The 144,179-nt window shown below is 38.2% G+C and overlaps 4 protein-coding genes across 6 annotated transcripts; 1 reads left to right on the top strand and 3 right to left on the bottom strand.

Moving 5' to 3' along the window:
• Positions 1–12,669: 12,669 nt before the first annotated feature.
• LOC127811586 (apoptosis inhibitor 5-like protein API5) lies at positions 12,670–62,443 on the top strand. Of its 2 annotated transcripts, none has more exons than XM_052351577.1 (16): positions 12,670–13,010; positions 13,131–13,295; positions 13,498–13,597; positions 13,691–13,756; positions 27,507–27,604; positions 27,684–27,758; positions 27,875–28,024; positions 47,024–47,089; positions 47,188–47,253; positions 58,988–59,098; positions 59,501–59,587; positions 59,671–59,777; positions 61,446–61,560; positions 61,685–61,750; positions 61,831–61,934; positions 62,032–62,443. In XM_052351577.1, the coding sequence occupies exons 1-16, from the start codon at positions 12,921–12,923 to the stop codon at positions 62,216–62,218; spliced, it is 1,653 nt and encodes a 550-aa protein (XP_052207537.1). In that variant the 5' UTR covers positions 12,670–12,920; the 3' UTR covers positions 62,219–62,443. The 2 variants fall into 2 exon arrangements, with proteins under 2 accessions (XP_052207537.1, XP_052207536.1); XM_052351576.1 differs by having other exon boundaries at positions 12,671–13,010; positions 62,029–62,443.
• Positions 62,444–62,926: 483 nt separating this feature from the next.
• LOC127811587 (signaling peptide TAXIMIN 2-like) lies at positions 62,927–63,724 on the bottom strand. The gene is made up of 2 exons (XM_052351579.1): positions 63,536–63,724; positions 62,927–63,250 (listed from the first exon to the last, which is right to left on the bottom strand). Exons 1-2 carry the CDS (start codon positions 63,631–63,633, stop codon positions 63,127–63,129), a joined length of 222 nt encoding a protein of 73 aa, XP_052207539.1. The 5' UTR covers positions 63,634–63,724; the 3' UTR covers positions 62,927–63,126.
• Positions 63,725–66,197: 2,473 nt separating this feature from the next.
• On the bottom strand, positions 66,198–68,973 carry LOC127810826 (D-amino-acid transaminase, chloroplastic-like). 2 transcript variants are annotated; one of them, XM_052350388.1, is made up of 5 exons: positions 68,604–68,973; positions 68,445–68,500; positions 67,949–68,121; positions 66,745–67,418; positions 66,198–66,450 (listed from the first exon to the last, which is right to left on the bottom strand). In XM_052350388.1, the coding sequence occupies exons 1-5, from the start codon at positions 68,638–68,640 to the stop codon at positions 66,356–66,358; spliced, it is 1,035 nt and encodes a 344-aa protein (XP_052206348.1). In that variant the 5' UTR covers positions 68,641–68,973; the 3' UTR covers positions 66,198–66,355. The 2 variants fall into 2 exon arrangements, with proteins under 2 accessions (XP_052206348.1, XP_052206349.1); XM_052350389.1 differs by lacking the exons at positions 68,445–68,500; positions 68,604–68,973 and having other exon boundaries at positions 67,927–68,091.
• A 2,171-nt stretch (positions 68,974–71,144) lies between these two features.
• LOC127811917 (probable aminotransferase TAT2) lies at positions 71,145–90,685 on the bottom strand. The gene is made up of 7 exons (XM_052352118.1): positions 90,260–90,685; positions 88,368–88,707; positions 87,995–88,213; positions 87,500–87,559; positions 73,650–73,805; positions 73,426–73,519; positions 71,145–71,515 (listed from the first exon to the last, which is right to left on the bottom strand). The coding sequence occupies exons 1-7, from the start codon at positions 90,529–90,531 to the stop codon at positions 71,388–71,390; spliced, it is 1,269 nt and encodes a 422-aa protein (XP_052208078.1). The 5' UTR covers positions 90,532–90,685; the 3' UTR covers positions 71,145–71,387.
• Positions 90,686–144,179: the final 53,494 nt, after the last annotated feature.

Here is a 144,179-nt window from a genome sequence, read left to right on the forward strand (position 1 = left end):
GGACGGAACTGTTCCGTCGCTAAAATAAATTTAAATTTCAAATTAAAAATATAAATTAATATAAAAATCTCTCAATGATAAAATAAAAAATTTAAAAATTAAATTATAAATTTTAGTGCTATAACACAAATAATTTTTAATAACAAAAATTTAACTAAATTTAAAATTTTTCAATGACAGAACAGTTTCACCACTAAAATAGAAGAATATTTGAATTAAAATTAAAATCTTTTAGTGGTGGAATAAAATTAAATTTATTTCAAACTACGATGGACATGAGTTCAATAGTGGAGTAGGAATTGCCCATTAGAGGGTACATATTTTTAATTGTAATATTATACTCAAAATTATATATTTAATTAGCTAACTAAATTTTTTATTATGCTATACTCCAATAAATTATATAATTGAGATAAATAATTTTTGAAAATATTTTTAAATTTTTAGTGAAAAATATAAAAGCAAGGCTGCTAAGTCTTTTTTACTACTATATTCTATCTATATTGTTTTACTCATTTAAATAATAATATAAAATTTTATTCTTTAATCAATGAAAGGATTTTGGAGTTTATCTCAAAAAGCACTTTTAAAGAGATAATTGTTCATTTTATTTTTCTCTTGAGATATGATTGTCCGAGAATATAACTTATTAAAAATCATTTTTAGCTTAAAAAATATATATAATTTAAAACTATAAATTAATTAGTAAATTAATTTATATAATTATTATTATTTATAACATAAAAGCGGCTATCATTTAAAAAATAAAATATTAATCTTTACCTCCCATTTCATAATTAAGAATAAACTTGCATACTATTGAAAAATATTTTAATTAAAAAATAATTTTATTCCTTCTTCACACTACAAGAAAAATACTTTTTAGCAACGAAATATAATAATTTGTAAAACTTCCATTTGAATTAGCAACGAAATAAAATTAATAAATGTTAAAATTAAAATTAATAACCGTTTGAATTAGCGACAGAATATTCTGTCTGCATTGGAATACAAGACAAACAAAGAACCTCACATTCAAATATAAGGTGAAAATCAAAATATATATATATATATATTTGGATATAAGATAAATATAAGTAAAACATATCCGAATATAAGACACAAAGAAGAAAATATATCTGGATATAAGACACAAACATATATTTGCATATCTGGATATCATGGAAGGTACTCGATCATTATTTATTTGTACAAAATTATTAGTACAAATAAAATTAGAGTTAGTTACAAAATTTGTTAGATTTTGAAGATATTTTCTATCAAATATTTAGAATTATTTACTTACAAAATTATTTCTCTAACATATAAATCATAGATCATTTTTTTCGCTAGTTTAATATTAAATTGAAGTTTAAAAATATTATTTATATTTTTTTTTGTTTATTTAGTATAGATATATAATTTATATTATATTTTTTATTTATTATTTTTTTTGTTTAATATATTATTAATATATGAATTAATTCTTCTATTTGAATAAAATTTCAATTCCAACGACAGTTTTATTAGATATCTTATAAATAGAATCCCTCTTTTTTCAATCTAGTTCTTCCACCATCATGAAGCAAGCATGTTATATTTTTTAGTTATTGGGAGAACTCAAGTACTCTATTTTGGATTTAGGAAATAACTTTCAGAGATTTTTTTTCTTTTTGGTATGGGAAGACCTAAAAGAGTCTTTCAATGTATCATTGATCTAAAATATTGATTGCTTATTGAACCCTGTGAATTGCGTGAAAGTAGAATACTCTAAATTTGGGATTATTTAGAATATATTTTTATTATTTATATATATTATTTTATATTTATTATTGAGTATAAAATATATTTTTCTCTATATATATTATTTATATTTTATGATTTTTTTTAAAAAATATTTGAAATTTATTTTTAAAATTTTTTGAAAATTTTTTAAACCCCTTCCCATTTAGCAATGGGAAGATGCCCGTCGCTAAACCCCCATCTCATGCACGCACGGTTTCCCCCCTTGAATTTCCTCCCCTCCCCCCTCTTCACTCTTTGTCTCCTCTCTCATCCCTCTTTCCTCACCCCCTCTGCACTACCCCCTCTTCACTTTTAATGTTTTTTTTTTTTTTTTATCGTAAAGTCTTCATTTAGAACATACAAGCATCACCAAAATTTATAAGGTCTTTTCTTTTTTTTTTTCTTTTTGCATTATATTTTTAGTATTTTGTTATTTTAACTTTTAAATACATTTTTGAATAATTTTTAGATGAAAAATATACATGTTATTCATATTTATTGCATATATATTATTATTTATTTTACATTTATACAGTTGCATATTATGTATATATATTATTGTGTATAGTGTATATATTATTGATGATTTAAATAAGATAAAAAAATTAGAAATAAAAATTATTATGTCAATTTTTTTCAATGAAATATTAATTATACATAAAAAAATAAAATGAATATACAATTTATTTGTAAAAATTGTTTTTAAGTAGTTATTTATTAAATATATTATAATAATTTTAAATAAAAATAAAAATATTTGTATTTTAATTAGTTCTCATTTGTATTTTAAAATAAAAAGTACAAATATAATGTTATAAATATTGCTATCGAGTTAGTTATTTAGTAAATATAATTTTAAAATTAGAAATATAAATATAATGTTATAAATATTGTTGGTGAGTTAGTTATTTTAATTAATTAATTAAAATAAATTAGCAATTATCATAAATTTATTTATATATATTTATATTAAATAAATATAAAAGTTTACTTTCAAATTTTAATTTATATATTTTATTATTATTATTTTATTTACGTATAATTTTCTTCTTTTTTTTTTAATCTGTGACGGGTATAACTTCGTCGCTGATTTAGCAATGGAGCTTATACCCATTGCTGATTCAACGATAAGTATAACCCCTATCGCTGATCCATCACTAAATTTCAGTGACGCCCTTTTTAGTGATGGATAGGTGCCCATCACTAAATTCATCACTAAATGGATTTTGATGTTTTAAGTAGGAAATTTTTCGTCGCTAAAACGTTGATTTTTGTAGTGAGAGGCAATATGCCTTCATAGTTTCCCTTACTGCCTCCTTGATCTCTTGTTGTTTAGATGCCACCAACTTCTCATTCTCAATCCGTATATGGGAAAATGATTGAAGTGCCTCAATTACTCGATCCTCAGCATCTGCTAACACCCTCTTCAACTCCAACACTTCCCCTTAGGAAGCCATCACGGCAAAATAAGTCTCTTGTTGAATTTTCTTTTGGTCCTCCAACTCGTCCTTCCAACTCTAGACATTGAACCGAGAGCTTTCACAGTTGGATTTGGCTCTTTGAAGCTCTGCCTGGAAGTGTTTGACTTACTGTTGGAGATCAGACTTGTCCAACTCTAGATGATGGATGTTCTGTTAAGGACTTGCTTTGCCTCATTCCAACAATAAGATCTTTATCTCTACTCATAAAGCTTGGCTTTTAGGCAAGCTAGATGCATTTTGTTCATTGCATTAGTCATCACTACACCTTGAGTTCCCTACATACGGAAAGGAAAAAGAAAAGTAAGCATGTTGCATCCTTAAAGTAGAGGAGAAATGGCAGGGGCAAGAACTTATTATTGCAAATGGTGTTCGAATTCATCCATGTCGTGGGGGGAGTTCCTGATGTACCTGCTGTTATCAGCTAGAAGGGTTGTGGAATAGATAAGTTGAGCGACAATTCCAGGCATCTCCACCGAATTTGTGTCCAATACCCCTGGCTACACTTGGAAGTTCTCCCAGCAAGCCTAGGCTCCAACTTCTAATTGGATCCCGCCTCTGCAAGGAGAGCCTAGAACAAGCAAAATAAGAGTTAAATCTTAGGTAGCTAGCCTCTTCTCGGTATGAAGAACTCGATGATCAATTCACTGAGGATTGACGACAGCCTATCGGAAGCCCCATCGTCCCCTTCCTTGGATGGCATCAATAGCAGCCTGATCTAAGCGGGAGGTAACCTCAGCCTTTGGTCCTCCTGGGATGGGCAAGGCCACCCTGCAATCAACAACCCCATCTCAATTGGGTCCTACATATCTTCATGGTGAGCCGCCACCCCAGTGCTGTCCCCACTCAAGGCAATTGACATTTCCAAATCAGTTGGTTGTTAATGGGCCAGCTGCGCAGCATATTGGGGGCTCTCAACTGGATTAGGAAAAATCAAGTTTGTGACTGGTTCGAAGGTTGTTAGTTCTCTCTCCGCTTGTTGACAAGTCATTTTTAGCAACGGAGATCTCCTGAGGTCTTTCTAATGTGTTCAGAGAGGATCAGAACCTCAGGAGGTGGAAAAGGAACCTCTAGACGAGTAACTAGAAGTGGCTGAATGTTGGCATGAGACTAGCTACCCAACTCCCGTTGTTGGGAAAACCTAATCATCCTCCTCATGCCTGCAACAGAAAAGTGTAACACTTGGTTAGAACACCAAAAAACCAAAAGGTATAAGAGAGATGATGGGATTCTGAACAAAAATAAAAGTGAAGAGAAAAATAGAGTGCAGTTAGGAGGATTCACAGCCCTGGGAGGAGATGGCTCCTATTGAGGAGGGACCTCTTATTTGACCGGATCCCTGGTCACCGTGCAAGCCTGAGGCTGCAAAGGTAGGGCACTTAGCCTCCTGCATCGCAATGACTCATCCTATGTGGGGAACTAGTCGACCCTAGTCACTTTGTCTACAATGAGAAGTTCTTAAAGTTTGATGAGACCCTCGTGAATAAGTAGGCTCCGACTATCCTTAAATTTCTCCCAAAGCTGATGAACAGATTTACTCAAAGAATGATGAGCCACTCTAGCAAGATTTGTATGCTAGTCACAAGGGGCGTACAATACCCTTTTATGAGACTTTACAATGAACCATCAGGAATCAAAATGGTCAACCTTCGGAGGAGAACTGTGGAAAAGACAATCCTCCCACCTAGTCCTATGAAGAGTGTACATGTGGTATTGCTTATTGACTAGGCAAAGATGGAAGAAGCAAAATAAGAACTCGACAGAATGGACTAGTTTATTTTTCAAACATAACACAAAAAAATCGATTAGTTGAGCCCACTCGTTATTGTGGAGTTGAGTAGGAGCTAAGTCGCTATAGCGAAAAAACTCGAGACTGAAGTCGTGAAGAGGGAGATGGAAGCCTAAATAGAAACTAGCCTTGTGAACGGCCATCTAATCATCCCCAGTAAAGGCCGCACAATTCTAATCTGCCTCGGGAAGTCAGGCGTTGTCGACATCCAGATTTGGTCGACCGTGATTTGTTTTGCCCGTTCTAAGAAATGAATGTGAAAAAAGGGAAAGAGAAGACACACCAGGGAGATTTGAATGGTTTAGTCAAGGCTCCGATAGCCGGCACCTGCAAGCATTCTGACGCCTAAGTCAGTAAGGGAGTACACTGTGTATTAGCAAGTCAAAGAGTGAGAGCGTACCTTAGCTCTGAGGAGAGCCAGCTAAAATATAGGAGGATGACATGTCCTCTCCACTTGTCGTGTGTGTTTTGCAGGTGATGAGACTGTATACTGACTCTAGTGAGGTTTCCCAGGTGGCAGCATGGCGTTGATTGGTCCCTCATTAATGTGGATGTGATCTAAGACGAGCGCACGAATACTCAATAGAGGCAGCAATAATATTGATGCAGGATGGTATGGGGCCAAGATAAAACCGTCATGGGCCAAGAGATGGGCTGAGAGAGAGGCCAGATTAGGGCCTAGACGGCCCAGCTAGAATGATGCCTAGCCCATCATTATTCTGTGGTCTCCTCGCTCATGCGAGCTGATTAGTCGGTCTGGGAGCTGATAGCGTCGCTGGGAGCTTGAACTGAATGATCATGTTGTCTGCGAACTGAGAATGTCGTTGAGAGCTCATTTAAAGCCTGCTTGGTCTCGCGATCTGAGCTCGAAGTTAGGCGACATACGACTTGGAGCTAACGACCTCGACCATGGGCCTGTTGGGCTTCAGGCAATTGGGCCGGCTTATAGGGTCAAGCCCAGCCTGCTTTATGCGAGGAGAAAATACATATAACATTAGCCCCCCCAGATCTTAGTGCTGTCCAGGGACAGAGAGATGATGCATGTTGGTTGAAGCGAGCTATGTGATCTCTCGATCTGCCTGACTTCTACCCAATAGCTATAGATCATGCCATCTTGTGCTGCACGTCCAACAGATTATGGACTATAACTTTGTGGCGAGCGAGAGCATACCATGATGAAATAACATATGGGTCATATTGAAGACCTTGCCAAGATATATGTCCAAATAGATCGCATCGCGAACTCAGCTAACATACCATGGCTTCATAGAAAACTTGTCAGAGTTGTATTCTGTTGAAATTAATCTGCATTACCAAGCTATATATCCAGGCAGATCGTGTTGTGATCTCAGCTAACATACCATGGTTTTCAACTGTAACGGCAAGATAATAATAGTTGATTTATGTGATAATAACCAGATCTATCTGAGTCTTGGTCAATACGTCATAAAGAGATAATATCTGGATCATATCAAAAAACCCGCCAAGATATATGTCCAGGTAGATCGCGGTGCGGTCCCAACTAACATATCATGGCTCTGTTGAGAGTTTAATCTGCATCGCCAAGCTATATGTCCAGGTAGATCGTGTTGCAATCTCAGCTAACATACCATGGCTTTTTGCAAATTTAACGAGTTGAGAGGGAACATCCAGGTAGGTCGCAGACCATGACATAAGTCAAGATGAAAGGACCCCAGCTAGTGAACCCTTAGTTCGGAATAATTAATGGAAGTGGTTTCCCAGTAGGTACCAAACCATGACGTTAAGTCAAGATGAATGGTCCTCAACTTGCAAACCACGACCTGGGGGAGGACCAAGATGAATGCTCAGATAAGTCGCAAATCATAGAACGGAGGCTAAGATGAATGGGCCACAGCTCACAAATCATGGTGTTTCTACCCCCATTTTTAAGAGCATTCAATCGAATATTTAACAATCATAAAGTGCAATAAAATTGTTGAATGATCATTCACAAATTCCAATCAGAATTGCGAGAATTAATTATAACAAGAAGTTGGAACATAAGTAAGAATCAGTTACGCTCATCGAGACTAAGGACAGAGGTGTTCCGCATTCCAAGCACGTGAGAGAATAGTCTCATCCATATTTGAGAAACGATACGCTCCGTTTCCCAGGCTTTCTTTGATAATATGGGGGCCTTCGCAGTTCTGGCCTAGTGTCCGGTTGCTAGCCTTTTGAGCTCTATGAAGAACAAGGCGTAACCTGGTATCACCGACGTTATAGCACCGAACTCGAATCTTCATGTTGTAATTTTTGTAGCCCGCTGTTAATGGTAGCCATCCTCATGCAATCGTAGGTGCTCAATCCTGCTCGAGAGCTCAACGAGGCTCTAGTTGAGCCGGTTGCTGAGGCTTCTAGTATTCTAGTGGCACCACATAATCATGCAAGTGGCCTCTTCTGATCAAGTCCTCGATTGCGTCCTTCAACGCTCGACACTCGGAGGTGTTGTGACCCACTCCGTCGTGGTAAGCACAAGACTTGTCCTTATTTCTAAATCTGTTGAAAGTCCTTATGGGATTAGGCCTCCCAAAATTCTCCTCGCCCTTCTTAGTAGCGAAGATCCTATCCTGAGTGTTGGAAAAGATACTGTAGTTGTCATAGCGACCTTAGTGTGCAGGTCGTTCGTAACCTAGCTCGTTCCTTAAGTTCTTAGCGACCTGATCATCATCGCCATTGCCACTCTTCTTATTGTGGCTGGTGCTTCCAATCTCATTCTTTTAGGTCATCTAGCTTCCTGAAGCAAAATGTCTTCTCCCATCTGACTTCTTTCGTAGCTCGTTCATAGAACTCACCCAGGTCCCTTACGGGGGATTTGTAGATGCTCTCATAGAGCTTCCCATCCTTCTAGAGCCCCACAGATATCGCGGTCAAAGTACTTTCATCCGATGGCTTATCAACAGTATTGACTTCATGCCTGAACCTCTCAATGTAATCCTTCAGGGATTCATTGGGCTGCTGGAACACGGTAACGAGGTGACAGGTCGAGGCGAGCTGCCTCCTAAGCGACCTGTATTGACCTATAAACTTTCTTTAACACTCATCCTAGCTACAGATGCTGCAAGGACGGAGACTCCTTAGCTAGGTCCGAGGTATATCTCCCAAGGTCGTGGGGAAGACACGGCATTTCACCAGTGAACTTGAAGTCTAGAGGTCCATCAGGACGTTGAAAGCATCTAAATGGTCATATGAGTCTCCATCTCTGTTGTATTGAGAGATATTAGGGGTCTTAAATCTGTGAGGGAGAGGCTCTAATTCGATTTCCCTGGAGAATGGGGTCATCTCTTCGTGACCTTCCCTCCGATCACGAATCCCGTATCTTGCCTCCAGCTGTTGGACCTTCTGCAGTAGTCCTTCCATGGTGGGGTCCTGATCCATAGATTACCCAGTACGAGATCGCTTCTCCCATCCACTGGTTTGCTCTGGCGAATAGCGATCTCGCGGCATATGCCGCCTCCTATTCTCGAGGTCTCGCGAGTTATGGTATGTGGCACGGCCTAGGCTAACCCTGACCGAGCTTTCCCCACAAGGTGAATTCCCACGTTGCTGAGGTGGCGTGGCCTCTGCCTGCATTTGGGCTACGCGAACTTGTGGTTAGGCTAACATCCTAACTGTATCGGCGAGCTGCATTACTATACCTTCTAACACTTCTTGACGCTCCTGCCAAGCCTGTATCGCCTTCGTTCTAGGGGTAGGGGCCGCAGATTGGTAGGGAACCGACGCGGGGATGGCAAAGGTGGCTCCAAAATGTGGGGGTACAGAAGTAGTTGCAGTGGCTGCGACTGGGCCCTCGACTGGTGGAACTTCCGGCAGTTGATTAACATGGTTTCCTGGCTGATTGGTCACCACTTTAGATCTTCTAGTGTTTCTTCCTCTCAGTATCGCTATCGATTAGAACAGGCCCTCCTTCTAGCGCCAAAATGTCAACGTCCAGATTTGGTCAACCGTGATTCGTTTTGCCCGTTTTGAGAAATGAATGCGAAAAAAGGGAAAGAGAAGACGCACCAGGGAGATTTGAATGGTTCGGTCAGCGCTCCGGCAGCCAACACCTGCAAGCACTCTAATATCCAAGTCAATAAGGGAGCACGCTGTGTATTAGCAAGTCAGAGAGTGAGAGCGTACCTTGTCTCTAAAGAGAGCCAGCTAAAATATAGGAGAAGGACATGTCCTCTCCACCTGTCCTGTGTCTTTTACAGGTGATGAGACTGTATACCGACGTCGGTGAGGTTTCCCAGGTGGCAGCATGGCGTTGATTGGTCCCTCACGAATACCCAATAGAGTCTGCAATAATATTGATGCAGGATGGTATGGGGCCAGGATAGGACCATCATGGGCCAAGAGATGGGCTGAGAGAGAGTCCAGATTGGGGCTTAGACGGCCCAGCTAGAATGATGCCTAGCCCATCATTATTCTGCGGTCTCCTTGCTCATGCGAGCTAATTAGTCAGTTTGCGAGCTGATAGCATCACTGGGAGCTCGAACTGAATGATCTCGCTGTCAGCGAACTGAAAGTGTCGTTGAGAGCTCATTTAAAGCCTGCTTGGTCCGGCGATTTGAGCTCGAAGTTAGGTAATGTGCGACCTGGAGCTGACAACCTCGACCATGGGCCTGTTGGGCTTCAGGCAATTGGGCCGGCTTATAGGGTCGAGTCTAGCCCGCTTCATCCGAGCAGAAAATACATATAACAGGCGTGATAACAACAAGGGATATGATACGGTCACCCTCCGTTAAGCGAGAACGTTTTCCCTCTATATACTCATGGATAACCCCATCATGGTCAGGGACACTGATATAGACTTTGCTACTTACCATGGGCTACGGGAGGAAGAGAGTAAAGAACAAGTTGAAAATAGGGCAAAAGGGTTCTTTCAATACGGATAACATTTTTTCGAGAACGAAGGGTCATTCGGGAAGAAAATCCTTTCAGGAAACAAAGGTTCTCTCAGGAAAAGAAGATTTTTTTTGGAGTTAAGGTTCTTTTGGGAAGAAAAATTCTTTCGAGGACTTATGTTCTTTTGGGATGAGTATTATTTCCAGGAACAAGGAGTATTATTTTTGGAAATGAAAGTTATTTCAGGAAAGAAAAGTTGTTCTGAGGGATCGAATTCTTTTGGGAATGAATAATGTTTTGGGATGAATTTCTTTCGGGAATACTTTTCTTTCGAAATAAACTTGTGAGATTCTTTCGGGAATACCCAAACAATGCGGAAGGAAAACCTTTTTGGAGGATCATATATCCGAATTATAGAGTTTCTCTCGGAACACCTCTAAGAGACAACTTGATTGAAATTACAAGAAGTTTTTCGGGAAAAACAACCTTTAGTTTTCTTTCGAGAATCGAGAGAATGAGAAGATATGAAGGTTCTTTCGGGAGTAGCAAAAATAGTCAACAAGAAAAAAAATATGCGGTAAAGGAGGTATTTATAGAGGTCCCTAAAGGAGATGAAACGGCTCCATTGAGGAATAGTCTTTCCAAAAAGAGTCGAAATTCTTTCGGGAAAATCCCTTTCGAGGAGAAAGACTAAAAAGCCAAATAAAGTCTTCACTTTAACCCAAGGGTAAAAGCAAAGACTAGGGGAGGCAATTGTTGTACCTCTCCAAAAGGATTGAGAAGGAATCTTTCGAGTGAGACCCGAAATAATCCTTTCGGGAAAGCCTAAGAGAAGCCTCTAGTTAAACACCTGAGAGGTTCTTTTGGGTGCACCTGAAAGAAAGTATGTGAAGAAGTAGGGGGAAGTTGTCCCTGAGAGACCATCTCGGAAGCACAAAAGGACCTGCCTGACATATCCTTTTAGGTCTCTCCCAAAATGTACTTCGGCGAATATACGATCAATGCCACGTGTCCCCCTCGAGATTCGCGCCCTATAAAAGCCAAGCTACAGGACAACAAAAAAGACATTTTGCAACCATTGGGTAAAAGCCACCTTGACTCTTCTTTTTTCTTTCAAGACATTTACTGTTTTCTTTTAGAATTAACCTCATTCCTTTCCGACACTAACTTAGGCATCGAAGAGTCTTCATGGGTGAACACTCCCCGCGAGCTTTCTAACTCATTTTCCCTTGCAGTTGTTCACGGAAGGATCATTCTCTCCCCGAGAGAATCAAAGCCTATGTTGAGGTGTAGTTCTTGCACATAACAGTTCTTTTGGGGGTATTATTCTTTCGGGACCTCAGTTCTCTCAAGCACAGTTCTTTCAGAACCTCAATTTTTCAGGGTAAAACTCTTTTAGGGCAGCAGCTTCTTTTGAGATGCAACTTTTTTCGAGACCTGTTCTTATGGGAGAATCTTTCATGAAAAGGAAGCTTTCGGAGACTATTTCCCTCACCTGATCTACCGTGTGTTAGAATCTCATACGGTAGTCTACCCCGCTGAGTAAAATTCTAATTGTTGTATTTTTGGTAACAACAAAGCTCCTTATTATATCACTTGAAAAAACCCACAATTTTTGTCCTGCAATATTAAATATTTCACCAAATGCTACAAACAAATTAAACAAATTATCTTTTTGAAACTTACACACTCTACCTCAAAGGACAACAAAAAAACCTTCTTCCTAGGTTCTTTCGAGTATATGAAGTTTGACAATGACATATTAAATGGTGCACAATGCATACAACCCTATCGCTGCTAAAAATCACATAAGATGTGCTAGATTGCTCATTTGATGCCATCGACCCAAACCCTTCACAACAATTTAACTCTTATGAAATTGATGACATACCGAGAACAAACTAATCCATTCTTGAATATACTGAGAACGATCTAACTCTTATATGTATTCTAACTAATCAAATATATCAAAAACAAACATATATTCATAATAATACATTCTCAAGAATCAAAAAAATTTACCTTGAAATTGATGTGCTGCACCTATGTGGACCATGATGGGGTTGTCTTCGACTCATTTGATTCTTCAACTCCTTCCTTCTCCAATTCCTCTTCATCTTCCAAAGTTAGGAATGTCTCATCTCGAAGCTCTGCAAATGGCGACCTCAAAACCTTAATGGCATTGTCTCATTCGATCTTTTCCTCAACATCGTCCTTTTCGTCCCCTTCGTCTTTGTAGTTCGATTTGTTTCTCCTTCGCGTCGTGTCTTCCTCCTTTGCTTCGCATCTTTCTCCTTTACTTTCTGTCTTTCCCCTTCATGTTGCCTCTTCCTCTGTTTTAATTAGGGCTTTTATTCAATGGCTTCAATTAAGGATCCAATTCCTAATTGAACCCTACCAATTTTAACCCCAATTATTATTATTTTTTTCTTGTATTATGTTTTTTTTATTTTTTTCATATTTGTCAACGTGAATCTCACTCAATATTTTAAAATACTAGGTGATGTGCCACGTCAGTTGACGCACATGTTTCTTGAATCGAATTTAAGTTATGGATAAAATTATAATCAATTGATTAAATTAAAATATAATTATTAAAATTAAAATTTTTAGATTAGATAGTGAAAACGTGATAAGGTGTGACTTTTTGTTTCTATTAGCCTTATATATTTTATTTATTTAATAAAAAAAGTTTTAGAGTTTGGGTCCAACCACAACCAGTAACAGTGACCCTTTGCCCCTTTCTAATATGCCCGGTTCGACTCCGCAAGCAAACATTCGTACTTGCAGCAATTGAAAAATAGAGCATTGAATCTACTGGGGACTGGAAAGGTTTTGGAAGCTTCTGCGGCTTGGCTTCATTTCCTTCAGTTTACCACCTTCCTCGCCACTATTGGCTTCGCCAAACCCTATCTCTGCAAAAACCTCTCCTCTGTTCACGTCTACACATACGCATATACATACATATATAAAGTGAAGGAGATTGTATAAGCAAGCAAAGGCGCGCGTTATTCAATTCAATGGCAGAAGCTCCTTATGACTCTTCGGCGGAAGTCGACAAGCTTTACGACCTCGGCGAACGGCTTGCCGAGGCCAAAGACAAGTCCCAAGTTAGCCCCCTCCCTCCTGCCTTCTTCGTTGTTTCTGATTTGTTCTTCTGGATTTCAATATGCTTTCAGTTACGGAGTTTGTTTTCTGTTTTGTTTCTCTTCAATTTCCTATTCGTTCAGCATGCTGGTGATTATCTCAACATTATCAAAGCGGCCAAAGAAGGCAGTGTTAAGGTCAAACAACTGGCTGCCCAGCTTATTCCCAAGTTTTTCAAGTACTTCCCTTCGTTTTCGCAGCAAGCCCTCGATCGGCTTATAGACTTCTGCGAGGATGATGTGCTTGGGGTTAGTATCAGAGCGTCCTGTTTACAATACGTTCGTCTTTGCACTACGAACGTAGATTTTATGTTCAATTTTTCTAGCTCTTCTTAAGTTGCGCTGATTTATTTAATAGACGATGAGATCATTGTGCCTAGCAGTTGGCAAATAAATTAAAATGCCTTAGTAATTTCATTCTTTTTAATGTTTTGTCCTTTTGACGCCGAAGGTCCGGGTACAAGCAATTCGTGGACTTCCTCTTCTTTGCAAGGAAAACCCAGAAAATCTATCTAAAATTGTTGATGTTCTGGCGCAGCTCCTCCTGGCCGGTAATAATCTTATAATCGTCAATGTTCATATTGTGCCGGTGAAACTGATTTACTTTCTTGCTGTCGTAAGCTAAATGCCTTTGATGATTCTAGGAGAAAATGTGGAGCGCGATGCCGTTCATAAAGCCCTGATGTCTTTGTTGCAACAGGATATAAAGAGTGAGTTCCTTGTGCTGTGTTGACTAGTTACTTGAAATGAGGTGTAATTAGTTATTAAACATTCTGATCTGATTTGTCTCCAATTGTCATAATCAGACAAAATTCTATCGGATATCTATCTGATAAAGCTAATTCTTTTTGCTACTTTTTGTTCAATTCATACATTTACCAGTTCATATATTCAGTAGAGTAAATTTAAGATTTAGGGTTTAAGGTTTAGGGAAGTTTTAAATAACCGATCCTACACGGTTAGATTAAGCCTTGTGATTTTTGTTGTTTTATTTTTAATAGAGTAAATTTGGCTACTTGGGCAACAATACCAGCGTTGTTGCATGATAAATATGATGTTAAAGAAAAGATCAATTAAAGCATGAAGTTAGATTCATATTATGGTTGCACCCACCTTTTGAACAAATAATTTTGGAAGAAATCACTTGATTTCTTACCTCCAACAATCAGCTATACAATACATATATACAAGAGATCTTTCTATCTTAGGTTATACAAGAATAGAAAATTATCAAATAAAAGAATAGGAAACTACCAAGTACAAGAATAGGAAACTTAGGCTTTAGGAGACTACCAAAAAACTAAAATAGAAAGTTGACCTAAGATAATTCCTTTGATTTCCTTTAATATGGGGATTTAATCTTTTCAATCATTCCCACTAAATCAGGGATTGATTTTCGGATTTCAACAACAGCTTACAAATGCTGGTGAACAGATTTCAATCATTCCCGACTGGCTTACAAATGCTTTAGAACCTTGTTTCAATAGTGCCTTAGTCTGAACAATAGCTTCTTGTGTCTTAGTTGGGATGTAGGATAGGCTAATAGCTCCATTCTCAATCTTTGTTTTGATGAAGTTTTGGTCAATTCTCACATGTTTCATTTTGTCATGCTGGATTGGATTATGAACTTAGTGATAGTTGATTTGCTATCACTATACAACTTCATAGGTCTGTTCATGTAACTTTCAAATCTTGTAACAATCTTCCTAGCCATATCAACTCACAAATCTGTACTTGGCCTCAGCACTACTCCTTGTCACAATTGTTTTTTTTTTACTTCGCCAAGTGACCAAGTTACCCCATAGTTTAGTGTAGTGGTCAATTGTGGACTTGCTATCCTCAATTGAACATGCCCAATTTGCATCTGCAAAACATTCAACTCCCCTATGATCATTCTTTTGAAACAAAAGCCTTTTTCTAGGGGCCCTTTTAGGTATCGAAGAATCTGGTTTACTGCCTCTAGGTGTCTTTGTGTAGCTAAGTGCTTAAATTGACTCACAGCACTTACACTATAGGCAATATCAGGTCTGATAAGGGAAATGTATATCAACTTTCCTACTATGCGTAGATACCTTTCCTTATCAACAGTAGAGTCATTTTCTTTGACTTTTTGCTTCCAATTTTGTTCTAATGGAGTACTTGCAAGTCTACAACCAAGTTTTCTAGTTTCATTCAAGAGATCAAGTGTGTATATCAACTTTACTCCTTGTTATCTCCATGCCAAGGAAGTATTTTAGTGTACTAAGATCTTTGACCTTAAATTCAGCTTGCAACTTGGCTTTAAGTCCCTTTATCTCTTTAGTGTCATCACTTGTTATCACCATATCATCCGCATACACTATCAAAATTGATCTTTTTCCATTTTCAGCTTGTTTAATAAAGAGATTGTGGCCAACTTGTCCTTGCTGATATCCAAATTGAGTTATAGCAACACTAACCCTTGTGAACCATGCCCTGGGTGATTGCTTGAGACTATAGAGAGACTTCTTTAATTTATAGACTATACTTGAGGGTTTAGTGGATTCAAAACTAGGTGGAAACCTCATATAAACTTTCTCTTCCAGCTTCCCATTCAAAAAATTATTCTTCACGTCCATTTGGTGAAGTTTACAATCTAAGTTGCAGTAAGAGACAAAAGAACCCTTGTTGAATTTAACTTCGCTACAGGAGCAAAAATTTCTTCATGGTCAATGCTATAAGTTTGTGTGAATCTTTGAGCAACTAACCTTCCTTTATATCTCTCAATTTTTCCATTCGGGCCATATTTGACTGTGAATATCCATTTACATCCGATGGTCTCTTTCCTTCAGGTAACTCCACAAGATCCCAAGTCTTGTTATCAATCAATGCATTCATTTCCTCCAAAATAGCCTTTTTCCATTTATGGTCATGAAGGGCACTTTGAATGTCTTTAGGGATTTCCACATTGTCAATCATAGTGGTAAAGTCCTTGTACTTAGGAGACAACTTAGAATAGGTCAGATAGCTGGAGATATAATGCTTGGTACACAACCTTACCCCTTTTCTTATAGCAATTGGAACATCAAGGCCATCAACTATGGTAGGCTCTTCCAAACCAGGACTTGGTTCCAGGTTAGATGAATGGCTGTGTGGAGGAGCTTTTGGCCTTCTTGAGTAAACCTTAATCGGTTGTGGTTCAGCAATAGGTTCTCCCCCTTGACTCATTTCTTGTACAGGTTCAAGTTGGTCTAATGAAGGATGTGAGGATAGTTCAAGTGAGGGAACATTGGATGGATAAATCAGAAGGGAAATAGATGGGTCCCAATGATTATCTTCATGAGAGGTATCCCCCTAAAGAGAAGCACTAGGATAGTAAGGCTGATGTTCAAAGAAACATACATCACAAGAGACATAAAATTGGTGAGTGGAAGCAGAGTAGCATTTGTAACCTTTTTGAGTGCGAGAGTACCCAACAAAAATACATTTGAGTACCTTAGGATCAAGTTTTCCGCGGTGAGGGTGCTGACTATGAACAAAGGCAGTAAACAACTCAATGGGGTTTGATAGTTAAGCGGTTTGGAATGCAACCTATTTATGAGATAGGCGGCTGTTAGAATAAGGTCACCCCATAAAGTATTTGGAACATGGTTAGCAAACATTACGGATTGGACCCAGTGTTCTAAAACGCGTTAGGCGCTAGTCAGGCACCAGACTGGGGCCTAGCACCTAGGACGCTTAGGCGGACTGTTGTTTTTTTAATTTTTGATGTAATTTCATGTTATTTTTAGATAAATCAAAGTTAAAGACAAATGAAACTTATATATATATTATATATATATAAACAGATAAGATAGACTGGTTGGCAGAGAAATATATATATACATATATATAAACAATAAACAATATATATATATATAAACGGTGCCAATGCGTTGTTTTGTGTTTTGGCCGCCTAGACATCGCTTGGGCCGCCTAGACCTGATTAATCGGGCCCAACGCCTAGGATGCCGATTTGCATGTATTCGGGGTGGCAAGGCCACCTAACGCCTAGGCGGCCGCCTAGGTTGCATTTTAGAACACTGATCGGGCCATCACAAGAAGATGTCCATTTTTCCTTTTTGTTATCCCATTTTGTTGGGGAGTAGATGGACATGAACTTTGGTGTAAGATACCTGATCAATAAGGTATTGGTTTAGTTCTTGTGCAAAGAATTCTCCACCATTATTAGTTTGAAAGACAGGAACAAAAGATTGAAATAGATTGGCAACAAGTTTATGAAATTGTTTAAATATGGAACAAGTCTCAAATTTGTCCTTCATGAGGTAAACCCAACAAACACGGGTGTAGTAATCAATAAACGTGATAAACCATCGAGTACCGATTAAAGTTGAGACACGAGTTGGTTTCCAAATGTTACTGTGAATAATATGAAATGGCTTTGAGGATTTGTAGGGATGCATAGGATGATAAGAGCGTGGATGTTTAGCATAAACACAATGTTTACATTGAAAGGCAGATCTAGGGGCGCAGGATTCTAGCAATTGGAATGGAGTGCTCACTATTTCTCCTAATTATGTTTGTTAAGATAGGATCTTTAAATTGTATATCTTTAGAATATATACATTCCTTTCTCTATAGTATGATACAAGTATATAATCCTTGTATATCTCATTAACATGAAAATATGTATTCACATTCTTTTATTTTACATGGTATTAGAACCAAAACCCTAATAAAAAACCCTGACCCTAGCATCTTAAACGGCCACCCTCTGGTCACCGCTGCCAGTAGCTGTCACCGTCTTTGTCACTACCACTCTGTCACTACTAGAAAATTTTGATAGTAGGGGATTGAGTAAAGTTTAAAAAGAAAAATTAAGTTTTTGGAAAATTAATTGGTTTTCAAGCCTAGTAAGTTGACAATGAAAAGTATCTACTTTGTGAAGCATTTAGTTTAAAGATGAATGGAAGTATTTGCATATGCTGTTTATATACTTAGAAAAACTCTTGTCACATGTAAGTTTTATGGAGGGTTTTACAAAAGGTGGTGAGTTTAATTGCTTATACATTGGTTATTACATATACGGGTCACAAAGCAGAAACATGTGTTAGGACTTGGGAATGATATAGTAAGGCTTTTTTCAATTACAATTGGATGATTTATGCTTTCTAATTAGCATTTTGTTTGTAGGCTTCAATCCATGATGTGCTACATATCATCATCATCTGTTAGTTATATTTATTTCAACAATTTTTTAGCATTTGTTGCTTGCTCTTGTAGTCATAGTATGGACATTACTCATACTACATACAATCTGTGCTTGATGTAGGAGATCTGTTATTTTGTTGTACTCTGTGACTCAATAGTTGGGCTGCCTCGTCCCAGCCCAAGTGTAGTATGCCAGTGCTGTTAGTTACCATACAATTTTCATCATGTACTAAATATTTTCTTCCATGGTGTGGTCACCTCTCATCTTGTACCCCTTATAGACATCAATCTTGTTGTATATCCTCAAGCAGATGTCACTTACCATGAACAACCATCATGTAAGCTCATGTCTCCCTGTACTTCACACCTCAATCACAAAAATGTTCTAAGCCAAAATAAGAGTAATGCTAATCCGTCAATAAGAAATTTTATTTTTAACATTTTTATGATAATCACTAAGTACAATTCTAAACTTTGTTTCCTTAATCCAAGTCATCATACACTCCTAGTCTTCTCAGCAGTGCAAATTTCAGAGTGCATTGAAAACATGGTGTTAATCTTAGCCGATTTCAGGGTGTCTTTCTCCCACTCCCCTTTGACCATAGGCTTGCTAGTTATCAGGCAAGGTGTTATAAATCCTTCAATACTTTGCTCGTTAGTCCATATCTCTCTTGTAATTTCTTCTCTTTTCCATTATCCCTTTTATGTGCATTATGTGCTTTGCCATGGTTTGGTCATTCCTTATTTTATGCTTCTTCCATTCCTTCATCCTCGATTCTTTGTGATGGTGGTCTGTGATTTCTTCTTCTCAACCATAGCATACAAGCTGTCCTGGGTAATCTTATCTTCTTCTGGGACCTCATGTATATCTAGTGGACTTGGAGGGACTAAGTTTTGCTTATCTATGTTCATTTCTAGGTTCTATCCCATAACCCATTGCTTTGATCTCAATACTTGTCAAACCCTTCTCTCATGGGCAGTATGACTAACTGTGAACCTCAAGTTAAAACTTAGGAACACAAAACCTAAAATTTGATCATCATCATAATAATTGAAAAACCAATAATGACTTATGATGCCGTAACATCCAAGGTACAAAATCCTCAAATTTACAAGTCAAATGAAAAAAGAAGAAGAAAGAAGTAAGATAACCCCTAATATGTCCACTGACAATCCCCCTTGATTTGAGTTGAACTCTAATTATCTTGAGGTCCACCTGAAATGGCTATGTGGAATGGTAAACTCACAGCTTAGTTGAAATTATTCTGCATGTATAAGTAAATGCCCAATATAATGCATTTTCATATGTATCATCTTAAAAAATTTTCAATACATCAATATGAATCAATAATGAGCCCATCTAACATGATGTAGCAATAATGGTGTGGCATACAATCATTTTAGTGTATCCATAAATAATCTAAGGAATTACAATAATCAATAATCCATGATCAATAATAAAATCACCTCAATGAGCATTTTATATGGATCCTAGATCTGCACAGTACAAGGGGCATCGAGATCATGCTTGAGTGATTCCACAGTATCTGGTGGAGGTCCACACTTGGCCTTTTCCCCTATGGTTGAGAAACTAGAATCTCTTTTGTGCTATGTTAGTGGTAGATTTTAGTTGCCAAAGTCATCCTAACTTCACTATTCGTGGACGAATCTCTCTTGTGGACTTTATCACAATGGTCCCATCATATCAGATCCACATAACTAAATAGTAAAAATGTTTTCCATGATTCTCAACATTTCAACTTTTTAATCCATGTGCTTATAAAAAAATTCAATCCATGTTCTCAATTTGTTTGCACAATAATTATGTTGTACAATACCAAATGTAAATTGAGAACATATAATATCATGTCAAAATATTTCTTACATGCATGAAATTGTTTTCAAAACATGCATATTCAGAAAAATGTGTGGTTGGCTAGTACTTGTGCAATCAAATCCCAGGAATATAATCCATGGCAGTCTTCAACTTGGATCACCATAACAATATCCCCATATCAATATAACTTGAATCTCATTGATTTGTAGTGTAAAAATAACTAGGGACTTCCTTGTTTTTTTTTTCTTTTTTTTTTTTTAAGGGGGGGGCGGGGAGAGAATTCTAGCGGCCTCCTTGTCATCTTTGGAAACTTAAGGGCCTTTTCGCTATTTTTGGAACCTTGGGGGTGTAAAGCCCAGCCTTTGGGCCTTGTTTAGAGAGGGCCCAAAGGGGAGGGTGTAACGGTTGGGGTCCACATAGCAACGTATTGTTCGGTTCAGGTCGCAACTAATCCCTGATTTTATCACTCTAGGATTTAATCCCAAAACGTGCCACTATGTAGAACACCCTCCGCATTTATATGCCCAGTTCCCCCCCTTTGCATGGCCAATGTGGGATTCGCCTAAGGTACTTACACGCACCCCCCTAGGGACTCAGTGTCCTCGCTGAGGTTTGCCCCACCACTGCGCTTAGAGGCTTGGGGGTCGGCTTTGATACCATTCTGTAACGGTTGGGGTCCACATAGCAACGTATTGTCCGGTTCAGTTTGCAACCAATCCCCGGTTTTGTCGCTCTGAGATTTAATCCCAAAACGTGTGTCACTATGTAGAACACCCTCCGCACTTATATGCCCAGTTCCCCCCTTTGCATGGCCGATGTGGGATTCGCCTAAGGTGCTTACACGCACCCCCTCCCTTTGGGACTCAACGTCCTCGCTAAGGTTTGCCCCACCACCACGCTCAGAGGCTCGGGGGTCGGCTCTGATACCATTCTGTAACGGCCAGGGTCCACATAGCAACGTATTGTCTGGTTCAAGTCGCAACCAATCCTCGGTTTTATCGCTCTAGGATTTAATCCCAAAACGCTCGTCTTGAGATTAAATCCTAGAGCGATAAAACCGGGGATTGGTTGCGACCTGAACCGGACAATACGTTGCTATGTGTACCCCCGCCGTTATAGAGGGAGCTAGGCCCATATGGCCATATAGAAGCCCTAGGGCTCTCGGCTTTTCCCCCTTCTTCCTGCCCATTACAGCATGTACACGTCATTCCACGGGGATGTGCATGGGAAGGTTTAAGTTCTTTCTCATTATGAATTGGCAAATTGTGATTATTGTAAGAAATGATGAATTTTGGGCCGATGACACTTTGATTTCAGTATATAAATGATGGTAGTATTTCGGTAAATGATTTGAAACGTTTATATGTTAAGAGGAATATGTGTATTGTAGGATTGCTATCCCCTATTGGAGTCTTCGGCTTCTTAGGGGGTAGTGCTGGTCACGACCTTCGGGTTTTGGGTCGTGACAAAGTTGGTATCAGAGCTTAGGCTTTAGAACCTTGGGAAATAAAAATGGGGATTAAATGACACGTGGGAGCATGAATAAGGGGTTAAGCATTTTCACATGGATTGTATTGCATACACTGTAGTCCGGAGCAAGTTTTTGGCAGGATAGGTATGAATATGAGTCACGACATATTCACAACCTTGCTTTGCCAAGGACTCTAGGTCCCTTAATGCATATCATGATTTTGTGTATGTGAAGTTCTATTTTATTTAGCATATTATTTTGTTTCGTATGGTAAGACAACTTGAATGTTGTATACAGGGGAATCATGTCTCCTAGGACATGAAGTTCTATGTGAGATAGTGATAAGAAATTGAGGTTTCAGAGCAGAGCTTGAACCCAAATTTTGAGCCATAATTGTTGGCACTAAATGATGTGCAATTAGTCATAGAAATTGAGGTTGTAGAGTTGTGCTTGAACATAGATTCTGAGCTGGGAGAAATTTGTTTTGGCTTTGAGGTATTGCGTTAGTTAGGAGTGTTCAAATTTCGGTCCGAATTAGGGCCGATCGTTAAGTGGTCTAGTCCTCTGTCTGTCTAAAGGCCCCAATTGGTTTTCAACCAAGATAAAAAATGTTAAAAATATTAAAAATATTGATGTATATTTAAAAAAAAAAAATTAAATATTATTGTCATGCTTTGAACACTACTTTTAATGGTTGGCTTAATTTTCTTTAGCGTCCCAAACTTATTGATTAATGTCTAGTGTTAGTGATGAAGGTCATTACTTTTGTTGGTCTTGCAAATATCAAATATGATTATGTTGCTCTAGCAGCAGATTAATTTGGAAAAAAAAAAAATGGGATAACATGTGGTAGGTAAGCATGGGGCAAAAGTTCCTGAGTCTTGAGTTGCAAGATAGGCCTAATAATTTATTCATAATTAGGGTAAGGTGAATTCCACCTAAAATTTTGTGTTATTTGTAAGAAGGTTTCATGATATTTCAAAGTGTGTTTGGGATTTAAAGTGAAATTTACCCTAACTATAAATACAAATATAAATATAAGAGTGGTGAGATGGTATGTGGAAGTAATGTTGCAATATTGACAAGTGAAGGGGAAGCAGTGGATGCTAGTTTCAAAACCACAAGTGAAGTGAAGGAGATGTGTTGGGTCCAAAACCACAAGTATTGGTGTGGCTATGGTGATTGCCAGACATAAGCATTAAGAAAGAAAACAAAAAGATTAAATTAGTTATGTATGTAACTTTATTTTAAATTTTAGTACCATCGTAGAAATCTTGATAGAAATTATTTAAAATTTATAATATAATAATAATAAAATAAGATAATAATAATAATAATAATATTATTATTATTATTATTATTATTATTATTATTATTATAGTTTTCAAAGTAATTAACAAGTTATTACATTTCACAGTCCACATTGGATATAGAGTTAGTATAAAAATTTAAACAAACGTACTACTCAAGGAAATGATAAAACAAAGACCAAGTTGAATTGAGAACATTATATCTGATTTAGTGATGAGGCAACTGATGAGTGAGGGGTGTTGGGCATTTCTAGTTGTGGTACGAGAGACCCATGAGGTAAAGGGTGAGTCAGGGAAGGTACCTATAGTGAGGGAGTATTCGGATGTTTTCCCGAAAATTTGCTGGGACTACCTCTAGAACATGATATAGAGTTCTATATAGATTTAGCTCATGAGACTTGACCAATTTCAATACCCTCGTATCGTATGGCTCCAGCCAAGCTAAATGAACTTAAGGTACCAATCCAAGACCTTTTAGCGAAGGTCTTCATTCACCCAAGTACCTCACCATGGGAGCACTTGTGTTCTTTGTAAAGAAGAAGGATGGAACCATGAGGCTTTGTATTGACTATAGGCAGCTAAACAAGGTCATTATTAGAAATAAATACCCATTACCTTGCATAGATGACCTATTTGACCAGTTGCAAGGTGCCCAATGTTTTTCCAAGATTGACTTGAGATCGGGTTATCACCAACTTCATATTAGGGGAGGTGACATCCCTAAGACTGCCTTTAGGACTCGATACAACCATTATGAGTTTTTAGTAATGTCCTTTGGCCTTACGAATGCCCCGATGACATTTATGGACCTAATGAACAGAGTATTTAGACTATACCTTGATCGTTTTGTCATTGTGTTTATCGATGATATATTGATTTACTCGAGGAGCCAAGATGAGCACGAGCAGCACCTCAAGGTAGTGCTTCAGACTTTGCGAGAACATAATCTATATGCTAAGTTCTCGAAGTATGAGTTCTGGTTGGATAGCGTGGTGTTTTTGGGCTATGTGGTGTCTAAGGAGGGCATCATGGTGGACCCTAAGAAGATTTAGGTGGTGGAGAAGTGGCTTAGGCCTAGTTCAGCTAGCGAGATACGTAGCTTCCTAGGTCTAGCCGGTTACTATCGTAGATTTGTGAAGGGTTTTTCAAAGATAGCCTCCCCATTGACCTGTTTGACCCAAAAGAATGTTAAGTTTGAGTGGTCTGATGAGTGTGAGAAGAGCTTTGTAAGACTCAAGGAGAGTCTGACTACAACTCCGGTGTTAGCCTTACCTTCAGGGGAAGGTGGCTATGTCGTTTTCTACGATGCCTCTAAGATTGGACTTGGTTATGTCTTGATGCAACATGGCCGAGTCATTGCCTATGCCTCAAGGCAGCTTAAGAGACATGAGCAAAACTACCCCACCCATGATCTTGAGATGGCAGTAGTGGTGTTTGCCCTTACGTTATGGTGACACTATCTATATGGTGAGACCTGCGAGATTTATATCGGCCATAAGAGTTTAAAATATATATTTGAGCAAAATGATTTAAACCTAAGGCAGATGAGGTGGATGGAACTCTTCAAGGATTATGACTACACCATACTGTACCACTCAGGCAAGGCTAATGTAGTAGTTGGCACCCTAAGTAGGAAATCGATGGGTAGTTTAGCCTACATTGTTGAGGTCAGGAGACCCCTAGTACGTGAGATACATGGTTTAAAGGTGAGTGGCCTGTGTTTCGGGTTGGGCGATACAGATGTGTTCTTAGCTCACATCCAACTTCGTTCCACCTTGGTCGAGGAAATTAAGGCGGCTCAATCTAGGGATGCATCCTTAGCCAAGTTGATGGATGTAGCCCGTAAAGGTAAGGTTAGTGAAGGCAAGGCTAAGGAGTTCATGGTGGACTTTAAAGGGGTTTTAAGATACGGGGCGCGCTTGTGCGTTCCTGATGTGGATGGTCTAAGGCATTGTGTGTTGAGGGAGGCACGTCATTTGATATACACCATACACCCTGGTGCAAACAAAATGTACCGGGATATAAAGACCTTATATTAATGGAATAAGTTGAAGGAAGATGTGACAAAGTTCGTAAGTTGGGCGCAGTGTGTCAGCAAGTGAAAGCGGAGCATTAGAAGTTGAGTGGAGAGCTTCAAAGGATACCAATCCCTAAATGGAAGTAGGAGAGACTCACCATGGATTTCGTTGTAGTATTACCGATATCTAGTAAGGGTAGCAACTCCATATGAGTAGTTGTAGATAGATTGACCAAGAGCGCCCTATTCATACAGTACCTCAGTATGTTAAAAAATACCTAGATTATGTGGTTAAGTTGCATGGAGTTCCACTATCCATTATCTCCGATCGAGGGCCTCAGTTTACCGCCCAATTCTGGAGAGAGTTTCAAAAGACACTAGGGACGGAATTGAACTTTAGCACAACATTCCACCCTTAGACTGATGGGCAATTTAAGCGGACTATCCAAACCTTGGAAGACATGCTTAAAGCGTGTGTTATGGATTTCGGGGGTGACTGGGAGAAGAACCTACCGTTAGTCGAATTCGCATATAACAATAGCTATCACTCTAGTATCTAGATGGCCTTATATGAGGCACTTTATGGTAGGCGATGTAGGACTTCAGTAGGCTGGTTCGAGGTAGGCGAGGTTCAGCTGGTTGGGCCGACTAAAGTCCATGAGACTATGGAACAAGTTCGATTGATTAGAGAAAGGCTGTTGGTAGTAGAGAGTTGACAGAAGTCCTATGCGGATCATTGTAGGCGTCCCTTAGAGTTTGGAGTCGGAGATAGAGTATATCTTAAGGTGTCACGTCACCCATGAAAGGGGTGATGAGATTCGGCAAGAAAGGCAAGCTTAGCCCTAGGTACATTAGTCCATTTGAGATATTGAACCGAGTGGGTGTTGTAGCATACCGATTGGATCTTCCTCTCGCCTTTACGACTATCCACTTGGTGTTCCATGTGTCAATGTTGAGGAAGCATGAATCTGATCCATTCCAAGTTCTTCCCCCATCGACCATTGAAATAGTGCAGATAGGTAAGGATCTTAGCTATGAGGAGCAACCAGAGCGCATTGTTGATAGGCAAGTAAGAAGCCTTTGAAATAAAGATATTGTCTCTGTAAAGGTGGTATGACAAAACCACACGGAGGAGGAGGCCACGTGGGAATCAGAAAGCGCCATGAGAGAGTAGTACCCCTACTTGTTTGACACCTAGGTTATAGCCAAAATTCGAGGACCAATTTTTCTATAAGAGGGTGAGATTGTAAAGCCCAGCCTTTTGGGCCTTGTTTAGAGAATGCCTCGGGGGGGGGGGGGGGGGGGGGGAAGGCCCATATGGCCATATAAAAGCCCTAGGGCTTCCAGCTCTTCCCCCTTCTTGCTTCTCGTTACAGCATGTACATGTCATTCCACGGGAATGTGCATGGGAAGGTTTAAGTTCTTTCTTATTATGAATTGGCAAATTGTGATTATTGTAAAAAATGATGAATTTTGGGCCTATGGCACTTTGATTTCTGTATATAAATGATGGTAGTATTTCTGTAAATGATTTGAAACATTTATATGTTAGAGGAATATGTGCATTGCAGGATTGGTATTCCCTATTGGAGTCTTCGGCTTCTTAGGGGATAGTGGCGGTCATAGCCATTGGATTTTGGGTTGTGACGGGGGGCTTTTGTGTTATTTTTGGAAACTGGGGTCAAAGTGTAATTGATTGGCATTCTCCTTGCAATGGGGCAGGTCAATTGGACCTTAAACGGTTCAGATTACTTTCAATCAATTTTTTCCTTCTCAGTTTGGGTCAAACCTGGCTTGGGGTTAGGTTGGGTCAATGGCTGCAAGCCTTAATCAATCGCAGGCCATTAGGCCCTTCTTAATTAGATTAGGCAAACGCCTACCATAGAGTCCAACAGCTTCTTTCTCTTTTGGCCATGACCAAACCCCTTGGTTTAGCTAGCTCTGTGCTTGCCAATGGGGATTGAGAAAAGTTCGAAGGTAAACGACGACCATTTTGGTGGCTGGTGAAGCTTACTAGGGTCTTTAGCTATTCAGAGGAATGGAAAGAGAAGCAAACCAACACCGGGGTGGTTTTTACATCTAATGTGTTGCTGGCAGCAGTTCTCTGATGATTATTCTTCTTCTCTTCCTCTTTCTGCTCTCTTTTCCTAACAGCCACAACCTTCTTCCTAAAATCCCTTCTTCGTGCTATTGATTCTTTGCAAGCTGCTAGTATCTTCTTCCTTGCTGATTTTCTCTTCAGAACTTCTTTAGTGCACAAATCTCCTCTCTGATTTCACCTCACTTCGGTGCCTCAAACAATTCCACAAGGCCAGTATTTATGGACCTCGGAGAAGTCCCCACGAACACGATGAACGCCATTCCTTTGATTTCTCCTCCATTTTCCTATTTCCTAATTTTTCTCTCCATTCTCCTATTACTTGTGGAATCTGTATCTCCATTTCTTCATTTGCTCAACATTTGGTTTCTTTTGTAAGGCCCCTCCAGGAATTGGTAGTTTCCCATGTTCCAAATTTTTTGGATGCTATCCTCATCCAAACCCACTTTTCCCATTATGCTGATGGTTCAGTTGTTGCTCTATGTAAATCATTTTTCTTGCTAAGAGTCTACATCTTTTTATCCACCTGTTATGTCTTACTGTGTTTGTTTGTGACAGCTTCCTTAACAGTTCTGTTTAAGTTTATTGGGAATGCTGATGAGCCTAGCAATGATGAAATTATTCGTGAAAAGGTTTTATTCTTCATTAGGGATAAGGTAATATGCATTCTGGCAGTTTATTATTTCTTTTTCTTTTTCCTTTGGGATATGACCTCTGTATTATGTAATTTTTCAGGTGTTTCCACTTAAATCAGAGTTATTGAAGCCTCAGGAGCAGATGGAGAGGCATATAACTGATTTGATAAAAAAGGTATGGTCGTCATAATAATTTACCAATTGAAAATAAGATGGCAATCTTGGATCCATTTTTTGTTAGTTATTAGTCTTCTTAAATGTTTTAGACAAGTTGACCGCATGTTGTTTCAGAGTTTGCAAGATGTAACAGGGGCAGAATTTATAATGTTCATGAATTTCTTGAGAAGCTTGAGCTTATTTGGACGGAATGCTCCAGTAGAGCGTGTTCAGGAACTTGTTGAAATTATAGAAGAACAGGCTGATCTAGATGCAGCGTTCATTGTGAGTTGTTTCTGCCTATTATATGACAAGCTGGTAAATGTATTTACTTTTAATTATGATGCTATTAGAGCAGGTGCTGTAAATATACTAATGATGGAACTTAATCCTTCAAAACTGAATATCATTCTTTGAATAGAGACATGCGTCGCTCAGAGGTTCTGTAGTGCGTATTAGCCCACTTATTATAATTACTCAATTGAATATGTATTTACATGTTATATCTTTCCTCTATATGTTTTTGTGTGCGAACATTGTAATGTCAAAACTAGCAGTTTTTTTTTCTTTTTTTTTTTTTCTCTTGATTAGCAATCTAAAACTAGTGAACTTTTTAAAATAAGTCATGATTTGATAAATAACTCAAAATTCAAAACTAGAAAAAAAAGTCTTGAAGATGACATTTTTCTTTAAAAAAGAAAGATTTAGGCAATTTCATTTGCAATGGACAACTATGCAAAAATTGTTTCTCTAATAATAAACTCAAGGATTTAAGTATCCTCACCTTAATTGATATTAAGGGAACAAAGTGAGATCCAAAATAACGTGACAAAATGACCATTTGGACCCAGAAACAGCTCTTCTTTAGTGTTATTTACTGCCCTGACCCCAGGGGTAACCTAGTCATTACGCTATTAATACATAAGTTGTGTTGTACCCTTCAATTAGTGCCATAAACGATTGTACCTTTTCAGTTAAGACATTATAATTGAAAAGAGCCTATAAATAGGCTAAGTGAGGATGAGAGGTAGGTTGAAGGTAATATAAAGTTTTTCCCTCTAAACCTCTCTTTCCCTCTCTTTTATCTCTCTCAATTCTCCCTCCTTTCAAATCCTCCCTCCATTTCTATTCTTCCACTTGGTTCTTCTATGATTCCGAAAATTATCCAACTCTTAGCCCTAGGACTTGACATTTTGCCATCAGAGTAAGGCTATGCTCGGAAGTTGATTGAAGGGGATTTAGGAGATCTAGGCGACTCCTAGAATCAGTTTTAGAGGCAATTCTAATCCATTGTAATTCTCGCAATTTAGATCTGCAGAAGTTGATCAATTTGTTAGGCAATTCTTAGCAGCAACGGAATTGATCGAACTTTTAGGAAGCGAATTATTAGAAGGCGATATATAAGCCAACCGATTCTCATGAAAGCTATTTAGAGCAAATCGGTTGTGTTTTCCGACACTTCTCAATGAATTCGAAGATTGCAACAAAAAGCGGTCTTAGCAACCAGTATCAAATTGAGGCAGAGTCATAGCAGTTGATACTCGACTACTACATTGTGACTTAGGTTACGGCTCGGAATTGTGGATTGTCAATCCACAGTGGGTGACGACGTTGACTGGCAATTGGTTGCGGAATTGACCGAGTCACAAGAGACGATTCAGGAAGCAGCAATAAAATTGATCAAGTACCTGAGTCAATCAATTTTAGGTGAAGTGATCAGATCGACCCATTTGGGTAACTATTCCAGAAGCAATTTAGCAAGCTGCGAGTTAAGCGATCTTGATTGATTCGGGTTGAGAGCAGTAACTGATCCTCTATTTTAGAGGTTGCTACATTGTGAGATTCAAGATATAGGCGATGTCAAGCCCTTGAATTAGGCCTGGCAATTTCAATAACTATAGAATGCAAGAATGAGGGAGAGAGATAGAAACAGAGAGAGAAAAGAGAGAGAAGGAAGGAAGGAAAGAGAGAGAGAGAGAGAATCAAGAAAGAGAGGAATTAATTATTCATTCAACCGATATCCCTCCACAATGCTATAGGTTCCTTTATATAAAACTTCTAGCCACTTTAGCAACAACTCTTCTAACTACTTAACAGCCTAACAAGTAGCCTAACAACAAGCTGTTATACAATCAACCCATTCCCGCTTATTAACCAACCAACTCCTTTAGTTAGACCCTAACAAGGTTAAATACCCTCCCAATTACAGTACTACCCTTAGGGTTGTGACATTCCCCTTCCCTTTAAACAATTCTTGTCCCAAAGAATTGACAGCGACGGCTATGGTTCAACCAATTCCTGCTTTCAATACTTGCTGCATCTTTCTCTCCTTCTTACTGTTTTGCTTTTCCTCTTTTGAGTAGTAGAAGTATGTAGTAGCATTCATAGCCTTTGGCAGTTCTGTCACTGTCTCAGCCTTTTCTTCAAACACTTCAGTCCATATAGAATGTAGCTATGATTCCTCCCCGATGATCATCTTGCACTCACCTGTTTCCTCATGGAAGACATTCTCTTCTTCTTCTTCCTTTTCCTCATCATAGCCCTCCATACACATCAGTTGTCTCTTACATTGATGGCCAGGACTATAATTGTCTACACACCTAAAGCATAGCTCTAGTTGTCTCCTTTTCTCTATCAGATTACCCTTAGTGCCATTATTATTGGAAGGTTCTTTGGCTGCCTCTTGATTAGGCCATGTAAGCAAAGACCTAGAGTTACCACTCCCATACTGCCTTGCTAATAGACTCGGCTCGTAGGGAATTTCATGCTTCTTAAAAATGGCCTCTAGTGTCACTTCTTGCAGCCTCGCTTTTTCTATAGCTTGCCTCACAAATGTGGGTGTCATCATTTTTAGCATGGGCCGCAGTTCCTCCCTCAACCCACTCATGAAGTTGGATACCAAGTACTGTTCGGTAAGCCCTAGCTGCACAGTGCACACCATGGACCTCAATTCCTCAAATCGGGCTTGGTATTCCATTACAGTCCCTTCTTGCTTCAATTTGCTGAATTCCTCCACTATATCTGCCATGCTCTTCTCCCTAAAACGCTCACATAACCCCTCTGCAAAATTTGCCCAACTTCCTTGCATTCCCTCATCTTGCACCCACCCTTGATACCAAGAGTCTGCTATCTCATTCAATAGGCTGCCGCTAGGTTGATCTTTTGATCTTCTGTAATCTTGAAGAACTGAAAAAACCTCTCGCATTTCCTTATCCACCACTGCGACTTCTTCCCCTCAAATGTCGGAATTTCCAATCTCGACGTAGGGACATGGTTGTGAGTCGTGGGTTGTGGATTCCTGCTTGTGTTTCTTGGACTGCAGGTTGCTCCACTTCTTCAAGAGTTCCTTGTGTCCCTAACCGATTGCCTTGATGCTGCAAAATCAGATCAGATGGCTGTCTTCGTGGGAATTTCGGAGACAACCAGAATTAGGACAGAGAGGACAACATGTTTAACATATTGTTGATCCTTTTCCCTTGCTACTCCATTGTTTCTTGACATTGTTCAATAGCTTCTTGCTACTTCTCCATCGCAGCTTGCATGGTTTCTCTCCATTCCTCTAGGTCTTCTCGCGTTTGGCGTATAGCATCTTGAGTATGGGTCATCTCGAATTCCATGGCTTCCAACTTGATCTCCAGCTGCTTCAATCGCGTACTCTTGGCCATGACACCTTGCTGCTCTATCGCACTGGTCCCTCAAAATTCGCTTATTGAATTGCGTACAGTAGTAGCCGATAGTCAATTGTCGGCTTCGCCTTCCTGTCTCAAGATCATTGCTAGTCCTTGCTTGCCTTTCAGTGCTGACCCAATCAAGAATGACCGATTCTTATATCAACGAAATTCGGCCTTTGGAACTACTGAGTTTGCCTCGCCTAGTCTTCCTCACACCGCATCAGACTGGAGTTCACCACCCTCGTTAGTCCTCCTATTCGTGTCTGATTCTCAAAGTCTTGACCCACCGGCCACCTTCTATTCTTTCAGCATCGGCCTCCAATTCCTCGGGTTGATGACTCCGTACACTTTCGATTCTTGAATCGGTGAACCCACCGACCACCTCCAATTCCCTAACAGACCGCGTCGCCAACTGTCCAGACGTTGGCTCTGATACCATTTTGTCAAGCCCTTGAATTAGGGCTGGCAATTTCAGTAACTATAGAATGTAAGAACGAGGGAGAGAGATAGAAACAGAGAGAAGTAAGGAAGGAAAGAGAGAGAGAGAGAGAATTAAGAGAGAGAGGAATTGATTATTTATTCAACCGATATCCCTCCACAATGCTGTAGGTTCCTTTATATAGAACCTCTAGCCACTTCAGCAACAACTCTTCTAACTACTTAACAGCCTAACAAGTAGCCTAACAATAGGCTGCTATACAATCAACCAATTCCCACCTATTAACCAACCAACTCCTTTAGTTAGACCCTAACTTTACAAGGTTAATACCCTCCCAATTATAGTACTACCCCTAGGGTTGTGACAGGTGATCACAGGAGATCGCTTCTTAAGAAGATCAAAAGCTATTTTTGGAAGGGCATGAATTGAGGAATGGTAGATGGGATAAGGATGAAGCAGCTGGAATCGAGGAAGGAGACGTTGGAGCTGGGGATGTTACAAACGCAGGAGGCAGTGACCCACAGTAGGGAGGACATTTTGGCCATAAGAGAGGGCATGCGAGAGGATCTAGCTACATCTTAAGATAGTATGCAGGGAGCATTGGAGAGGCATCGGGAGACGATGGATCAATACATCCAAAGGATCAACAACATGTTCAATATGCTGTCATTGATACCTCAATTCTGATTATCACTTGAATTTCCTCCCCAAGCAGTCTTTGATTTGATTGTGCCCAGCCATGGATGCTTCCTAGGCCCTCGGGAGTGTAGGAGACAGAGGAGTTACTAGTCATGGAATAAAAAATTTAGTTAAGAGGATCATCCTCTCGCACCCCCAATCACACCCCAATGCCAAGGTTGTAGATACCCTTGTTTGAAGGATCAAAGCCTAGGTGGTGGATCTGCCAGTGTGAAAGGTTTTTTCAGTTTTATAATGTGGCTGAGGGGTAGAAAATTAACCTGGCAGCAGGCTATCTAAACGATATGGCTGACTCTCGGTACCTAGGGTGGTCTAGGACTAGGAGAAAGGTTCGATGGGTTGATTTTGCTGAAGATTTGTGTGACCGTTTTTGGGGAGAAGAACATGATTGATGTGATTGAAGAGTTTAACAAATTAAGATAGGATGGATTAGTGGTGAGTATCTAATTAGATTTGAGGAATTAAGGTCTCTACTGTGGAACTCCTAGCCAGCTCTAACGGAGCAATACTCTGTATCCAATTTCATTAGTGGTTTGAAAGATGAATTGAGGCCTGTTGTCAAGATGATGATGCCTGCAACAATGAAACAAGTTGCTGAGAAGGCAAGGTTACAGGAGCTTACTCTAGAAGCAGTCTTCAAAAAGCACAGAATCCCATCGAGTAATAATCCTCCCACCAGTTAGCAGTTGGAAGGAAATCCTGAGGTTTACTCTAACCTTGGTACAGTAAAAAATTCTATGCCAGAGCAGAAGAGGCAGCTAGGATTGTGCTATAAATGTGGAGACAAATTTCATCCAGGCCACCAATGCAGAAGACTGTTACTGAACGTGGAAGAAGAAGAAGAAATTGCTAAGTGCAAGGTGATTACTGGGAAGAAGTTGCAGCAATTATTACATAAAGGGGCTTAGGAGTCACAGCTGCATTCTGTGCAAGTTGTTGAGTTTGAAGAAAGGACTGAGGTGGAGGAAGAAGATTCAAAGGCTGCAAACACTGCTACACTTCAACTCCTCAATGAGGAAAAGCAAAGGAGAAAGAAAGAGAGAAGGATACAACAAATAGTGAAAGCAGGGATTGGTTGAACTGTAGTCCATTGTTGCAAGTTCTGAGGGGCAAGAATTCTCTTAAGGCGGGGGGATTGTCACGACCCTAGGGGTAATCTAGTCATTACGCTATTAATACAGAAGCTGTGTTGTACCCTTCAATTAGTGCCGTGAACGATTGTACGTTTTCAGTTAGATATTATAACTGAGAAGGGCCTATAAATATGCTAATGTAGAGGATGAGAGGTAGGTTGAAAGTAATACAAAGTTTTTGCCTCTCTTTTCTCTCTCAATTCTCCCTCCTTTCAAATCCTCCTCTTGGTTCTTCTATAATTCTGGAAATTATCCAAGTCCCAGCCCCGGGACTTGACATTTACCTGCTGAAACATTTATTTGTATTTAATTTGTTTGTTTGTTTTTTTTTTTTTTTTTGGGGGGGGGGGGGGGTGTTAGTGGTTCTGAAAGATTATTTTGCTGATTGATGCAAAGCCTGAGGATGGGATGTAGAATTTGGCTTTAGGTTTTTCTGCATGAACACAAACATACAGCACAAGACACAGACATGAACATTTTCAAAAAAGTGGGAGGAGATACATTAATTAATAAAATAATTTTTTATTTTTTTAATGGCATAGTAAAGTATCAAAAACTATATTCCAAACTAATAAATATGCATTTAAAATTCATAAGCCAAAATTCCAAATGAATAACTCTAATCTAATTAGCAATCAATTCACAATCCAGTTGTCTTTGTCCCTCACAATCCAGCCAATATTTAAAGAGGTAGAGAATAAAAATGGAAAATGTATGAAAATTGAACTGTCATGTAATCAAAACACGGGAAAACAAAATAATCATGCCATTGCCAAGTCGGAAAATTGAAAAATAAAAAAGAAACCCTTATTTTTTAGTCTTCAAAGTGTCCGCATAGTGTCCTACACTCGTCCCCCCTTGTATCATTTTAAAAAATTTTAAGAAAGTGTAGGAGTTGCCATGTTGGAGCGTTTGATATGCTGCTACACCGGTGCAGCTGCCTCTAGGGAGTGTCCATGCTTTTTAGCTTGAAAGGCAATAATGAATATGGATTTTTACCTTTGGATGTAACACATATACATTTTGGTGTCTATTTATAACAACTTAAATGGCGACCCCAATCCTGACTTCTTGCTAGGTGGGATCAGCTATATGGATTGTTATATTCTATGAGGTCATTATATCTCATCTCATGCCTAAGGTACCCAAATATGCCTTGTGTGTGTCTTATAATTCTACCTTTAACTAAATAAGTTACACTTAGCTATCAATATAAATGGGTAGTTCCTACCACTTAAATAAAGGAAGGCACATGTTCCAGTCATCATATGGTGTATGCTGTTTGTTTTGATGGTCCAAGAGTTTCAAAGTTTTTAGCTGTATCATATGGTATTATAGTGGTGCGTGGTTATTGCTTGACATGTGGAAGAAGTTATCAAGCCTCCCAAGGGTCATCTTTTGGTTCATTTGTAGATTGTCACAGTGGTTATTCCCTAATCTGGTCTTGCTGTATACCATGTGGATGTTGGGTTTGGAATATGTTTGAATGTTAACCCAGTTTTTCTTACCTCTTATCTACATTAAGGCCTAATCATTTTAAGTACTAATAAAAGATATATTAAGAGCATTAAAATTGGATGATGTTCCCTATGAAGGATTGATACGTTAAAGGAAGAACAAATCTTCAGGATGAATCATTTTCCAAAGAAGAGTTGGACACTTTATGAATGTGCCTTGTAGCAAATGCACAGACAGTAAGTAGGTACTTCAATGTTTGTTGGGTACTTGGTCCAATCTTGTCCTATTATTTTTGAACTGTCTTGTCATCTGGACTTTATGGACACATTAGTGTCACTCATGTCTGTTGCAGATATTGCTTCTGGTTAATTTAGGCACTTTAGGATCACGTTATATATTTTCAATTATAGAAACTTATAACAAACTTTTACTCAGAACCACAATAAATTGTATAACAATTTAGATTTACGTTAATTAGTCGTCCTTTTTTAAAACTATAGGTTTTGATACGAACAATGTAAATGGAAGTTGAAAAATATTAGTGCTGCATACGGATTACATGACCAGACCCTTCTCTTATAGGGCTGGGAAATCTGTACATTTTGGAATATGCCAAAAGTAAACAGATTATACAATCAAGAATATTTACAAGATACAATAGGATCTTTCCCAAAAATGAGGATATGATTGTGAATTGAGGATATGATCAAATCCTGCAAGATATGGAAGCTTTCTGGATTTAGGAAGATTTGTAGGATTGCATAGTACTAGATTATTCAACACTTCCCCTCAAGATGGCTTGTGAATATCTTCCATGCCTATCTTGGCAATAATCCCATGGAAAGTTGTGCTGGTTAGGGCTTTAGTAAAGACATCCGCAAGCTGATTCTTGGATTGAACAAAAAGGATGCATAGCTGCCCTGTAGTGAGTTTCTCCTTGATGAAATGTCTATCTCTCTCAATATGTTTGGTCCTATCGTGCTGAACATGATTGTTGGCAATACTTATTGCTGCTTTGTTGTCACTATATAACATGATAGGCTTGTCATTGGTCAATCCAAGTTCTTCCAATACTTTTCTTATCCATAAGAGTTCACACACTCCTAGGGCCATAGCTTTGTATTCTGCACTTGATATAGCTACTACATTTTGTTTCTTACACCTCCATGTTTTTCTCCAACGAAGGTGTAATATCCTGATGTAAATTGCCTATCATCAAGGTATCCTGCCTAGTTAGCATTAGTAAAACCTTTGATGTTAAAATGCCTTTTATTTGAGGGCAATATACCTTTCCTCGGTGCAGTTTTCAAGTACCTTAGGATCCCAAATGGGTTGGAACCCAAATGTGGTAGACGGTGGCTGCCAAAGCCATCCTTTTAACACGACTCTGCCAAGAAGACCCTTTGGCTTGCCTCTGAATACACTTTAACGCCCTTGACAGTGTTGGCATTGTGCGGGAAAGGCCTAGCCAAGCCCTGATCTAGCATTGCTTGTTTCCACTGTGGATTGTTAATAGCTTGTCTCTAGCTAGATGGAACCACTACATAATCTATACGAGATAGGAAGGTTTTGTATGGGGTGGATAGAAAATCATAGGCAACATGATTGGATATAGGATGTTGTGTGCATTTTCTAATTCCTTTCCTACATACTATAGGGAGATGTAAGTCAGAATCAAGATTAGAAGTAGGAATCAGTGAGTTACTTGTGTTGCTATCAGGATCTGTTGAAGCCGGGATGTCCTTTTGGCTAGGTAGATTGTTGAGATTAGCCTAGCATTTGCAGGAGTAAGTCCTCAAGTTACCAGACTCTGTTGTTGGAGGAACTCGAGTACTCACCTCCTCAGTCAAATCGAATGTCTGTTGGCAATAGTTGAGTATCTTCTTCTAATTCTCGAGTGTCAACTTCTGGTGGTCGGATATCTCCTTCTGGTACTTGAGCATCAACCTCCAGTAGGTGAGTATTGCCCTCTTTCAATCAAGCATCTTCTTTTGATGATAGTCGAGTACTAATTGCAATATTGTCTGCAACGTTTGTTTTTGTTCCAATGGAAAACACATATGTTAGGTTTGTCTCCCCCTTTGCTGCTTGTCTCACACGAGTATCATGGGAGAGGGAAAAAGGTGGAGAGCCAAAGTAAGGAGTAGACTCATGAAAGGAAACATCGAGATTGACAAAGGCTTGACGAGTGGGAGAATGGTAGCATTTGTAGTCCTTTTCGGGTGGCAGAGTAACCAATGAAAACACGCTGTAGGGCACGAGGATCTAATTTGGTGAGATTGGGAGAATGGTTGCGAACAAAACGGGTACAACCAAATACTTTAGGTGGAATGGGGTAGGATGAGGAACCAAGGAGAAAGGTCTAAGGGGCTTTAAAATCAAGTGTCCGCAAGGGCATCCTATTGATGAGATAAGCAACTATAAAAACAACATCGCCCCAATAGGGTTTGGGTACCTGTATAGTAAATAGGAGGGATCGAGCAACTTCTAGTACATGTCAATTTTTCCTCTCATCCACTCCACTCTGAGTTGGGGTATCCACACAACTAGTGTGATGAATGATGCCTTTGTCCCTTAAGAATTCCTGAAAACCTCTTTCCTTGTATTCCAACCCATTGTCACTCCGCAATACTCAGATTTTGGCATTAAACTGAGTAGGCACCATGTGATAGAATGTTTGAAAACAGGTGCTGACTTCATTCTTAGATGTCATTAAGTATAGCCACGTTGTCCGACTACAACAATCAATGAAAGTGATGAACCATCTATATCCTGAAAGAGAAGTTACCTTGCTAGGTCCCCACACATTAGAATGCACAATATGGAATGGAGTGCTACTTTTATTATTATCTCTTGAAGGATAATTTGTTCTAGTGTGTTTGGAAAATTCACAAGGTTCACAAATAAAATCCTTGAGACTACACACTTTAGCTAAATTGGGAAATAATCTGCCAAGAACTGTAAAAGAAGGATGCCCCAACCGGTGATGCCATTGAATGATTTCTCGATGGCAGTGCTAGTAAATGCTGCAGGCATGGCTTGAGCAGTTGCTTGGGGAAATTTCTCTAGCATGTCTAGGCCATCTCTCAGTCTACCATAGCCAATTGTTCTCCTGGTGTTCAAGTCCTGGAAAACACAGTAGGTTGGGAAGAAAATGGCTTTACAATTAAAATTGAGGACAACTCAAGTGAAGGAGTGCAGTGTACAAACCCTTTTCCAGCAATAGGAGAGTGTGTGCCATCTGCTATTTTAACTTTATCCTTATTGGAACAAGGGTAGTAGGATGTATAAAGAGAGGCTAAACCTATTGTGTGTGCAGATGCACCTGAATCTATGATCTAGGCGCATTGTCCATGTTCAACAATATTGAGTGTAGATGAGAGAGCCTTACTAGGTTGGGCAAAATGAGAGTAGTACATAGTAGGGGATGGTGGGGGTAGCAGATGGTTCCACCTTCACCTTAGACATAAGCTGTTGAAGGAACGCCACTTCTTCATGAGTTAAAGTGGCTGCTCCTTTCACCTTTTGAGTCAGCCTTCACAAGAACAACTTCTGATATGTGAGCTTGAGCTCGTCCATCATTCCTTTTACCCTTTCCTTTGGTTGGTTTTCCATGTAGAAACCAACAGGTCTCCTTGGTATGCCTGGGTTTACCACATTACTCACACCTCACTTGTTCCTTAGTAGAACCAGGGAGTCTTTCATTGGATGATTTTACAGTCATGGCCGACCTACTGTTTGTAGTAGTAGGTGCAAGCATGACATGTCTGCAGCTTTCTTCCTGCTAAATGTAGAAGTAAGACTGCTTCAAGGAAGGGAATGGATCTTTACCAAGGATTTGAACCCTTGATCATATTCCAAATTAAATCTGGCCAAGAAATCAAAGATTCTCTCCTTCTCCATCAACTTCTGGATCTTTGTAGCATCACTGGGGCACTTAGCCTGGAAATCTTGGGAGTAATCAAGCTTCTGCCGCAGGAACATAGTATTGAACAACAGTTAATTCTTGTTTGATCTTGTGAATCTTCTTCCTGATTTCATAGATCTGGGCATCATTCCCAACTTGTGAGTATGTTTGTGCTACTGCACTCCATATTTTCCAGGCTGTGTCAAGTAGTAAATACCCTTTTGCTATGCTTGGCTGCATAGAGTTTAGCAGCCAAGACATGACCAGGGAATTCTTTAGTTCCCATTGTCTGAATTCAAATGAACTGGGTTTTGGTTTTGTACCTTTGACTTCGGTGATATATTCCTCCAGCCCTCTGGCTTTGATGAACAACTTACAAGAACAGGACCAAGCAAGATAGTTGCTTCCATCAAGCCTAACGAGATTGATTTACAGGGAAGGATTATCAGCAGGTGTGGCAGTCCGGGTTTTGGCTCTGGCTGAGCTTTCTCTCACTTCGGATGACTTGGTTTCCTCTGGCTGCGACATCTTTCTGTTGTTGTCTGTTTGTTTCAACTTGGCTCTTATACCATGTAGGATTTGATACGAACAATTTAAATAGAAGATGAAAAATATTATTGCTGCATACGGATTACATGACCAGACCTTTCTCTTATAGGGCTGGGAAATCTGTTCATTTAGGAATATGCCAAAAGTAAACAGATTATACAATCAAGAATATTTACAAGATACAATAGGATCTTTTCAAAAAATGAGGATACGATCAGATCTTGCAAGATATGGAAACTTTCTGGATTTAGGAAGATTTGTAGGATTGCATAGTGTGAAAACTGAATGTATTCTTCATTACTTCATACATACAAAATACAAGTCATCTTACAGGGATGAGGAATATACAACATAGGAAAGATTACAAAGGATAAGAAATAGGAAAGATTTAACTATACACAAATAGGAAGTGCCCTAAACACTATAGGAAAGTTTCCTAAACACTGATTTAGATATTTTCAAAGAACTGAAGATATGATTGTCTTCTAAACTGAGGACAATTTGACTAACAACTCTCTTTGAGATGCTAGCCAAAGCTTCCTTATTTCTTCCTTCAAGAATTAACACTCCCCCTCAAGTTGGTGAATGGATATCCACCATTTCTAGCTTGCATACCAACTTTTCAAATCTTTTAGTGGGCAACCCCTTTGTCAATAGATTAGCTAGCTGTTTTTCTGAGGGAACATAGGGTACACAATTCAGGCCAGCTTCTAACTTCTCCTTTATGAAGTGTCTGTCTATCTCCACATGCTTGGTTTTATCACGTTGCACAGGGTTATGTGCAATACTTATGGTTGATTTATTATCATAACACAACTTGATTGGCCCATAGCTAGCAATCTTTAGGTTTTCCAAGATAATTTTCAGCCACAACAATTCACACAGCCCTAGAGCCATGGCCTTGAATTTGGCCTTAGTGCTAGATCTAGCCACTGACACCAAATTCCCTCCTAGGAACACACAATAACCTATTGTGTAACGTCTACTAGTTAAAGATTCTGCATAATCTTCATCCGTATATCTTGTAATATTCAAGTCATTTCTTGGTTGGAACAAAATCCCTTTTCCTGGTGTAATTTTCAGATAACAAAGGATTCTCCTTATAGCTTGCATATGTTCTTCTGTTGGACTATGCATGAATTGACTCATCAGGCTAACAACAAATACAATATCTGGTCGAGTGTGTGACAAAAAGATCAGTCATCCCACCTATCTTTGATATCTTCCTTTGTCCACCGGCAGACAATTAGAATTTTTCCCCAACTTCTTGTTGGGTTCTACTAGGGTACCTCCTCCTTTACCTCCTAGGAATCCTATTTCCTTTAACAAATCCAATATATACTTCCTTTGTGATAGAAAAATCCCCCCTTTAGAATAGGCCACCTCTATTCCCAAAAAATACTTAAGTGCGCCAAGATCTTTGATCTCAAATTTTTTAGAAAGGCTCCTTAAGTTGTTTATGCTCTTCAAAATCATTTCCGATCACAATAATGCCATCTACATAGACCATCAAAGGTGTTACCCTTCCCTCCTTTGAATGTTTAATGAAGAGAGTATGATCTTCTCTACTTTGATGATATCCTATCTGTTTCATAGCCTTAGAGAGCCTAGCAAACCATGCCCTCAATGACTGTTTATGCCCATAGAGTGCCTTCTTTAGTTTACATACCTTTCTTGAAATTCCTTTGTCAAATCCTGGTGGTGGCTCCATAAATACTTCTTTTTCTAAGTCTCCATGCGAAAAAGCATTCTTGACATCAAATTGCTACAAAGGTCTCTAGGTAATCAATGCTGTAGGTTTGGCTATACCCTTTAGCAAATCGAGCCATGTACTTTTCTAAAGTGCCATCTGCATTACACTATAGGTTAAAGAGCCACCTGCAGCCCACAAGTCTAATTCCCTTTGGTCTAGACACCATTTCCCAAGTTTGACTCTTTTCCAAGGCTCTCATCTCCTCCTGCATTACTTGTGTCCAATTTTGATCCTTTAAAGCCTCATCAATTGTCTTAGGAATAACAATGGTATCTAGAGAGGTCAAGAAACTTCTATGTTTTGGGGACAGATGATGATAAGAGATATAGTTGGCCAATGGATGATGTGTACAACTCTTGATTCATTTTCTAATAGTAATAGGTAGATCCAAGTCATTAGGAACAAAATTAGAAAAACTAGAGGGATAAGTGATTTCAATACCTGAACTTGGGGTGGATGTTAGTCCAAGTGGAGGATTTGGAATAAGCTGTGTTCTTCTCTTGAAGAGATAAGGGGAACTTTTAAACCTGATCGGGGAGGACAACATTGACAGTGGTTGTGCTTCTTTTGGTTCTGGTCTGCCCTGTTCACCGAGGAAGAAGTAGATGAGTCAGGGACAACTCTTGTTTTGGTCTCTGGGTGTAACTTAAGAGGCAACTCCAAGATAGGAAGACCACCACCTTTGTCACCACTAGGAACATTCTTCCCCTAGTGACTAGGACTAGAGGACCTAAAGAATGATTGAGTTTCAACAAATGTAACATTTTTGGGCACATGGAATTTTCTAGTGGGAGGATGATAACATTTGTAGCCTTTTTGAGTAGGGCAATAACCAAGAAAAATGCACTTAAGTGCTCGAGGGTCAATCTTATCCTTGTGATGCTTAGAAATATGGACAAAAGAGACACAACCAAAGACTTTTAAAGGAAGGGAGGTATGAAGACCAACATCAGGAAAATAGGAGGATAGGCACTGGAATGGACTTTGATGATTTAGGAGCTTAGAAGGAACTCGATTGATCAGATATGCAGTAGTTAAAATTGCTTCTCCCCAAAAAAGTTTAGGAACATAATGGTGAAGTCGAAGAGCGCTAGTAACATTCAGTAGATGTCGCATTTTCTTTTCGGCCACCCTATTTTGTTGAGGAGTATCTACACAAGATGACTTATGGACAATCCCTTCCTGCTGGAAAAATTGGTGCAAGTAGTGATTAAAATAGTTTCTTGCATTATCAGTACTGAATCGTTTAATGTGGGATCCGAATTGGGTAGAAATCATCTTATCGAATATAGGCAAAATAATGCTAATAGCATCCTTATGTCATGTACCTAGGGCTAAGAAGAGTTGTACCATGGCTGTTTAGGCTTGGGGGGGGGGGGAGGGGGGGGGGGGGGGGGTTGTACCTTTGTAGTTATAACAAAATTGTTCTAGAAGGTAGAGATGGCCAGGTCATTGTACGGAGGGAATCATTTAGTTGTTGTTGTAATCAATATATAAGGCCTTATTCAGCCTTATCCAAATCAATGAAAATATCAATAGAAAACTTTCCAGAATTTCTCCCAAACACACTCTCAATCTTTCTCCTTCTCACTCTCTATTCTTTTAATTCTCCCTATACTTCTTCTCAATTTCCTCCTTTATTTCTTATCCAAATTCTCACTAAAACAATGAGAATTCATTGTCAAACTTGGAGGTCTGACACCATATCCTTTAAGAGATATACCCAAGTGTTTCTTGTACAATCATTAATGAAAGATATGAACCATCTAGCCCCAGAACAATTAAGGATTTTAGATGGCCCCCAAACATCAGAATGTATAAAAGAAAATGGTATAGAAGACAATTTATTGCTAATAGGATAAGAAACTCTATGATGCTTAGAAAATTCACACAGATCACAATGAAGATCAGTGACACTTAAACCTCTAAATAAAGTAGGAAACATAGACTGCAACAAACTAAAAGGTGGATGTCCTAAATGATAATGCTGAAGCCATATCTCAGTCATAGGAGTAGGTTGTGATGAACAAGCAAGGATAAGCCGATCCCCTTTAGTGAAAACATTGTTTTTCTTCAAGTAGTATAGCCTATTCCGTTCCTCAACAGCACCAATCATCTTCGCGTGTCTAGTGCCTGAAGCTCACATGTATGAGGAAAGTAAATAACAAGGCAATTAAGGTCTTTGGTGAGTTGATGAACAGAGATTAAATTATTAGAAAGATTAGGAATATGAAGAACCTGCTGAATAGGTAATGAAGAATTGAGAATAACATTGCCTTGACTTGCTATAGGAATTGTATTACCATTGGCTACTATTATTTTTTTGGAAACACTCATTAGTTTATAGGATTCAAACACATTTAGGTCATAGGACATATGATCAATAGCTCCTGAGTCTAGGATCCATAAATCATTCCTAATAGTATTCGAGGCAGTAAAAGATTCAGAATGAAAACAAGTACCTGCTGGCGCTAGTGAGTAGGTGCCATCTTGAATGGTTTTCAGAAAGCTTTTTAGCTTACTGATTTCATCAGCATTTAGTTGACTTGACCATATTTGCCTTCTTAGTGATGGTTTCCTCCTCGTTTATATTATAAGCTTGTACTTGATTTTTGGATTGTAGATTCCTAAAACCACTTATCTTATTAAGAACTGCCTCTTTTCCATGTAACTGGAAACATGTTTTCCTGGTATTCTTAGATTTCTTGCAAAATGAACACCACAAACCTTCTCGGTTTTGTGCTCTAGGATGTGGATCATTCCTTCCCTGCTGAGACTTGAACCGAGAGCCATCCATCTTGTTAGTTACCATTGCTGATCCCTCAAGTCCTTCTATATTCCTCACTACTAATTGTAGAAGACACTTCATGAAGTGATGGAGGTTTTTCTCTTCCAAGAACCTACACTCTCACTTGATCATACTTTAGCATTAAGACCAGCTAAAAACTCCACAATTTTGTCCCGCTCAAATATAAAAGTAAGGGTGGCTGCATCTTCATTACACACCATCTTAATATCCTGATAATGATCTAATTCAAGCCAATATCCATTCATCTTATTGTAATACTAAGTGACTATCAAAGACCCTTGCTTCGTGCTACTTATCTTTGTTTTAATTTCAAAGATTATAGAAACATGTTGTACCTTAGAATAAGTACATTTTATAGTGTCCCAAATCTCCTTAGCAAAAGATAAGAATATATAATTCTAACTTACCTCAGGATGCATTTAACTCCAAAGCCGAGACATAATCATTGAATCCAAATATCCCATGCAGGAAAAACTAGATCCAAGGTCTTGGGGGCTGGCTCGGTCACATGAGCTATCTTCCCTCGACCTTTCAAGAATGTTCGCACAAGTTGAGACCACTGTAGATAATTTTTACCATCGAGGTGATAGGAATGATGCATTCCTGGTAATTCACTGGTTGAGGTGTTTCCCATAGGTGGATGAAATGGAAAAACATCTCCTTTTGTCATAGGAGGACTGATTTTTGAAATTTTTGACATGGTAAAGGAGATTAATGGCTGATACGCTAAAATCAAACCAAAAACAATACTGTGGTAATGAAGGCACATAGTCGTTTGACCGGATTAAGAAGATAATGAAGGCAGATCACTATGGCTCTGATACCATGTGAAAGCTGAATGTTTTCTTCATTACTTCATACGTACAAAATACAAGTCCTCTTATAGGGATGAGGAATATACAACATAGGAAAGATTACAAAGGATAAGCAATAGGAAAGATTTAACTATACACAAATAGGAAGTTTCCTAAACACCATTGGAAAGTTTCCTAAACATTGATTTAGAAATTTCCAAAGACCTGAAGATATGATTGGCTTCTAAACTAAGGACAGTTTGACTAACAACTCTCTTTGAGATGCTAGCCAAAGTTTCCTTATTTCTTCCTTCAAGAATCATCACACAGTACTAGATTATTCAACAAAAACTTTTTAAGAATTTTTAATTCCAAAACCTTTTATTGACAGACTTTTTGAATATATTAAGAATTTAAGATTGCTTAATCAAATTGATTTTAGAATATGTTTTTTCATGTATGACTATGCAATATATGAATTATTATTTGACTTTCCTTGTTTCCTGTTCTAATTTTTCAAAAGTTGTCAAGACGGTGTGCCTTTATCTTGCATTTGCATCCTTGCTTGTTGGGCATAAGGTTTGAAATGCTAATTATCTTTCCTTATTGGGTTGGATAATTGAAGCTATAGCGATGGTTTGGAATGAGTTTGTGAAGTGTATTGAGTTTCAAATTAATTTTTCTATGCTGAGGAGTTTGATTTTGGTTTTGACCCCATGTCTTTGGATGTGGTCTTCTATTTGTTTTAGCCATCTAGGATAAGGATGTGGCGGATGAATGCTTCTTCCCTTTCTCTTATTGGTGTTGTAAAGTTCCCTTGGTTTGGATGTAACTTGCATTAGAAAAATTAATTCATTGGCAAGATAGTTTAGGCATTCTCAGTGACAATCAATTGCCTAGGAATTGGCAACAAACGGCTAGTGAATTGGCATGCATTGGGGGGGGGATCATTTGTTGTGTACTTATTTTATCTAGTTAGTGCTTGATTGGTGCTTTATTTGTGAAAGGAGTGGTGAGTTTGTTACTTATCTTTTGCTTCATTGTTGTTTTTTCAGTCTCAGGGTGGTGATTTTGACTATCTACAAAAACTGAGGAAAATTAAAATTTGTTCTTTTGTGGGTTCCAGTTATCTAGATTGCATCAATTTACTTTCCTTAGAGAAAACTCAATTTTGAGTTTTCCCAGTTTTCACAAAACTCAGTTTTCACCATTGAGAATACTCTTGACCAAAATATCTATTACTCTGATCACAGAATTCCTGTAAGACTTTAGAAAGCGAAGAAATGAGATGTCTTAATACCAAAATTGATGTAGCAGTATAGAAGAAGAAAAATAGGGGAAGAAGAGAAGATGAAGAGAGGAGAAATAGGGAGAGATGATAGAATTAGGGAAGGAGAAGGCAAACTAAGATTGGTGAAGAGAAAGAGCTCAGAGATATAAAAGAGAAGACTGGAGAATTAGGGAAAGAAAGTACCTAGTGCAGAAATAATGAGGGGGAAGTATCAATACTCCATATTCAATTCGAGTAGTTTACTATTCTTTATGAATCAATAATCATTACAAAGACTCCAGCAAGAAATAAATAAATAAATAAATAAATAATCATTACAATGAACTTATGTTTATTGGCAACAAACCTAGTTCTAACACAAACAAAAAAAGAAAAGACATAACTATTCAATGCTTAATCTTATTGGGAGAAAAAATCCTAAACAATTCTCGTTTCTAATCTTAATAAAATTTCAATTCATGATCTCCATCAAGCTCTTTATTGGTTGACAGAGGATATCTTGTTTTCTTTCTCTGCAGTTTTTTAGATGAGTTGTCTGTGCATGCCACATAGGCTTCTATTCTTTTGCTTTGCTTCCTTTTATACAATGTTTCCTCCCTTTTTGGTGGTTTCTCTTTAATGTTTGTGCTAGTTGTAAAAAATTCACAAAATTATGTCATGTAGGTAACATTTCTTTTTTTTTTTTTTTTTCTCTTTCTTTCTTTCTTTCTTTTTTTTTTTTTTGGCTGGATAACATCTTTTCTCTATATTTGTGTGGATTATATAACCCCTGTAACTGCAGGTTTCTGATGGTGATCACATTGACAGATTAATATCTTGCCTACATATGGCTCTTCCTCTTTTTATGGTAAAAACTATATTGCCAAATGTGTCCTTTCAGCTCAATAGATAGTACAGTTATAAGTCCACCTTAACTTTTTGTTTATTATTGCTCTTTATTTCCAGAGGGGTGCATCAAGCAGCCGATTTCTCATCTATTTGAACAAACATATCTTACCTGTTTTTGATAAGGTAATTTTTGCTTTTTCTCAGAGATTTTATGCAATAGTGAATTTGTAATTGCCCTACAATTATGTATTTGAGACCCATATTGGTTAACCTATTCTTTTGACGCATCTGATCTCTTGAATTACTGACATGACTAATCTTGTGCTTTCCCTGATATGGATATCCAAATTTTTGCTCTATGTCCAATTGCTGGTACCCCAAAACTTATTGGGAACGTGTTCCTTTTGTCTCTCTGCTTCTCCTCAGTTGATAAGGAGGACCTTACACTCTCTTAATTTTCTCTTTGAGTATAAGCCTATCATCCTCCTCCTTGTCTTCATCATATCTTTTTGCATCAAGTCTTGACTAACCCTGTTCTCTGCATTGAATTCTAGTTCTATATATAGGGAGCTTGTCATCTGATCTAATGCCATAAGTTTTACTGTCTAGCTTGAGGTTTTCTTCTTTCAATTTTGGATCAGAGGTTTCTTTTGGTGTTGAGCAATGGGATTGGGACTGACATTTATTCTATCCTCTGCTTCCATCTGAATTATTTTTCCTTCTTTGTGAACCAGTTGGGATGACAGCTGCAAATTCCATTTGTCCTTTGGTATTAAGATCTTGTGCTCTGTTGAGATTCCCTCCTGTTTCTCTCCACTATCTGATCCCTTTCACCTACTAGTGGGAATCAGTCAAACCTGCTTTCTGTCTTTTTACTCAAATTCCCTACTTGCCAGTTTGCCACACATCCTCTAGATTTGTGTCAATTCTCCTTGCTGGAAATTGCATGGTCTCTCCAGCATGGTTAATCTGTCTCTGGGTTGCATGGTATGTGACGTGTGTCCAGCATGGAAATTGCCAGTTTTCTTGTATCTTGTGTGTTTCCAGCTTGGTTAATCAACTTAACCTGTCTTTGGTTTGCATGGTGTGTGACGTGTGTCCAGCATGGAAATTGCCAGTTTTCTTGTTTCTTGTGTGTTTCCAGCTTGGTTAATCAACTTAACCTGTCTCTGGGTTGCATGGTGTGTGACGTGTGTCCAGCATGGGAATTGCCAGTTTTTCTTGTTTCTTATTGTCATGACCCCAAGGGAAGTAGTTGTAATTGTATTGGAGTTGTTAGTTGTAGTTAGTTAATGTGTTAGTTGATTAGTTGGTTAATAACTGAATGGTTATAAACAGCCTATAAATAGGTTGTAGGTTAGAGAATAAGGGTTATCAACGGATTGAATGAAGCATTATGTTTTTCCTCCCACTATTCTCTCTCCCTCTATACGTCTAAAACCTTTCCTTTCCTCCTCCATTTCTCCTTTTTGTTATGTTTTCTCCCTCCAATTCTGTTTTTTCTTCTTCAATTTCCTATTCAAACCCTAATGAACCCTAGGGTCGTGACAATTGGTATCTGAGCCGATCAATTCTTGGCTGTGATTTCAGCAATTCTTGTTCTAAGCATTCAAGCGAAATTCATTTTTTGCTGATTTTCGGCGCTTCTTTGCGAATTAATTTCCAACAATTCTTGGTGCAATTCTTGGCCATCATTCCTGCGAATTCTCTTAGCAGTTAACTCCAGCGTTCTATGCAGCAACACAAGGCCTGGTGAATTTCAACAATCATTGGTGGTGATTCCGGCATTGCTTGGCAGTTAGGTATGGGATATGAAGCAGCGATTCTAGTAATTCGGGTGAACTCAAGGATTGACATCAAAGCCGATGGTACTCCTGCTATTGGCCGATGATTGGGTAAGAAGTGGGTGTAGGCTAGGGCAACCGTGTTCCTAGCAATCTTGAAGCCGTAACAAACTGAATGCAGAATTGGAGGACCGTTGATCTGTAGGCAAGCAAGGGCAAGTGACTTTTGGGAATCTTGGAGGCGAAGCAAGAGATTCAGTGCCCAGAAGCGATTTCCACAAGCGGTTTGGATTTGAGGATCGTATCACTCTCGGTTCAAATTTTGCAAGTGAAATAGAAGGTGATTCCCAGTTAATCCTGAGCGATTCTAGCATAACAGTATCAAATCGAGGCATATCCATAGTAGCAATTCTGAAGCAAGGACACCAGTGGTGATCAAAGGCGGATTTCAACGGAAGTCGGACAAGAGAATTTCGGTGATTCTGGAAATTGGACGGTGATTGGGTGATTCCAGGACGATTCTAAAGCAAGGACAAATTGTTGTTTGTTGTTTCAGAGGTGAATTTTAAGGATTGGAATTGTGGAGATGGAGAAGAGATTCTAGGAGAAAGCCGCTAATCTTAGTAAAAAATTGGATGATTTAATGATTCTGATTTCACTGAGATTCCATATCAGTTTACCAGAGGAATTTTTTCCAAGATCCACTGTAGAACCCATTCCAGCAGGAGCTAGAATCCTACCCAAGACCTCCAATCTGCAAGAAGTGGATGAACTACCTGCAAAGGATCGGATGGGAACCGAGAGTTGCAACGAAGAATTCAATAACCTAACGCAACAAGAGTTTGTCATAAATTATAAGGTCAGATTTGAGGAATTGAAAGCGTTAGTGCTCAATTCCCATCCAACCTTGACCGAGTCTTATTTTGTATTAAGATTCATTAATGGTTTCAACGATATGCTGAGGCCTATGATGAAAATGTTCTGTCCTACTACGGTGGAACAAGCGGCAAAGAAGGTGAGGCTACAATAATTGGCATTGGAAGTCATTTATAGAAAGCATGGGATGCCTCTTAGAAGTTATCTTAAGAGTAGTCAATAGAACACAGGTATTTCTACGGCTACTCCCAGTTTACAACAAGAAGTTGATGAATTTCCTGCAATGGATCAAGAAATTTTGGAAGTAAACGATAATCCTAATAAGGAGATCTCTATGGAAGATGGGGAAGTAAAAGATGTTGTGAATTCGAGAAGGGATATGATCACAACAACTGTGGATTTTGAAGAATTCAAGTTTGTTTCTCTTGAAAAAGGGGTACTACTCCAACACCTGATGACAATACAAAGCTAGTTTTTGAGGATATATAGAATAGAGCCAAAGAGGAGGAGGAAAAAGCAGTTAAATAATGTTAATGTATGACAAAAGATTTTGTTTGTTTTTAGGCACTACCAAGGAAATCATAGCAGATGATATTGTGAGAGATTTCTTAGCCGCTGAAGAGGCAGAAGAGTTGGTGCTAATTCTAGTAGAGAAAAATGAAGGCGGTACTTCAAAAGAGCTTGAAATACCTGTTGAACAATGAGATGTTGTTTCCTCTCTTATTCATCAGATAAAGCTAAGAAGGAGAAAGAAAAAGAGGCCAAGGCAAGTAAGAGAAAAGAACAAGAAAAGACAGAAGAATTCAGATTGTGAAAGCTGGAATTGGATGAAGAACAAGGTTAGTAGCTGCAAGTTCTTAGGGACAAGAACCCTTTTAAGGAAGGGGGGGGGGGGGGGGGGGGGGGAATGTCATGACCCCAAGGGTTGTACTGGAGTTGTTAGTTGTAGTTGTAGTTACTTGATTTGGTTAGTGTGTTGGTTGATTAGTTGGTTAATAACTGAATGGTTGTAAACAGCCTATAAATAGGCTGTAGGTTAGAGAATAAGGGCTATCAACGGATTGAATGAAACATTCTGTTTTTCCTCCCACTCTTCTCTCTCCCTCTGTACGTCTAAACCTTTCCTTTCCTCCATTTCTCCTAAACCTTTCCTTTCCTCCTCCATTTCTCCTTCTTTCTGTTCTGTTTTCTCCCTCCAATTCTGTTCTTTCTTCTTCAATTTCCTATTCAAACCCTAGTAAACCCTAGGGTCACGACACTTGTGTGTTTCCAGCATGATTAATCAACTTAACCTGTCTTTGGCTTGCATGGTGTGTCCAGCATGGAAATTGCCAGCTTGTCCTGTTTCTTGTTAAAATTCTGGCTATGGTTTCTGTAAACAACTCATTATTATGTTCCTCACCAGTCTTCCAATAAAATTTTGAACCAATTGATGGTTGAATTGCAAGCCCTTGGCTCTTCAACTTGGCCCAGAAGTAGTTCTGATTTTCCATGCTTTGGGCAATCTGCAAATGTATGATCTGGATTGTAACAAGCCTATAATTTTTTCCTGGGATAATTATTATATGTATTTTACAGATGTTTGAGTAGTGGAGCATGACTATGCATGGAATGATGACTTTGGAAGTGTATAGAGGCTTGGATGAGGAATAGTTAAGCTAATAGTCAACTAGAGCCTTGTCGGCCAACATTCAAGTTGCAGCCAACTAGGAGGTTGACTATAAGGATTAGAAAGTCTGGATGTCTCCTGTTGAATATTGATATCAAGAGGATAGTCGACTAAGAATTGGTATGGAAGGTTGATAGTATAGTCAAATTTTGGTTGACTATGGAATTGATTGTAGGACAACAGATTTTCACCAAGACCAACTTTAGGAGGGTATAGTAGACTCCGATATCACCTGCTGTTTCTATCATGCAAAATTTGGGGAATGAACCTGAGGTAAGTTTTGAGGTCCTTTCTATATAAAAAAAAAAAAAAAGTTTAGAGGCCATTCTGATGGACTTTATGGATGAGATTAAACACATAATTTTAATATGTTATCACATTATAAAATTATAACATATAGGCATCAGTAAATGATGATGATTAAGATTTTTGGTGAATTAAGGAGTGATTAAATCATGAGCCAATATGGTTACTTGGGGACTAGATGGTGACTATTATGTGCCTAAGTATTAGAGACTTAGTAGCCTTTATGAAATTTTGGAGGCCCTTCACATGTATATAGGCATGGGTAAATATGAGTTATAGCTTAACTGATGTCTATGTATTTGCACAATAGATAAAAGCTGAAAAATGAGTATTAGCTTTTCAATCAACCAATACCTTTTTACAACCTCCAGCTTTTGTAAAAATTGAAGAAAAGAGGTGTCATGACCCTAGGGGTAAGCAAGTATTTTTGCCGAGAAAGATAACCACTTGTGTTAGTTAGCTGGGGTGGTTAAGCAATTAGGAGGTTAGGAGGTTAAAGGGTTAGGAGGATGGGAGCTAACTGTACAGCAGACCAGCCCTTTTCTGTTATATCAGTTAGGAGGCATGCTCTATATAAAGCCTGTAGGTATGTGGAACTAGGTATCAGAGATAATACCGAGTTTCTTCCTCCTCTTTCAATCATCTCTCTTATCTTTCTCTCGTTCTCTCTTTCTCCCTTTTTTCTCATTCTATTTGTTTCTTCCTAAATTCATATATTATTTCTCGGAGTTCAGCTCGAGTTCCCAAAATTGCCCAGCCCTCAATCTAAGGGCGTGTCAAGTGGTATTAGAGCCATCGTTTCCCGGTGATTTTGTCTGTGAAGTAATTCCGACTATTTCGGGTGATATTCCATTGATTTTCGACCAATAACCTCCAGGACCGATTAGGTCATAAGAGGTTAACGAGAAGTCTTGGGCTTTCGACTTCTTTGGTTCGAGTGTTAATTTTTGCCAATGTGCAGTGAAATCCCAAGATTGCAACAGAAAACAATCCTCGGTTGAGGAAAGGGTGATGACGAACATGTAGGCGTGACTCAAATTGAGCAATCCGTTTTGACCTAGATTTTGGTGGATTCCGTTTGAGACGAAATTAGGATGGTAGAACTTGAAGCCGCTAAGGAGGCGGATTATGTTTACCGGAACCAATTCCAATTTTCGAGGGAATCCTTAGAAGCTAATCAAGAAGCTGTTACAGAGGTGAATTCTCAAGAATTGAACTATGGAATGGCCGAAGGACTGCTTGGAGGTGCACCGTCAGGGGAGAAATCACTCAAGGAGGAATGGGCTGAAACAAGAAATCAATTCGCTATCCTTAAATGGAAGCTGGATGACTTGTTGATTCTATTTTCACAAAAATTTCAGCTTTCACAAATAAAGGAAAGCTCTAGATCCACTATAGGACCAATTCGAGCAAGCATTGTAAGCTTTAGATCCATGGAGCCAGCTCTCAGCATACCTAAAGCTTCCAGTTTGCAGATAGAGGATGAGTTAGCATTACATCAGGTCGGAGAGGAGAGGTGCAGTGAAGAATTCAATAATCTAAAGAGAGAAGGCTTTGTAAGGGATTATAATGTCAGGTTTGAGGAATTGAAAGCGTTGCTGCTCAAATCCCATCTGACCTTGAATGAGTCTTATTTTGTATCCAAATTCATTAATGGTCTTAACGATTTGCTGAGACCTATGGTGAATATGTTTTGTTCTACTACTATTGAACAAGCAGCGGAGAAGGCGAGGCTGCAAGAATTGGCATTGGAAGCCATTTACAAAACGCATGGGCTGCCGCTGAAAAGTTATCTTAAGAGCAGCTCGCAAGTTTGTGACGGACCACAAGTAGCGAAAGGAGTTTTGATTGAACAATCCGGTCCAAAACAATTTTATAATGGCTCTAAGGAAGTTGATACTAAAGCTGATAAGCGTGGACAGGCAATCAATGAGGACTCACACTAAAGAAAAGAACTGGAGGCTGAGGGCAAGAATGGTTCTAAGGAAGCAGATTCTAAGAGTATTGCTTGCCTTTGGTTTTGGAAAAAAATGAGTCGTCACGGGTTAAGATAATTCCAACCGAAGAAAATCTCCCTACTGTTTTGAGCAATTTTTATCTTGGGCAATATGACAGTAAGCAATAGAACGTAAGAGAAGATAGGACAAAACTTAGGAGGAGAAAGAAAGGAAGGGAAAAGAGGAGAAGAATAAATCAGATTGTGAAGGTTGGAATTGGATGAAGAACGGGGTTAGCAGCTGCAAGTTCTTGGGGACAAGAACTCTCTCGAGGAGGGGGAATTGTCATGACCCTAGGGGTAAACAAGTATTTTTTCCGGGAAAGATAACCATTTGTGTTAGTTAGCTGGGGTGGTTAAGAGGTTGGGAGGTTGAAGGGTTAGGAGGTTGGGAGCTAACTGTACAACAAACCAACCCTTTTCTGTTATATCAGTTAGGAGGCAGGCTCTATATAAAGCCTGCAGGTTTGTGGAACTAGGTATCAGAGATAATACAGAGTTTCTTCCTCCTCTTTCAACCATCTCTCATATCTTTCTCTCATTCTCTCTTGTTCTCTCTTTCTCCTGTTTTCCTCATTCTATATGTTTCTTCCTAAATTCATATCTTCTTTCTAGAATTCCACTCAAATTCCCAAAATTGCCCAACCCTCAATCTGAGGGCACGTCAAGGGGGAGGGGATTGGTGTATGTGCTAAGGGTTTATTGGCTAGTAAAAAAGGAGATTGTGCAAGTGTTTGTGATATTAATTGTCCTGCCAAAATGGAGAATATATAGATATGGGCACAACTGGTCTCTCTCTCTCTCTCTCTCTATATATATATATATATGTTTTGATAAATGCTGAAGAGGGTTGTACAGAGGACAATTCTTTTAATGGGATTGGATAAATGAAAAATGGACAGAAAAGGTTAGAAGAAAGGCTGAATTGGTTAGTTAAAGGCTGCTTAAAGCTGAGTTCGGACTGATATAGAGGCTGCAAAAGAGGATATACTGGTTGAGTTGTTCTGAAATGAGGATTTTCCCTTGAAAGTTGGTTAGCCTGGAAAAGTCTGAGGAGAAAGGCTGCAACCATTGAGGTGTTAACCTCTGAAACACATTAGGGGCTATATAAGGGCTGAACCTGGGAGAGTTGTAAGTTTTCCTCCCAGCCTTGTGATGTGTGCTTGGGAGGAGCCTTGTGTGAGTGTGTGTTGTGTTGTTGTGATTGGTGCAATGAGCTAGTTTGTGTTTGTGACTGTGAGAGCTTGTGCAGCTTGTTGAAAGTGTGCTCAGTGAGTTGTTGGAGCTGACACCTTTCTGTGATGAGCCAGCTTGTTTGCTGAGCTTGTGGCATTGAGCTTTAGGTGCCAAGAGCTTGTTGTGAGCAAGTGTTACCATGGGAGTTAGCTGTGGTTGAGGATTGTTCTAGCTGCCTGTGGTAAGATCATTCGTCCTTACATGTGCATAGCATGAGTATCTTGGTACTTTACATATTGGCTTGTGATGCATGTGTTATGCCCACAATTATGAGCTTGCAAACTGTTCTGGGTTGATGTAGATGGGACCAGGGCTTTGACATGAAGCCTCTCTACGGTGGTTTGGATATTTAGGCATGTGCTGCTCAGGAATGGGGGGTTTGTTGACCATAGGATGAAGATACTGTCACCTTCTTCACTGTGGGGGCGTACCCAAATGATACTAGTAATGTTTTGATGCATTGACATGGCTTGTACGTGCATGTGATTTTACTGAGCTCTTGTAGCTCATGCTTTGCATGATTTACATTCCACAAATGATTCCCATCTGTCTGCTCTGCAGTCTAAACTTACAACCACAAAATGAGTTTTCAAAACATCAGTCAGGATATGTGGAAGGAATAAAAAAACACAATTGAGTCCAACTACAATTCCAACAAATATAGTTACTTTTTTCTGTATGTTGAATATCTTTTATGTAACCATTATTATGGCTTTAATGATATATTTATGCAAAATCAGTTTATATTTTTATACTTTGATCAATCAATATTATAGATCAGATGGGATGTTCATATTATATTGGACTTTTTCTATATTTTTAGTGCTTTTCGGTTATGATGTTCATAAACTTTATCAATAGAAATTATAAAAAGTATATATTTTGTTTTCCTTGTTTTTCAAAATTGCTGTATCACATATCTGTATCTGTACCTGTGTTTGACGCTGCTTAGTATACTGGCCTGTCATGATGTGTGTGCAGAGTTACTGTCCAACTTATGTCGATTACTAAATTATATTCTTAAGATATCTGTGTGCTAGATTCATCAATTCTCCCTTGTGCTACATTTTAGGGTCACCTACTGATTGTAAGAGGCCTCTTTTGCTAAAGAAAATATATATACCCAAATGACAAATCAATTGGATCGGATGGGTTTATACCATTGTGCAGCATTACAATTCAATCCACACCCTCCCCCCCCCCCCCCCCACCCACCCACCCAAAAAAAAAAAAAAAACAAGGCCCCTTATGTTGGGGGGATGCAGGCTGAGGCATATCCCTTATGGATTGTTGGAATAGTGACGAGGCAAGTGTCAGATGGGAGCTTTACTTCCCAGACCCTCCTTGGGAAGCATGCATGCTAGCCACTTGTGCTCTGTCAGTTAGCTCACCTCACCTTGACTCTGAATATGATGGCCTATGCTTCCCTGGCTTTGTGCAGCATTAGCTCACTAATTTCTGATTTTTTTTAGTCAGTTAAAAATTGAAAAATTGAACTAGCTCAAGGGAAAAATTGACTTTCAGAGAAGCTATCATCCTATATAGATGCATAGTTTTATATATATTTTTGAAGATAAGTGTATTAGAGAATAAGCAAGACAAACAAAGAAAAAAGAAGGAAAAGTCTTTATATATCTGTATCATCCCAGAACTGCAGAAAAGAGAAAAGGCAAAAAAAGAGTATGGGTTTCAACCAGGAGTCAAGGGAAATGAAAATGGTTCCCCTTGAGTAATACACATGCACCTGTATATGCGTGTTGTGTGCAAAAACTAACCAAGAAATCAAGATACACAATTATAACAATATATCAAGTCTTAACCTCCCTAGGTGAGGTTGGCTATACAGATTTTAGCTTGCAAATTATCTCTATTTATGGTCATATCTTTTGTAAGGTTATTATAACACATATCATGCCTTAATGTTCTCAAGAAACCCTATAATTGAAATATATTACACGCATAGTTGTTAAATTGAGATTCGAATTGAAAATCGAAATCCTTATTTTATGAATCATGAATCGAGAATCGAATCAAATCGTAAGATTTGCTACAGATTCTCAATTTTAACTATAAATAATATATATCCATAGAAAATAAATAATGTGCCCACCAAGATCAATTCTTATATAAATAGATAAATAATACTTTTAAATATATTTGCTAAGTTTAAAATTATACCAAAAGGAAAAAGTATATTTATGTTGCCTTTAAATTCAAATTGCACCAAACCAAACCACTTTCAAAATAACAAACTAGAGAAAAAAAAAAAAAAATACAACTATTAGGCTACTAATAAACTCCATTGTCCATAATCTTCACTAGTTATCAATCATCTTCATCTTCAAGTTCAAGAGCATCATCATTTTCATCATCTTCTTTGTCTTCAAACATAGCCAAATCGGACGAATATTTGATTAAAGAGCACATGCAGATAAAGTCGCACAAATTGAACAAATCGTGCTATTCACATTGATTCTAAGGGATTTTCGATTCACCTTATAAATTCGACTCGATTTCTATATGAATCGAGTCGGATCATATGATTCGAATCGTGAATCGTACGATTCTAACAACAGTTACATGCTTAAACCCTCAATCAGCACAAAAAAACCTTTCCTTAATCAAAGAGAGATTATAGAGAATTGCTTATGGTGTTTGTTGCCAGATTGTGCCAGTGTGAAAAGGGGAGAAAGAGGGATGCATTGTGCATTCCAGGCAGCGACCATTGATGACATTGGATGGGGGCATGTGTTAGGCTGAGGATCTGGGATGGTAGGATAATACAAACCTGTGAGTAAGGGATTTTTGTCTTTTTGGGAATCTAATAATATGAACCACTTTCTAATGAATTAAAAAGCATGTTCAGATTGGCTGGCCATCCAGGGTGGCTCCTCCTTGATGTCACCCTAACACAGTTCTGGGTTTCTCTTCCCACCTCAAACTCAACCCTAACCCTGTTTAATGATTCCTGTTATATTGACCAGCCAATTTCCATATATGGGGATTAACATGAATTTAAAGTTAATTGTTACTATGCAACTGTGTCTTAATTTTCTATAAGATATTATCTTTTATTGCACAAAAAATAGAACTGCTCATTGGAAGAGAAAATTATGGACACATAATTCTATTAAAATGTACTGAATTCTTTCAATAACTAGCCCTTCACTCTAACCCTCTCTCAGCATCTTTCTTTTATAAAGCAATATTCTCATTCATGGGATTAATCACTTTTGTCAGTGCTGATAGTTGTATGTACAGAGCCTGTTCCTTGAGACTGAAGATTGAAATGGTGATGCATGACAATTTTGTAGTTCTCCAGTTGTGACTGTCATTTTGAAGCAATTATTTATGATGAACGAAGTGCTTAACATGTAAGGGCTGGCTTACCCACCTAGTTTCGAGGGTGCCCAGTGGTTACTTTTAGACCATGTTATGTGAAAGGTGGCAGTTCAAGCCCCACCATGCTGATTGCAGTTGTATCGATGTTGAAAAACCAATGAAAGAAATTATTACTCATCTTTATTTGGAAAATCTAGTTCTGAGTATTACAAAATTAAAATACAAGTTAAAACATGTATTGAAGGATAGAAGATTTGGACTTTACTTCATATTGAGACAGATTTTTGGTTTATCTTCTTAGGAGGCAATTAACACATCACATCTCCAAGACATTTGGATGCATGTCTGACACCTGTTGGGGGAGTGTTTGCCAGTATCTGTATCCAGCATGGATAGACAGTTTTAGAAGGAAAGTCCTCACTGGTGCAACCAAATAATTTTTATGTAAAGGACGAGATACCATGGAAAGTAAATAATTCTTCTGGAGGAACAGTCTCTTTGTTTTCCAGTTTTGATATAGTCTTTTTAGAGGTTATGCTTTCATAAATTTAAGCTGACTGTATGGTACTTTTCTTGTGGGTGACCTATTAAGAGACAAACATGGGTTCATGAGGCCTCTTGTTCACCATGTGGCAATTCTATTTGTAGTCTGTTCTGTTTTGTTTTTGAGTTATGTGATTTTAATTTAATGATGCTTTATGCTGTCAGCTTCCTGAAAAACGAAAAGTAGACTTGCTGAAGAACCTAGCCGAATGTGCACCTTGTGCTACTCCACAGGATTCCCGCCAGCTTCTGCCTCCTGTTGTTCAACTTCTAAGGGTATGCTTGCATACGCAATGCATTAAGTAGTTAATGTAGAAAAATGTGAACAGCTTTTTTTAGTTGAGGAAAACAACTAGCAGTACATTCTTCTCTTTTTGCTTATCAAATATATATACTCACTCTTCTTGTCCTTTATTACCTTGTGCAATTCATTTATATGTATATATATATATATATTTTGTATTTGCTAAAAGTCAAGGTAGATGTGTTCCATGTTTCCCATTTCTCAACCATAGAACTTTATATGCTATTTTCTTTTCAATTGTGACAAAGTGTTTGTTGTAGTGTTGTCTAGAACTTTGCTTGAGAAGTTTGTTTTATACTCATATTTGTTCTTGGGGTTTTGGAGACAATTTATGGGCTCTTTCTTTACATTTCCCTTTCTGGTTTTCCTGTCAGAAACACATGGTTCGGAGGAAGGTTGATGAGATCAACTTTATTTATATTGAATGTTTGTTGTACGTCTTCCACAGTTTAGCTCATAAAGTAAGTAGCTTCATGCCTCCCACTTGGGCTTTCCATTTCATGTAATTTATTTCTGATATAAGCTTTTCTCTACACTGTCCTAGACTCCTAATGCCACAAATAGCCTATGCGGCTACAAGATTGTTACTGGCCAACCTTCAGATAGGCTTGGGGAAGATTTCTCAGAGTACTATAAAGATTTTAGTGAGAGGTGTGTCATATCATCTTCCTTTTTTTTTCCTATTGCCATTAAGTTTCAAACATGCATGGCTCTGTTGCAATGTAAAAATGTTGTTTTCTGTTTAGAAGTATTTGGGGGGGGGGGGGGGGGGGGGGGGGGGGGGGGTGTATGGAACAACTTGAGCATTGAAAGGAATTTATCAAGTGTGGGAAAATATTTGGCCAATTCGTTTGGTTAATAAATGTCAGCATCAAGTATAATTCTTTGCTCTCTGCTAAATTAAGTGCCTTTTGAAATCCTTTCTGGTTAGATCAACCAAGGGAAAAGTCATATGTTGGAGGTGAAGGAGATGCCTAATTGGGCTTGGGTTGCAAAGTTCCAGGTCCTGTTCTCATATTTTAGCTTAGTTGGAGTAACTTTTATGAAGATAAGGGAGCTTTATAACATGGTAACGAGGTTAAACATAGTCTGAAGGCATGAGGCAGTAGTTGACAGCTACATTACTTGAAAAGTGAATTGTTCTGGTACCTGACATCAGCCTGTAGTACCCCACTTGTTTTAGATACATAGCAATGGAATTTTGTAGATGTTTTCAAATCCTTGGTATTAGCTGAACAATTTTCTTTCAACAATTAAGCACAGCATCAACAACAATCACTAGTCTCCCACTAGTGTAGATTAAGCACTTGATAAAAAAATCATCCATTTTTCTTTAAATTCATTGTTAAAATTTATTTATCAGAATGTGGATTGTTGTGGATTGGATTTTTTTTCCTGCCAAAAACTCCACTTTCCCTGGATTTGAACTTGTTATATTTTTCCTGTCTACATTCAGGGTAATGCTAGTGTACAAGGTTGACAAAGATTTACTTGGATTGAGATGAAGATAAATATGATACATCTGGTATAATAGTAACTGAAAATATGGTCTATGGAAAAGCAGAATGGTGAAAGAGGATATCTTTGGAAGACATAGTTGAATAGATTTGATTTCTTTTCCTCTTAACCATGTGCTGAGGAAATAAATGCAGAAAGAATTTGGATTCTCGAATTCATCTTTTTTGAATGAAAGGGTACCATATTTTGAGGCATTCTAATTTATAGTTTGCTACTAGTGGTAACAGTGCTTGGAAGAGCCTTTAGTTGTTAATAATGTATTCAGGGATCATCAGCCCGTGGGGCCTTGTCATGTTTCTTGTCTAGTTGAATCTCTTGATTTTGGTGCTTCTGCGTCCCCATCGTTACAAGAGTTTGTTTTTTATTTTGTTTGATTGGTTCATTCAGTAGAGCATTGCTTATTTGAACTGCATCATTCTTGTATTAGGAGCATCCATTTTGATGGATGACTTCCAAAAGAACTACTTGGAACATATAGGAAAAATGGGAAAAAGATTAGGCATGTACTTTGGAGTTAACAATAAGTTATTTTATTTTTTTTTTATTTTTGGGGGGGCGCGGGAGGGGGAGGGGGGGGGGGGGGGGGGGAATTAAAGAAATTGGAATTAACTAGGTTTAAGGGAAAAGAAAACAACTTTTTGGGATTCTTTTTTTGCTTCTGAGTAAGGAGACCAGTATCTGGAAAAAAATTATAATTTTGTTTTTGTACTAATTAGCCGATCCCTCTTAGTGTGATAAAGGATTGGTATGTTGTTTCTGTACTAATTACTAAAGAAAGAGTTTATTGCTGATGCAATGCAGGTTGAGAACCACTGAAGATTTAACTAAAGCCATGGTGAAGAAATTAACCCAGGGGATGTCGGAGCACAACAAAGCCATGACTGCTGCTAAAACTGATGAAGAGAAGGATATTATAGTGGGTTTTCCACTTTCTTCCTTTTTTATTTTCTAAGAAAAGGAAAACCAAGTCTTAGTCTTGCTCGGGCTATTTCATCTGCAGCATAAATATGGTTTACTATATATTTGTCTATAACCTGCAGAAGACAAAGAAACAGAATTCTACCATTGCACTCAGGACCTGCAACAACATACTGTCAATGATCCAGGTGAATTCTTTTCCAATGTTTTCATTAAGATGATTCAGCAATTCCTCAACATTTACGAGACACTCCTGTTCATTCTGTAGCCATTGCATTCAACATTACCTTCATTTATTGGGGCTGAGAAAATCAACTTGTCATGGAAAGATGCAAGGAATCCCTCGGCGCCATCAACTGCTCCTGTTTCGGGGTATTTGAGATAAAGCATTGCTCCTAATTTGCTATATTTGTCGTGGTCACATTTTATTTCATTACTAATGACATATTATTAAATGATCGCACAGTAGTACAAAGCGTGCTGCTGCTAACTCTAATGATCATAGCACGCGCACACTCAAAAGGGGCCGAGGTGGGCGTGGTGTACGACACCAACTTGTTGGCAAGGCACTAGAAGGTTTATATCGCGGTGGCAGAGCTGCTAGGGGTTGGGGCGGCCGCGGAAGAGGAAGAGGAAGAGGGAGAGCCTTCTGGTAGGAGCATATTTCCCTCGTACGTACCAAGTAAGAAAAGAGCTACTGACCATTTCTCTTCCCTTTTTGTCGAACTTTTCTTATAGGCATTCACTGTTTGTTAGGTAAAATGAGATATAGAAGAAATAGCAATGTTGCATGCTAACAACTCTGGGCTGATTTTCCTCAACTTGTCCCGTTATATGATTATTCAGTTTGTTTTAATTTCTAATATCCAACTTCTTACATATTATTAATTGGCCTTATTTGTTCGTCTTTGTTTGGGAGGCCAAAAAAGCAAAGTTTTTTTTTTTTGGTTTAGCAGGAAGCACGAAGAAACAAAAATAATAATAATAATAATAATAATAATAATAGATCAGTGGCATGTATGAAAAGTCATTTTTATTTTAATTTTCATGCCTTTTTTGGTGACATTAAAACTTGAATTAATTAATTTTAGTCCGCATTATTTTTATCAGTAATGTCTTAAGAGTTGCTGTAGAAACCTTGTCTTGGATCTTAAATGGCATTGTTTATCCATATATTTCTGTTTTATCATATGTTCCACAACAAAATAGAGACTGGTAATGGGGGAAGAGTCATAGACACCTTCTTTTGACCGGCCAAAGAATAGTTGTATTGTATGCGTAAAAGGCCTTTTACATAATTAGGTATATATTATACTTTTTTCGTGTATAATAATAATAATACACACTTTTGTGTTATATGGATGTATATCAAGTAATCAATGTATTGATAGAAATGGAATGGGCTAATAATAATACATAGTTAAAATGGTCAGCAAAGAATGAAACATCAGATCAGCAAATCAAACGCTAGCTGTGACTTAATAATTCTAATATTATATAATAATAATAATACTAAGAATACCATAATAATTAAGATGATGGTGAATTTAATGAAATGAAGAAATCAGCAAGGAATCGTATCGATGAACCATCGGATGACTTTCACCGGCATCTTCAACAGGCTCACTGCAAGGTTCGCCAAACCGCTGCAGCATATGCAACAAGGGCACAGGCAACTCAACACAGTCCTGCCATCATCAACAACAAACAACCAATTAACCACATTTACCATCACTACCCCCCTTTGGATTGGATTGGATGTGATGCCTACTTGGGGTAAAATTCATTGGGTACAGTTAATATGAGAAAATGTTTATTTTTGGGTATGCAATGATATCAGAACAGGACGCATTGGATGCAGTTTTAGTTTTAGTTTTGTTGTAAAAAGGACTTTCGCGAGGAAGAGGATTGAAGAAGAGAGAGAGAGAGAGAGAAGAGTGGTGCATAACATATGTAGTAACTAACTAACTCACCCCAGGATCCAAACGACGGCACCAACAAGAGAGAAGATCAAAGCAAGAAAAGCGAAAGGCAACCCGATCAGGAACCCCAATGGCTTGCAATCTCCCATTTGATGATCTTTTTTCTTTCTCACCACGATTCCTACAACACTTTTGTCTATAAATTAAGCTTTGGATGTCTATTCTCAAAGATACCCAGAGAGCTATCTGTATATATATATATATATATATGTGAGGGTATGGCGTGCATGTTAAGTTCATTAAGGCCGAGTATTGTGGGAGTTCCCCAGAGCCGGCATTGTTTGACCATACTCGTTGCTTGGAAGCTTCTTCTGGATCCCCACCCACTTGTGACTCTTCAAAAAAGCCACCCAAAACGTACGCGTTCACGACTTGGGAGGAGGAACATTTTGAAGCCTTCCTCCTCCTCTCTTCATATATAAATGTGAAAACTCCTATTGGTCAAAGGAGACTGGTTTGGTTTCCCATATTCTATCACCGGTTTAGTTGTAATTTTTATTTTAAATAAACTTTAATATTTAGTATTTAAATTGATTATATATTTGTATCAATTAAAAGTTACTATACTTCTTCTCAATGGGAGAAATAGACATGGGTTGGGTTGGGTTGGGTGGTGTCTGGAGTAGTACACAAACTTTTTTACTTTGTAAGGGTTGCTATTTAAACATAATTAAGATGGCATCCTTTTAAATTATCACAACTTACAAAGAACTAAATGTAGTCTATGAGAGTGACATTAACAATTGTATCATCTCTTTCTAAAGTTTCATTCTTTCCAGAGAAAAAAGAAAAGAAAAGAAAAGAAGAGAAGGTAATCTACAATAAATAAATGAAAAGTGGGTCAAAGAAATTATTAGATTAACAACTTAAAAAATAAATTAGAGTAGCTATAGAAAGAATAATTGTCGAGTTAAATGTAACCATCTTATTATGTGAATACAAATTTGATATGTTTTTATTATTGCTTTATGTTGCAAGCAAGATTGATTTTCAAAAAGTACGGCATGTATGGTCATTGTTCAGTAAATGTTGAAAAGAAAAAATTAGTGTGACAACACACCAATGTATAGAATTAGAATTAGTACTAGCATTAAATGAAAAAAAAAAAAATAAGCTGTGTTCTTTTACTGTTTTTAAAAATGTATTTTTGAAAATAAAAAAAAATTATAAAAAAAACTCAAAATAACAAAAAGTTTTGAGTATTTTCATCTAAAACAAACTTTAAACTCAAAACACATTTATTTATTTATTTATGTATTCATATTTTATTATTATAATGGAAAAAAATATTATAAAATTCATTAACTTTAAAATATATAATATATTTTTAATAATATATTAATATTAAATATTTCTAATTTACTGAATAATCAAATTTATTAAATAAAATATCATTAAAAAATTATTTTCAAAATTTCAAAGAGAACGTGTTTTTTAATTTTTTGTTTTAAAAAATAATTTTTTAAAATAACAAAGAGAACAGATTTTCAATTTTCTAAAAATAGACTACAAAAATAGAAAATTAAAAATAAATTCAAAACTCAAAATTGAAAATTAAAAAGTAAAGAGAACGTAGCCTTAGTATTGGGTCTGGTATTATATTTGTGTTATTATGTCACAGATTAACAAAAATTAAAAAGTATACCTGTTGTATGCCCTAACCAACATGTGCTAAATTAATTAATAACTTTAATTAATTATTAAAGTTAAGAGGGGCATGTGTAATGGGAAATTCACGTGGAGTATGGGGGTTCAAATCAGTGGAGTGAATTAGAAGACAAAATTATTGCTAGAAGGTAGTAGTGCACCGAATGTTCAGCTCTAAATGTGTATAAATTGTGTCTGTATTTAAATTTATACAGGAGATGCATCAGGTGGAAAAGTTACCCGCTCTTAGAGATTAGTCGAACGAAACTCGAAATCTCAAATGAATAAAAAAAATTAACTTTAATCTTCATTATTAGACTTGTTTGGACATTGTTTCTATGTTTTCCTCTAAATTTTTACCCAACAAATATAGACATGTCGAATGGTGGTGTTGGGCCAATAGTGCCAAGGCCGGCCCTAGAGCCCCAATAAATAAATAAAAATATAATTGTGAATTACACCTATTCGTTTGTTGTGGAACAACCAAAATGTATGTGGTATTTACAATCTATTATTATCTACACTGTTTTAGAATGTCATTTGCAATTTTGGATGCCATACTTTATAAATTATAAATTTATATACAATTTTATAACTTTTCATTTGTTACCATTTTAAAATTATAAAAATAATTTGAGATATTGTTTACTATTATAACTTTTTTCATTTCAATTTAAATTTTTTACATTCAAAATTATAAATTTATCTTTTTTCTATTCTGTAATAAAAATAATACAAAATATATAGAAATGGCACCTACACAAGCCGGCACAACAAGATGCATATGGGCCAAGCCCATAGGTGGTGTTAAGCCAACCAGCCAGCCAGCCAGCCCCCTTTTACAACAGACATGTCACAACCTAGCCCGCATCCAAAACCCTCATTTGTTTGGTAAATCCAGTACTAATTCAATCGTTGTTATGGTTAATTTAAAAAAAAAAAATAAGATTCAGGTGGGTGGGGGGCTCTAAATCCAAATGTTAGATGATTTGCTGCACACAAAGGAAGCTTAAAAGTTTGTCGATGACAGCCTTTTTCCAAAGAAGCAATGTTTTACAAGCAGTTGCAAGGGAAGGGATTCCATGAAGCAAAGTAAAAGCAACAGAAACAAGAGATCTGAAAATGCAGTTGCATATGCAGCAAGATTCAGGCATATTCCTCCTTTCAATAGGGAACTGGTAATCTCACAGTTTCAGGTCCTGCCACCATGTCATTCCAAAGCAGATCCGAGAGCGCCATTGTCACTGCTCCCACCTTTCCTGTTACACCAAACCATAACCAAAAGGCCTTAGGACAATGCAGAGAAAGATAAGATATATAAATGTTGTGCAACTTGCAAGAAGAGGTAGCTAGGTAGCTAGCTACAAGAAGGAAACTCATCTCCTCCATCCAATCAACCAATATATGAACTAGAAAAACTAAACCCATTCTGGTTGAAAATTCGACACCTTTGTGACACCCAACCCAACACGAAATGTGTTATGGATGAGAGGTGGTGGCCTGCAAGCGAGCGAGTTATTATATATAAGTTTTTGAGTTCAGATGCTGCTTACCATCTCCTATCGGTTTGCCATCCCACATGATGATTGGCAGAATCGGAAGTGTGCTTCCAACGTACATCATTTCAGCTGCAGCTTTAGCTTCATCCACTGTAAGGTTAGCAGTTTTCACACCTCTCAATTGCCCTTGTTCAACCAACTTGGGTGCTAGCTCAAGAAGCCTTAAGGCAGTGCATCCGCTAAGGATATTGTCAAAAAAAGGCAAAATGAGCTCCTTATCGTTGCTTATAAAAGCCACGTTTACGTTTGGACCCTCGGCAACATAGCCTTCCTCGTCAACCCAGATGGAAGCAAATGCACCCTTCTCTTCAGCTTCCATCTTTGCAAGAACATTTGGAAGGTAATTCACATTCTTCATGGTGGCAAATAGAGGTGACTTCATGGGGATGTTGGATGTTATCACCTTAACCCCGTCCCTGCACTGCGAAAAATCTTCCTTGATCACTACTGCATAGAATGCAGGCGTTGGACATCCTGCTGGTGTGAGCAAGAAATCACCGGGACCTGCACTCAGCCAGTATCTCAGAGTTCCTTTCCTGCACTGAGATGCTGCTGCAAGTTGGATAAGAATCGTTCTAAGAGTTGATCGAGGGAAGGGAGAGGAAATCTTTGCTTTAGACGCTGATCTGAGGAAGCGGTCCAGGTGAACATCCAGCTCATACAGGTATCTGTTGCAAACAGAGATTTTAACAGCCATGATTGCTCGTAGTACGAAAGCAGATTGCAGATTTGGAAAGAAAAAAGAATGGGGGAGAGAAAAACAGACACAGAAATGGATATTGACGAACCAAAAGCTTAAAATATACACTGAAGCCAAAGCTTAAATCAGTATATGGTTAAAAGACAAAGTCGCTGCTAATCACTCCGTACATGGTTGTCAGTCAAGAAGCTCTAGAGCATGAGATTGTCAGGGTACTTGGCATATGGAAATTCCCTCAAAAATTGATTTAGTTCGGCTAATCAGTGGTCACAAATTGGCATGTAGTGAACGAAAAATTATTATATGTTCTAGATAGATTTGAGATAAGCATTTGTACAATGATCTCGTCAAAACTGTGACTAGTATTCATGGTGGATTGCAATTAACTCTCAAATTGATTATGGAATTTAGATCTATACGCATAAACCTTCGAGAAAGTACATTTTAATCTGAGGCAGAAATGTGATTATGCATGCCTGAGAGAATTAATGTGCCCACCCATCAAGGATAATAGCTGTATCGAACACACCATGTCCTCTATGAACCATATGATCATCTATTGGGATAACCATCAGTGCTGGATCAAGAATAATTCCACCAAAAACGCTAGAATACATTGCTGGGTACAGTTGCCCCTTCCCGTTCCACTTCTGATGTAGCTTTTCGAGCAACTGATTGATGCGAGGAAAAAGAAAAGCATTAACAAAGTATAGCAACCATAAGGGTCATAATGAGCACTGCAGATTTGGCCCTTCAGGAGTAAGAGCAGGAATGAACAAATAAAAAACTAGCCCCATCAAAAGAAAACCACATCCTGCTCTTGATATTGTAACGGAAATCATCTTCACCTACAAGGGGCAGAGAATTATTCTAAAATACATTTGCAAGCATGCTGTTCACCTATTCTGATGGATCAAAATGTTAACAATTACCGAATTGTAGATTGACAAATTTTCAGTTTGCTTTCAAATGTTTAAATGTTCAAAGATACTACCTCTGATGATGATGAGAAGACGTGAACTTTGAATTCACCGGCATTTTCAGCCCCTTCTGCAGCCACATAGTCAACATCCAAGAATCAAGCACAACCTACAAAACGTTATCAAGTACCCAAAAAAAAAAAAAAAAAAAAAAAGATAATAAAATTTAGAACCTGATTTGAGAGCGGAAGAAGAATTGTGGGTTTCCATCGTAAATCAGAATCAAACCGGGGAGATAGAGAGAAAGGCAGAGGAATAGAGGGGCATTTATCAAATGGGTCTCAGCGTGTGCATATGTATGTCTGTATGTGTGAGTAAACAATTAATTAGGTGAAAAAGGAATTGCCGCTTTTGACGGAGAGTCTGTTGTTTGGGCGGTGGCTTGTTATGGAGAGAAGAAGAGGGAGAAAGGAGTAAGCCAGAGAAGACGACGAAACCAGGAGGCTACCAGTGTCTTGTCTGTTGTCTGGAGCCTGCAGGAGCTTGGCTCCTCTTATATAAATAGTCAACATAATAATTATTGAATCATGTTTGTTGATCCATCTCAACTTGCCCCTGTTTGTATGGTGGGAGTTTTGGAGGTAAAAAGGGGAGCGCAAAGGAGAGACTAACAAAAGTAACGCAGTGTTTGGGAGATATTTGGTAATGGGATGAATTTTTTTTTTTTTTTTTTTTTTTGGGGGGGGGGGGGGGGGGGATAAGATAGGATGAAAGAGAATGAAATTGGATGGAAATAATAAATAGGATGAGTCTCATTTTCATCTAATCTCCTTCAAATTTAAAAAAAGTGTTGAATTTTGACTTATTAACTGTTGATGTAGTTTGAAAAAGTTAAAATAAATTAAGATTATTCATAACCAATAAATTAGCAACTATCTGATATTATTTGTTAGCTGTTTTGGCTAGATAATATGCCATATTATTATCCACTTTATACTCATTTCAATTTACATTTTAACTGTATAAATTGGAGTTTACGATTGAATAAAATATATGACTTTTGCTTTGGTATTTTTTTTTCATTCACTTTTCTTCTTTCTTCATAAAATACCAACAAATGATATCAAAGCCCTTCTTCTCGAGGGACCTGTGAGATTGAGTGAGCCAAAATACAACCCAAACATGTTTCACCTATCTTACACAATACACAAAACCCTACAAACCATTTTAAATGGATTCATTGCTAATATTTTTGCCTGAAAGGCTGTGGAAGCAAATTCCCGATGGAGTAACAACTGCAAAGGGATTCAAAGCTGCGGGAATGTATGTTGGGTTGCGTGCCAAAGGAGAAAAGCTTGATCTTGCACTTATTACTTGTGATGTAGATGCAGTAGTTGCAAGGGCTTTCACAATAAATGTAGTCGTAGCAGTTCCAGCAATTTACTACAAAAAAGCATTAGAGACTTCACTAGTGGCACATGCAGTCTTAATCAATGTTGGTCAAGCTAATGCAGCAATGGGTGATGTTGAGTACCAGGATGTGATAGAATATTCAAGTATGCTATGCAAAAATCAACAACAAAATGAAGTTAAAGCAGCAATGAATAGCCAAACACTAGAGGATGAGTTATTTTAACTCTACTCAAAATTATATCCATGCCTATGTCCCAAAAAATACCTATGCCCCATAACCATACCTATGCCTCATAACCATAAACCATAAAATGCCCATATGCCTATATCTAAGACATGCTAAAATTTAAAATTTGCATTTGCAGCCTCAAAGTCAATGAGGGGTGTTGAATTTTGACTTAGTAGATGCTGATGTGATTTGAATGAGTTAAAATAAATTAGGATTATCCATAATTAATAAATTAGCAACTATATGATATTGTTTGTTAGCTGATTTGACTAGATAATATACCATATTATTTTTCACTTTATGTTCATTTCAATTTACATTTTAGTTGTATAAATTGGAGTTTACGATCGAACAAAATATATGACTTTTGCTTTGGTATTTTTTTTTCAATCCCTTTTCTTCTTTCTTCATAAAATACCAACATGAAGTAAAAGTGCTCATTTTAAGAAGATTGGATGGAAAGATTTTTTATCCAATTTCTTTTCATTCCATTTGTAAAAGGCGCCTCCTAGTGAGGGTTTATTTCATCTAATTCCATTACTTTTTACTCATCTAAACACACCATAAAGGAAAGAAGAGAAAAAGAAGATAAAGTTGGCTTCTTTTTATTTGAATGTTGAGTTCATATCAATTTATAAACAATTACAAATAAGTGACATCTTCCTTATTTTGCGTACGGGAGGCATCAGGTTTGTGTAAAAATTTTATCCTTATTTTTATGCAAGAGACTTAAAATTAAAGCAAAGGCACTTATAAATTGAAGGATGAGTGTGGGACGCCTTTATTTTGGATGAGTGTGGGACCAATGCTAAAGCTAACTCTAGTACTAAAACACATAAAAAAAAAAAAAAACAGGCACATCTTGGACGGCCACTGAATTCACAGAATTTGTTCCTTTGACCATAAGTTTGCTGAAAAGGACTCTTATTTTATTGCAATGATGTTCATCCAGTTGGACCTAAATTTCCCCTGCAACTGCAACTGCAACTGCAAGCTCATGCTTTTGCTTGATTCTGATTCCTGATTTTGATTTTGAGAAGAGATATGAAACACTGCATACGGAGTCGATTTTCTCACAGCTTGAAGCTGTTTTTGTCTTGTAAAAAACCCAAAAAAGATAAAAGAGCAATGATGAAGAAATGAGAGAAACTTCAAACGCTATTATAACAACTCTGTTTCAGAGGGAACTGAACTGGCGTTCCCATAACATGACTGTTGCCTCATGTTCATGGAAGACTACCCTTACAGAGAGTTATGGCAAAGTCATACCACAGCTTGCAATTACAAACAGGTACAGGATGGTGCAAAAATCCATTCGTGATTTCTGCTGCTGCCAAGTAAGGATCAGCATAGATATACAGCTTGAATTATATTATTAGCATTCTGTTTGGCGATAGGAGTGCCGTTGATAGAAACACTTCACCCTCCCTAAAGCTTCTTCAAGCGAGGATGGATCGACTGCAAATGTGATCCGGACCCAGTTTTCCATGCCCACCGCAATTCCTGCAGAAAATAATCAAATTCAGAAAGTCAGGAACAAACTGTGGTAGGCTTAAAAATCTCAACAAGCTCACATTTGTTTCTACAACATTTGACACTGTATGTTTGGTCTGCAAGTAACAAGTGACTTGTTCTCATAGGAAGAATAACGAATTTGTCCCACTTGAAGTTGGTAAGTGGAGGATCCAAGACATACGGTGTATCATGCCGCATCGAGCAATAGGAAGGATCGGATCAACTTACTCTGATGGGCCTACACGAACTTCCTAGGGATCACCCATCCTTGAGCTACTCTAACTCAAGTACGCTTAACCCGGGAGTTCTTTATCCATATTCAGTCCAAAAGGTATCGACCTAGTATTGTTTCCTTCCTTACTATCCTTGATATATATACTAGCTTCTCTAGAGTCCCTTCTTAGACCTGACATTGGGCTTTCATTCAGGCCAAAAGGTATTCAACTGGTGTTCTTTCCTTCCTTATTATCCTCGATATATATACTAATTTCTCTAAAGTCCTTTCTTAGACCTGACCTTGTGCTTCCAGGGTATTACATACAGTACCAGAAAAATCTACACGAGTGACTTCATCTAGTAGCCTCTGTTAAATGATTGTTAATGTTGTTCAAATAAACTTGTCCAGTATGCTTTAGCCAGAAATCAATCAACCACTGTCTTATGTAGAGAATTCCTACTATTATTTTGAGAGGGGGTAATTTGTCCTGATAGTGTCTAAATAAAGGGTATTCTTGAAGGATGAGGCAACCATAAACCAAGAGCATTTATAACATTACGTGGCTTCTTCCTATACAATGTCCTTCAGTTGACAAGTTTTTCAAGTTTCTTAGCAATTGACCATTATAGTGCTTGGCTTCCTTAGTGTTTCAGATTGACCCATGATTTTTCTCTTGGTACTCAAATTTTGATGTAAATTATGTAAATGCTGTACTTATTTCCAAGCAATTCGAGTTTGTTCTTGTATATGAGATTTACAAATTCACAACGTTGAGACCTTCAAGAGGTTTGACTAATGAAGTTCGTCAAAAATCCAAACACGTAGAAAGACTAATGCTTAGCAGTCGAGATGATTATTCCCAATCAAGTTGTTGGTTTGGTAGCGTTGGCAGTCATGTTTAACTTTCATTGACCAGACATATCATTTTTAGCCCCATGGCATCCCTCAAAAAGTAACAAATGGTAAAGGACGACCTTGGTCAGTGACATAATCTATTGTTGACAACACAGAAAATCTATAATATGAATCTATACATTGGAAAAGATACAAAATTCTAATGCTTAGCAGTCGAGATGATTATTCCCAATCAAGTTGTTGGTTTGGTAGCGTTGGCAGTCACGTTTAACTTTCATTGACCAGACATATCATTTTTAGCCCCATGGAATCCCTCAAAAAGTAACAAATGGTAAAGGACGACCTTGGTCAGTGACATAATCTATTGTTGACAACACAGAAAATCTATAATATGAATCTATACATTGGAAAAGATACAAAATTAAACAAATCACCAACTAGAAAAATTAAAACAAGAGCAAGAGTAAATAGTTCTTCAACTATTCTTCTGGTGCTTAAATTGATAAGCTTATTTCTGATACAGTGGCAGCGAGAGTGTATTTAACAGATGGGGGGGGGGAAAAAGAAAAGTTTGTAATATAACAGTTCAGTTAAGGCATAGAAAACAAGCTTGAAACAATGCATTGCATTGTAGTGGATACAAATTTTAGGCTGGATGTTTAGATATAATTATTGGGCTCAAGAAAGAAACCAACAGTGTATAGAGAACTCCACTTTTCCATTTTGTTGCTGCAGTGACTATTAATTCTTTCAAAGCAAGAAAGAAACAAGAAGTTTTATTTCATCATAGTTTTAACCATGTTATATAGATAGATTGGTCTCTCACCTGGAAGAATGATGACAGATTCCTCTTTTGCCAATTTGAAGCAGAAGTCAATGTCATCACTAATGCCTTTCAGGAGGGAAAGATTCAGCTTCACCTATATAAATATATTGCAAATGAATGACCACATAATTAGTTAGACTCCTGGTGTACACCAGTTTTCTTTTCTCTTTTCTTTTGTTTTGGGGGATATAGAAGAGGATTGGAAGTTTCTGCAAAGTCCTCACCATTACAGCCATGGATCCCTGTGGTTTATGCGGGCATGTAATGCAATGGATCTCCTTTATTTTATTGCAACAAATATCTGCCGTCTGCTTCAATGTATTAATGGTCTTCGTAAAGAAAACCTCTTCAGTTTGTTGAAGAATATGAGGGACTGCTGCCTACAACCATCAAAAATATAAGAAAGAAAAAAAGATGGCTTCATGATACAAACATAAAATTGGTAGTCAGATTTACACCTTTCCAGATGAAATTAGATCTTCAGATATTTGTATTTGAGGGTAAATTTTAGAGAACACCCTTAAGGTTTGCCTAAATTGCACCAACTACCCATATATTTTTAGAGTAATGCTATAAATCTAATCTAGTCTAGATGGTAGCAATAAAAATGTACATAATAAATATTAATTTACATCTTTTCATTACCCAATTAAAAGGTACGGAGATCCACCTCCTCCTAGATGAATACCATTATTCCTTTAAAAGTAATAATACCGAATGAACAATACTAGTGGTGTCTGGCAGTGGCGCTGCCGCCGATGGGATCAGAACCCTCAGTGACAGAGGAAGGAGACACGATTGCCTATCGCCAACGGTACGAGTAGAGAGAGAACTAAGAGAGAGAGACGGTCGGCGATGGGAAGAGGGTTCTTCCTCATGATCTAACCCAAAAAAGGTGGGTTCTTCCTCATGATCGAAACCCAGACTTCCTGGGTTCGATCGAGAGGAACCCAACCCAAAAAATCTGCGTTTCAATCAAGATTCTCCCACATTTTCTTGGTTCGATCGAATGGAACACAGAACATTTGGGGTCCTTCAACCCATTTTCCAGGTTCCAGAGAGAGAGAGACAGCGATATCAACAGAGAGACACACACAACCACCCGTTCTCCATCCTTTCCCCATCGTAATAGTCCCCGAAGGATAGGTAGAGGAAGTCCTCTGCAGATTGGTTCCCCATCAAACCCCTCTAGAAATCGGAGAGAGAGAGAGAGAGAGAGAGGAGGACGATCGATACGACTTCGTCGAAGCAGAGGGAGGAAACACTAGTCGTACAGTCAGCGAGCTCACTGGCTAAAGAAACAGAGGGGGGAGAGAGAGAGAGAGGAATGAGAAGGGCGGAGAGAGAAGATATTATAATTTATTTAAAGAGTAATAATGTTACAGTCGTGACTCATAATAAAATTTATTAAAATTAATTTTTAATTAAATACTGTTCTGTAATATTAATTAAACTAAAATTTATGCCAAATATAAATTTCATATACTTTTGAAATTCGCTTAACTTGCACCAATTACTACTTGCCTGCCCCTCAGTATATATATTTTAAAATACACAGCTACGTCCCTTTCAGTTATTAACAGATTAAGCAAAATAACGATTTTGCACTTATATATTTAAATTAAAGTAATATTAGAAGACATTAGTTATTACAATCACCACCAATACATGTGATAATTATATGACAGTATTTGATTGAGAAATATAAAAGGACACTCTAATAGATTTTATTGTAATGTCAATAAAACAATACCATAACTATCACATTTACTAAATGGTTGTCGTAACTGATACACCCCCCCCCCCCCCTAATAATATTACTCTCTAAATTGAAGACAATGCACGCAACTTACGACAATTTTCGCTAAGAAGCACAAATACTTACAAAGGCATTACTTTAGTGTTGGGACACTTATCACCAACTCTCTCGATGGACACTTGGCAACATGCATAGGGATGGGAGTGGTTAGATCGTAACTGTATCCAACACACGTGTAACTTAAAACCTAATAAAATGAATATAGACATAATTACACTTAAAAAACAAATAGAAACATCGCCGCCGATTAGTGTTATGGTTACGATTGTTATAAAAAAAAACCCTAACCAATTAATTTTTATATGTAATATGGTATTAGATTGTAAATTAATAATTTAAATATATAAAATATCTTTAAGTTATATTTTGTTTATATTGTGTGGACTTATACCCAAGGATAAGCCTAAACCCCACAGTCCATTAAGAGACCTGAATGGGAGGCTAAAATGGGAGACTCGTGAGAAACCCACAAGGGACTTCAATTCAGGAGTGACCTCACCTCAAGAGACTCGCGAGGGATTTCAGTTTATGAGTGACCTCACCCTGAGAGACTGTGGCTGCAACCTCACCTGAGAGCCTCTCTCGATGCCTCCAAAAGATCCTCCCAAAAATTCATGAATCACTTGACAACTGTTATTTGAGAAACCTTCCAATATCCTTTCTTACATATCCGGAAGAGAGCTCGAAATGCCTGTTGAAGGAATGCGGTCCTTCAATTTCTCTAAATCTCTATAAATAACAGAGTCGCCCTCTTTGTTCAAGTATGCTCACCTAACCAGTTTCTTTCTCTACAAGTCTCTCGGAGACTCCACGACACTCTTCCGCATAAAAAAATTCATTATTGTATCTTAGCAGCAACAATTAACGTCGTTTGTGGGAAATGATTAAGAAGCCAAATACATAGGGGTGAGCATTACCAAAGTAACCGAACCGACAAGTTCGGTCGGTTCGGTTCGATTATTCTTTTATTAAAATTTTGATTCGGTTAATTTTTTTAGAAGATTCGATTTTCGGTGTTCGGGTCGGTTATTTAAAGTAAAAAATCGAAATATCCAAACCGAATATACCCATAACACCGGAACTCCCCTCCCCCCACGCGGGCGCGGCACCCCACGCGGGTTCTGGCAGAGACATCACCGGGCACCCCACGCGGGTTTTGGTAGAGCGCGGTACCCCAAGTGGGTTTTCTTCTCCATCTCGATAGCTTGCTTCATCCTGAATCCCTCAAGCCTTCTCCCCCTGTTCTCCATCCCTTGCCTCACAAGGGTGCACTACCCCTAGTTTGGGGTTGGGCGGCTTTTCGAATTGGCTTGCAATGGTGGAGATGAGGAAGCCTCTAGTGCTTGCTTCAACCAAAGCTCTCATAAGTTCGATGTTCGGGTCGTCAACAACAAGAGATCAAACGATCGCTGCAATTGATCGTACCGGACGGGGCTCCATAGATGAGGCGACGAGTATACTGATTTTGCCTTGGTTGGGCTTCCAAGTTCCGACGTCTATGCTCAAGAAGCTATCCATAACCTCTAGCTCGTCGTCTCTTCTGACGGTGTTCTCCATCCCTCGCCTCACTGGGAGTCCCTTCTTTTTCCCTCCACCATCCCTCGCCAATGGCGAAGACGAAGACGAAGGCCAGAGATGAAGACGACGCCGATGGCCCATTCGGTAAGTTTTTCGGCTACTTCTATTTTATTTTGAAACCTATATCTACTAAAATCTAACCATTAAATGTTTTTGATTTTCGGGTATGTGGGTCATCGTGGTTTGGGGAATCCGATGATCAGTTCCGATGATTGGAATCACTAGCCGGCTAGGTGGCCGGCGGCTACAGCAAGGCCTAACTAATGTTCGGTCTCTTGCTTATTTTGTGTTCCAGTTTGGTTTTGGTTCGGTTCGGTTATCACACTTCAGATTTCGGTTAGTTCGATTTCGGTTAATTCAGTTTGTTAGGGTTAGTCGGTCGGTTCGATTTCAGTTAATTCAGTTTGTTAGGGTTAGTCGGTCGGTTCGATTCGGTTACTACATATAGTTCGGTTCGGTTCGGTTCGGTTCATAATTTTCGGGCGGTTCGATTCGATTCGGTTATAACCGATTGCACACCCTTACAAATACAAGTCTCAAATAATGTCAAAGAAAATCTCTTGAAGCCAAGAGGGTCGCCCAAAGCCGAGAGAATCTCTCAAAGTTGAGAGTCACCCTGATAAATAAAAAGGCGAGAGACTCCCCTGAAGCCAAGAGAGTCTTCCAGACAAAGAAAAAGGTGAGAAACTCCCCCAAAGATGAGAGAGTCTACATACTCTTCGGGATTTATGTTTAGGTTTTGGAGGTTCTTCCCCCAAGCCTCCTGTAAGGGACATTTCTCCCTTGACCGTTGTCCAGACTCAATGCAGTGTATCATTAATCGAGTTAAGCAACAATAATGGCTCATACAAGGTCACAAGTAGCTGGAGAAGGCCAAGAAGGGCCTGAAATCCAATCTCCCATAAATAATCCTCCATCGGGTGTCCCAGTGACCTTTGGATCAGCTCCTCCCATTATCTCACTTGCAGCCTATGAAGCCATCCGAAAACAATATGTGGAGAGCATGCAATCCTTTCGAGAGATGGAAAGACTACTATAAAGCGTCATACCACACGCTTCCCTAACGTAAACCTTGTGAAACCTCATAACAGCCTCAACCACTCACCCAGGAATAAGGGAGGATACCCTTTTACTAAAGGCAACTCACTCGAAAGAACAACAAGACTTTCTCGTTGCATGTTCTTACGCGAGAGACTCACCCGAATACATTACTAGCTCAAGAGAGGGAAGAAGCACGTGGTTGGCTACAAACAACAAAGAAAACTTTAGTAAGGCAAAATATCCTGAAATTGTGAAAAGTACAATTGAAGAGGAATGACAGGTCCCAACTAGAGGATTATGTAGGAAGGCAAATGAAGTGAATAACCCCACAACATTCAGTGCCCGAGAGACAACATACATGAAAAGAATGATAAAGGAAATTTTAAAACAAAAGTGATTGGTACTAATTCCGAAGGAAGACTAGAAAAGGAAAAACCCCTTCACCTTAAAGATAATGGAGAAATCCCTTCTCAGGAAGTTTAAGATGCCACAATTGGCTATATATTCAGGGAAAGGGGAACCCCATAATCACGTTTAAAGCTATGAGTCCCTAATACTACTTCATGGATGGAATGATGCAATCATGTGTTGAGTTTTTCCTCTGACATTAACAAATCCTGCCTATGCTTGGTTCAATGGCCTTGCTAAGAGATCCATCTCTTCTTTTGACCGATTAAGGGCAAAATTAATCAAAATCTTCATTAATAGCCACAGAGGGAAGGACTGTATATATTTGCTTAGTATTCGATAAAGTGGTAAAGAAACCCTCAGGCAATATGCTAATCATTTTAGGAACGCAACATTAGAAATACAAGACTTACAAATGGATACGACAACAGTTGCAATGCTCCAAGGGACGAAATTAGTACCATTGCAAGAATCTCTAGCTCTGGATCAACCTGTATCGTTGGTAGACTTGTTTGCTCGAGCCAACAAGTATATTTTATAAGCTGAAGTAATCTAAATAGCCAGAGGAAACGAAGATAGAGATTACAACAGAGAAGAAAAAGACTCTGATAAAGAGACAAGCCAGATGAAAGTGAAAAGCAAAAATATGATGATACTCCCCGACTCCAATTTAAGGATTATACCCTGCTCACAGAGTCACGTTCCAATATTTTGATAGTTGTTGATGGATTGGGCCTTATTAAATTTCTAAAAAGCCTATGAAGAGAAAAAGGGACACCTTATGCCAATTCCATTAACAAATGCAAAGACTTAATGAATCAATAGAGACTCTGATAAAAAAATGGGAATTGGGAGAATTTGTGGACATGGAAGCCCGGAAGAAAGAACAAAATAACTACGCTAGAGGCAAGGGGTATAACTTAAGGCAAGAAGAGTGATAAAAGACAGGTCAAAAAAGCATATTTCATTGCTTGAAGGCCTAAAGCCCACAAAAGAATTCAAAACACATATGTATACTTCAGGAAAGTATCATAAGCAAGATTAAGAGTCTTAACATTTATAAATGTCACCTAATAATGCTTGATTAAGTGACTTTTACCTTGTTGCAGTTTCTTTTTGTGTATTTTGTTTTTCAAGTCAATGAATGCACGAAAAAAGGGGCCAAAACTCCGATGAACCAAGGAAACCTAGTATCAAAGCATGGAATAAGCAAGAACAATCTAGGGCTCATTATTTAAAACCTAGTATTGAAGTGTGGAATGCGCGAAAATAATCTAGAGCTCACTATCCAAAAATTTGAAACATAAAAACGTGATAATAGTCCAAAAACCAAAATGCATAAAACGTGAGAATGGTCCAAAAATTAATAATGCAAAAATCGCAAGAATGATACAAAAAAAACCTAGTATCAAAAGTGTAAAATGCGCGAGATCAAATTAAAATAAAAAATGCAAAAGCGCGATAATGATCTAAGATAGCTCAAAATCAAAAGCGATAGATGCGTAAGAATGATCTAGAATAATAGAGCCAAAAGCGCAAAATGCATGAGACTAGATTAAAACTGAAAATGCAAGAGTACAAGAATGATCTAGGGTTCATTATCTACAAAGGGTTGGGAAGCAAGCATTGTTAGTATTATTCTAATGCTAGATCTAGATGGCATTTAACAATTGTAATTAAGGGACTAATGATGTAATTCTTATAAATATAATAAAATATATTTTCATATTTTAAGATCGTATCTTCATTCATAACTCTCCAATCAATTCATATGAATGAGCTCTTAGATTTCCTAATGAAAGTCATATTCTTAAGTGTTAAGAATATGTGATAAAGACCTTCGCATTGAAAATTTCTTAATAGTATTCTTAGTCCTTAGATTTCTCATAAGTGGGTTATAATTAATCAATTACAGATTGGCACATGAGTTATTATATTTGATTAGTATAAAAATGATGGTGAGTTGCATGCCGTAATCCATGAGATGGATATAGTATACATGTGAATAGATGTTAGTTGAACATCTATCAAATGTGATGCACGTGATAGATCACATGATTTGAAATGATCTATAATTTATCACAGGTTTCGATTGTGTTACTGGTTCTTAGACTGAAAGCAACATAGTTGTCTTGTATGTTGTTGCCAGGGATTTATCATTGCTAAGAACCATTCGGTTATCGGGTGGGAGATGCACTGTATAGTCTCTATACAGTAGCGTATGGATGTAGGTGATTGCTAATGAAATCCATTGACCTTCGACGTGAGATGAATATCATATGTGATCAATGGTTGTTCTGATTGAAGAAATCTCTGGCCAAGGTACACTTGATTGGAAAATATTTTCAATGTTGGAAGAAGTTCTGATGTGTCATCTCGATCTCACCACACTAATATTGGCATAGCTATCAAGTTAGTGAGTTTGATCAATCCACGACTCTCACTCAATCGGGATGTTAATCAATTGAGGAATTATAGTACATGGGAATTATAAGCCTAAATAGGTTCTCAAAGAAATTAGACTTCATTACTAGTAGAATTGCCCTAACATAATACTAATTATCACTTAGGGTATTTCGGGGTACATCGAGAAGATGGAGAGATTCTCATTGTAGACCAAAATATTTGGTCAGCGTTAAAGAGTTTGATGTCTCCTAATTGATACTTAGTAGTGAACTTAGAAGGTCACGCAAATATCTAGATGTGGCGGTTAACTAAGCAATTAAAGTTGAAATCATCATTAAAAGTTAATGATATCACTGTTAAAAGTTAACAGATTGAGTTTAAAAGATTAAATTAATAAAGAGCAACTGTCAAGAGTTGACATGCATGTCGTTAAGAGTTAGCGGGGGCCTCGGTTTCATCAAGAAATGATGAAAGGGTCATTAAATGCAATTTCTGAAAACTTGGACAAAAGGGCCAAAATCGATCGACGGGCCTTGGAGGCTGTCAACCGAATCAAAGGCCAAAGCCAATTGACAAGTTGAGAATTGATCAATAACTTGTGCCAATCAATCGACATCTTCTTAGAACTGTCAATTATTTTTGTCGCAGAGGGTCGTGATTCGATAAGATCTTTTGTCATTTTCGCAACTGTTTTGGGGCACGGGGCACGGGGCACGGAGGAATGACAGGAGAACAACATACATCCAGCATGCCTCTCCCTTGTCCTCTCTTTGTCTCCTTGTCGTTTCATCTGCGTTGAATGCAATTAGGATTTTGGGAGTTCATATAAAAGCAAAAGAGAAGAAGAACAAAAGGAAGGTCTGCCTTTGCAATTGTTGCAAATCATTCTCTTGGCCTTAGCTCGTTTTCTTTCTTATTTCAAAGCCTTTGAATCCACTTTCCTTTGCTCCTCGTTCCTTCATTGCTATTATAGCAATTCCAACATAATAGTAAGATTGTTTTTGTTTTGGGATCCCCATTCCATTAAACCCAATTTCTATTTAATCACCAACAAGAAGGCTCCCTAGCACATAGGCATTCTTGTTGGTTTCATCCACGATTAGGAGCATAGACTGACTATGCCCCTCGTGTTTTCAGGGGTCAAGTTAGTCACTCGAGATGTTGTTCGGGAGCTATTAAAGAGCAAAGGTTGCTGCTCGGGAGGATTTTCAACCTTTAATTCGAATCCAAACTGCTACAAGGTATAACTGTTAAATCCCCTATGGTTTGGTTTTGTTTTGTATTGCATATGGTCACTAGAAACTGAGTCTTGCAAGGTAATTCTATGTTTATTTCCGCTGCATTTTGTATGAGTTTTCGAAAATGTTTTGAAAAAAGATAAAAACCATGATACACCAAATGTTGGCGTTCCTCTTTAAGCATAGTACCCCTCTTATAAGAAAAAACGAAGTGTAAGTGTTAAATGTTGGCATTCCTCTTTAAGCATAGTACCCCTCTTATAGGAAAAAACAAAGTGTAAGTGTTAAAAGCTTTAAACAATTTATGATTCAAAAGCTAAATAACAAATTTTTTATATACTATATGAGTTACTAACATGTTATGCAGAGAAACAAGCACAAACCTAGATTTAGAAGTGCATAAAGTGTGAGAACGATATAGAAAATTGAAATGTATGAGAACAATCCAAGGCAAACCTAGCATCAAAAGTGAGAAAATGCACGAACATGATTTACGGGCCATCATCTAAGACAAAAGGGGATCATGAATACCAATGGGTTATAGAAAACAAAGACACCCTAAAAGTTCAAATTACAAGAATCCTTTCATAGAGCAAAGTTATCCCAAATGATTAAGGAGCAAACCCTAACTCAAGAAGGGAATGACACAAGAAGAAATTAAAGAGAAACCTCCAAACAAAGGAATTGGCAAGAACTCCACAAATGAGATTACCGTACTAACATTACGTCTATATCTCTTGAAAGGTAATCGAGGTCAAGTTCTCATCAACTGTTATTGGTATTTCTCGCACCTATGGGCTAGACACGACCCATCAAACCGGCCTAATCGCCAAAAGCCCTGTAAACCCAAAGTCGAGCTCGCTAGAACAAGGTCGCACATCGCTAAAACCCGAGCTTAGGTCGCGGAACCAAGCGAACCCCAGCGAGCTCCCAGGCCCAACCAAGCAAGCTCATAATAATGCTTCTAGCCTGCTGGCCTAATCCTTTAGCTCGTATAACAACAAAGCCGCGAAACAATTGGAGGCATGGATCCACCTACTTTATCTAAAATAAACCAGATCTTTGGTAATACAGAGCCCACTCCCAGTTTTATGGAATTGATAAGGACATCTTATCTCCATGATGTCGTCCTTTCACTTTTGGATTTTATGCAATTATAGACACCTCTAACTATAAATAGGGGTCAAAATATTATTGTAAAGGATGGTAAATAATAATATATTGTTACTCTGCCGGAATACCCAGAGGACAGTCGTAGAGTAGGCATCGTTCCGGCCGAACCACGTAAAAACTCCCCTGCGTACCATTAATCTTTTCTTCTATCTGTTCTTCCTCTTTGTGTTTGTGCTAATCTTCTCATTGCGGACCTACGAATCACAATCGACTGATTCTAAACGTTGACATTAACTGACACGGATCCTCAACATCTAAATTCGTTAGTCATCTTAGGGTTCCCTCAACCACTTGAATAAGGCTTCAAAAGAGCATAGAGGTTCTCTAAGCCATTAACCAAGATGATAATATGCCTCATAATACCACCAACTTGCAACACTAAGGTATGTAATTTCAGGTAGAAGAAAAATGGAAAATTCATGCGATAGAAAAGACTGGTATTAAGCAATAACCCTCAGAAAAAGTCTCCAAGAGAAGGCAGGTTGACAGTTACTCTTCCCTCTAGGAGACCCATAAGAAAGAGTATGGAGCAATTGTTGTGTCCAAGAAAGTGGGCCTATGCTTGAGAATAAGAATAAGCCCAAGGAAAGAAGCTTGCATTCCATTGAGAGACTTGGGCGAGAGACATAAATGAGAGACTGAAGCAGGAGACTCATGAGAGACCTTGTAAGGGACTTTAATTTACGAGTGACCTCACCTGCAAGAGACCTCACCCCGACAAACTCGCAAGAGACCACGGGGACTTTAGTACGCAAGAGACTGTGAGGACTTTAGTCCGCAAGTGACCTCACCTTAAGAGATCAAGGCTACGACCGAGTGACCTCACTTGGGAGCCTTTCTCAATGCCTCTAAAAGACATTCCCAGGAATTCATGAGTCACTCGTAGTGTTGTTAAAGGGGTGTCTAGGCGCACGCCTAGGCCCTGACCCTCAAGGGGCAGCCATCTCGCCTTGCCATGCCCAGGCGAGGTGACATCCAACCAGACGCGCCTAAGCCCTTCAGGCGCACCTCCCTCAAGCGCACATCCATCAGGCGCAATTGATTTTTCAGCATGTTTTATTTTTTAAACATTTTTCTGTTAAAACTTAAAGAGAAAGAAAATAATAAAATACAATATTAAAAAGTCAACAAAGCTCAAAAATATCATGCTCCAGCTCATCTGATTTCTAAAAGGCCAAGAGACTACACCTCCAAGGCTCCAACTCTCTTACGCAACACTCTCTTCTCTCACGCAACACAACAACTGCAACTTCTCAAGTTCTTCTCCAGTTCTCCAGTTCTGATTGAGGTGCTTCACTGCTTCTCCAGGCCAAGGTAACATGTCGACAATCCCTGCTTCTTCTCTTCTTCTTCTTCTTCTTCTTACGTTACTGGCAGCTGCTAGCCTGCTTCTTCTTCCGCAATCCTTGTTGCTTCTTCTTCTTCTTCTTCTTCTTCTTCTTCTTCTTATTACATGGCTATTTCTTAATCTTACATTGCTGCTATCTTTCTTCTTCTTCTTCTTACACGGTTGCTTCTTACGTTGCTGCTATCCTCCTGCTCCTGCTCCTCCTTCTTCTTCTTCTGCTACTACTAAACTTCTTCTTCTTCTTTTTCTTCTTACATTGCTGCTACTGCTAGCCTGCTTTTTCTTCTTCTTCTCTTCCTTTGCTTCTTCTTCTTTCTTACACTACTGCTACTTATTGTTTTTCTTCTTCTTCTCTTCCTCTTATTCTTCTTCTTCTTCAGTTCTTTTTTTTTTTTAATTTTTATTTGTTGATACCTGTTGTTGCATCTTCTTCTTCATTTTTTTTTTTTAACATGTTTGGCATAATTTAGCCTTAGTCTTTACAAATTTTCAAGTATACTCATATTATATAGAACTGTTAAACTTATATTCCTCTTCTGGCAGTATTTTTCAATCCTTAATCGGATCCTATGCTTGATTAGAATAGAAGTTTGATCTCTACCACTTCCCTGGATTTCTTCTTTCCGCTCCCTGAAATTTTTTCTCTTCTTCTCTAATCTTCCACAATACTTCTTGTTGTCCTGCATCAGTCCTCCATTCCAGAAAATCCCACCGTTAATTAGAATTCTTTTTCAACCCCTCCATTCCTTGGTTGAAATTCAGTCACTTATTGATCCATGCTTCTTTTCAGAATTTTTTTACAATGGTTTTTCAAATTTATGACTCCTTGCTTATGATGATTATGGAAGATATCCTAATCCTAATGGCATCTAATTCAAATGCTCTTAGTGGCTCCTCTGGCAGTGGTAGAAAAGATCCAGCATGGAAATATAACACATTGCCAAATCCAAAGGACATAAACTCTTTAAAATGGAATTTTTGTGGAAAAATAATGAAAGGAGAGGTTTACCGAGCTAAACAAAACCTTGTTAGAGGGTATAAGAATGGCAAAGTTTGTCCAAAATGTCCTTCACATGTTAAAGAAGAAATTAGAAAATATATGTCGAAAAAGCTAGAAGAGAAGAACAATAGTGATGTTATACCAAATTTTGATGATGGGGATGATTTCTAGTTTATTATGTATATCTAGTTAATCATAATTAAAATTTAGCCATTTAGGACCTATTAATAGTTTAAGGTTGATCATTTAACTTTTTCTTTTAAATTGACTGTTGACTTAAAGTCTTAAAACTAATATTTTTTTGGTAGGTTTTGCTTAAGTTTAATGATATTTTTAGTACTATTTTGTTGTCTTTTAATTATATATGTCAAATACTAATTTTATTTTTTATTTGTGGTGTTTAAATGTCGATTCATTTTCTGATTTGTTGAAATATGATGGGATTTAATTTGCTTAAATTTACAAATATGTCATGAAATATGTTTATGTTGTGATTTATTTAATATATGTTGAATTCTTGAATTTTTTGATAACATAAATGTTGATATGTGATTAGGATCTATTTTATGACTTATTATTCAATTAAGAAGTATATTTTTCTTTTTTCTTAGTCAGCATGCGCCTTGCACCTGTCAGGCTCGCGCCTCGTCTCGCGCCTTGTACCTCAGACTCCAAGACCCTTTGCACCTTAGTGCGTCTTGGGCCTTTAACAATACTGGTCACTCGACAACTACTATTCAAGAAACCCTCGAATATCCGCACCTACAAATCCAAAAGAGAACCCGAAATGCCCACCGAATGATGTGATCCTTCAGTTACTCTCCGCTCTATAAGTAGAAGAGTCACCCTCCTTATTCAAGTATGCTTACGACCCTACTAAGACTATAATTCCACTTCCAGCATGAGACTAACTTAAGTATTGAAAAGTCACCTTAACTAGTTTCTTTCTCTCCAAGTCTCCCAGAGACTCCACAAGACACTCTCTCGCACAAAAAAAATCATTGTTGTATCTTGACAACGACAGTTTACAACAATGTTCAATAAATAAAATCATTACCTTAAGATATATCGTAACAATATCCCAAAAAAATAGCAAAATCAATTCTCATAAAGTATGAAATCATTTTAAGATTTTCATTTTTTAGTTCTTAAATTTCTGGAGGCCAATTCTAATTTTTGTAATGATTAGTTTAAGTCTAATTCAAATGTGCATGTTCAATTCTGGTTGCCAATTTCATATACTTTTTGCGTGTCGGTTGTCTATTCTTTTGTTTAATAAAAAAAAAGTTATTAAAAATTTTATTTAATTATGCAATTTGTTAAGAAAATTACGGATAAAAACTACAAATATGATCTATCCATCAGTTATAGACTTAGTTATGAAAATCCATAACCGTATTGTTACCATTATGAACACTGTTACAAACTTAAAATCAAGGATACAGTTACAGTTATCATAAAAATCGTAACCAAACTGATCCGCCCCCATCCCTAAACATGAATTAGACACACTTCTTATAACATGTACACACGTTAATGGGTTTATGTTACTTAGACACACATGAAGTGCATTGCAAGTTTGGAGAAAAATGGCAGGAAATCCAATTATAAAATAGTTGTCTCCAAACCCAAACGTCTTAAAGTTTACATAGTGCTGAGCAAGCACGGTTTTAAGGCACCAATAGGCATTATTGATTAAAGAATGGGACTACACTTTCTTTCTCATTCTTTATTAAGGCATCAAGAAAACTGTAGCCACAGACAATAATTAACAAGCAAACAAGCAGTAGAAGTAGTATTTGACTTATAAGGTTCATTAATAATGAAGAAAGCGGCTTCTTTATGGCCCTGCTTGCTCTTACTGTAGCAAACTCAGAAGTATGAAATCTTACCACCCCCTTGCAATTGAAATCATTAACAAATGGCGATGAGTTATAAAGCTTTAAAAACACAATCAAGCCAGGAAATCCATCAGCTGAGTGCAAACAGTCACTTAAGAGAGCAGAACATATTTGCAGGTCAATGTTTGTTTAAAAGCAATCACAAAGCAACAAGGTACTGACTTGTATAAATGTAGCAGGACCTCCGCAAATATCAAAGTACTTCTTTATGCGCTCAATCACCTGAGTGGAGAGGACAATGATAGAAATAGATTTAGTGAAATTTAGTACCAAATCCATAACATCCATATTGCACATTGGTTGTCAACTTCCTCGCCATGTATCAAATTATATATGGAAACATATAGGATGTTTGCATATGAAAAAGTTAAAAATTTACCATCGTCTTAAATATAAATATTTTAGGTCCTAGGGGTGCCTTTTGAGGCAACATCTTAAGTCTTAAATCTTACACACCAAACAGAAAAAGCTCACACAAATCATATTGCCCTCTAAATTCTTCACCATAAAATTCAGTAGAATGAACATAAAGATTGAGCACAGCCCATTTAACATCAAGGACAGTAAAGCAAGCATATGTTAGGAGAGAAAGAACACTCTGCATGCATCTAACTGCTCATTAAACAATGGTAAAATTTAATAACAGTTATCACAAACCTTCGGATTTTTGAATGTGCTACAGGGATCATTTATCACAAACCAACCAAGTCGCCAACCAGGCACTATCCATCTCTTTGATAAAGAGCCAAGGGTGAGAATAGGAACGATGGATCCAAAAACTCCCATTGGCACAAAAGTATTGTCTCCGAAAGCAAGATGGCCATAAACTTCATCGGCAATTACAATAAATTTTAGCCTTTTTGCAGTTTCAGCAATCTAATTGCAATAAAAGAGAAAGTAATAAGAAACACGAAACTAATATTAATTTGAAGCGTTAAAACTGACCACAAACTGGGGAGTTACATGGCAGCAGACACACATGACTACAGGGGAGGAATTGCATGTGCAGAGCTGAAGTTCATGTGCTAACCTTCTTCAAGTGTTGATAGGTATAGACATTGCCACATGGATTCCCAGGATTTATGATTACCATTGCAACAGTGTTAGAATCAGCAAGCGATTCAACAGCATCCAGATCAACTTCCCAACCCTTCTCAGGGATAAGATCGAAATGCCGAACTTCAAGATTTCTAAATGCAGCACAGAGTTCGTAGATTGGGAACCCAGGTCTTGGAAGCAAAATATTCACTCCAGGGCGAGCTAAAATTGTTAATGCTACATCAATAGCTTGAGTGCAACCGGCTGTGACAAAAGCATCATCAGGTGATAACTTGTAAGGGAGGTCACATGACAAATATTCAGCGATTGCCCTGTTTAAAGGAAAAACAAAGTGAAAAAATATCTCGAATTTGGATTGCTGCACTTTGAACTTGTGACTGCAAATATATGATGAAGTAATAACAACCAATAAGAAAAAAGTGGGACATTTCCAGCCAATAATGACCACCTCTAGGTTAGAAAACAAAAGGCATATCCAGGTCATTCTCAGCTGCAATGATATAGCTCATTAAAGATAGTGAATAACTGATGCTCTAAAAAAACAACTAAGGATCAGTAACAGTTTTCTCTAGGTGAAGGAAAACAACATCTTAGGAGGGAAAGCTGAACTGAATGGCGTGACAGCTGTAAAACTAAGGACAAAATATACTGAAAAATGGTGATTTTGAGTACAAAACATTGTAATAGGTGACACTGGCATATTGCAAAACTAGCTGCTATCCTTCTATTATTTGTCTATTACTATTGTTAGCTTAATAATCTTCAGACAGAAGGAAAGAAGGAAAAGAAATCACAGAACCCAGTCCAACTATGTTCATTTCACCTGCAATTTGTAAGGAATCAGAAACTAAAGCTAGGCTAGCCCAAGGATGTCCAGTTCGCTGTTCCTGATTTATTCTCAACGCAAATCCTAAAAACTGAGAACCAACAAATGAACTACAAAAACAAAAATTATTATATCTTGGTCACTGACTTTGGTAGGAAGGGTGGAAATTGAGGGAAGGAAAGGGCATGGTCCTTCCTCTTGCTTCTGCCAAATAGAGGAAACACCATAAGGCTGTTCAATTAGTTGTGGGAAACAGCCCCAGTTTTCTGAAAATTTACTCCACAGAAAATAAAAATTAGAAAATTTGTTCAAATACAAAAAAATTTCTGAATAGAAAATGAAGATTTGGAATACGCAATTCTCTACAAACTTTTCCTCAAAGTCATCTCTATTTCCTTCGCCAACACGTGTTAAACAAAAGAAGTCCCATCTCTATGTTTTTTGAACGTATGTTCAAAATTTCTAGATTGGAAATTAATTTATGTTCTTTTGACATTTGGAAGCCCTTTTCAAATTTTCTATGGAAAATAAACAACAATATAGATTCTCTAGAAAATTGGAAAACATAAGCATCCCGTACCCTTTCAAAGAGGTGGTACACTAGGCAATTGGGACCATACCAGACAAGCCCCTTCACTACAAGTCATAGAATAGTCCTAAACTGAGAAGCAAACTCAGAAGTTTGGTCTGTTCAGTTGTTAATCTCCAACTTAATAAGAAAGAGAGTAATTTTTCTAAAAGCTCGAACTATTTTCCACAACTAAACTGCCGCGATGTTTGTAGGAAAGGAGTCTAAGGCAAAAGGAAAAGAAATGACATTTTACTCGTGCAAACATTTCCGCAAATACATAAAGGGCATCTTTTTTTTACTTCACATTTTCCTCCCAGAAATCCCGGTTCCAAACGTAGCACAAAGCCACTGCCAAACCAGAAAACAGAACATGCAGGCCATAAAAGGCAAAAGCCAAATCTCTAATCCTAATTCACGGCAGAGAGGAACCATAATTTCAGAAAAAGGAAGGGGAACTAAAAATTACGTTCTAGTCTGAGGAAGACCCACGGTGGGGGCATAGCCATTGAACTTTTGGGAGCTGAGAGTATCGGCAACAGCCTGCTCGGCGACGGCAGTGGTGTGAAAGCAGGAGTAGGCAGAAGGGTCGCCCATCCCCAGAGAAATCACGCGGCGCTTGTCGTCAGCATCGACGTTTGCCATCAACAACCCAAGAATGCCTTTAATGGTCATATTCCTGGGCGTTTGATGATGATCAACTTCTTGGGCGCCGTCACATTTCTTTATTCCATTGTCCATGGCGCTCTCTCTCTCTCTCTCTCTGGCTCGGTGCTTGGGCAATTGACGAGACAAATTGAAGGACAAATAGATAAAATGGAAATGGTAGTGAGAGAGAGAGAGAGAGAGAGAGAGATAGCGAGTGCATGACGAAGGCCACTAGTCGTCCAGTTCTCTGCTTCACAGATCTGCTCTGCTGCATGCGTACAAAAGCTTTATTTCATTCTTTTCCTTTCATTTTCTTTTCTTGTACAACGACACGTCCTCTTCGTAGTCTCACTCACATTGGTAATTACCAGCTACTCCTTCCCAAATCAATTCAATAAATAACTTTTATAAATTTACAATCACTTAATTTAAAATTAATAATAATCTTTTCTACAATTAATAATTTAATATATTTACTATGATTTTTTTGTGTACTTTATTAATTTAATTTGTGAGTTTTATTAAGTGATTTGCTAATGTGGTTTTGTATTGATCTTAAAATATTAAATATTTTCACACAATATAATTATTATTAATTTAAATTATAAAGTAACATTAAATATTAGTTAATCTTCAAAATATTTGATAAAGAGATGGAGATACTTTTGACATTTAAAAACTAACCTAAATTTCTCTTGATTTTACAATTTTATTAATTTGGATATGGTTGAAATATGTAATATGTTGTTGATAGAATGACCCTTAATTTGAAAAAAAAAGGTTTATGTTGATGAATTAGTTTAGTAAACATTAGCCATGATAATGTGTAAATTAGTTTAGTAAACATTAAGTATGGCCCATGATGTAATAATAATAAAAAAAAAACAAAAGTTTTTGTTATGTTTTTAGGCTAATCACGACAATAATCAAATTCTTTTCGCAAATTTGAAATGTTATGTAATTATTTTAATTTTAACAATTAAATCTAAATTAACTTAATTGTGTGTAATTTTATCAAACATATAAAATCGATTTAAATGGAGTATGTTCATGTTGATTTGACATGTTAGATGTTATATAATAATAGTATTTTTGGGACCTACATGTATACACAAATAAAAATAAATAAATAAATAATGTAACTTGAGTTCGAGTCTTAAGGTTACTTGATTTTAGTTTAATTTGGGCTGTGAGAGGTAAAGTATGGTTAAATAGGAAAAAAAAAAAAAAAACCTCGTTACTTTGAAATGGATGGGGGAGAATCATGAAAAACGTTGTCTACAAGAGGGAGAAAGCATTGGAAGACATTGAAATAGTGCTAGAAGGAATTGAAGCTTCGATTGGAAAAGCTATCATGGTCTATATAGGTGTAAGAAAGTGAGACAATTAAAGCTTCAATTCGATGATGAAAGAGAGACGCAATGTGACATCTCGCATCGAGCGATATGAATGATCGAATCAACTTATCCTAATGGGCCTATGCTAATTTTTTAATGATCACTCATTTTTGAGCTACCCTAGCTTAAGCATGCTTAACCCGAGAGTTCTTTGTTCACATTCAGCCCAAAAGGTATTCAGCTGGTGTTATTTTCTTCTTTACTATCCTCGATATATATACTAACTTCTCCAAAGTCCCTTGTTGGAAAAAGCTATCATGGTCCACATAGGCGCAAGAAAGGGAGACAATTGAAGCTTCAATTTGATGATGAAAGAGAGACGCAATGTGACATCCCGCATCAAGTGATAGGAATGATCGAATCAACTTACCTTGATGGGCCTACGCTAATTTTTCAAGGATCACTCATTTTTTAGCTACACTAGCTCAAGCACAATTAACCCGGGAGTTCTTTATCCACATTCAGTCTAAAAGATATCCAACTGGTGTTATTTCCTTTCTTGTTATCCTCAATATATATATTAACTTCTCTAAAGTCCCTTATTGGACTTGACCTTGGGCTCTCAGAGTATTACATTCTTCCCTCTTTTGAGCACATGACGTCCTCGTCATGTGACCTTATAACTAGTCCTAGATCTTCTCTCCTTTGGAGGCTCCCATCCTAGAAGCCTATTAGGAACCGCTCCTTGTTCAGGCCCTCGCACCCTAACGCCACTCCCCGTCCTCATCGGACCGCCTTCTCCAAGGGTCGACTCTGATATCACCTGTAACATCCCTGCATCGAGCGATAAGAAGAACTAGATCAACTTACCCTAATGGGCTTACACGAATTTCCCAAGGATCATCCATTCTTGAGCTACCCTAGCTCGAGCACGCTTAACCCGAAAGTTCTTTATCTACATTTAGCTCAAAAGGTATATAGCTGGTATTGTTTCCTTCCTTATACTAGCTTCTCTAAAGTTCTTTCTTGGACCTGACCTTGGGCTCTCGGGGTATTACACGCAAAGGAAGCATGGGTCCATTTCATAGCAAGAAAAAAAAAGTAAGTTGTCCTTGTGCTTTGGGTCCCATTTGTTAAATGTTTTCACGAATTTTGTAATTAGAGTTTTGAATGGGATTTCGTAATTAGGGTTTCAAAATTAGGTTTTGAATGAGCTTCCTAGTTTGGGGTGATGGCATCAAATGAGTATTCTAGCACTATGACTTCGAGCACCAATAGGGTTTTATGCACTATGCACCATTTAATATGTCATTGTTAAACTTAATATACCCGAAAGAACTTAGGAAGAAAGTGTTTTTTTGTTATCCTCTACTTAAGGTAATGTGTTTAACTTTAAAAATAATTTATTTAATGTTATGGGTTGTGATTGAGGTGAAATGGTTTGTCGCATTTGGTGAAATATTTAATCTCGCATGACAAAAATACTGGATTTTTTATATAGTATGATGATGAGCTACTACTAGGTTCTAGAGAGAGGTTTTTAATGTCATATATGACAAGGATGGAACCCGTGATTCCAAGGAAAGAAGAGGCTGAGGTTGCATTTGAAACCAAATTGAAAGATGTTGAGGCTAAGCTTATGAAAATAAAAAAAGAAAGAAGCAAAAAATGAAGCAACTGGAGGAAGAAAAAGCTAGGTCGCGAGCCAAAATTAAAAAGATGCAAGCTAAGAAGGCTATTAGAGATGCATTTGATAGAAAAATTAGGATTTTATCAGTTTTATTAATACTGTGCTTATTGTTTTGGGTCTGTAAGATAAAAGAACCAAATAATTGTACCTACCTTAGTTGATCATGCCAAGTTATGTATTAGGTCTGTAAATTCTATTTTATTGCAATCAATGAAAATTAGTGTTTTTGAATGTAATGTTATTTCCTAGAGCATTTTTGCTTGTGAGCATTTTGAATGTAATTTTATTTCATGGAGTCAACATGTGAGCATGTTTGCTTATTTGAGTGAGTTACAAATTTATTCACTAAATGAAATAAACTAAAGATTTTAAATGAAATCAATTATAATTAACAAAAACAAAAAAATTGATGAACACATCAGCTATATATATAAAAAAAACTATAGTTATAGCATTTCCAACTTGTGCAACAAAGTTTACATCCTATATATAAGCCAAATTAAGTAGACACATATCAACCTAAAAATAACATCTAAAATATAGGCCAAAGTAAACAGATTATGACCTAAAAATGTACATCCAAAACAAAGGCCAAAATAGATCATTCACTAATAAACTTCACTGACAAAACCATTTAACCAAATAAAAAGGCCAGGCTTAATCCATTTTTTAGTTCTTTGACTAATAAAAAAAATAGATTTAAGGATATCAACTAAATTGTACTCACTATTCATCCCTGCAAAAAATAATTTTATACACTTTTAGTCCCTGACTTAATCGACATTAATTGAGACGTTAACTTTGTCTTGTCACGTTGTCACGTCATTGACACGTCACTCCTCAGCACTGCCACGTCACCACATATACACACACGGCTTAATGCATTTTTTAGTGTTTGGACTAATAAAAAAAAATGGTTTTAAGGATATTAACTAAATTATGCTCACTATTCATCTCTGGACAAAATAATTTTATACACTTTTAGTCCCTAACTTAACCGACGTTAACTTTGCCTCATAATATCCATGTCTGTTGTCCATATTTTTTATAAAAAACAAAAAAAAAAAAAACGACGTCTCCACAGTTGGGGTCATTGACCACCGCCATAGGGAGGCTGGGTTCCTCGACCCAACCGTGGCTGGGACCGGGAACCTAGCGGTTTGGCGACTGGCTGCCATGGTCGTCAATTGTTGGGGGTCGGGAAACCCCAGAACCTTGGTTCTCGACCCTCAGCCGTTCCCCGATCGCTGGGGCTCGGGGAGCCTAGGTTTCCCCAACCCCCAGCGATCGAGGAACATATCTGGGCAAGAGAGAGGCATCTGTGTGTTTGTGTGTGGGTTTGGTTGAACTTACCAGTTTGGTCGAAGACCCGATTTGGTGGAGACAAACCTTGGTCGGCGGTTACCCAGATCTAGAAGAGATTAAGCTCGGTCAGTGGTCACAGTGGCTAGTTGTTGCGACAACTGTGGAGACCCCACGTCACCTTAGCACTGCTCCCCATGACCGTGGTCGGGGACCCCAACTGTGGATACTTTTTTTTTTTTATAAAAATATGGATAGCAGACATGGATATTATGAGTGACATGTCAGTGACATGGAAGCGTGACGAGGCAAAGTTAATATCGGTTAAATTAGGGACTAAAAGTGTATAAAATTATTTTGTCCAGTGATGAATAGTGAGCACAATTTAGTTGATATCCTTAAAGCCATTTTTTTTTATTAGTTCAGGGACTAAAAAATGCATTAAACCGTGTGTGTATATGTGGTAACGTAGTAGTGCTAAGGAGTGACGTGGCAGAGGGATGAGGCAAAGTTAACGTCTTAGTTAATATCGGTTAAGCCAGGGACTAAAAGTATGAAATTATTTTATCCAGATATGAATAATGAACACAATTTAGTTAATATTCTTAAAGCTATTTTTTTTATTAGTCCAGGGACTAAAAAATACATTAAGCCGAAAGGCCAAAGTAGCCTGGTTTCCTCGTTAACACATGTCCAAATCCCTAATTACATAACATAAGCAATCTTCACATTTGATGACCTAACATATGTCCACATCATTTCTTGGTCTTCATGCATTTCTTACCTCCTTGACTAGTTGAGTTTACCACATATTTGGGTGCAATAACTTGTGTTACAGTTGACTTATGCATCATTGATACTGCCTTCTTAGATTGCCTTATGATGGTGATCTCAAAGGCTTAGATGCAACTTGAGAATGGCATTGGTTGTTATCCACTATTTGGTTGACTTTCCTACTGTTGGGAGTTCTGTACATTCCTTGTTGCTGTAGATGTTGCTACAAGTCCAAAACCAAATCTAACTCTTTTTGCTTTTGATATCTATATATTAAAAAAAATAGATAAGCATTGGACATTAGTAGAGTTGCATTGGCAAGCTTAAAAAAAAATATAGTCAGAGTTTGTACTCTTGCATAAAAATTCCTTAATTATGATAAGACATCACTCTGTATTCTTGTTTTTCCTAATATACAAATAAAACATACACAGTTTAAAAAAATATATTAAGTAACCTAAGCACATATAATGATTAATTAATTAAAAAGATATACCTTCCTTTTATTTCTTGCATTTGGTCTTATTTGATTAATATCTTTGGTTTGGCTGACAGTTGGAATGTTGGTAATTTGAATGGCACTTTCAATATCTCTGTGTTATGTGTCATTAGTTGTGGCACTTGCTGAGACACTAGCTAGTAGCATTTGTTGTGACACTTGGTTTGGCTCTGGATTGCTTGGAAGTCTACCCATACTTTCTTGGTCTACCTTTTTTAGACTATAAAGAAACAATCTGAAATTACAAAAAATTCAACTCCATTTATGTATCTTGAATAAATGTGAAAACATTCATCCTTTGGGAGGTCTTAGTGTCCCTGCCTTATCTTTATTTGGTCAACCTTTCTTGTTGTGGCTAATTTTCAAGCAGTGTTGACATGTCATATACATGTCGTGTCTACTGGCTAAGCCCTTATTGTGTTGATCCTCAAGAACATCCCTCTTTCTATTTATTTATTTATTTATTTATTTATTTTTTTTTATGGTTGAGGCAATGTTGGATTAGCCTCAACCCTTGCCCACATGCTTGATCCATTCAAAGGCTCTAATGCATATTAGTATACGTTAAAGTATTATGATTTGCTATAATAAGGATCTACATATGTAATTAATGGATCATGTTTTATGAAAAAAAATAAAGGCCAAAGCATGGAAGCATGGGATGCCACTTAAATCCCACTCTCTACAAGAGTAAGAGCGTTGATCTAAACTCACTTATCATTTATCCTTTCCTCGGATAGATTTCATCTTCACACTTTATCATTGTCTCCTTTTTTCGGTTCATCTATTCCATTAAAGATGTTCTTATCTCCTCTAAAATACTTATAATAGGCATGATTCTTGCCTTGTATATATAATCATTGAAGGTTTTTGCCAAGTTGAAAATGATCACATCACACTTTGTCCAAGTATTGAGAAATGCCTTGCAAAATGTAGTAGGCTACTACATCATCAAATCATCATGTGCCTCGTGCATCCAGTACCTCTTTCAAATCCTGCATGCACTTCAAGAAACCTTCCTCATGGGTTGCATTGACTGTCTTCCAGAACAATGTCTTGAATTCTTGCCCCTTTGTGCATCTTTTTTTAGTTGGCATAAATATGCTTTACACAATTTTTGTACCCTACATGTGGTACCAGATCCTTGATTACTTTGGCAAGATCCTACAATATAAAAATTCCCATTGGAACATAGACAAACAATTATAAATATAGTACATTAAATATAATGTGATGTATGTTGAAATAAACGGGATTAATGAATATACGCACCTTTGTTGATCACTAACAAATGTTAAACCGAATCCATCAACAATGTTGAGATCCTCAAATAACTACTCCAAAAATCATCTCCAACTGTTCTCATTTTAACTTTCAACAATAGCCTAAGAGATCGAAAACAATTGATTATTCTCATCTCTTCCAACTGCATTGAGTAATGCATCTCTTATTAAGGTCTTTAGAAAGCACCCATCAAGACTAACACAAGGCCTGAAAGAATCCACATAACCCTTCCTCAAACCTAAAAACCCTATATAAAATCTTTTGAACACAAGCTTTCCATTAGGTCTAGTAGACTTTGTCTCAATTACAAACTTCGCTTCTTGATCAACCCTCGTTAATTTAGTCTTGTATGAATGCAGCTTTGTATAATGAGCTTCCAAACTACCTCTTAATATGATTAATGCCTTTGTCCTAGCTCTCTAGCATGCCTACTTAGAGACAATAAGTGCATATTTCTTCTTCATATCTAGGGCCATGTCTTCAACTCCATAGCAAGGATTTCTTCTAAACATTTAAAGGAATTCTTAGGCTAACCATGTACAATTCGCTTTCCTATTGATAAGACTCCTAAAACAACAATGTTCTCCATTGTACCTTCTACCAATTAGGGTTCTCTCTCCTTGCTTCATGGTAGCATATATAGTCCATGGAAAACCAGTGGAACACCTTGCTTCCATATGTGTACCATATATCCTCTTTCATCCAATATTAAAGCCATTAGAAATTTCATATACATTCCTTAAATTGTTGGGCATTATCAAAAAGCATACCAATTTTAAATTTCATAGTAGTATAGTCACATTGTGGGTTATAAACCAAAGACCTTCTCTTCTTCTTCTTTACACTCAATCAATCATTTTTTATCACTACTATATGGAATGTCAAAACCATCATCATCAGACTCCATATTTTCACTTACATAACCATCATCATTCTCTAATTGAGCTCTCATACTATTATCTACACCACAAGATCCCCTATTTACAGAAGCATACCCATTATTTACCCTTACAAGATCATCTACATCTAACCCTTGACCATTGTCAACAATGATAGATTTAAAAGTCCTATAGTTATGCCTTGCAAGTAAATACTCCTTATTATTTGTGATGAGGGAATATTTTACTAAGGGCAAAAATACTATACTACCCTTGGAGATCTCCAATATGGTGCCACCACGTGCCTGTCTCAAGAAGTGCCACGTGTCACCTATATCTTCATCATTCATCTCATATTTGATTTTGAACAAGGTTGACTCAGTCAACCGAGATTCTCTCCAACGTCTGGTTCAGAAGTTATCTTATCTCTTTAGAGTGTGCTTTACCCCATCTTTAAATAGAGGTCGACTTCTACAAGTACGGATCATCTGACTCCTGGTTCAATTTCCATTTTGGGCATATTTCTTCTGCTGACTTGAGCGTTGGAGTTCTCCCGGGGAATTACAGCCCCGCCATTGTAGGTACTTGGCTCGAGGCAGACCTCGGTGATCGGTCCAGTATCATCATTTAGCGCCCACCGTGGGGCCGGTTACTTTATCTCCCCTTATTCGTCGAGTACCTCGGCCGAGCTCAAGTTTCCTCCCGTTATGGCGACAAGAAGAAATCCATCACGAGCTGCTGGGACCCAGCCTGTCCCAGATCAGAGTCAAAACCACCCACTTGAGAGCGGCCCCGTAGGGGGTCATCCCCCGAATCCCTTGCCACCTCAGGATCGTGTCGCCCAACTAGAGGGATAGGTCCAACATCTGACGGAATTGCTCAACACCTTTTTGGCCCAACAGCAGCCCCCGGAGATGAGACCAGTGGAGCACTCCAATCATGATAGTCGACATCAGGGGGATCGCCACTCTAGTCATAGAGAATTCCGAGGAGGCGAATCCTCCCGCGCTGGGAAGGAGTCCCATCAGGACGAGAGACGGAGCGGACCCTCTAGGCGTAGCGAGTACGGGAGGCTAGGCTCGGAGGAGGAGGAGTCCTCTAGTCCCGATTATGCTTTGGCTGGAGGGGCTCAGCGAGAAAGACGTTTGCGGCATTTGGAGAGGGAGGTTGCAGAGTTGAGACGGAGGGAAGAAGAGCCACACGACATTGTTTCTAATCAGCCATTAAGTCGGGAGATCATGGCAATTACCCCATTCGAGCGCCTTCGAATCCCAGCTATTAAGCCATATGGAGGCACAACTGACCCCGCTGATCACTTAAATCTCTTCGCCTCTCACATGATGGTCCAGGCGGCACCTGATGCTATGTGGTGTAGAGTCTTCCCGGCCACTTTGGAAGGACATGCACGGTCCTGGTATTCAAGTCTGGCACATCGGTCGATCGCTAACTTCGGACAGCTTCAGAATAGGTTCTTGGCTCACTTCGCTCCCCTTCGGAGGCACCGGAGGTCTACCATGACCCTCGTGAATCTCAAGCAGAACCAAGGGGAGTCGTTAACAGATTTTGTGGCCAGGTTTAATATGGAGGCATTGAGCATTGAGAATCTTGATCAGGGTATCGCTATGGTAGCCTTTCAGAATGCCTTAAGGGTTGGCCCTTTTACCCAGTCACTGGCTAAGAGGCCTCCCCAAACATTCACAGAGATCCTGAGCCGAGCCACCAAGTACATTAATGTCGAGGAGGTAATGCGGGTCAAGAGAAGTGAATACTCAGATAAGAAAGAGAAGAGAAGTCAAAACCGAGAGCAAAAGCCTGAAGATAAATCGGGCCGACGAGGGGAGAGGTCAGGCCCTCGATGGAGTCCAGTCAAGTTCACCCTGCTTAATACTCCTCGGGCTGAGATCCTGGCCACAATCGAGAATAAGGATTACTTGAAAAAATCGAGACCCGTGAAAGTCCCGGCTAACAAGCAGAGTAAAGACAAGTATTGTCGATTCCATCGAGATCATGGACATGACACGGAGGAGTGCCATCAACTTAAAGAAGAGATCCAGGAGCTCATCAATCGAGGTTTCCTGAGGAGGTTTGTAGCTAAGGATACAGAACCACAAAGGGGTGAACGAAGGAGATCGAGGAGCCCCCCTCGCAGGCGCGGTAGATCTCAGGAACGATGCAGAACCAGAACCCCGCCCCGGAGAGAGAATCACCAGGGGGATGGGAGTCCTCCGCAACAGTTGATTTTTCATACTCTAGCGGCTGGGGTGGTGCCAGGTAAGGAGTTGGGGGAGAGTTCTGATCTGCATCGACGTGCGGGAGTCAAAAGGGCTCGACCAGGGGATGTTATCTCCTTTACCGATGACGACTTGCCCGGATATCCGGTTTCTAATGATCCGCTGGTCATCACAGCAAAATTGGAAAAATGGGAGCTTTGGCGGATTCTCGTGGACCCGGGGAGCTCTTCTGAAGTTTTATATCGACAGGCCTTTTTAGGCATGGGATACGAAATGGAACAGTTGAAGCCCGCTCGTGTCCCCTTGATTGGATTCGACGGGGAAGTGGTATATGCGGATGGTGTCTTCCAGCTCTTGTTGACTCTTGGAAAGGGTTCTCGGTTTGCCCAGGTCATGTTAGACATTTTGGTAGCGGATGTCCTCTCGGCCTACAATATGATCCTCGGAAGATCGGGGCTAAATGCTCTGCGGGCTGTGCCGAGTACTTATCACATGGTGCTTAAGTTCCCCACTGCGGCGGGGGTTGGAAAAGTCAAAGGAGACCTAAGGTCTGCCCGGGAGTGTTACATGGCATCCATCAGCACAGCTAAGGGTGTTGTACAGGAGCAGTTAGAGCCACAAGAGGATTCAAGACGGAGACGGAGCCCTACTGTGGGAGAGGTCGGGATTTCCCCTCCCGCCACTGTCAGTTTTTTACTAGAAGGTCCAGAAGACCCAAAGACTGCTGAGTCAGTGGATAAGCTTGTAGAGGTACGATTGGACCCGGACAGAGTCGATAGATGCGTGAGGGTGAGCGCCCAATTGAAAGACCCTATTCGGACCCAGATTGTATCCCTTCTTCGCCAATATGTAGATATTTTCGCATGGTCAGTCCACGACATTCCAGGCATAGACCCGACAGTAATGACGCACCGTTTGGGAGTAAAGCGGGGGTACCGACCTGTCATACAGAAGAAGAGAAATTTTGCCCCAGATAGGGCAAGGGCCATAGAGGCCGAGGTGGAAAAACTAATGGCGGCACGATATATTCGGGAGGTCGATTATCCCGAATGGCTCGCCAATGTGGTTTTGGTTCCTAAGGGGGAAGGTAAGTGGAGGTTATGTATTGATTTCACTGACCTCAACAAGGCTTGTCCAAAAGATAGTTACCCACTTTCCCGGATCGATGCCTTAATTGATGGCACGGCCGGATGCCACCTCATGAGTTTCCTAGATGCTTTTCAGGGATACCATCAGATCCCGTTGCATAAAGAAGATCAGGAGAAGACAACATTCGTCACTGATCGGGGCACTTATTGCTATACTGTTATGCCTTTTGGCTTAAAAAATGCAGGGGCTACATACCAACGGCTCGTGAATAGGCTCTTTCAGGACCAATTGGGTTGCAACATGGAAGCCTACGTGGATGATATGCTAGTGAAGAGCCTGCTGGCAGAGGAGCATCTAACAGATCTAGAAGAGTGCTTCAAAACCTTGCGCAGGTTCCAATTGAAACTTAATCCTTCTAAATGCACTTTTGGTGTCTCTGTAGGAAAGTTCCTTGGGTATATCATGCATCATCGTGGGATAGAGGTGAATCCCGAGAAGATTAAAGCGATACTAGACATGCCGACCCCGAGAAGCATTAAGGAGGTCCAGCAACTCACCGGAAGGATAGCGGCTCTAGGGAGATTTCTCTCCCGATCGGCAGAAAAGGGCCTCCATTTTTTCAAAGCCCTATCCAGGACCAAAGATTTTGTCTGGGACGTTGGGTGCCAGGAGGCTTTCAACGAGCTCAAGGAATGTCTAGCCTCACTGCCAGTCCTTACTAAGCCAAAGATGGGTGAGCCGTTATATCTCTACTTGGCCGTGGCAGAAGAGGCAGTGAGCTCGGTACTGGTGCATGAAGAAAATAAGAGACAGAGGCCAGTAGACTACACAAGCAAACGATTGTCTGTGGTAGAGGCTCGGTATTCCCCCATGGAGAAATTAGCGTTTGCCCTGGTCGTCTCAGCGAGAAAGTTATGACCCTACTTCCAGGCACATTCTATCATCGTGCTTACTGACCAGCCTCTAAGGCAGATTTTGGGGAAGCCAGAGCTCTCAGGAAGAATGTTGAAGTGGTCAATGGAGTTAACAACATTCAACATAGAGTACCGACCTCGGTCAGTTATTAAGGCCCAGGCCTTAGCTGATTTCATCGCCGAAGGATTTGGGCTTGGCGGACCTCTAGAGGACAGCCTAGGACCATGGATGTTGGCAGTGAATGGCAGCTCAAACTCTGGGGGCGGAGGAGCTGGGCTAATGATAAAGAGCCCTGAGGGTCAATCCTGGTTATACGCTCTGCATTTTGAGTTTCGTGTGTCTAACAATGAGGCAGAGTACGAGGCCCTCATAGTCGGGTTGAGGCTCGCCGCACAGCTTGGGGCGAAGCATTTCAACATACAATCTGATTCTAACCTTGTTGTTCAGCAGGTGAAGGGAGAATACGAGGATAGGGAGGACCACATGTCCAAATATTTGGTTTTCGTTCAGGAACTGATGAGTTGTTTTCAATTTGTAAAGATTGAGCATGTGCCTCGATCCCAGAATATGGAAGCAGACACCTTGTCCCAGATCGCATCGGCCTCTTTTCCAACCAATTCTAGACAGATTCTTATCGAGACATTACCTCAAAGAAGCATTGATGAGATGGTGGAGCAGCTATGTCTCGATCTAGAGCCAAGTTGGATGGACCCTTTTGTTAGTTATTTGAAGGATGGAAAGCTACCAGAGAGTGACTTAGAGGCCCGGGAGCTAAAAAGGAGGGCCCAGAAATTTATACTAATCAACGAAGAGTTGTACAAGAGATCCTTCACTCAACCACTCTTGAAGTGCGTAAAGCCACGTGAGGCTGACTATGTTTTAAGAGAGATCCATGAGGGAATATGTGGGAGTCACATAGGAGCCCGAACTCTTTATCAGAAAGCCCTTCGACAAGGGTATTACTGGCCGACTATGGTGTATGATGCAGAGCAGCTGGTCAAGAAATGTGAAAGATGCCAACGGGTCTCCAACCTAATTCATATTCCTAGCGCCATGCTCACCCACCTGATTCAGCCGTGCCCCTTCGCCCAATGGGGGATTGATATTCTAGGTCCGTTCTCGCCTGCCGCGGGTCAAGTAAAATTCTTGATCGCGGCAATAGATTACTTCTCCAAATGGATAGAGGCCGAGCCCCTGGCCTCCATCACTGCGCGAAAAGTGAAGCAATTTTTATGGAAGAACCTGGTTTGTCGGTTCGGGATCCCGCGAGTGATTGTTTCAGATAATGGGACCCAATTCACGGATCGGACGATCAAGGAATGGTGTCAAGAATTGGGGATCAAGCAGCACTTCATCTTAGTAGCTCATTCACAGGCTAACGGACAGATTGAGCTTGCTAATAGGACTATGCTCCATGGATTAAAAGCCTGGGTTGACAAGGCAGATGGAAGTTGGGTGGACGAGTTACCGAGCATCCTTTGGTCTTACCGGACCACGAGGAGGGGGTCCACCGGAGAGACCCCATTCAACTTATGTTACGGCTCAGAGGCCCTTATTCCGGTAGAGATCGGGATCCCAACTTTTAGGGTGGAGCATTTTGATCCAGAATCCAATGAGCAAGCCTTGAGGAATAATTTAGACACAGTGAAGGAGCTTCGGGACGAAGCAAGGGTCCGCCAAGCGGTTTATAATCAGCGAATTAAGAGGTACTATAATCGAAGGGTGAAAGCTCGAAGTTTTCTACCTGGCGATCTGGTCCTTCGACGAGCGAGTGTGAGCAACCCCAGAGACTCCAACAAGTTGTCGCCGACTTGGGAAGGCCCCTATCGGGTTACCGAGACCCTCAGCCCTGGGGCATACCGGCTTGGAACTATGGACGGCACTCCAATAAAGAATGCGTGGAATATTCAGAACTTGAGGAAATTTTATTAATAATGGGTTACCCCCAAGGATCTTGAAGCTATGTATGTTTCTCAATAAAACCTCATTATTGTTCTTTTTATATGTGGAGACTGTCCTTCAGAATATAAAAAATAATAAGAAGAGGGGGCAAGAGGCAAAAAGGAAGGAAAGGTTTTCCCTTCCCCGAACTCAGAGGCCTCCAAATGGAATTTTTTGAGTCCTTTCATCCCCACTGGAGTTAGCAAGAACAAAGGGTCAAATATGGCCTCGGGGGACCACCCCTAATAAAAAGGAAGAGTCACGGGTCAACTATGGCCTCAGGGGACCACCCCTAATAAAAAGGAAAAGTCACGGGTCAAATATGGACTCGGGGGACCACCCCTAATAAAAAGGAAGAGTCACGGGTCAAATATGACCGCGGGGGACCACCCCTAATAAAAAGGAAGAGTCAAGGGTCAGATATGGCCCTAGGGGACCACCCCTAAAATATAAAAGAAAGGCAAAATAGAGGGGCGAGAAATCAGGTAACAGAGATCACTTGGCTCAAACTATTACAAAAAAAGGCATAACTGCGAAGCATTTTTATTCAATGAAAGATCAGAAGTCCAATATAACCCAAACTTGGGGAAAGAAGATACATGCAACTAACAACTAGGTTTCTTCTTCTTCGGACTCCTCGGATTCGTTTGTTGGGGCTTGGGAGGATGATGCTCGGCTGAGCTCGGTGATCACATCTTCCATGGACCTGACGGGAGCAAAACTGAGGTCATGATAGGCTCTTTGCACCTCCTCCGTGCAGCGAGTGAAACCTCTCTTCCATACCCCTTGCAGCTCATGTCTAATAAATCCTCTCACCTCAGGGAGTTGGGTGGGGTTTGCATACTTCTCTTCAAGCTCCCGGTTGTGCTCCCGAGTCCGCCCTAACTCTTCCTCCAGGGCATGGTGGCTAATCCCGAGCCCCTGAAGGCGTCCCTCAAGCTCCTCGTTTCGTTGATGTTGAGCCCTCAGATCCTCATCCCGCTGCTCGATGGTCCTATGGCAGTCGGCAAGGGCATTATCCATCTCCAACATCCTTTGTGAATTTCTCGTCATTCTCCTTTGGAGCTCGTTATGAGCGACAATACTCTGTTCAAATAGCACAAAGTTAGAATATAGGGGACGAGAGTTCTCTATATTAAAAGTTCGAAAGGCTAACCTGAACCAAGCCCTGGCCGTAACAAGACTCCAAGGTCTTCGAAGTCAGGTTGGCGGCCCCCTCCATGTCTACCCGAGTGGGAAGGCCCTGAATAAGCTGAGTCGCCACCCAAGCCTCGCTGCTGTGGTCTGTCTCTTGGACATTCCAGTTGGGTCGGTGAAGAGCCCTGGCGGGAATAGGCGCCTCTTCTTTAAGCATGTCAGAGAGGGGCTCGGTGCCCTGAGAGCCTCCTGCCTCGGTGTGGGGCAGAGAAGAGCGGGACCCAGAGGCTTTTGATTTCTTGTGCCGAGGTGGGAGCCTGGAGTCTCGGGTATGCCTCTTGGCATTATTCAGGGCCCGTTTGGCCTCTTCAACAGCCTGTTTGTCGGTCCCCCACAGCTCTGCATCATCGATCATCTTAGCTGCAAAGCAAAATAAGATCAAATGTCAAAATAAGGAAGCAAGCAGAAATTAGAAACAAGAAGCGAAACGAGAGAACGGAAAAAATCAACCTAAGGGAGTGTCGGCTGCTGGGCAGGGGTATCGACACAGACCCCCGAGAAACAGGGTTTGTTCGTTAATCAATCTGGCGGTACTGACGTGCTCCAAACCCATCAAAAGCTTGGCGTCCCTCCTCTCTAAAGGGGTCATTTCACGAGGGAAATTCTTACAGGGAGGCCGACGCCAGGCGATGGGCACACCCATAGTAGCGGAGCCGGATCCCATAAAAAAATACCGATTTTTCCAACCTTTTAAGGAGGACGGGGTGTCTTCGAGAAACTTGCAGCCAGGGTATGCCATGAAAGAATAGCGAAACTCGGACTTATCAACACATACGAGGCGAAATAATTTTAAAAAGAGTTTAGCTTTGGGGACAATACCTCTCCCCCGACAACATATAACGAAAGATACTAAGTTCCTCCACCCGTTGGGCACTAGTTGAGAAGGAGATAACCCTATGAGTCGAAAGATCTCAGCAAGGGTGCTTTCGAAAGGGAACCGACACCCTGCTACAAGAGAGGTTTCATAGATGGTTAAACCCCCCGGAGGGGATTGATGGGCTCTAAGGTTGGAGGGTGTAGAATACCAATAGCCCTTAATGGGGAGATGATATTTCCGGGCGAGTCCGGAGACCTCATCCTCAGACAAGGAAGAATAGGCAGGGGTTAGGTCATCAGGGAGACCGTTATGATGGAGCTCTAACTCTGTGTCGGTATCATTATCAAAAGATAGGGCATGAGGACGAGGCCGAGAGGTCCCAGCGTCTCCTATTTGCCTACCAGACTGGGAAGAGGAGCTAGAAGAGTCCGAGCTATTCCCATCTGAGTTGCTAGAGGAAGCCATGGAGATTGACTTACTAAAGCAACGTGACATGGGAAGAGAGACAAGAAAAAGCCACAAAAAATAAGAGAAAGGAGGCAAAGGAATACCGGCTAATGAGAAGAATTCCAAGGATGGAAGAAAAACGCACGAGAGAACCCTTAAGAGGGAGCCGATCTGTCCCTTGATGAACTTAAAGGCACTACTTAGAGTCTCTCGAACCCCGTGAGAATCTTGCACGAAAAAAAAAAAAAATCAGCTAAGAAATAAGCAATTAGAGATGAGGGGAAAAGAGGTCTCAAAGTCGAGACCAAGGGCCTCTTAAAAAAAAGGGGGGGCAGGGAGTCCCTCGCGCGGTCGAGGCGCAAGGGCTCGGCCAGCCCGGCCTCGGCCCGCGCGCACGGGCAAGCCGGGCGGCTCCCTCGCGCGGCCGAGGCGCGAGGGCTCGACCAGCGCGGCCTCGGCCAGCGCACAAAGGCAAGCCGCGCGGCCTACTCCAAGCGTGGCCGAGACCAGTGGTCTCGGCCACGCAAATGAGAAAACATATTTAAAAGAAAAAATACTGAAATGAAAAAGCAGATAAATAAAATAAAATGAAAAAAAAAAAGAAGAGAAGAGAAAGATGAAAGATCTCTTACCTTTTTACTACACCCCTAAGTATGTTTTCACTCCAATAGTGTTTGTGAGGAGGGGACCATCCCCACCTCCCTTTTTATAGAATTCTTGGAGGGTCATGGGGAGTGGTGATGGGATTTTTAGTTGGGAAACGAGCCAACAATAGCCAATAATAGAGCTCTTTAATCTTATTCATTTATCTTTTTTGTAAAACCTCTTTTTTCAGGAAAGCTGAGAGGACTACTCCTTCAGCTGCCCGAGCTCATCTTTTTTCAGGAAAGCTGAGAGGACTACTCCACGTGTCACCTATATTTTCATCATTCATCTCATATTTGATTTTGAACGAGGTTGACTCAGTCAACCGAGATTCTCTCCAACGTCCGGTTCAGAAGTTATCTTATCTCTTCAGAGTGTGCTTTACCCCATCTTTAAATAGAGGTCGACTTCTACAGGTACGGATCATCTGACTCCTGGTTCAATTTCCATTTTAGGCATATTTCTTCTACTGACTTGAGCGTCGGAGTTCTCCCTAGAGATTACAGCCCCGCCCTTACAGGTACTTGGCTCGAGGCAGACCTCGGTGATCGGTCCAGTATCATCAATTTGTCTCACACTTCTCAAACAAACTCTCGTCACTTTTAGACTCATCTCTACCCGTAGTATCAATATTGAAATCCTCATCTTCTTTATTGTCTTCTATCTTGATTATTAGGTGCATCCTATACTATTGCCTTAATTGGTCATTCATAATTAATACCTACCTCATAATCCACACCTACTTCATCGACATGAATATCATATACTCCATGGTTTACACCTCCTTCCCTCACCCCATCATCATGGACCTTATTTACTCCCCGGTCCACCCTTACCTCTCCTACATGGACCTTATTTATTCCGTGGTCCACATCCTTTCCACTTAACTCACTATCTTTAAATTCAATGAAAATCTTCATAAAACCAAACTTTGTTTTGTCATTCCCATATCCTAAACACTTCATCATCATTAAAGACTAAAGTTTGATAATCTAGTCTCCCCTAGCTTTATAGTACCCTAACATAAACATTTCACCATAACCTGCCTAGCTCCTTATACTTAGTCACAATATCCTTATAAGACATTTCAGTAAATCCCTCCGCCCACCAACAATATATTTAGTTAGTGAACCCTCACTGAATTTACCACCAATATGCACTTTCACAAGGCAACTGTTATATCAAAACCACAAACAACAATACTAACATAAATCTAATTACAAACTATAAAACCAATTATCTATAAATAACATTATAACAAATAAACACAAACCCTAATTACATGCCATTAATTTAAATAACCCCCCTTAATGAAACCATAATTAAAAGATTCCCCAATATAAATCCAAGTACAAACTATAAAACCAATTACACATAAACAACATTATAACAAATAACAAACCTTTGTTACGTGTCATTAATTTAAATAATCTCCATTAATGAAACCGTAATTAAAAGATCCCCCATTTTTTAAACTATAATTACAAAATCCCCAATTTTGAAACCAATTTCAAAATCCCATACGAAACCTTAATTACAAATTTATGAAAACATTTAACAAATAGGATCAAAGCACAAGGACAAATTACCCTTTTTTTTTTCTTGTTTTGAATCCTTTTCTTGCGCCTGTGTGGACCATAATGGCATTATCTCTTTCCAACTGAAGCTTCGATTCCTCTTAACACTATTTCAATGTCTTCCAAGTCATTTTCTCTCTTTTCTAGATAATGCTTTTCACGATTCTCCCTCTTCTATTTCACAGCAATGAGTTTTTTTTTTTTTTTTTATTTAACCTTACTTTACCTCTCATAAGCCCAGTTAAAACCAAGGTCAACTAACTTTAAGGCCCAAATTCAAGTTTTATTTATTTATTTATTTATTAGGTATACGTGTGGGTCTAAACAATATTATTATTATATGATACTTAGCGGTCAAGTCAGTATAAACATACTTCTCCTAAATTGATTTTAAATGTTAGATAAAATTGCACCCAATTAAGCCAATTTGAATTTAATTGCCTAAATTGAAAGACTTAGATAAAACTACAAATTCAAAAAAAAAATATATTGAATTACTTTCATGATTAACCCATCATACTATTGAGAAAATGGTCAAGTGTAAATACCGTGGGTTACTAGCAAGACATCAAGGCCGACTCAAGGGTTAGCGGGGCCCCAAGCGACCCTCTTTCTCTTTGGCCACAATCCTAGGTCTACATGAACCCTGACCAGCGACCGCACGTTAGTCGTTGTCTCTTTCATTCTACCAAGAATCGGGTCTCATCGGTGTCTGCCATCTCCTCCTGTCTTACCCGGCCCGTCGGCGTCTCCTTTTCTTGGCCTTGGGTGGTCGATAGCCTCTTGAAACAAGGAAGCTTCCAAATCATTTGCATTGTTGTATCTTTAACTATGCATGTTAAACGCCTCATATATTGCATAGTGGTGTTGCTCCTTCAGTTAGTAATTTTGATAGACTCAAGATCATTAATGTCTATCTATTGCGCCTAAGCTTAACCATTGCACTTAGGAAACTTTGAGAACTGGATGGTGTTGTCAATTTCTAGGGACAAGCCTATGCCTTGCTTTAATGTAAATATTTATTCACTTTTAGTGTTGTGTGAGATTATAGGAATCTTTTGGGTGGTCGGCAACCACTGCAATTTTTTTAGGCCCTCTCTCCCCTTTTTGGGCCTTATGCAATACAAAATCAAACTATGCCATAGGGGGTTTAGCATATATATCTCACTGTGGTTTGAAATCTGGTATAGATGCTGGAATCTCTTTCGAGGCAACAACAATTTCACACCAACTCCCGAACAGATAATCGATTAGTCCGAACCGTCTCTGAAAAGCATAAGGGGACCAATTAGTCCAGGCTCCAAGTAAGGAATAAATCCTACAACTTAGTTTATGTGCAAGCCAAGCTAAATGTAGGAGATAAAAGTTAAATTGATTTCAAAAATCAATAGACTCTTTAGTAGGTTGGACTTGTTACACTAGCAACAAATGGAATCAAGAGTAAAATGAGAGTAATGGCTAAGAGAATTCCAACTAAAATGAGAAGAAAAAGAGCTTATGGCTAAGAGAAAATGTATGAACAACTTACAAATGGTCAAATATTTCTCACACTTTCAATTCTCTCCATGATCGCCTATTTATATAGGAGGAGAAGGTCATTTTATCTTCAACATAATATATCGCATATTATATATAATGAAAGTGTATTTTTTTTTTCAATATAATATATCATATATATTATTTGAAGTGCTCTTTTATTTTCAATATAATATATTATATATTATATATAATGGAAGTGCATTTTTCTTTTCAATAATATGTCATATATATTATTTAAAGTACTATTTTATTTTTAATATAATATATTATATATTATATATAATGAAAGTGTATTTTTTTCAATAATATATTATATATGTAATATTTTGATATTTTGAAAATAAATAATAATTATTAATATATGTATTTAAAGTGATTTACGATTTATTAAAATTTTATGAATTGGGGAAATTTAGTAAAAAATATTAAATTTATTATATTTTTGAATGGAACCATTAAATGTTTATAGTTAAGAAAGAAAAATATTAATATAATAGTTGATGTGTAATATGTGATATATTAAAAAAATAATAATAAAATAAGGAAGGTGGGAGACAAATTGTGGAAGGAAAAGTTTAGAGAGCCCAATAAACTTACTGATCGTTTTATCGAAATAGGATAAAAAGACGATTTTGTAAAGTGAATGGGGTAAAATCGTCTTTTTACCCCCTTTTTGTAAGGGGTTCGATAAGCCCGACGGATCTTATAGAACAACTCATTGTGGAATGGGGTGCCCGTGCGTCACAATAATAATTATATAATATCTTAGGTTAATACATATTATATTAATATTAATATTAATATGTATATTATGTATTAAAAAGGGTAAGTAGATAAGAAGGTAATAGAAGCCGTGCGTTGCTTATGGATATATGAGTTGAACTTTCCATGTGCTGCCAAATTAGCATGTTTATATATATGCTTATATAATACACCAAAGTCAAACATTTCAGCTGCTGCCCATTTAGCTTGATTACTCGTATATATAGACATATGCATTGGCAACTAAAGAATAGTGGCTGGCTGGCTGGCTGGGAGCAATTGAATTGATATGACCACTTAATGTTGAGAGATGGTCTCGGCAGAAAGCATGGCAATTGAAAGAGAATTGGAGGGACACGCGTAGTAGTGGGCTGGTAGAGGCGATCATTGCGGTGCAGGGGAGCAAATTTTAGAAATGGGAAGGCTGGCGATTGATGTTCCCTTATCCCGATTGAAAAATTTTTGGACACATGTTACAGTCAAGAGCATTAATATTAGTATCTATATAGTCCTGAGTTGTGATTTAATAATTGTTTGATTCCACTGTTGTGATTTATTAGGGGAAAATTTAGAGATTTATATTGTGAAGTCGAAGCTTGTAATTGAAATAATTTTTGTGCGGGGGGGGAGGGAGGGGGAGGGAGGATAGCTGTCATGTTCTGTTTTAATTACCTTGCTTATGCTGTTGTAGAATTTTGAGACAAAATTTCATGTCATATATTTGAGTTATTAGAGTGGGTATAAAGAGAAATAGGGACGTTACAATATATATTATTTGAAGTGTTCTTTTCTTTTTTTTCATATAATACAATTAAAATTCTCTTTTAATTTTCATATATTACATTTAAATTAATTCTCTCAATATAATATAATACATGTATAACTATTATACACAAAATATTATAAAAGAATTAATTTCTCAACGAGAACCATTCTCATCATTAATATCTCAATAAAAATCATTAATTCTTAACGAAGATTACAACTTTCATCGCTTAGTCAATAAGTACGCTCGAATATATGTATGATCTTCTAGGTTCACCAATAAGTAGCAATCGAGACACGTCAAACTTTTTGACGCCAACTAACATTTTGATCCATAATGAGAATCTCTCCATTTCTCCGATGTACCTCGAAACACCCTGAGTGACAACTAACATTATATTAGGACGATCCTACCAATAATAAAGTCATAGTTCTTGAAAACCTATTTGGACTTCCGATTCTCATGTACTATAATTATTCCATCAATTAATATCTTGACCTGATCAAGTGAGAGTCATGGATTGATCATACTTATTAATTTGATAGTTATGCCAAAATCGAGTGTAGTGTGATCATGATAACACATTAATTGGAACATCTTTCGACATTAGAAACACATTTTCAATCATGTGTACCCTGGTTAAGGGTTTATAAAACCATAACACCACTAATTGCATAGGATGTTCACCTCATGCCAAATGTCGACGGATCCCATTAGCAATCACCTACCTCCATACGCCACCGCACGTGAACCATATAGTGCATCTCTCACCTAGTAACCGGATGGTTCTTAACAACGGCAAATCCCTGGCACCTACATACAAGACAATTGTGTTGCCTCCAGTCTAAGAATCAGTAACACAATCGAAGGCAGTGATAGATGATAGATCCTCTTAGTCATGTGATCTATCACCTGCGTCACATTCAATATATGTTCAACTAACATCTGCCAACATGTTTACTATATCCATCTCATGGATTATGGCATGCGACTCACCATCTTTTATCATTAGTATCTCATACTAATCAAATATAGTAACTCGTGTTAATTTGTAATTGATTAATCATTGCCCACTTCTAGGAAATCTAAGGATTGGGAATACTTTTAAGAAATCATTAATTCGAAAGTTTTTGTCACAAATTTTTAACACTTAAGAATAAGACTATCATTAGGAAATCTAAGAGTTCGTTCATATAATTGATTAAAGAGGTATGAATGAAAATATGACCTTAAAATATGAAATTGGACCATCTGGCCCATTCCTTATAGCCCAATCTCGGCCACATCTCAGCCTTGTGCCAACTTGCAGCAACATCATTGCAGCCTTTACTAGGTATCCGCGCGTCCACCCCAGATCCCATCCTCATTAATGTTAGGTCTCATCCACATTAATGAGGGTCCCGTCGACACCATGCTATGATCTAGGAACCCCCACCGGCGTCGGATACTCTCATCACCTGCAAATGCACGACGCATGTATGTAGGAGGACGTCTCATTCCCTTATATCAACCAGCTATTTTCAGAGCCAAGGTATGTTATGGTCTCTGACCTATCGATACATTTCCATTTCTTTACTATCTCACTCATTCAAGCGTCAGAGTGCTTGCAGGTGTTAGTCGCCCCCCTGATGGACCCATCGCCGGAGCCCGCTTCCTACCATTGTGATCTCATCTCTGACCGCCCCCTTTGGTCATAAAAGAACATTTGGCGCTCACCACGGGCTCGGTAAAACTTACCTACCCCATAATCTCACTAGAGCCTTTCAAGCTAACCCCATCACCTTACCATGGTGCAAACCAGAAGTGCCCTTGCCCAGGTGCCAAACGACGCCGACCATCTCCCACAAAATTCAGCTATCATAGAATTCCTCCTCCAGTTTGTCCAACAACTCCAGAACCAAGTTGCTGAGTTGACCCAAAACCAACAACGCTACCAACCCAACGAGCGGGTTGACTACGACGTAGAAGGTAGTCGCCACCAAAATCATCAAGCCACCCACACCCATATTCCCCCACCTTCCGTGTCCTTGTATTCCCCAAGTCATCCTTTCTCAGAGTTTATCATGGCAGTCTCTTTACCCAACAATTTCTGCCTCCCTAACACTTTGGAGCCTTATGACTATACCACCGACCATCAGGAGCATCTCACCATATTCAACGTCGCAATGCTACTAAGTGGAAGCTTGGACTCGATCATGTGCTGGTCCTTTTCTAGCACGTTGAGGAAGTCGGCCATGTTATGGTTCTCGTCCCTTGAGCTGAATTAAATCAATGACTTCCCCGAGCTAGCCACACTTTCTTACTTATTTCTCCACCAGCCGAGCTCATCATAAGACGTCGGCTAGTCTCATCAACTTGAAGCAAGGAGAACATGCTATCATGGCCCGGATAAGAGTAGGTCCTTTCGCCGACTCGTTGGCCTGAAAGCCTCCCACCGTCCTGGACGATCTCAGGACACGCATAACGGGATATATAAACATGGAGGAGGCATCAGCTGCCCGACACAGCAAAGTCGAACTACAAGCATGACCACAACCGATCCCCTAGTCGGGACCTCCCTCCAGATGACAACACATCCCGGAGAGGGACTTCGGCCGAAAATAAGAAAACCGAGATCACAACAAAGGGCAGAGAGATCCAGCCTAAGCCCTTGAGCAGCCTCAATTACGCTATAATGCATGCCCCTTTACTGTTAGGCGAGATCAGATCTTTTGAGAAGTCTACAACGCAAGGGTTATCCTCCTCCCAGACGTCAACGAACAATGGCCCCCCCATGGCAACACCTACACCAACAGGCAGTGCGATTACCACTGCATGTTCGGACACACGACTAAAGAATGCGCTGCCTTGAAGGACCAAATAGAGCGACTGGTTAGAGAAGGATATCTTTGCCAGTATGTTTTCAGAATAGGTAAAAGACGATCCCCACAGGGTGATCCGGACAGGCAAAGGTTCCGCAGCCCTCATAGACAACCAAGAGCAGATGACCGATAAAATGCTGCTCCACCTTAGCCAATCAAATAGCTGGGGTCATTAACACCATCTCCGGAGGCTTTGTGGGTGGATACAAGTCAATCTCGACAAGGAAACGACACCTCTAGGTAGTAATGTCGATAGATAATGTCGAGAAAAAGCTAAAAATGATGGCTCGACATCCCGTGATCTCCTTCACTGATGAGGACTTCGAGGGTATTGATAAAAACCTCGATGACCCCATGATAATCTCAGTCATCACCGCAAACTTTCTTGTAAAGAAAGTCCTCGTGGATCAAAGTAGCTCGGCTGACTTATTATACCTGTCGACTCTAAGAAAGATGGGTATCCTCGAAAAGCAGTTGAGGCCATTCCATGGGAACCTGATTAGCTTTTCTAGAGAGCAGATAGACGTCAGGGGTTACATCGACCTACTAACTTCATTTGGGACCCCCCTTATCAAAACAATCACCATCCGGTACCTGGTCTTGGATTACCAAACACCATACAACACGTTCTTTGGTCGACCCTCTCTCAACATCTTGGGCACAATAATATCCACCCCCCACCTGGCCATGAAGTTCCTGGTGTCAGATACCAAGGTCGGGGTCGTTCACGCAGACTAAAAGAAGGCCCGACAGTGTTAACACGACAGCCTCAAGACCCGAAGCCTCGAGCCCGCCAAAAATAAGAGAAGTTAGGCCTCTAGAAATAGCGGCCAAGTAGTGGGTTCTAGCAACCAAGCTCCACTCCCCAGCATACACATGGTAGAGATAGGTTCACAAAGTAAACAGTTAGATAGTCGTCCCCCAGAATAGGTCATCCATGTTTACTCTAAATCACCGAGCCACTAGCAACCTCGGTAGTGGAGCTTACCACTTGGCCGAGCCTTCAAAAAAACCCCCGGTCCAGATCATAGAATGCTAACAGCTTGTGAAAATACCATAGCTAAGCAACTGCTTTCCTGTATCATTCAATTAAGAACACGCTTTGTTTAATCAAGACACTTGTTTCCACTTATTACTTATTATGTCCTCACATGGCATACCTCAAACTCCCTCGATATAACCCTGGCTTCCTGTCACCCCAGTCTCAACCTGCCTTGTATTAAACAAGCACAAAGCATAAACAAACCTTAGATCACCTTAGTCTCGCTTGATTGACTCAATACAAGGTACCCAAGAATTCCTCATTTTATCACTCAATACTTTATCCCAGTGTTAACAGACCAGAAGCTACCTCGGCCTCACCAAAGTCACGCCTTAAGCCAGGCAAACCCAACAACCTCATCTCACCTAGCACTTACGCCGGCAAGGATAAATATTCAAACGCGGCGCTGGCAAAATCAATGGAAGCCATAAAGTACTCGAAAATCCCTCATTTTTACTACCCATAATTCATTCAATTCAAGTATTAGCAACACAGGACCTCGAGCTAGACTTGGTCCTCCTTTAAACTGTGGTCGGGACCCAGACCGACATGGTCAATCCGCCTCACGCGAACCTCGGCCACAGCCCCGTCACTACTATAGGACCTCAACCTTGTCTCGGCCCTATCGAGCCACACCTTGTATCAAATAGGCCCACAAGATCTCTAGCCAGACTCGGTCTTCCTTTTAACCGTGCTCGGGACCCAGACCAACATGGTCAGTCCGCCCCACAGGGAGCTCGGCATAGCCCCGTCACTACTCTAGGTTCTCGAGCCTACCTCGACCCTATCAAGCCATGCCTTATATCAGACAAGCGCACAAAACCTCTAACCAGACTCGATCCCCCTTTAAACTGTGCTTGGGACCTAGACTAACATGGTCAGTTCGCCCCGCACGAACCTCAGGCACAGGCCCCGTCATTGCTCTAGGGCCTCGAGCATGCCTTAGCCCTGTCGAGCCACACCTTGTATCAGACAGGCGCACAGGACCTCGAGCCAGACTCGGTCCTCCTTTAAACCATGCTCGAGACCCAAACCGACATGATCAGTTCGCCTCTTGCAGACCTCGAGCACAGCCCCATCACTGCTTTAGGGCCCCGTGCCTGCCTCGGCCCTATCGAGCCACGCCTTGTATTAGACAGGAGCACAGGACCTCCAGCCAAACTCGATCCTCTTTTAAACCGTGCTCGGGATCCAGACTAACATGATCAGTCCTCCCCACGCGAACCTCGGGCACAGCCCCATCACTGCTCTAAGGCCTCACGCCTACCTCAGCCCTACTAACTCCTTGTATCAGACAAGCGCATAGGACCTCGAGCCAGACTCGGTCCTCCTTTAAACCGTGCTTAGGACCCGGAATGACATGGTCAATCCACCCCACGTAGACCTCGAGCACAGCCCTATCACTGTTCTAGGGTCTCGAGCCTGCCTCGGCCCTATTGAGCAATGCCTAGTATCAATAAGCACATAAGACCTCGAGTCAGACTCAGTCCTCCTTTAAACCGTGCTTGGGACCTAGACCGACATGGTCAATCCTCCCGGCGCAGACCTCGGGCACAACCCCGTCACTGCTCTAGGACCTCGAGCCTGCCTCGGCCATATCAAGCCACACCTTATATCAAATAGGCTCACAGGACCTCGAGCCAAACTCGATCCTCCTTTAAACTGTGCTCAGGACCCAAACAGACATGGTCAGTCTGCCTCGCACGGACCTCAAGCACAACCCCATCACTAATCTAAGGCCTCGAGCTTGCCTCGACCTTATCGAGCCACGCCTTGTATCAAATAGGCACACATGACCTCAAGCCAGACTCGGTGCTCCTTTAAACTGTGCTCAGGACCCAGACCGACATGGTTCGTTCGTGCCACGCGAACCTCGGTCACAGCCTCATCACTACTCTAGGGCCTCAAGCTTACCTTGACCTATCGAGCCCCGGCTTATATCAGACAAGCCCGTCGCACTTGTCCTTACGTGCCCTAGGAAAGGGGCCTCACGGGAAGCCCCCACCCGGCGCGTGAAGCTCACGCACCGCCCCTACTTCTCAGCCAACTTTCGATTTCCTTCATTTTTTGGTCATAACTCGGTCATTTTAACCCCAATTCAACCCCTATTTTTCCTGGAGCTCCCTTTTTCCATGCTCTACAGGATTATAAACCTAAATCATACTTACCTCAAGGTTTTGGTGGCCTTTTACATGCTTTACGAAGCTTGCTCGAAAAACCTGTCAAGTCTCTTCCTCTCTTGATTTTCGGTAGCACTTCGACCATTTTCTTCCAGAATTTCCTCTCAAAATATCCCTCCTCCTCTCCCTTTCAATATGGAAAAATTCTTCTCCTAATGGCTTATTTATAGAGGTGATCATCTTATCCCATTTTTCCATGTGTCACCCTTGATCATAACTCATCATTATTCTTACCATCCTTGGCCACTTAGTGCCACAAGATTAGGCCACTTGGCCGTGAGATTTTAGCCTCATAATTGTAATACCCAAAAAATTCTTAAGGTTATAAATGGGGTTCTACAAATGGTATAAGTGGAATTTTTGAAAGAATGGGGCTATAGGGTACACTATCACAGTTTTAAGTGACCGAATGGACCGAAGGGAGTGCCCCGGACCCTAGATATTTAAAGGCAGTGGTATAGTATTGACGAGTGATTCGAGGCATGATTTAGGTGTCAAAAGAAGTTGGATCAGGAACGATTTTTGGTATAGCTGTTGATCAAGATGAAAAATTGAATCGACATAGGAAACTTTCAAAAAGTCAACTGAGTGTTTTGAGGACCAATATTTTATATGTAGAACAACTCTTGAGCGATTTCGAGTTAAAATGAAAGGACTTAAGGTCAAATCGATCAACCAAGCCAAAGTATAATTTACTAATTTTGCCCGAGGGAGGTCAAAATGATAGTTTTTTAGAAATTTCAATAATGAAATGAAGAGTACAAAACTTGTGGGTCTTAATGGTAGTATTGGAAAGATTAGGGCTATGGAAAGGGCTAAAATGACATTTGGAATAAACAAGGGGGCCAAAATGTAATTAACCAAAATACAGTGTAAACACAACCAAAAATCAGTCGTCGCACTGCCACCGCACGTGGATCCATTTTTCGATGATGGGAAGTCCAATGGAGGGCTGGGGGAGGTCGTATACGACGTGGGGAGGCTTGGGGGCCAAGCCTTGGCCTTTGATTGGTTGAAGAATGGCCGAATTTTGCTTATAAATATAGAGGGTTTGACCGAAACTTTGTACAAAAATTGGGCAAGTTTGAGGGTGAATCGAGGGAAACCAATAGAGGGCTTTTGTTTTTGGAGTGATGGGCATCATTTTTTGGAGCATTTGGAAGCATTTGGCGTCAGTTTTGAAGCTATTTTGAGCTTGGTCGGAAAACATGAGGCAGAAGCGGGGGGCCGACCTACAACTGGCCATTCGAGGCCTTTTCTGGTGATTTTTCGAGCAACCAAAGGTGGCATCTGGATCAATTGAGGGAGGGCTTCAAGGGGGTGTGCTCAGATAAGGCATCCGAGCAGTTGCCGACGGCCGAAATCGAGGAAGAAGGTCAGCACGTGAGCTGCACATGCCACACTTCACGTGCAGACACGCGCTTAACGCGTGAGGGGGTGTGGGCTAGGGGTATTTTCTAAAATTTGTTTCAATATTTTTCTAAAATTATTTTAGGAATTATCATGTTGAAAAATTTGGGAAAATGTTTGAGAAGATAATTATTTTGGAATTATCGAGGTGGAAACTAGAAGAAAAATAGAGAAAATTATGAAAATTTAAGGGAAAATGGATTTTGATGCTCCTTTAAATAAATATGATGTTTAAGGAGTGTTGTGGCTCAAAGTTGAGTATAAGTACGGGTGTTTGAGGTTTGGCACGGGAATCAGGGTTGTGCACAAGAATCGAGACATTCTAAAATATGTTCGAAGTGAGTGTTCGCCCCAAAACTTGTTTTATTGTGAGTAGTTCTACCCTAAAACTTGGTATTTATTCTACCTAAGTGTGTTACGATTTCATGCAAAATGGTTTTGTTGCTTGTAAACAGTAACCAGTAACAGTTGGTTTCATGTGGGAGGTTCATCCCCAAAACGTTTTATACATGTGCATTGTGTTTTTTGCAATAAATTATGTTCATAAAATATTGTTTATATGATGCATTGAGTTGTGATATGTGGCATTGTCATGCGTTTTGTGTTGTTCATATGGGATGTCAGTCTGAAATGTTGTCTGGATAGAGTAACCGTAATTCCTCAAGGGTCTTGCCAGAATAATGTATAGGGGTATCTTGTGCTAGTGTGCATGCCGAGATAGTCGCCTAGGTTTTCATGCCAGGTTGTATGACTAGGGAAGTTGCACTAGAACGACTAGTGGTCCATACAGGATATGAGTCGGGATTGGGTAAAGTTTCCTAAATGCTTTTGAGTAAGAACGTAATCCCTGACGTAATTGTGGTGAGCCAGATTCCTACGTTGATATGACCCTTCTGGGCCGGAAGTGATAACAATTGTTCCCGAGGTGTTGGAAGATACGTTGACCTTGCCTCTCTTAAGCTATAACCGTGTTGAGTCAATGTGTTGGTGTGGTGATGTTTTCTTTAGAGAGATTGCTCTTTCCCCGTGGTTAGGTTAAGCACTGTGTGGGATTCTCTTGGGCTAGGGTTGGTCGGGTTGTGTCGGTTTGTTTCATGTCTTTCATACATTCATGAAAACATGTTTTGAACTCTCACTTAGATGATTCATCATCTAATTTGGACTATGTCCCTAAAATATTCAAAGGTTCTAGGTGAAAGCAGCAGTGCAAAAGGGAAAGAGATTGCCGAGAAGTGACGGCGATTAATAGATAGTTTATTGTATGTCATTTTCAATTATGTTGTTTATTTTGATAACGTCATGAAAAATGATGGTTTAACTTTTAAGTTATGAATAAGACGGTTTCAATTCTATACCATTCGAGGTTTCGATCTAACTTTCGCATTTGAGGTGATTTACCTGTCTTAGTTTATTAATGATTCTAAGTTGATATACTGAGAAGGAGTAACGAGATTGTCGGGGAATGATTTATGTGTAGAGTTTATGTTGGAAAAAAAATATATCCCTGAAATCTTACATTATCTAATGTCTTGGGAAAGCGAGGTGTTACAATAATTACTTTTTCATGTATCCTAATCCCATGGTGTCAAGTGTTATCTAGATCATCATTACTTAGATTTTAGAGATATGGTTGCGATCATAACTCATCATTGCTTATCCATGTGGTACATCCTCAAGGTGCCAAGTGTCTCATTTTATAAACACATTCGACTAACCATGTTTCACCACGTGTCTTGCCACCTCAAGGGTCATCATGACTTCGAAGTGGCCCAATAGTTTCTTACCACTTGTCCTTAAGGATAAGGTTTTAGCAAACTTGGAAGCTAAGTAATATTTTTGGGCCAATCACACGATGCCACATCAGGAGGTCATTATGAATCATCATGTGACCTTATATTATCTTTCAAGTGGTCAATGATTGCTTACCATGTGTCCTTGAGGATAAGGTTTGGAGACTTGGAGGCTAAGTCTTGGATTTCAAAATAATCCAAAGCTACATTTGATTGAAATTTGAAATCCCAATATATTTTGGAGTTCATATCTTTTACACTAATTCCCAAGACTTTTGGTCAATTGCACTTTTACAAGTGTCGAAACCTAATAGTCTCAGGCATTACATCATATTTGATTCTGAAAAATCTTGGGTATTACATGAGCGACCCCAAGTGCAGCTCGTAGATGGACAACCTCTACCCTTGAATGATGAAGCTTTAATTTAGCATCATCGCGCTAGCGGCCGAGTTGACCTATGACCTCATGACAAGGAACCAGCGATGCCTCCGCTTCCTCTAGCCGCTAGCTCAAGCCGACCATTGCCTTAGCCACTGCATCCCCCAACTTGCTTTTTGCAATCCCTTGAACCCGTTTTATCTCCTCTCGATGCAACCATCTGAGATTAGCTATCTCTACTCAAAACCCAGACTCCAGCGCACGGCATTCCGCCACTACCCCCAAAGCCCAATCCTCCACCCGGCGATACGCCTCCCGTCGATCCCCTGAAGCAAGTGGATTGGACACTCCCACAAAAGGCATGCCAGCAGATGGCCCAACCCTCCAGCGTCCCGTAGGCGTTTCCTAACCGATAACCACCTCTTATTAGTAACAAGTCTCTCGAAATACAACATTGAGGCGGCACCAAAAGCAGGCGGGAGGACTGACACGACAGAAGATGCAGGATTCACAGTCGAGGAAGAGGCACCTCCCCCGCTAATGCCACTAAAGGCCTCTCTCTTTCCCTCGAAGACAACCTTCAGTATTTCTCTGCTAGGCCAGGGAGCCATTTCACCTCAAGTAACAATTAAGAGAAAAAGACTCAGGAAAGCAACGTACCCTAGAAGCAAGAAGGAAGAACTAGGGATAGAAAACCCAGAAGGAGACACACCCTTTATACTATTCCCATACGACGCATCCAGGAGAAAGCAAAACGCCATCAGGTGCTTAACAATCGCTAGGGGCATGCCACCTGTCGCACATTCAATCTCTCGAGGGAAATTATGAGCTACCGCTCGTACCTACGGCACTACATCTCCCAAGCATGATGCTTCATACCCCAAAGTTCCATGTGTCGTATGTCAGAACATCACGGGGACTTCCCCCGCCACCAGATCCGATCCCAATCTTACTAGGATTAAGAGGCCAACCATAACTAGAGCACCACTCCCAAAAGCTATTCAATCCTCGACGAGGGTAGCTCGGTCTTTTCCTCTACCTTCCGAGTTTGGGTAACAAAAACCAAGTGCGAGCTTGGCTATGCCCCGAGTACGTCCCAACAGCAGGTCAAAACACCGCCTGTACATATTCAAGATAAATCAGCCGGCCACTACACCCAGATGTCACCTCGGGCCCTCCCAAGCATAACGCCTCAAATCTCGAAACCACGTGCGCTACGCGTACCACAAATCAAAGCATAAAGAGAAATGCTTCGCCGTAGAAAGCCAAATGGGCTCCAGATGCCTTTTAGAACCAACATATGTTCAAACGAGACCATGCGTTAACTCGACCATCCATCTCAGTCAAGTCCTAATGACAATCCAACTCTCTAAAATTAGCATATGCAGCAAATTACCCAAACTTCCCTTCTCTAACTCGAACACTCGCTTCTCAAGCATCCGACCTGGGGGGCTGTGGACCGTCCGGGCTCAATCTAACCCATCTCCCGGCCCAATCTCGACCCATCTCTCATGGACCAATCTCGACCCATCCCTTATGGCCTAATCTTGGCCCCATCCTGGCAGGCCAGCCTGCAACAACATCATTACAACCTCTACTAGGTATCCGCTCGTCAGCCCCATATCCCATCCTCATTAATAACGGATCCCATCCATATTAATGAGGGTCCCGTTAACACCATGCTATCACTTGAGAACCCCCACCGGTGCCGGATACTCAGTCTCATCACCTGCAAATGCATGCAGAAGGATGTCTCTTCCCCCTATATCAACCAGCTTTTTTTAGAGACAAGGTATGTCCTACTCTCTGACCTACCGATACATTGTCATTTCTTTACTTTCTCACTCACTCGAGCGTCAAAGTGCTTATAGGTGCCAGCCATCCCCCGAAAAGACCAGTCGCTGCAGCCAACTCCCTATTGTTGCGATCCCGTCTCCGATCGCCCCCTTTTGGTCAGGAAGGAACAAAAATTATATTTTATTATATTTACAAGAATTACATTATTAGTCCCATAATTATAATTTCTAAATACCATTTAAATTTAACATTAGAGCACTAACACTAACAATTTATATACATGAATAATTTTATATAGTACATTTATAAATATATGTATAATACGTTATTCATAAATATTATACCCACAAATAAATTTGACAAACACCCACCTTAAATTAAACTAATAAAATTCATAAAATTTTTATTTAAAATTAATAATAATTTTATAAAAAAATTAATAATAAATCTAGTTATTATTAAATAAAATTAATAAAAAAATTATATGTACTACATTAATTTGTAAAAATTGCTGACCTCGTACGTTGAGAATAGACGGTTCTTCAATTGCGTGTTGGAACTTGGAAACAGCGGGACCCACATGATCGTAAACGTGGGCCACTCTCTGTGTGGTTGATACTTCTCCACGCGCCTCATGCAAAACGTGGTGGTCTCACTTCATCTATTTTATTATTTGTCGCTAAATTTATCGTACATTTATTAAATTTTTAATTTAGATATTTTCTAAATTTTACATTCTAACATAAGAAGCCTCTAATCTTTTTTAATTAACTATAACATTTCCTTGATTACCAATAATTTTAAAAAAATTGACTGTTCCAATTGAAATTTAGGTATTCATATGACTAAAATCAGACTCACTAAAGGGTTAGGGGACTTAGATCATTATTAATTTAGGGGCCTATTTTTTAATAAAAAATTAAAAATTTATTAGTTTTATTTTAATAATAAAATTAAAATAATTATTTATTAAGTTCAAGGGATTGGACTCTATGCCTCACCAATCTATCCTTTGAGCCGACGGTGACTAAAATATTCATTCATAATAAATGACGCTAAGTAAATCAACTTAAATATTAGTTTAATGGATGTTGTTTTGGAACAGTGGTCTGGATATTTTTAAAAAAATTAAGGAATAATTTGATAAAAGACAAAATTTAGGAGTATTGTTAATTTATTTAATGACATTATTACTAATGTCAAAAAACTTAGAGAACTTATTTAATGAAATGTAAAGTTTAAAAATATATGAATAAAAATATATATATATCAATTTATTTTTGTAAGCAACCAATGAAGCCTTCTACTAATCCTAATGGTATAATCAATACTTTGATAATAACAAACACATTTTTATTAAATTTGATAAAACCTTAGTGTTTTTGGAAAAAATAAATGTATTAATTCTATTTAAAATATGTTCCAAAAGATCTCAATCCAAAGTTGTCTATGTTACAAAAATCTAATATCTTGTGAGTGTATGATCGACTAAAACTGTCATAGCCAACCAAAGCATGCCATTGAATGTATTCTAAAGATTATCAAGTTTGATTAACCACACCTAGTGTTTTGGTTATGATTGATCAAAATGAACATAATATTTTGATGAAACGAGCATCAAAAAGGTTTAGCCAACCAAGCATGTCCTTGTGTTTTACCAAAGTGGACAATGTGCTCCTCTTAATTTCTTAAACTAGATTTAATCGACTAAAATAATCACTTTGGTAGACCAAACTCTTTCATAATAGATCATGCTTATTTTGAGAAGTCATTGTAATTTTGCAAATGCCCGCTTTACTCAACCCAAAATTGTGATGATTAAAAATATATCTTTCGAACCTTTTACAATAAAAATGCTTTTTACCCTTATTCCGTGATCAAATTTCATCTGGGTTTTGCTCCTTTTATCTTACATAAACTTTGATTATTTTTCGTGACGATCTTGTGTGTCTTATTAAAGTCAAACATACGTTTCTCAAATGATTAGACAGTGAGACCTAAAGTTCGTTAAAATAAAAGACCATGTTATTCATTTACTCTTTGACTTTCACTCTTCTCATTCTGTCGAAAGTTATTAATTATTGTTAATCTATTTATCTATATTTTTAATAAATCTAAAGAACCCAACCTGATTACTTGTGCTATATATGTGTAAAATTGAGATTTTTCATATTAAAATTGACATCTCAACTATGGTCCTTAAATCTTTTATATTTTATTTATGTAATCTTGTGTTGAGAGTACATAATATGTTGCCCCTTCTCTTCTCTTTCTTTTTCCTTTTCTTTTTCTTTCTCTTTCTCTTCTTTTCGAAGCTGACTTCTCAAGTTTTTGTTCGATTTCAAAATGGTTTTTGAACTGTTGAGTGCATTATTGGTTTTCAAGAGTCATCAAGAGAGAGAGTCTAAAAAGGGGTATAATTGCCTTTTATCTTTGAACTTTCTAAGACTATTGTTGTCAGACCAAATTAAGCACACTTCCACTTTAAAAGGGAATAATAATTGACATCCAATTATGTTTGATTTCTTGTGGAGTTTGGAAAGCCAATTTAGACTGACACTCCATGTAGCTCAATCACACTTGTTTCTTGAACTAGTTGCCTACTTGGCCATGTTTTTCTAAGCAAGCAATATATATTCCCTTACTCTTGAGATATAATTAATATAACTTTTGGATATTTATTGAGTCAATGAAGGATTCTTATATATGGGCATATGTGTCATAGTTTGGGCACACAAATTATGAAAGGCCACCAACATATTTTAATTCTATTATTATATTTGTATGTTTTTTTTTTATTTAGATATTTAATTTTTTTTTATCATTTTAAAGATATTCTTGAATTGTATAATTTCAAATCAATTGTACCTCTAAATTTTTTATTATTTTAATTATATCCCTAAACTATACAATTTTACTTCAATTGTACATCTTAATAAATTTGTTTAGAATAATGAATTCAGTGATACAATTAAAATAATAAAAAAATAAGGGTGCATTTGAATTAAAATTATAAGTTTAAATGTGTCTTTAAAATAATAAAAAAATTAAATATTTAAATAAAAAAATTCAAATAAAAAGATTAAAATGTGTATTTTGCGAACTATATATGAGGAGGAGGAAGATGGCATCCCATAAATAAGAGAGGATAGCTTCTATACATTTATCTTTTTTTATTTTTTTTCTTTCTTTTCTCTTACAAGGCGTCTACTACTCATTTGACTGAAACTAAAGGCGCCTCCCTCCTTCTACCTGCCAACCAATGCATCTCAAATCTTGTTTCCCTTCATAAATATTAAATGTTAAAAATTAACTTAATACCAAAAGAAAGTTTTTTAAATATTAAGAAATGTAATTTTTAGTCTCTCAATTATAATTTTGACATACTCTTTCATTCAATGTTTTTTTTTTTTTTTTATCATCTTAAATCCTTTGATTAACTTAGAATTAATGGCTAATTAATTAATGGTGACAAGTAAAATTAAGCTTCTCTGACACATTAGATTAATTTATACACATCAGAGTAAACTTTTACATATCGTCTCTTATAATTAAATTAATCTGACTTCTTGATAGAATTTAGAATTTCAATTGTAGCGAAACGACAACTAGACATAGTTGATGTAGACTAGGAGTTCATAGAGGTAAAATCCAATGATAGGCTCAACGGGGTGGCAGTGGTAGGTGGAAAGGCAATGGTGGGTGGACTCACGAGTTTGAGAGTTTAGGTTCTTTTTTTTTTATTTATTTTCAATCCACAATCACCTAAATTTTGCTTACCTATTTGTTCTTTGTCCTCTTCACATGCTTATAACACATATATAATTTGTGCTTTATCGGAAATTAATATCAAAGACTTTAAAAAAAAATGATTGAAGAAAAAAATATACCAAAATTTTAATTAATGGGTTAAATAACACATTGTTAATAGTTTAGAGCTCTATGTATTAAGCCTTAAAAGTTTACTCACATTAACATATTTGGAACTCACTAGATTCCCCAAGCTTTGTCCAAATAAGAAAACTAGCCAATCAACCTCCCCCACTTGATGCTCTTATTCCTTGCCTTTTATCATTAACTTGTATGTGCATGTAATTCGTGTCGATCTCTTATCTTCTCCGTATCATTAACTTATATGTTCATATGATTCGTGTTATGCATATATAAAATAAAAAAATATATTTAATAATTGAAGTTCAATTTTTCATACATTATTTGTGTGAAAATAAATTTAAACATAATGATATAATTAGTTTAGTGTTAGATGTAAGAGATTTTTATATTGTCTTTAATAGGTAAATGCCTTCTAAAAAGAAAAGGTTGTGGATGACTGTATGTAGAGGCAAAATGGGAAAAAACACCAAATGGGTCCCCCACGAAGAGTGTTTTGTGGTTATGTTGGTTGGTGATTATAGAAATGGACCCAATTTTAAAACTTTTAAGTTTGATCAAGTTGGTTGGGGGTTTCAAAATTCATATAATTTTATTAAAATTTTAATTTAAAGATTATGGTACACTAAAATATTAAGATTTATAAAATTTGTTTTAATAAAATTTTAAAAAAAAATAGCAAGCACAACCAGAACGATCGACGGCATACAAAAACTTGTTATAACCAATTAGATTTTGATATTGGTCATATTAGTTGGGGGTAGATCAAGTATGTATGTAGCGACGACGACGATTCAATTTAAATTGGATCTAATGTCAATCAAGTTCAGAAATTAATAGCCAAATAGAATTAAGTTGAGGAAAAACTCAAAATAAATTGACTTAAATCACATTAGTTTGGATTGGTCTTTAGAATTTATCTAACTGACTTAACTTGATAAAACTTAAAATTTTATACATATTATTATTGCATTTAGATAAATCACACTAAACTCTATCAACCAACGATATTCCCTTAATTGTTTTAGTGATATATATATATATATACATCATCCGAATTTAATGAGAGAGTAAATTGAGACTCACTAGAGTTAAACTCAAAATCTCAAATTCGACTATCACTTACTATTAAATCACCAACTCGTATAATTTTAATAACATATCAAATTCACTTAAAATAAAGTGTATTTTTCAATCAAACAAGTCTTGTCTTGTACAAAGTTTTCAATCAAATTAATTTACATTTTTCTAAACTACAACTACAAAGTTGTCACCACCCATCAAAACAAAGTGTATTTTTTATGCCCATAAAATTTTCACTCCCATAATGGAAGGGCCCATTCTGGGCCTTGAACATGGCTGGCTGCCTCTTTGGGCCTGAGGTTTTCTCGACTGTATATATAGTTGTATCGTGTATGGGTGGGTTTGGATGGCAATCCATCGCCCATTTGTATATTTATATTTTTAGTTTAATAGATTTTTAAATAAGGTTTTATGTTTATATTTTGATTTATATATTTTTATTGTTGTTGTCGATCAAAAACAATAATATAATTTGTAATGAGGAATTTTTCTCTTCAAGCTCCAAGAATTTTATAAAATAAAAAATAATCAAAGAACACAAGATATTTCATGTGTAAACACTCTGATACTTAAATCAGATCTTTAAAAAAATTTATAAAGCTATTTGGAATGTAGAAGTGTGTTAGGAGAACGAGTTCTTTTTCATTTATAGTAGAAATAGGTGGAAAGTGATATAAATATTCTTGATTTTTTGAGATTGGCACAGATCCCATTTATCTCCATTCATTACGAAATTTTTAGAGAAGATATCGGAGGAATGTTTGTACACATCTGTCATGGGAATACCCTGTAAAAGGCTCTTCGAGAGACCTTGCAAACTCTCCTTGAGCTTTGTGGTCCTCCTTTATTGGAGTTTGTTGATCTTAGGCCTCTTTTCAATGACTTTATTTTTCCTTCGGCCCTTATGTTTTGTTCTTTGTCTTTTGGGCTTGAGCTTTGTGGGCTTCGTAAATGGGCTTAGCCCTTGTGCACACATTAATTACTCTTCATTCTTTTTTCACAATCTATTGAAGGGAAAAGTATTATTTTGCTAAACCATCCTCTTAATGGACGTGTGTGTATTTTTTTTTTTTTAAAAAAAAGAAATCGTCTTATAAAAAACATAACCAAATTTAATACAAATCATATGATACTTCCATGCATGTTTAAGCTATTCACTGTTACATCATCATTATGTAATATATTGAAAAAAAAAAATATATATATATATATATATACTTAGTTAGAAGATATTAAAAAGGCATATATAAAACCAGTTTTTACACACAGACCGACCTCATCCTCGATCATCAAGTCGTGGATGGTTTAGTTAATTTGTCCACACTTATAAGCTAGTAAGTAACATCGGAATCTTTGTGAATTTTTAACAACTCCAGAAAAAACGAAGCTGGTCCTGCCGGCAACTCTTGCCGAAGCCGATTGCTTGCTGCTCGCCGTCGCGCTGCAACTCCTTGCCGGCATTGATGAGATGTTGCTCGCTTTTCAGTTGTCACCTGCGATGGTCACGGAAAAACCCTTTTGCCGGTGCCTTCCAACAAACGAGGAAGAAGCTCACCGAAAAATGCCTTTTCGAGCTCCTTTGTCTTTCAGTCCTTTCACCGGCAACACTTGCCGATCACCAGCTGTTGTTTTTGTATTTTTCTTTTCCGTAAAGCTTCCTTCTTACTTATATGTACGTATACTAGCATTTAAAATAATTATAATTTAAACGCTATATAAAAACTCAAATAATAGACAAATATATAAGATTTACAATTCAAAATATAAGAGTAAGTAAAAAAAAAAATTTGTAAACACTGAACAAAAAATAAAAATAAAAATTATTATATACTTGTTAACATTTTATAGTAAAAAGAAAAAGTATTAGCATGTATTCTGCATACCAGCCTATATTCTACAATTAAATACTAACATGTATTATACAATTCCAAATAAATCAAATATATTGTGCATTATTTTATATTTAATTTATTTGGAATTATATAATACAGGCACTACTCTGTAATTTTAATTTTAATCTAAAAGAAATTAAAATTAAAATGCACACCGGTTAGTGCTATTAACATCAAATTATAATTACATAAGAAAAATAAACATTATAATGTCATGCACCAAAATAGTGGGTTAAAATTTTATAAAAAGTAGGTTAAAGCTTTTCAAAATATATATACTTTACAAAAGATATGTCAATAACATGTCTTCAAATATATGTTTGCTCAAACTTCCGTCTCATTACTTTCCAAAAAGTTTTTGTATCAACTTGTATGTATTCCCAATGAGAAACATGCACAACAATATGATAATTTGTGGAAACAAAAAAAAATATAGATTAGTACATTTGTTGGAAATATACATAAATCAAAATATTTTGAGATTTAAATTACTTTATTACATCTCTATCAAAGCAAACTAGTCGTATTTCTCCTTTTAAGCTCCATAAATTTTTTGATCAAATCCTACAAAAGTCCATATTTCAAATTATTATTAAATTAAAATTTTATAAAAAATTATATAATCAATAGAAATAAATCACTACAAAAAAAAGGCTGTTTAGCAGCGATTTTTTTTGCGACAGTTTTGTAAACTGCTGCAAAACACAGAATTCTGCGACGGTTAAGAAAAAATGCTACAAAATTTATATAATAATTGAAAATTTTTAAAATTAATGTAAATTATCATTTTTGTGGCGGTCAGTAACTACTGCTAAAAAGCTTAATTTAAAAATTAAAAATTAAATATAGTGACGGGTTGATGTAATCGTCGCTAAATTTTGATGTAACCTTGACCGCTGCTAAAATAATTAATTTAAAAATTAAAAATTTAATTTAACAACTGTTTCCATTAATCGTCGCTAAATTTGGAATAATTTTAAAATTAATTTAAATTATCATTTTGTGGCGATTCCTAAAAAATTGCTGATTTTTTTTAATTCTTTTTAAGAAATAATATAATAATTAAAAATTAATTTATATTAATTTTTTTATTAATTAAAAAATAAATTTTATCAACGATTTTGAAAAGAACCATCACAAAATTTTAGAAAATAATCTAATATTTATATTAAAAATATATAAAATTTTAAAAATATATAAAAAAATTTAAAAATATGTTTAACTCTAGTTTTGAATTTTTAATAAATTTATTTAAATTAATTCAATAAATTTATTTTTAATTGTTTTTTGGGGTGATTTATCCATAAATGTTATATATGGGTGAGTATACACATATCTAAGATTTCTTACTTAAATTACAAAATATAAACAAATAATACATTTGAATGTGTACAATTATTGATAATAAAAACACACTACGTACAAATGTTATATAATAATTAATTATTAGTAATATTTATTAAATGCACGTGTTCAAAATGTACACAAATACTACATTTGAAAAATATCGAGAGATTGTATTATATATTGTCGATGTTCAGAATTAGCCAACCGTAATTCATAAGCTCGCAATGAGGACATAAGCCCGAAATGCGATGAGGAGAAATGAAACATGTTTTTCTCCTCATTGCATTTCAGACACAAAACTGTGATTCAACTAATTAAATTAATATATGTTCACAATCTAAACTTATTTTTCTCTTTGCAAGCATTTTAGAGACATTAAGAGACACTATCTTGCGAGATATCGAGATATTTTTTTGCATAAAAAAATTATTATTATATTTTGACAATAATAGTGTAAATTTCTCATATAATAATGATGTATTAAAACTTAACTCCAACATGTAATTTTTATTAGAAAAAATTATTTTTAAAATAAATTCATGAAATGTCTCATTATTTTTTATACATGTATTATCAAAATCATTTCTAAACTCTCTTAATACTCGTCTTTGTGCGTCGGGCTCTTTGTTTTTTTTGGTTGATCATCGCTTGACCTCTTTGTATAACAGTCATATATTGCTAGTTTTTGAAATTTATTCTTTTTTAGTGTTTAGTTTTACTTTCGTTATTTATAAGTTTTGTTTCATTATTTATTTGTGACACCCGAGGTCTACTTTGGTAATCTGTAAATGCTTTGTGATATTTGATTAATTTAATTTTTATTTATAGAAAAAATTAATTATTTAAGGTGAGAAACTAATAATAAATAATTCAATATATCAAATTAATTTATTAATTATCATAATCATAAGTTATTTTAATAAATTTCAATAAAATAATTAATAATATTATTTTCATAAATAATTTTATTTTTATTTTACAAATAAATAAAATAAAAAAACCAAAAAATTCCCCCCCCCCCAAATCCCCAAATTCCAGTGAACTTAGCCCAAATCCTCCATTTCTCATCTGAAAAACCCTAAATCATACCCCCCCTCTCACTCACTCACACACACACACACACACACACACACTCTTCTCTATCTCTCTCTTTTTCTCGCCATCGACCCATCTGGTACCCTCGACCCATCCGCCTCGGCCTCCACCTAAGCATCCGCCTTGGTCTTCGCCGCTGCGTCTGCGTCCCGTTGTCATTGCGGCCTCCGCCTCCGCCTCTGGTCTTCGCCGCTGCATCTGCGTCCCGTTGTCATCGCGGCCTCCGCCTCCGTCTCTGGTCTTCGCCGTTACGTCTGTGTCCCGTTGTCATCGCGGCCTCCGCCTCCGATCTTTGCCGCTGCCTCTGCCTCTAGTTGTTATTGCTGCCTCCGCCTCAGGTAAATCATTTATTCCTCTCTTCTGTACCGAGAATTTTCATCTACAACACTCTCTAGTTAGCAAGTGTTATGTACTTTCAATTGTTTTAGGGGGTTAATGAATTAAGGACTAGGTTTGCTATGTGTTGCTTATGTCATTTTTACCATAGAAGGCTAAATTTTACACGGAAAAGTGTAATTAATTAATGCTGGACCTAATGAAATTGAAATAGCTAGTTCTTTCTTCAAAGACAACTTAATTTCCTTTGGGTGATCTCTGGTGGCTGTCAAGGATCATACCCTATTGCCTAGCATGTAGTTTCTTGTCCAAACGGAACTCATGTCCATTGGGTATTGAAGAAATTATATATATATATGTTATATCTAGGGTTGCTGGAATTAATTTCTTGGATAGAAATTCTACCACACTTACTCTCACACACTCACGGATTTGATCTAAGAAACAGATTTAATAGAATCAACAGAAAATAAAATAGAAAACAGAATTAAACCAAACAAGAAACACAAACCACACATCCACAAGAACATCAAGATTATCCTAGTTCATGCCGTGTGAATGGCACTACATCCAGCCTCTAAGATCCTCCTGAGAGCAGTCTTTATTTCCAGAAAATTATCAGTACAGTAGCGGCCCTTCTCTCCCTTCTATTCCCGAGCGCCCCAATTGTTTTCCCCCAAGATTACAAAGCTAACAACCCTAGCTTTTCTCTCAGAAACAATCAGCACTCGTTACAAATAGAAAAATGAGAACTCTCTCTCCATTTGCTACCCCTTGCCCTCTATTTATAATAGGAGGCAGAACCCCAATGAAGACTTTCAAATATTTACAGTTTACACCCCCAACTTATCACTAATTACAGTTTGGGTTACAACTTCTATTTAATACCTCATTGACCCTCAAAAAACACTGCCATAACTGATCTTATTTAACCTATACTCTAGACAACATTTTAACAATTCTCCACCATTGTCTTGAGTATACTTCAACCTTCATCCATCAAGTCTTGGCCTTCCAATAGATGAACTTGACTTGCTCTCATGGGTTCTTCCTGCTGCACCTGATCACTCAAAGAACACAAACACATCAAAAGAAACAAATCAATGCTGTAAAACATAACAATGGATCACCTTTGGATAAAATCAGCTGCAATAACTAAACCTGCAACTCTCATTAGATATTATCTACCTCCTCGAGGGTCTTCCTAATGAGTAACTTTTCCTAACATCAATATGACTGATATACTCCATGGTGGGACTAAAGACTAAGCCAAATGGACTGCCCATTGGCTGTTTCAACTCCTCCTACCTAGACTATATTGTAGGGTTCCTGCTACATACAAAATGCAACATATACACCCTAAATGCATAACTTCCAGCTAGGCACACTCCACCATAAACCAAATCCATACATGATGTTACTCATTAATCCAAAGTGTCCAAACATTTTATACAGCATCACAACACAGTGAACCTTACCCGGATTGGCCTTAACTTTACTAGACTTCCTCTTAGCTCCCAAAACCGGCCTTTAGGATTTACCACTGACTTTCTCTAATGTTTGCTTCAAACAATCAGAATTGCTCATCTCTACCTATCAGTCTACCAAGATATGCTTAAGACTAGGGTAACCTAGGCTGCCATAAGCTGTCATATTCTTATTCCAACCTCTATGCCTTATCATTCCAGCTTCTCCTCCTTCCCACAATCTCAAACACTGAATTACCACCTCAGCTACACCTTGAGATTCCCATTGGATAACTATCAATGAAGCTGCCTTACTCTTCCTAGGCATACCATTGAAATTGACACAGCTACTCCTATGCACTCAATTTTAACCCCTTGGACCATCATAAGAGACACCAATTCTTATAATAGTTTAGCTTAGGAATTACTTAACTCATAGAGAAACCTTCTAAGCAATAAACCTTGATTACCTTTCCCTCTAACCTCTAATCCCTTGGGCAACTCTATAAGATCACTTTTCTCTCTTAATTTTTCATGGATACTAGCTGATTAGTGACACCTATTTGATCCAAATTAAGCCTTCATGTGCTGCTATAACCAATGGCCATGTCTAGCCATTTCCCTAGACTTTTCCCATTTCCCAGCACTTCCTTAATTTACAAATAGACACTGCAACAGCACTCCACCCCTTTAACCTAAGGGATATTTCATCTAAGTCCAAGCCTCTCCCCAAATTTACATGGCTCCATGCCATTCATTTGGACATGAGTGCATCACCTTTTCTTATACAAGAGGTTCTATATCCCAGTCTATCCTAAGCACTCAAGGCAGTGCATAAGCCTCCTTAGACCCGACAATTCCATATCTCACTTGTAACTTAACCTTTGGCTTCTAACTTATCCCATCCTAGGCAACACTACATATGGAGACCTAGTCAAAAAACTACATGGATTCTATTCCTATATACCTGCAAATTTTCCCCTCCCCTAATATCCCTAGCCTTAGATACCTTTCCCAATCCTTGCTCACCATTGTGAGCCATCCTCAAGAAATGAGCTAACCTAACTTATCATAGGCTATCCTTAGTGGCTGCAGCTTATCCACAAGACCTACAAACATGCACCACATATCCTCTATTCTTGAGGGTTGCTACCATTTCTCTAAGAGATCCTTGCAACTTCTTAGGACTCCAATTCTCATTATCTAATTATTCCTAAGGACATTAGACTTTCTTATTTAAAAACAGGGACATTTTTACAGCTTCTAATATTCTGGAACAGCTCCACCATGCTTCCTATTCTCACATCTCCAATTATCTTGGCCTTAGATTGATGTCTAGACAAACCATTTCCCCCTCCACCATGTCTCTATGGGTAAATACCCATTTCCTATGAGAAGAACACCCTAAACCTAGGACCTATGCTACTCTACCAGCATACCTAGAAAAACTATAGGACATCCGCATTCTCATAGCCAAAACCACACATGGTGTTAGAGCAATCGGGGCTGGTTTTCTCCTGGTTTTCTTTCTTCTTGTTTGGGCAGTTTCTCTTGATGTGGCCCTCCTCATGACATAAGAAACACCTAACAGATCTCCTACTATTTTTAGACTTAGATCTTCCCCTATCCTTATTTCTTTGATCCCCCTTTTCCGGCCTAGACACAGCTGCTAGGGCATCTCCTGGAGAACTATTTACCTCTACATTTTGTTGCAGTTCCTTGGAGTTTAAAGCTCCAATTACATCATCAAGTGAGAGTTTTTCCCTGCCATGCTTTAGTATGTCAACAAAGGTCTCATAGGTCTTAGGCAAAGAATGCAAGAGAATGAGGGCCTTGTCCTCATCATCATACTTGATATCTATGTTCTCTAGGTCCAAACACAGCTTTGTAAAATCATCAATATGATCATGCAATTTCTGACCTTCTCCCATTCTAAATGAGAAGAAGCGGGTTTTCAAGAACAACCGAGTAGAAAAGGTCTTGGTTAGATATAGGGTCTCTAACCTATCCCATAGGGATAGGGCGGTGGTCATCTTGGATACTTCTCTTAAAACCTTATCACTAAGGCTAAGAATCAACGTATTAAAGGCCTTCTCATCAATTTCCTCTTTCTGTTTTAGCCTTTCTTGTTTCTGTTCTGCCGAGAGAGTTTCAGGCAATTTTCCTTCCTCTTCTAAGGATGATTTCAGTCCTAAGTTCCCTAGTAAAGCTTTCATTTTAATCCTCCAAAGGCTAAAATCATTATGGCCAGTGAATTTCTCTACATCATATCTTGTTACAGCCATGGCCGAGGACAGTAGGTAGATTAAATCAACAAGAAATATAAAGAAACCTTGCAAGAAAGCAGTTCTTGATCCTAGGGGAGGCTCTGATACCAAAAAGTTGTAACCTAAGAGTCCTAAGGTTAACAATATATATATATATAGCACTTTATCACAAATATAACATACTTAGTTAATTACGTGAGTTTTTAAGTTGTGTCATGCAACCAACTTCTTGATAATTCAAGTGTGTAATCATAAGATGAAAAACACATTCTAGTCGGATCTCAAATACTGTAAAAGAATTTAAAGAATTTTCTGTGATGTTATCATCCATATGTCCATGCCTGTGACTTTAAACAATGCCATTGCAGTCATGTTGGTTTACTAATTTATGTCAAACATAGAAAGGCATAAAAGCTAATGCCCAAACAACTCATAATTGGGCTGGCTAATCTACTTTTGGACTGTTGTTAATTAGGGCCGGAAGTAAGCCCAATTTTTTATCACCAGTTTGCCATAGCCCATTTAGGTCCAATGCACCATGTCAACTACCCCACTTTAATTTAAATTAAAATCCGATCCATCACATTAGTGGATTTTAATTTTGCAATAGCTGGATCAAGTGATGTTTAATAGACTCAAGTTCTAAAGAATAACTTACTCTCTTATTTCTTTGTAGCTAGATTTTATAAAATATGGTTCTAAAATAGTTGATTGTTTGCAACTTAGTTTAGGGACATTTTTTTTTTAATAATAAATTGAAGTTATAGTTTATGAGTAATGTTATTTATAACAGTAGTGATGTGACAGTTCATGTAAAAGTATTTGATTGACATTAGATATCTATTCAAGAACATAAAAAATAAAATTTATTGGGTGTCTTTTCATCTTTTCTAGACAAACACTTTTATATAAATTGTTACATTACTATTATTCATCTTTACCGAAGATGAATAACATTACTCCTAATCTATTGATAGTTGATAAAGTCAATAAATGCAGTGTTTTGGGTTCAGATTTACTTTGAGTATTAATTACCCTTTTCACTAAGTTTAAAGTGATAATCTTAGTGTATGTAACAATTTTTGTAATGTTAAAATAATAGATTCATAATCAATCACATCCTTTGTAATCATCCAATATGACCATTTAATTCTTCATATCACAACCCACTAATTATAGCACAAAAAAGATGGGGGTGACAATCAATCTTTCTGTGCCATGCCACCAATTTGACAATAGCTAGCTGCTAGCTGGAATGTTAATGGAGGCCATGCCAACTTCAATAATTGTGAAATGAGTATGATATCTGCTTATAAAAATCAGGATGATGTGACAACTTAAACTTTATAATTCTTTAAAGTAATTATAATTGCATATGTACTTGAAAGGGAAGAATGCCTTTGTGCTACAAATTATGAATCTTAACAAGCGTATTTCAAGAGACAAAAGTCGAGCGTATTATAGAGTGACAGTAATTAGGGTCTCTATTGAAAAATTGTTGTAGTTTTTAAATGCCTTTTATGTATGAAGTACGTATCTTAAAACTAATATGGATGTAATGTTTTCATATTGAGGTGTAGATTAGCGAAGCAGAATACAAGCTACAAGCTCTGTTTTAGCTGCATGGATAAGTCTTGGATTACAAAGACAAGAAATACACATGAATTTCAGGAAGAGGTGCAAGGATTTTTGGAATTTGCCTTTGCCCATCGGTCTGTTGAAGGCAAAATCAAATGTCCTTGTCCTGATTGTGTTTTTAGAAATTGGGAGACCAGAGCAGTGGTGTATGATCATTTGATTTGTAGAGAGTTTCCAACCACATACACTATTTGGTTTTGGCACGGGGAGTCAACTACAGGGGAAACTTCTAATAGCACACATTCGATACAAAATCCCTTATACAGTCATGATCCAATACACAATATGATCAACGATGCTTTTGGGATATCTAGGGACCATGTGAATGTAGAAGCCTACACATCGCATTAACCAGTACATGAAGGTGAAGAAAGGATGCCAGAATTGAATCAAGGACCTAATGAGGAAACTAAGGCATTTTACGATCTAGTTAGGGATGGAAATCAAGCATTGTATGAAGGATGTACGAAGTACTCGAAGTTATCATTCCTAGTAAAACTATATCACATCAAGTGCTTGTGCGGATTAAGTAACAAAGCAATGTCTATGATTTTAGAATTGTTAAAAGATGCCTTCGAACATGCAGAGATTCTTAATTCTTTTTATGAGGCGAAGAAATTAATTACCAAGCTTGGTCTTAATTACAGTCAAATACATGCATGTCCAAATGTCTTTATGTTATATTGGGGAGAAGATGAAAGTAGGGAGACATGCAAAGTATGTAACATGTCAAGATGGAAACAAAGTAGGAAAGGTAACCCGACGAACATGTTTGGTGGGGGCAAGAAAAGAAAAAAGAAACCTATCAAAGTTTTATGGTACTTTCCACTTAAACCACATTTGCAAAAGTTATGTATGTCTTCTAAAACTGTTGAACATATGAGGTGACATTCTGTGGATAGTAACAAAGATGGCTTAATGAGGCACCCGAGAGACTATGAGGCGTGGAAAAGATTCGATGAAACACACCTTAATTTGCATCAGATCCACAGAATGTTATGCTTGGGTTAGCTAGTGATGGCTTCAATCCTTTCGGAACTTTGAGTACCAACTATAGCATTTGGCCTATGATTCTTATACAGTACAACTTACTCCCTTGGATGTGTATGAAGCAGACTTCCTTCATCCTTTCAATGATCATTTTGGGAAAGCAAGTGCCAGGGAATGATATCGATGTTTACTTATAACCCTTGATTAAAGACTTGAAGGATTTGTGGGATGGTGGTGTGGAAACATTTGATGCTTCACTCAATCAAATGTTTAATATACGCGCTGCATTGATATGGATAATTAGCGATTTTCCTAGGTTTGGTAATTTATCTGGGTGGAACACACACACTGGTTCAACTTGTCCAACTTGTAATTTTGACTCTGTTTCCCATCGTCTACCTCATAGTAGAAAGTGGAGTTTTATAGGTCATCGTCGATTTTTAGAGCCAAATCACATATTCAAGTTTAACCGTGTTCACTTTGATGGTAATATAGAGTTTAGGAATCCACCAGTGGCACTATTAAGTTTTGAGATATTCAAGCAGTTGGAAAATGTTCATGTTACATTTGGGAAAGGGATAGAGGTTGAAGATAACAGAAAAAGAACTCGCCGAAAAAAATATTGAAGAAAGTGGTTGTCAACAATGGAGAAAGAAAAGTATATTTTTTCAACTTCCTTATTTGGAGTACAACTTGTTGCGCCATAACCTTGAAGTTATGTTCATTGAGAAGAATGTGTGTGATAATGTCTTGTACACCATTCTCAATGAAAGTGGAAAAACAAAAGATAATCTCAATGCTCGAAAAGACTTGAAAGAGATGGGCGTAAGAAGTGATCTTTGGCCAAATGAAAATGGACAGTATCGACCTGCTTTATTTACAATGTCAAATGCCCAAAAAGATGTATTTCTTACAACTTTGAAGAATGTTTTAGTGCTTGATGGTTACTCAAGTAACATTGCTAGGTGTATTGATCTAAAGCATCGGAAGATATTTGGTTTGAAAAGTCATGATTCACATATTCTTATGGAGCAACTGCTACCAATATCAATTAGAAATGTGTTGCCTAACCAAGTGTCTGCCGTTTTAGTTAATTTGTGCTCAATATTTAGACAAATACGTGGTAAGGTGTTGAATCCTCTAGACTTTGACAAGCTCCAACGTCGAGTCATTCTCACATAATGCCATATGGAAATGCTTTTTCCGCCTGGGTTCTTTACAGTCATGGTTCATTTGGTTGTGCATCTAGTGAATGAACTGAAGCTTGGAGGCCTAGTACATTATCGATGGATGTATCCTATAGAAAGGTAAATATTCTATATATCGTAATTGCTATTTGCCATTAGATTTGTAGGTATATATGTATAACACTATTTTCTAATTGTGTTTTTTTTACTTTATATACTTGGGACATTTTAAGTCCTATGTACGTAACAGGGCACAACCAGAAGGTTCCATTGCTGAAGGTTACTTAGCTGAAGAATGTTTGACCTTTTGTTCAAGATACTTGGAGGGCATTGAGACAAGATTCAACCAGCTTGGACGTGTTGATGATCAAACGACAAACAATGAATCGTCTCAAGTTTCAATATTTTTTACTGAAATAGGGAAATCAGTTGGGAGTACTTCATATTTCAACCTTACTCATATTGAGAAATGACAAGCACACAGATATGTGTTGATGAATTCAGAACTAGTCGATCGGTTTGTGAAGTGAGTTCGTACATAAAAGATATATAATTTATCAAAATCCCTTATTTTCCTACCTTATTGCGTTATTGACTTAATTTTATATAGAGAATTTAGAGAGATAACCAAGAGAATGCTCAAGAATCGAACACGATTAACTATAGAGATTGAAAGAACTGTACATCGAGAATTCGTTGATTGGTTCTCTAAGCGTGTAGGTTTACCATTGATATATTTTATTAAGAATAATATTTCAATCATGAAAAATTGTACTTATCGATTTCCTTTTGTTTCATTTTAGATTATGAATAATGAAAATGAATCCCATTCAGATGATCTTAAGTGCCTTACACAAGGGCCACTGCAACGTGCCAGACAATTTAGTGCATACAATGTCAATGGACTCAAATTTCGAACTATGGAATGAGAACATAGCTTGAAAACTCAAAACAATGGAGTTTTTGTGATTTCTGGAACAAGAAGTCATTCTAGAATCAGTAACAACAACCCAATTAATGGAGATGTTAATTATTATGGAAAATTGGTAGATATAATCGAGCTTAATTACTATGGTCGATTTAGGATTATTCTATTCAAGTGTAAATGGGCCAATACCATAATTGATAGAGGGATCAGACAAGATGCTTTGCAGTTTACTTTAGTGAATTTCTCTCAATTGATACATACTGGTGAGCGTGAAGAAGATGAACCTTATATTGAAGCTTCACAAGCGCAACAAGTGTACTATGTTGAAGATGTTGTAGAAAAGGATTGGAGTGTTGTTATACATTTAAATCCAAGAGATTTGTATGATATGGGTGAAGACACTGAAGAGACATTCTATGAGAACGAGCCATATCAAGCACAAGACTTAGGGTTATTTTTTCCTAATGATACTGGAATTTTGTCACTCGCAAGAGCACAAATAGATGATAATTAATGTCTAATGTTAAAAATATTGATGATGAGGATATGTAATTCTATGGATTTAATTAATGCAAATGTAGAATATTATATTGCATTTTACTTTGCTTATTATATTGTTGTTAGCCTTTTTTTTTTTTTTTCCTTTCATTTTGTTTTGCTTTATCTATACGTGCATGTTTTTCTCGTTTATAAAAAGTTGCAGCCATGATTAGGAAGAAACGTCTAAGGGGTACCAATAAAGAAGTGGTAACATATCTTAATTTTCTTCTTTTTTTTTTTTGACAAATCTCAATCTTTGGTTCCACTTCCAAACATAGCATAAAGGTTTAGGATACGTTTGATAGGGGTGAAAAATAGGACTAGAATTTATTTTCTATTTAAATTTTAAAAAATTTTATCAAATAATTTTTTTTTTCATGAAATTCGAATTCTATTTTAGTTTAATAAGTAAAGATTTTTCTTGAAATCAATGAATTGAAATTCCTAGAGGGTGAGGTTTTCCAGATAATCCCTTTTTTGTGAGTTGGGGCATGGACAAAAAGTAAATGTTGTTCCGAAAAGTAAATTAGTAACTCTTGTATGTATCTCAAGATTGTCACTGTTCTAGCTCTTCACTTCAAGTTTTGTCAATAAATGTGTTTGTTGGAAGCTGCAGTGAGGTCCACTGATTTGGTATAGTTTTAACTTTGAAACATAAACCCAGAAGAATAATGAATCTTCCCACATAAGTGAGCAAAAATAATGCCTCTGATATAACCATATGGTCCAGATTCTAAATTATCATTAAGGTTAAATACATCAAAGTAGCTTCCAGTTGTTTATAGGAAAAATATCTAATTTAAGAAAGATGGGTATTTGGTCTATGTTTCTTTCTGTTCTGTTTGATGTGCAGATGAGTGATTCCAATCTTAGCCTTTCGGTTGCATGCTGAGTAGGATCGTGGAGGGATCATCTAGATTAGATCATAGGATTGTATCAAGGATCAAAAAAGCCTATCAAAGGATAAATATAAGTCTTGGAAGTTTATATAATATGTAATACATTTAAAATCAAGGCAGGCCTTGGAAGCAACTACAAGATTGCTCCTTTGTGACAAAAGGTCACAGGTTGAGTTAATGGATTCAAATAAAAAAATGACACAAGATCCAATCCGATGTAATAATGGATTCAAATCAAAAGATAATTGAACGTTAATTAAATGACAAACAGAAATTAGCTCTAGTAAATGCTGTTTTTACTCTTCCAAAGGAAAGTAAAGGTTTTTGCTTTTAAAGCATACAAATGGGAAAATGCTTTGCTTGGTTACACATATCCAACGCACCATGTAAATATGGTTTTGTTTGGTTACTCGTAAAATCTTTCTTTTATTGGGAAGATGTTTTCTGCTTTCTTTCTTTGTAAAAATAGTTTCAATGAGAATGCTACTTTTGCACGGTCTTCATTCTCACCAAAGCCAATACTCAAACATCATAAATCTGTTTTACTAATCTCGCAAACAATGAGATTATGAATCCTAATCAATTTTAAATTATTAAAAATGTTTATCACAAATTTTCAACAGCCCTTATTCTTAAAAGAAAAATCATTTCTATCTAAAAAAAAAAACTCTACTAACTCTTTTAAATACGAAATTTTGATTTAAATGTCAAAATATTTTTGCATAAAAAATACCTTTCGTCCTGACTTTTTTTTTACAAAATTTTTATTATTATAATCAATTGGTGAACTTACTAATTTTTACTAATATATCACCATCATCTCATATGTCTTACTAGAAGGGTTTAGATTAATTAGACAATAAATACATAACCGCTTAGGACACAAATAGAGCTATTTTCATGACAGTTGGTCAATGTAGGCTAAAAGAAGTAGCACCTTCGTCTGAATGACAATCAGTAATTGACCTTAGTGGGATTATGGCTTAATTTGTTGTTTTAGTGGTATCTTGCAAATTTGTACAATTATTAGAAT

Source organism: Diospyros lotus, chromosome 10, assembly GCF_014633365.1.
Source record: "Diospyros lotus cultivar Yz01 chromosome 10, ASM1463336v1, whole genome shotgun sequence".
Lineage (NCBI taxonomy): Eukaryota > Viridiplantae > Streptophyta > Magnoliopsida > Ericales > Ebenaceae > Diospyros > Diospyros lotus.

What these genes read in the sequence shown, in the direction of transcription:
- LOC127811917 (XM_052352118.1), bottom strand. Translation starts at nt 90,531, where the DNA reads ATGGACAATGGAATAAAGAAATGTGACGGCGCCCAAGAAGTTGATCAT. An exon ending in CCTATCAACACTTGAAGAAG is followed by an intron (nt 88,214 to 88,367) that starts GTTAGCACATGA and finishes TATTGCAATTAG; the next exon opens with ATTGCTGAAACTGCAAAAAG. An exon ending in GTCCTGCTACATTTATACAA is followed by an intron (nt 73,806 to 87,499) that starts GTCAGTACCTTG and finishes TGATGGTTGTAG; the next exon opens with GCAGCAGTCCCTCATATTCT.
- LOC127811586 (XM_052351576.1), top strand. Translation starts at nt 12,921, where the DNA reads ATGGCAGAAGCTCCTTATGACTCTTCGGCGGAAGTCGACAAGCTTTAC. An exon ending in GGCGCAGCTCCTCCTGGCCG is followed by an intron (nt 13,598 to 13,690) that starts GTAATAATCTTA and finishes TGATGATTCTAG; the next exon opens with GAGAAAATGTGGAGCGCGAT. An exon ending in ACATACTGTCAATGATCCAG is followed by an intron (nt 61,751 to 61,830) that starts GTGAATTCTTTT and finishes TTCATTCTGTAG; the next exon opens with CCATTGCATTCAACATTACC.
- LOC127810826 (XM_052350388.1), bottom strand. Translation starts at nt 68,640, where the DNA reads ATGGAAACCCACAATTCTTCTTCCGCTCTCAAATCAG. An exon ending in TTCTTCCGCTCTCAAATCAG is followed by an intron (nt 68,501 to 68,603) that starts GTTCTAAATTTT and finishes ATGTGGCTGCAG; the next exon opens with AAGGGGCTGAAAATGCCGGT. An exon ending in TCTTCTCATCATCATCAGAG is followed by an intron (nt 68,122 to 68,444) that starts GTAGTATCTTTG and finishes CGCATCAATCAG; the next exon opens with TTGCTCGAAAAGCTACATCA.
- LOC127811587 (XM_052351579.1), bottom strand. Translation starts at nt 63,633, where the DNA reads ATGGGAGATTGCAAGCCATTGGGGTTCCTGATCGGGTTGCCTTTCGCT. An exon ending in GCCGTCGTTTGGATCCTGGG is followed by an intron (nt 63,251 to 63,535) that starts GTGAGTTAGTTA and finishes TGATGATGGCAG; the next exon opens with GACTGTGTTGAGTTGCCTGT.